Genomic DNA, 124,517 nt, shown 5'->3' with positions numbered 1-124,517 from the left:
GATGAGTCCCGAGTACGCGCTGTGCGTCGTATTAATGGTACATAATCGCGCGTCGGGTGGGCCCGTGCCTGTATTTTACGTTCTGAGCACCTCCCGAATGGCCGATCGCTACTGGGATATGATACACTTCATTGTTCAAGTTACGGGTCCGCAGATTGAACCCGCCGAAATTATCTGCAACTTCGAAGTCGTCTAGCTGGATTCGCTACAAACACGGGCTCCTAATGGAATTGCGTTGGCTTACCTGTTTTATACGCAACAGCCACCCGGTCGCGCAATGAAGCGCAACGCTAAACCAGAAAATGAGTGCCTCGTTGCCTAGAGGCGTGGTGTTGGTGTTAAACATAGTGTCTGTGATTCAGCGCGATCAAGCTGAAGGAAGGTGGAGTGCATAAACAGTTTTGGGAATCACACACATTTCGAATAGTTCAATGTACAGATCCTATCAGCGACATTACATCATCGCCCTCAGCACTGTGATGTCATACCCCCCCCCTCCCCGTCTTTCCTACCACGGTTTTAGTATCATTAGCAAAATTGCTCCCCGGCGAGAACACACCGCCATTCGAGACTCTGTCAAGAAGTCCCCGCGACCAACGCAGAATTCCCCACCGTTCTCGGTGCGCCGCTGCACCGAGTGACTCGCTCAACGCTCGGCGTGCGCCTCCTCCCTCCTCCCAGCGGCACGTCCAGGTGTCGGAGACTCACGGCTCACAGACATTGCTGCAACCTTTGGTGAAGCCCAGCACCCAGTGATGAGCTTCCAACACTCGACGAGCTTCATCGACCAAACGGCCTCGGAGTTCTCGGCGCGGACATCTTCACAGAAAACGACACAGCTCACGGCGCCGAGCAGCTCCCCCGGATCCTATCACCGCTTGTGGTTTGCCGCCCGGTATTCCACGGTAAGCGCCAACCCCTGTGGTCGTCGGTGCGGTAGTTGGGGCGGCCCAGCCACCCATAAACAATGCGACTCCTGCCTTTCATCGGCCACCAGATGTGCGCGAGGCGGATCGCCAGCTATCAGTGGCCGGCATTGTTGAATGCCTCTCTTCTGTTGCTAGGACGACCTCTACCAGGCTGAGCGATGTTCCTGGTGTCGTGCCTCCCATCTATGCAGAGGAGGAAATTATCAGAGAGCGCCGGCTTCATAACTGCTAATTAAGATGACGAAATAGTTTGTGTTTTAAACTCTGTTTGGTAAGCGTGAATTGACTCGCTTCTGGAACGATGGCTATATCGTTTGTGCTATTGGGCTCGATAATGAGTTGTGCGGATATGCTATTTCCGAAATCAGCTCCCTTGTGTCCTCACCTATTTTCCGAGAAGTGTATGGGAAAGAATCGATAAATATCGCACGTAAGTAGACATTGTACAGTTGGGCCCCACAGTTCAAACGAATCATCCAAGATCGCATAGAAAACATGATTGTGACTTGCCGTAGCGAAATGGGAAATCGCGTTAGGTTCTTGGCTTGTACTTCAATTAAACGCGGGCGAACGACTTCCTGGGTTATTTTGGTGCATCTGTGAAATGGTCAAAGCGTCGGACGCTAAGGCTATATGAAGGCGAAATTATTCTGTTTCGTGGGGATCTTGTGCACGGCGGCTCCAAATATAGAATATAGAATGCTCGGCTGCAATACTGTATTGAAGTAAATGGTATTCGCCAGAAGCGTAGCATTCGAGTGGTTGTTGTGTACAGCACGTACATGTGCAACCAACGCAACGACGTTCGATACTCGAGGCACGACCAGGCAGCCCATCCTCGAGAGCGTATCGAAACGCGCCGCGCTAGTGTCCACGCCGTCCGAAACAGTTCTCAATTGCTACTTACTTACACGAGCAGCTCCGCCGCAACCACCGCGAACAGCACGAGCTATCAAATGATTCGTGTGCGGAAGAGGTACAAGGAAATGAGGAGGAGGGCGCAGCCACTAATAGCCACCACGACGGCATGAGCGAGAACGAGAGCGAGGAGGTCAGCAAAGAAGATAGGGGGAAGGAGAGCTCGAGCGGATCTGAGGAGGAGAGTGAAGAAGAGGATGACTACAATGAGTGCCGAGGACGATGAGTGTAGCGAATACATGGAGGTTTTGTAGCTGTAGTAATAGATGTAGGCTCCTTCCAACTATTTCTAACATTGGTTACCTAACAATGTTTATGATATATTACATTTACTTTGCACATGCCATGACAATTATTTTGTACAACACGACTGGAAATTCAGGAGGCATGATGTCGCGAGTATAGCATCACATGCATTAGACGCTCCTATCTAAACTCGCAGAACCTCCTACGTGTCTGGACAAAGAATGAACTGGACATCAAGTGCTCGGCAAGCGAGCGGGAGTCGACCTTTGAGAGTATCTACCAGGGACGGCGCTCTCAGGTTTTCTTAGTTGTTGATTTTCGCCTTTTTGCAAGCAGATGGAGCATTCTTGGTTTTGCAGACCTTGTGAATGAAACCTTTGTCAGACGAAGCGTCTCCTGGACAATCTAACTCATTTTTTCAAGCTGCATTAACGCGGCAGCACGATTTGAATTTCACATAATGCTTGCAGGCGCAAACACATTTTTCTATGTCAAGGATCCAGCCAATGCCGGTCATTCTGTCGCAATGAGGGTATCGTAGAAATCATAACCTGATAGGTTTGTCTAGTTGAGCTGCGCGCACTTCGTGCGCGGACCAGAAGCTGGGGACCCAGTATTTCATTGTCTTGTTCAACCTCGTCAACAGGAACGATCGCTTTGAATGGAGTATCCACAGCGTCACACATATCCTCCAGCTCTTGGGCCTCAGTGGTGTCCATTTTATGAAGTTGTTTAACCCGACACAATGACAGCTTATCGGTCGCAACAGTTTCATCACGACCGTAGAAATCATAGCTCTAGTGGCCTTGGATGTGACACGATTAGGGGCCATAACTTGGTTTTCTGGTGTGGGCCGATAGATAGTGGCGTCACTAACAACGGTCTGCGCCACAGTAGTAAATCTATGTATATGATAATGGCGGTGACCGGGGTGTACTTCATCAAACCAGCGTTGAATAGTTTACCCGGATTGTTCGTAGTTGTGTATTTCCTGACGGCGCAAGAAATACCTGCCACCACCAAAACCGGCCTTCAAGACACTGCTTGGAGAAGTCCTGGAGCTGTATGACCCACACGAGTACATCAAACTTAAATATCTTGAAACTCTTTCAGTGCTTGTTCTGAGTCTACTGTGTTAACGTTTATCTTCCAGTTCGAACGTGCACTAGTACCAAGGCCAAAGCCTATTAGTAGGCTAGACCAGAGATAGGTTTGTATAGGAGTTTGTATTGCTGGGCATTGGGTTTCCACATAAAAATTCTAATCCGGTAACTCTTTCGCGATGAGCTGGAGCATTTTTAGCGCTTTAACGTGCTTTACAAAACAAAACACGAATACCCCCAAAAGGGCGCATTAAACGCCCTTTTACCAAACTTCAACAACAAATCCACCGCATTTTATGATTCACCAGAAAAGGTTTTAGGCGTAATAATCATGTAACCAAGTCCAATACAAGTATCAAGATGTTGTTTCCCACACTATGCAACCGACAAGTCACAGTAGATGACATGCCCCGCGCGACATGCGAACGCAGTACCGTGATTTCGGTAAAGGGCGAATTTTGCGACCTTTTATAATTGAAGGGCTTAGATTGGTATTGTATAATTAATAGAGATAGCTCGCGAAGGGTGAAGAGAAGGTTCAAATTGAACTCTGGTCCAAGGTCACCCTAGCTCGATCAAGTGCTTGCTAAAGTCGTTCCTGATTAACCAAGGCCCTAAATTCCGTAGAACTTGTCCACCTAAGGGTGTGAGCAATTTATACAATAGGATGACGATTTTTCCTGCTACACACCACAGTGGCCCTGTATGCACTTGCCTTCTGAGCACGTATTGGCATATTTGGAAAGGTTACGAAATGGCTCGGTATGATGTTGGCATATCTCAGCACCATCTCCGCTCTCTCCTCGGCCATCACTACGCAGCGATCTAGTACATTGGTAGTCATTGAAGATGAGTTCATGTGCTAGCTAGGATACACATACATGGAAACATAACGCTGTCCGCTGAAAAGACATTGTTGGCGCTGTCATTGCAGTGCACTAGGAATGTTTCTACAGTGGGGTCGTCTGCAACTACGCCGAGCCCCAACCCCTGCTTGTTTCGCCAGCTGCACTGCCACAGAGACGGCCCAGCAGCGGCGTTCACACTGTGAACATCACAACACAGCAGTACTGCCGTACTCCAGACACTACAGACTTGTCCCAGGGTCATCGAAGTTGTATCGGCGCTGCATATCCCGATCCATTGCCTCTGTAAAATCACTGTCAGCAGTAACAAGCGACTGGGTATTAAATAATTTAACATCAATGCCCTCCAAGTCCCACCCAAACAATTCCTGCTTCACGCCTTCCGTCCAGATCGCGTTGGCGTATCTGATCTCATTTTAATAAAGGCCACTAGCACCACCGAGATCCCTTGCTTCCTGCTGAAAAGGCGGTGAATCCAGTGGCGCGTAATCTATTCACGTTTGATAGCTAAACTACCTTGGCGGTAGTGGTCGTGCACATCGATGGTTGAGGCCTATTCAAAACGAAAGGCTTAATCATTTAAAGTCTCTTAACTTGCTTTCTCGTAGCGAACTGTTTTAATTTGTCCATTGCGTTCAATACGTCGATGACGAGGTCGCGCTTAAACTTACTCGGGTAACGTTGTATCCCTATTTGAAATAATCGTTTTGTGTTTGTAGCACATTGCGTACATTCGATGTTCGCATGGGCTTGTACTTGATAGTACTTTGAAATCACCACGAACAGGTGCTACTTCCGGCCACTCCCAAAGGCAGCGCATTGGATATGCTACCGTCGCCATTTTGACCATTCCCATCAAAAATAAACCAAATCTCTGTTCTAATTGGGTCAGAATCTTCACGGACGTATAAGCACTATCCGCCACGATCGTACGCCCTGTACCACAAACGTGTTCAGCTAACCGAAGGACGACTGCAGTGCATTCACCACACTCTCTTGCGTACGGTTTTTCGTTTTGCCAAGCAGCCCCATCGACTAACTTCAAACCCAGAAGTACTCCACTTTGACCGTCTGCAATGGTTTTGATCCCGTACGAACTTCCTTTGATTTTCGTGCAACTTTCGTTGTGTGTGGCTGTCCTTCGGCACAATATTTACCTTCCCTGCCGTTCCATGCACTTATGCGTTCGTCTACACAATGGACGTTACCAGGAGACACTAGTTTCGGGCGCTGTTCGTTGAAGCCATCGATAGGGGGTCTAGCGGATTGCCACCAATACTAGTAACCATGGTGAATAACATGCCGTAGAGAATCTGTTCAAAGTAGTGACGAGATATACACCAAAATAGGGTGGAATCCACCCGGTGGAATCGAAACAAATCTCGACGTCCCAGTACGTTCGTAGCGGGCCTGCACGGGGTTCGACTACCATAGCTAAGCGGACGTCCATCCACTTGAACCAGTCACCTTCCGCTATCGTACCAAATTTTCGTCGCACGATATTGCGGTTCGTACATCCGAAAGTCGATCTCAGTGTTTGCATGAGATATATCAAATAAAACTACTTCAAAAGTAACATCATTAAACACACTTAGATTAAATCGAATTAGCTTCGGCTGCACTTGAGATCCCGGATTTAAAATACTGAGTCGCGGTTATCGATCGGTGGCCACGGCAGATGACAGAACCGTCATTATCGCGGTTTTTCGCTAGAATGTTCTTATTCGCCGCTCAACGAATCCGATGAAGCATCGAGATGTGCTCGAAGAGCAGCATTAGATTGGTGCAAGCATTCTATAAACGTGGTGGGTTATGCATTGGAGTGGGTAGCTTGTCAAGAGACGGGATCGTGGCGCTTGGTTGTGTTGGTTCCATAATTACTGAAGCGAGCGAACGACGTATCACTAGACCCACTGGACTGTCGAACGCCGTAGGAGTGATATCTAGCTTTTTGTCTAGCACTGCGGAGACTATCTCAATCTTGCCGCGGTATTTCTTGGCTTTACCACATACGCGAGATCCGGCCAGCTGTTTGCGGGAGATACTAATGCGTACCTAAAAGGGTCCTAATCATAGCAGTTTGTCCTAAAAAATCTGATGTGCACCACATACATTTTAGAACAGTACTAGATCCAGACGAATAAACCTTTTAGGATTAGGCCAAATCCGCAACAAAAAAAAACAACGCACCGGCTATCCAAAATGCATATCCGTTTGTAATCTTTCACCTAATTATGCAACAAAAGCGCTCGGTGACTCATGAGTGATTACTCATCGTTCTCTTCAAGAGGGTAATCGGCGGGAATCTTTGGATCGGGATCGACAACGTCCAACGGTGGGTCACAAACGCTCTTGCGGATGTGGTCTAGCATCTCACAAACACACGCCGCTTCCTTCTTTGTCACTTACAGCCGCACGTATGGGTTCGGGGATCCATTTTTGGCACAACACTTTTAGTTTCAGTTGTATGACTCAGCCGAGTTGTTCGTGCGACTGCGAATGCCCTCGTTGCTCAGCATCATCTGACTGAAGTTTCGCTAGCATGGTTCGTAACGTTTCATCAACAGCTGGGAGAAATATGTTCAAAACGTGTTCCACGCCTCTTTCGTCGATTTTAGAGCGCTCTTACGGGATTTCATGGCAAAAAATCTCGTGAACAGGAACTCGCCAAACCATCGATGACCCCCTGGGTGCACCACCGTAGTTATGTCCTCCTTTGGGATGCAAACGTCGTCCAATTCGTGCCGAATAGCTAGTTTCCAAAGGAAGCTACACCCTACGAGTACCAACATCGGAAACGCCGGCGACGGAGCGTTTTCGAAGTCATAAGTCGCCGTCCGTGGCTCCACTTGAAAGCTGACGCAGCTTGCTGCCAGCAGAACAGGTACTCGTAGATTTTCTCGCATTGAGCGGTCGCGAGAATGTAACCCACCGGAACGTACACATTCCGTGATGCAGCATACGCCATCACGAGGATGATTATATTGAAAGGATGGTGGCAGTCCTTGAAGGTCCCATCAATGTAGATGGTCAGACCGGGTTGCCGAAGGAAGTGAATCAACGCAGGATAGGTAAAATCGGAAATCTACTGTAGTACGTAGTCGGTCGTTGGACGGACTACAAAGTACTACCAGGTGTAGTGGGCCTACTTTGGCTCACTACTTTAGCTTACACGTCGCGCTACGTGTATAAGGAAGCGTAGGAGTTTATTAATAATTTGAATTAATTATACTTGAGTCCACAAGTATAATATAAATCAAATAAAACACCAAGTAGCTAGTTTAAGGTAAAATGAGAACTGTATTGTTTGTAAATTGATCTTCCTCCTAAATCTGCTAAAACTGTTATCATCTATAAAAGGGGTTGACAGCGGCTGGCTGTCGGAGCCCCGCCACTATGCACGTTTCTAATTGGTTGAAAGATGCTGCTTTCTACCAATATGATTATTGGATATATGCAGGCCACTCATTCTGGTGGCCGAAAGTGTAGCCATTGGTGCAACTTACACCAATGTGAGGAAGTATCTAAAACCTTTAACAGATATTTATCTGTTAAACCATAAGTGACAATTGTCACGCACAGGTGACTGTTGTCACTTGTGACCGTTGTCATGCACAAGTGACAATTGTCACTTGTGACTGTTGTCACTTGGGCGTGTGTAACCCCGTTACAGTACATGACACGGAACATCTTGATCTACCCTTTCGTCCGTCCCGTCGTCTCCTACGTTCGCCAACTTCATTACGTCCATTACATCGTCTCCTTCGTCAGCCAAGTCATTTTTTGCCTCCGTCACCTCTCATTCGTCCGTCACCTCCCTTTCGTCCGTCACGAGCTCCACTAGCCAGATCCTCTGGCCTGTCACGTGTCGTCCATCACTAACTCCACTAGCCAGCTCACTCTTTCTGTTCCTTCACGTCGGCTACGGGTGGTTTGACAACTGGTGGTTTGAGGGAAACATCCCTAGATTAGGCATGCCAGTGTCACCTAATGTAAACCACGCGGTTGGGGTGAAGTTTCTGTGTGATTGTGGCTATGATCTGTGCTTTTACACCATCAGGCAGAGGTAGCTGTGCGAGCGGAGCGATTTTGTTTTGGTCGACCGTTGCGCAGGCCAAAATCGGATCAACACAGGTTTTGGTCAACTATGGATCAACCTTGACCATACCTAATCCATAGCGAACCATGTGAACATTTTAGTAAGCCCATTGGACGTGTGTCTAGATAGATAGGTGTCTATCATGTGGCATGTGTTCAAATGCCAAACCTGTACAGGAGATCGATGCTTGAGGCAAGCGCCATTTGGAAATCCTCCGTCAGTCCTGAGAAATCAACAAGGATCTGTGTCATCCGGCACGCTCTCCTCAGGAGGGGTGAAGGTCCTATAGTTCTGGCTGACTAAAGGAAAGCGGGTAATAACCACGGTGAGAATTTTGGTCGCTATGTCGTTTAGCGGGTGCTAAATGGAATCATTCCTTGACCACAAACATTCTCGGTTGGACAGAGCACATTACGTTATCATTTTTATTTATTTCAAACTACTACTATCCATTGATTAAGTCACTTTTTGCAGCGGTACAAAACCGTTAGACCTACACTGGTTTATGATGCATTTTTTGTGAATTGACGAAATCAGGGAAAAAGTGAGTCAACCCAAATAAGAGAAATGTTTCTTATTCTAACTACTTAGCAAGTTTAGGTCCAGATATCCAAGTGACATGGACCTGGTTGATTAATTACCTGGGTCAGATTCATCAGAGTCAGAGGCATCGACTTCCAAATCAAATTCAAACCCTGATCACGCTGGGAGTCGGCATGGACTGAGGCACGGGCGCTACGGTTCGAATTGGCTCCCAGACGGCGACCCTTCTCGCGACTTTGCTGCTCAAGCACATTGATGAATTTGGTTGAGCTTCCTGAAAAAGGAAGGATGGAAGCGGACAGCTGCGAGCGGCCTTGACGGCGGATACGGTATCCTCATGTGATCCATTTTGAGGTTTATTTCTAACTGTACCCATGGTTCAGGGCTATAGACATTAAGCCCGGATACTCTCGGCGTGGTGGAAAGCGTGGAGCGGAATACTTTGTTGGTGAGGCAGCGCTGCTGGCCTATATCAAGTCTGATGTTGCACTATTGAATCATGTGTTCCCGCCCACCCCTCCTGAATCAAGCCACGCCTCTCCCAATACGTGATATGTCTTCGAGTAGTGCTCTAATGTAATTTCACTCAATACACTGTACAGAACGAAAGCATGCACCCAGCAGTAGCTCAAGCCCTGTCACGACGTCAGCACCTCTCACCAAGCCTCACCTTGCCACGTAATCAGTCATTAGTGCCCTCGCGCGGGCGTCCACGGATTCGCAGTCCTGTCGGTATATCTCCTCGCTAGCATGTTGACACTGTCAACATATCTAGCGTGCAGCAACCACGTCCTTCACGGTTCCGCCACAAGTGTTGATAGCAATGCTGATTGTGATAATAGAATTAGAGACGAAGAAGGAAAGGTCCGCGGAACTGTTGACGCAGCACCTCGTGTACCAACACCATCAACGCGTCAAATCTCTGCCACTTTTGACCACGCTAACCACTTCAACCAAAGCCTCGATGGAGAACGTGAAGAGGCATTTTTGGAATCTGATGATGAGCTTGTGTATGTTTCAAGTGATGACGATTTAGATGGCGACGAAGCTGAAGGCAACAGCTACGACAGAGATTGTGGAACAGAATCACTTTCCGAAGATCTACGAACGCACTTGACTATACGAAATACTGAGCTAGAACATCGGGTTCGAGGCTTGTACTGACAGTATCTATTTATCTAAAGTTATTTATGCTGGCATGGCTGTGAAGATTCGTCTGTCCTATATAATGTACCAAAGCTTAAGCAGACGACTCGGTCGGGATGGGAAATTTGCTGTCCGAATCCGACGAGATGTGTGGGTACTACAGGTGAAATTGGTCAACTCTACACTACTGGCTACTGTAGACCTAGTGATGACATTTTGGCTTGCCGCGAGAACCCATTGGATTTATCCTTCCGATGCTGTTTTGGCAGCATACCGCTGTCGAGCCACACAAGTACTGGAGTCAAACGCTTGATGAGCGTATCGAACGACAGTATCATGCGCAACGAGAAACCGGGAGCGCGGATTCGAGAAAAAATCGCTCGAAACTCGAAACGTTTGCAAAGATTCAGCCTTACGAGCTTCTGAAATGGGTAGGAATTTTAGTTGGCCGCATGATCGCACCCAAGAAACATCTATCGGATCATTGGAAAAGTGTGGGACGCAGTGTGATTCCGCGGAGAACATTCGGCAAAATTTTGGCTCGTGATTGTTTCAAGGATATTATGCGCTTCCTACATTTTTTCGGTCGAAAGTCGCGTTGGACAGAGCATACAAGATCCGCTATGTATTTGTTACGATGGAGAAAACGCTTGCAGCTGGATATATCCTGGTGCACATATACCGCTAGATGAAGTCATGCCCCCCTCTCGAAATCGTCATAACCTAACCCGAACATACCTAATAGAAAAACCCCATAAATGGGGGCACAAAAACTGTGCTAAGCTTCAGTTGAGCACTCGGTAAGCTATGGACTAAACCGACATCGAATTTATAAAGACAATTGGTATGCTGACATGTATGATACGCTTTGTGCAGGCTCGAGAAATACTATACACCACCGCAAAAACATGTGCTGATACAAACAACTGACGCATACACAAATGATGGCGTTAAGCAGTTTCATCATCGCCAATGCTGCGTTTGTGCAATCCTGGTTTATGAAGAAAACAAGAGGCGCGGTGGAACAACAACATGGTACTGTCCGAGTTGCTCTGTAGACGACCGAGGTCTATGCTTTCTGTGCAACAGGAATCGAAACCACACATCTAATCCTGGCCTCATGTGCTCCCATATGTATAATTTAGTCTGAAAAATGGCGAGTCCGTGCCATTGGGCGCTCGCGTAGGGGATAGTGTGTTGAGCAATAGAAAATGATGCAAGGTGAATGAGTAATCGTTAGTTGTTGGGCGTATATGAATTGTAATTCAGCACTTACCTAGAAGCTCTAGTAGCAGTAGATTTTCCACAATCCTTTCTGGTCATGTTACCGTCGTCTCTCGAGCACTCAGTCGAGAGCGTGCGTTTCCTGCTCCGCGCGCTTGTATTTGTGGTGCTCTTCTCCGCGCACGGCTGGTGTCGCTGGTTCTGCGGCGTCGTGGGCGGCAGTGAGGACCGCGACGCCCAGCAGCAGCACGCGAGGACGTCGAAACGATTCTCGAATGAACTTGAGCAGGGAGTGAGTCGGTGCACGAGTGCATTGAATGCTGCTGCTGTGACAATCGTCTCGGCTTTGTTGGAAAATGCGCATCGAGGTTAGCAATACGTATGTGAAGAGCCGTGCAATTCAGTACATAGCCATGCGATACGTGCATAAACCATGCGATTTTGACATTAATGCAATATGTCATACTAGGCATTATACAAAACTTAAACCGTCCCGGAAGGTTTACTACCCCTACCATGTCAACCGCCGTGTCCAATGTATTAAGGGTGCGGGTTTTAGCGTTAGAGTGGATTGTCAATCCGATTTACGCTATCCTCGCTCAAACGGTTAATGTTTCACCATTCGGTCAGCGCTCCAGCCATTGTAACCCCAATTATTCCATGAGCTACAACCTCATTTGGTAGCAAATGAGCGGGGGTGGCTGGTTCAGCACGAAAATAATATGCGTGCGAGCGTAAAGCATTGTGTTTACCGCCACGAACCACTGCCAAAACTCGCGTTGGCTGCGCATAGTTCAACATTGCGTTTTCAGTCGGTGTCGAGTCTCGGTATTCTTCAGGTAGCACTCCAATGAAAAATCCGGTAGCATTTGAAAATTTTGGAGGACGCTCGATCCGTTTCTGCGTGAGCGATGCCCGGCAACCTTGCAAATCTGATAAACAACTCCATCTGCTGTCGTCCGAACGCTATGTCTTGACAAAAAAGGCTTGAAATATTTCAAAAACTCCTTCCAGTTGGCTGTGGGGTAATTGATTCCCCTGTCTCGGTAGTCGCGTCCAATCATCGACCGGACATCATGGATGCCTCAAAAGGTGATATTTATGAGTTGAATGCGTGTCAACCGCTCCATACAACCTTCCCGCGTAGTCATACTGTAACGGGGTTACACGCACAAGTGGCTGCAAGCCACTTGTGAATTTAACAGATAGGTTATCTGTTAAAAGTTTTGGATACTTCCTCACCTTGGTGTAAGACACACCAATGGATACATTGAAGTGGACCACCACCGTGAGTGGTCCACACATACCCAAAAGATCCTATTGGTAGAAAGCAGCATCTTTCTACCAATCAGAGACATGCATATTAGCGGAGCTCTGACAGCCAGCCGCTGCCAACCCTTTCATAGATGATAAACAGTTTTTAGCAGATTTTAGAGGAAGATCAATTTACAAACAATACAGTTCTCATTTTACCTAATAAAAGTCACTTGGAATCCTTTTCTTACTTAACTTATATTTGTGTATTCAAATATAATTAACCTAAGTAATTACTAAGTACTTACGCTTCCTCATACACGTTGCGCAACGTGTAAGCTAAAGTAGTGAGTCAAGTTAGACCCACTACACCTGGTAGCACTTTGTAGTCCGCCCAACGACCGACTGCTTGACGTTCGTACGCGGTGTACGAACGCGGAGCCGAGAACCACATGAGCACGGAGGTGCCCATGGAGAGCTCCAACACGCCTGCAACGCATGTTGCACGCGCTGACTGCCCCCACCTGTCTGACCCAGAGTGGAGGCTCCTCCAAAGACTGTCAACAGTCATTGGAGAAGCGGCGATAGCTACAATGCTGCGTACGCTATCGCCGACGGAGCAACATGGTGTTGCTCTGGGGTTCATCATGAAGGAGCAGCGTGATGCTGCTTCCTCAGTGACGGCGTCGTCAGGGACGACACCGCGTGCTCAACCTTTAAAGTTGAGCGTAAGCAATTACGTGGGAAGAGAGGGCTCCCTCTCCTCCGATGGCTTGTCGAGCTCGCCACAGCCATAGTGGCTCGACGCATCGTCGACCCGCTGTCGAAGGTCGCGTTCGCCATGTCCTGCCTTGGCGGACGAGCAAGGATTTGGGCGTATGGACGCCGACTCTCCGATCCTACGTGCTTCAGCACGTACGAAGTGTTCAAAGAGGAGCTCAAACAAGCGTTTGAGCCCCCGCAAAACGAGTTCCGGTCGAGGGCGGAGTTCCTCGACCTTCAGCAGGGTAAGCATGACGTCCATGCTTACGCGCAGCGCGCACGATATTTGGTATCAAATCTCGTGACTAACCCGATTGACGAGGCGACCAAGGTCGTCACGTTCATGAAGGGGCTTAGAGATGGGCCTGTGAAGACCTATCTCTTCCGAGAGTACCCGAGTACTCTCGAAGCTGCAATCACCCTTGCCATGCAAGAAGAGTTTAGCCTGCGGCAGGCTAAACTCCATGTAAACGTACCGAGGCCGCAACCGCGCCCGGTAGCGAGGACGGGAGGTCCGGAGCCAATGGACCTCTCGAACGCAACAACTGCTGGTTACCAGCAGCAGGGAGGTAACGTGCGATGCTTCCGCTGCGGAAGGATCGGTCACTTTGCACGGGAGTGCACAGCTCCCATGCCCCCTGGAGGTGGCCGTCGTGGCAATGCTAGGCATCGCCGCGGACCAACAAAAAAACGCGAACATCCAGTAGGCGCGGGGCGCCCTACTGGTAATGCAGTCGCGCGTGCCGACATCGGGCACGCGACGCTGAGGACTGCAGCCCCCAGTGAGACCAGCTCTCACTGCAAGAAACAAGATGACAGGCCGAACCTAGTCATCTTGAAGGTTTACTCGAAGAGAGCGAGTGACTCTCTTCGAGCTTTGGTAGATTCAGGCGCGTCGAACAACTTTGTTCGACTACGAAGCCTGCCGAGACTTGACTTCGAGGAGGTAGATACACCTCGAAGTCTTCTGGAGGTACGACTGGCCATAGGGGCCATCGTGAAGACCGAGAAGCGCGTCGTGAACGTGCGCTTCTCGTACAAACAACGAGTGTTTGTCGAACACTTTATCGTCCTGGACCTGGACGATAAGTTCGAAATAGTAATGGGCATGCCGTGGCTTGCACGGCATGATCCGGTGATAGACTGGAAGAAACGCACACTCGTGCGCTTCGGCCGCGACAGCGGAACAGAGAGCGATGGACCTGTTACCGCAGCGCACGCACCAGCAGGTGCGCGCGGCTCACCAGTCGAGACAGCGCTTTATGCTGCTGTCCCGGAGTGCCCAAGAGGTGCGCGAGGGCGCGCACAAGTGAGACCAACGTCGGCAATGCTGCCGACGTCGGAAGAAAAAGATGTGTTGGTTCTGGGAACCAACACCCACGTTCAAGCGTGTAAGGGACAGTCCCTGACCCGAAGCGGTCAGGTCGACAACGACGCGTCGGCTCCGGGAGCCGACGCACCTCGGTCATGAGGGGCTCCGCCAATGATTGGCGTCGAGGTGACGAAGGCGTGTCAACTCCGGGAGTTGACGCTGCAAACAGTGCGGACGGTTGCAAACGTACCGCACTGACGCAATTTGCATGCTGTCGTGCAGCCGGGCTGCACGACGAAGCGCCATGCGATCAAGCCGGGCTTGATATCGCGCGCCCGCAGACAGGGTCTGCCGGCGAAGGGACACATTACCGTGCAGCCGGGCTGCACGAAGGAAAATGCGGTCAAGCCGGGCTTGATACCGCGCGCCCGCGGACAGGGTCCGCCGGTGAACGACTGTCCACGGCCGGGCCTGGACAAGAAGAACAACTGTGCGGAGCCGGGCTCCGCACAACAAGAAGACGGCGCAAGCGGAAGACGCTGCGCAAGTCTCGGTCTGGGACTGAGACGCAACAAGGGCAGTCTGCTGGGCAGACTGAGGCGGGGACGCCGGACGTCGAGACGCTAAGCGTCTTGACGCGCACCGATACTGGATTCCAGTATCGTGACATGGAACTCACTAGTCCTCCGACGACGGCGTCGGAGTTGACTTCGCTTCCAGCCATGAGCTGGAAGCGCTTCACACGCGACTTGCACGATGGACGCATCGAGCAAGTCTGCGTTCTTTCGGACAGCGAAAGAACGGCGAGCGAGAGCGAAGAGCTGAGGCAGCTCTTCATGGGAAGTACCACTGAGAGTGAAGACACTCTCAGTGCGAAGACGAAGCGAGAGCGCTTCGAGGAACAAGGTTGGGACTCGCTGAAGTCGAGTCCCTATTACGAATTGTTGAGGGAGTACAAAGACGTACTCCCGGAAGAGATTCCTGCGGAGCTTCCGCAGGATAAGGGCATTCAGCACGAGATTGATCTCGTGCCGGGCACGAAGTACTGTGTCACGCGGCAGTGGCCACTGCCGCGAGAACAAGTAAAAGCGATCGACGACTTCTTTGAAAGTCGTCGCAAAGCAGGACAAGTGCGGGAATCAAAGTCCCCGCACAGTGCTCCGACGTTCTGTGTCAAAAAGCCACAGGGCGGATGGCGCATCATTCATGCTTACAACAAGCTGAACGATGGGACGGTACCGGCGCAGACGTCGATACCGCGAAAAGATGTTATCATCGATTCGATGGCCGGGAGCACCGTTTACAGTGCTCTCGACTTGCGAGATGGGTTTTATCAAATCCTAATGCGTGAGAGCGTTATCCCTCTCACGGCAGTGAGCACGCCAAGCGGCATGCTCTGGGAATGGCTAGTGATGCCACAGGGACTCAAGAACGCCCCTGCGACCTTCAACAGGTGCGTGACGCACTTGTTGCGCTCGGTGCGCGACTTCGCACCGAGCTACTTCGATGATGTGTTCATCCACAGCCGGGCTGTGGACGGGAAGACCGACGTAGAGATGCACAGGGTGCATCTCCGGAAGCTACTTGAGCTTATGCGAAAGCATAAGCTCTACGCAAACCTGAAGAAGTGTATCTTCGGGGCGAGCGAGATACCCGTCCTCGGGTGTCTCGTAGGGAAGAATGGTGTTCGCCCTGACCCGGAAAAGGTCAGAGTGATCAATGAATGGCCAACGCCTTCAAGTGTCAAGGAACTGAGACAGTTCCTTGGCTTGGCTTGGCCACATACTTGTGCAAGTACGTGGAGGATTACGCGGGCAAGATCCGCCCGCTGTCACAGCTTCTCAAGAAAGAAGCTGTGTGGAATTGGACACCCGATTGCCAAAAGGCATTCGATGCAGTCAAGCGGGGCTTGACTGAGGCGCCGATCTTGGCAGTAGCTGACCAAGATCGCCCATTTCACGTAGTGTGTGACGCATCCGATTTCGCGATCGGATGCGCGTTGATGCAGCACGATCACGAGGGCCGTGATTGTGTCGTCTACTACCAATCGCGTCAGCTGAAGCCAGCTGAGCGCAACTATCCGGTGCATGACAAGGAACTCCTTGTCATGAAGTATGCACTCGCAAAGTTCCGAGTGTATTTGCTTGGGAGTAGACCATTTGTGGTCTACACCGACCATGCATCACTGCGCACCGCAGTGAAGTCGCCACACATATCACAAAGAATGGCGAGATGGCTCTCATTCTTTGCGGAGTATAACTTCCGGGTCGAATACAAACCCGGAAGATTGAATGTAGTGGCCGACGCGTTATCACGTCGGCCGGACTATGCAGAAGCTGTGGACGTCAATGGCATTGACGCCATGCGATCGAGCAAACCCACATCATCTCTGTTGGATGATGTGAAGGCCGCGTACGCGCACGACGCGGACGCGAAGCTCTGCTGGCCTATGGCACAGCGCCTTCTGACAAGTCCCGTCAGAAGCTGCCCAAGCACCTTCGAGCGCGTGCACACCGCTTTCGTGTGCACGACGGACTACTGCTTTACAATGCAGTCGACGACAACGCGGATCGCGTTGTCGTGCCAAATGACCATGACCTGCGACTCAGGATCATGTACGAGTATCATGATGCCCCGACTGCGGGACATCTCGGACGTGAGAAGACTTACGTCCTTCTCACGCGCGACTTCTACTGGCACCACCAGTACAAGTGGGTGCGCAAGTACATCCGTGCTCGCGAGGTATGCCAACGCGTGAAACCTGCGCCATTCGCGCAGGCTCCACTGCAATCACTACCGACTCCGTCGGAGTGTTGGAAGTCCATGTCTTTGGACTTCATCTTTGGTCTTCCCCCGGATAGCGGAGGGAACACCGGTATTGTGGTCTTTGTAGACCGCTTCAGCAAGATGGTACATCTTGCTGCGGTGCCAGCAGAGGTGACCGCGAAGCAGACGGCCCGTCTGCTCGTCGACATGGTGTTCAAACACCATGGCATGCCGTCCGACATCGTGTCGGACAGAGACCCGCGCTTCACAGCGCATCTGCGGCAAGAAGTGTTTACACTTCTTGGGAGCCAGCTTTCCATGTCGACTGCGGATCATCCGCAGACGGACGGTCAAACCGAGCGCGTGAATCGCGTGCTCGTCGATATGTTGAAGAGCTACGCTCACTCGTTCCAATACTGGAGCGAGTGCTTATCGATGGCAGAGTTTGCCATCAATAACTCAGTGCATGCCTCGACCGGGCATACACCGTTCTACGTGAATGCCATGCGGCATCCACGCCTACCGAGTTTACTCGGAGTGATGGCTCCCACTTTAAGTGGGGGAGGATCTACGACTGCAATACAGCAGCCGCAGAAAACCGCTGCCACTTGCACAGTGTCAGCTGCAACAATGGACAAACCACATGAGTCTGCGCAGGGCGCAGACTCCCCCAACAACAAGGCCAACGACCACGGGTCTGCGCAGGGCGCAGACACCGCAAAGAACCACGCAGAGGCCGGGCCTCTAGCGCAGAGCGAGCTGAATGACTTCAGCTCGGATGCAATCAGTTTCATCACTAAAAGACAAGCCGTAATTCGGTTTGTCCAGGACACAATAGCAGCTTCTGTTGATCAACAGAAGCTGAACGCAGACAATGCGGGCAGAGGCAACACAAATGAATTTAAAGTTGGTTCATTAGTTTTGTTAGCTACACAAAACCTGCCTAGACATGCAGTTTCGGATTTCGGAGCAAGCAAGCTTGCTCTGCGCTTCATCGGGCCGTTCACTGTGTTGGCACGGCACGGCAACGCATACACGCTAGACATACCGTCTAGCATGCGCCTCCATCCGACCTTCTACGTCGGACGGCTGAAGCCATACCTGCAGCACGAGCCATCTAGCTCGGCTGACCCGAAGCCTCGGCAGGAGCCGAGGCAGAAGCGGAGGACTTGGCCTCGGCGACGAGCAGCCTCTCATCAAGCGCGCGGACGCGCTGGAGCAACCCCTTCATCTGGGTCCCCAGCTCGACCTGGATGTTCGAGGCGGTCTGCGAGACCGCCGCGACTTGAGCCTTCTGGTTCGCCAGTTCCTGTTTCAGGGCGGCGAACTCAGCGCGCTGCAGACGCTCCACGGCGGTCACCCGGTCGTGGAGAGGCGCATACGGATCAGCCCGGGGCTGATCATACCCGGGGCGTGTTCCCACCCCCGCCACCGCCGATCCGTGACGCCCGCGGCTCAACCCGCTGGATTGTTGAGCGGATTGTTGACCATAGTATCCCGAAAACGAACCCTCAAGGGGCTCGTTTTCGTATTCGTTGGAGAGGATTTCCTCCCCATCCAGATACATGGGAGCCGCGGAACGTCTTGCTGGAGGACGTTCCGGAAATGGTGAGGGCGTACGAGGAGCAGTACGCGCTGGCACAGCGGAAGTAACACGAGCGCTGCGATCATCGCCAGCGCCCGAACCCTCACGTGCTAAGAATTTAGCACGGAGCTCTTTGAGACTCTCGGGCACACGGAACGACGTGTACCCGTTCAGGTCGCTGTCGCTCAAGCGGACCGCGCCTGGGAAGCACTTCGTGCACTGAAAGCCCTCGGGCACAGCGCACGGCACATTTGCCTCCTCAGCAGCAACATGAAGTTGCTCCAGCTTTCCACGCTTCGAGTATGTCTCGAAGCGATCACGCGCTTGTTTAATCCGGTCACGGTAAGCACTCGGCCTCTTGTTGAAGTTTTCAACAAAGGCATTCCAACTTTGACAAAGTGCCTGCCACTCGGGCACTTTGCTGCGAGAAGACGTCTCGCTTTGAAACCATCGGAGCTCATGAAAGAGTCCGATGTAGTAATCGCGCCTTTGATGCGTTTCCGCATCAAAGTGCAGCTCGGCAGCCACAGCGTCATCTTTGATAGCGCTGCATACGTACAGCGGTACCTCATTCGGAGGTACCGAGTTCCCACACCGGTCCGCAATCTCGGATGCGGACGGCATCCACGGATCGCGCGCTGCAGGCGCAGCGCGCGGAGAGCCTTGAGCTTTGACATCACGGCCTGCAGCAGCAGCGCGCGGAGTACTGAGAGCCCCAGCGGAAGCGAGTGGGGTATCGCTCTCAGTACGCGAACGCTTCGAACTCGAAGCGTCCGATTCGTCCCCTTCACGCGGACGAACGTTCTTGGCGTGAGTGTCGAGCGATTCGCTCGACACTGAGTCTTTACGCTTTGAGGGCGAGTCCTCCTCGCCCTCCATATCGTCATCGTCGTCGTCGAAGTCGACGACGTCGCCGTACTTCGCCTTCTGGCGTTCGAAGTAGTCGTCGATGGAGAGATGACTCCCCACCGACTTTGTGGACTTCTTCTGAGGCGCGCTCATCGTTGAATGAGCGCGGATTTCTTCTCCAAACGCGGAGAATTGACGAATGGTCAATTCCAAAAGATTGACGTGCGGGGACCCCGCGCGTCTAACCTTAAGGGGGGGGATGGTGTAACGGGGTTACACGCACAAGTGGCTGCAAGCCACTTGTGAATTTAACAGATAGGTTATCTGTTAAAAGTTTTGGATACTTCCTCACCTTGGTGTAAGACACACCAATGGATACATTGAAGTGGACCACCACCGTGAGTGGTCCACACATACCCAAAAGATCCTATTGGTAGAAAGCAGCATCTTTCTACCAATCAGAGACATGCATATTAGCGGAGCTCTGACAGCCAGCCGCTGCCAACCCTTTCATAGATGATAAACAGTTTTTAGCAGATTTTAGAGGAAGATCAATTTACAAACAATACAGTTCTCATTTTACCTAATAAAAGTCACTTGGAATCCTTTTCTTACTTAACTTATATTTGTGTATTCAAATATAATTAACCTAAGTAATTACTAAGTACTTACGCTTCCTCATACACGTTGCGCAACGTGTAAGCTAAAGTAGTGAGTCAAGTTAAACCCACTACACATACCAACTTCAGGTTCTAATTGTTTCAACTTTAGCATCTTCCGGCGAAGGGCTTGTTTGAAGCGAAACAAACATCGAACGATTCTTGATTCGGGCAATTGGTTCTGAACGGCTTTAATCATGGCGAACTCAAAAGATCCCACACAACATGTACTGGGGTCACACTTTTTCTTGAAGAGATATAAATGTTGTGGAACAGCCGATCGTAGACTTGAGGCACTTTTCCTATCGTGAGGATGCACCAAACAGGTAAATAGAGCTCCAATATAGAGTCGTAAAGCATCACGATAACCAATTGATAGGAGGGAGCCGGCACACACCGATATGTTGCATAGACAAAAAATGAACTCTGGTGCTGCTTCATGCGATCCATGAGCTGCGGGTGAGCCCAGCCTATCAGTCGATGCTATACTTCGTCTTCATAATAAGCCTCATGGAAGTGGAAAAACTTCAACTCACCACTCTTTTGTACGTCACAAAGTGGTTCCCGCCCCAACCGACCAAAACATCTCCCGGCCAAAGAGCATCGCACACGTCCGAAATAGTCGACCCAAAACTTGAGTTTTGGTCGCCCCACGCACGCTTTCATTTTCAGTGCCGTAAAATTGGTCGAACACCATACGTCAAAGCAACGTCGGAGTCAAACTGAGAACTCGGACACAAATTTTATACGTAACCAGCAACATCTCCTCGTTGCGATCGCTGACAGGTAGTGCCGGTCCAGTCGGGGTTCGACGAAAGCCAGGGACACAATCGGGTGACAGCCAACTGGTGATAGACTGTTTTCAGTTCATTTAAAATTGATGCGCAACCTACACAGTGTGCCATCTGTTGAAAAACACCGAGTGGACGGTAGCAGTTCTTCGAAAGCCCCTCTAATGAAAAGCATTAGCTGTGCAGAGCAGGCCTTGGAAAATACTGTAAAAACGGAACTGGGGTAAACGAACAGCAGTTGTACGAACTGTAATAACCGACGAGACCAATAAGCTATGACTAGGATAATACCAGTGTATCACAGTCGCGGCAGCAAATTCACGCACCATCTACTCGTCTTGCCCAATGAGCGACGACGCGATCCACATCTCGCAGTTCACTCGCAAAAAGGCGATCATTTCTAAGTTCGCCAGCAGCATGCAGCTGCGCTGCAGGGTCATGATCAACTTACACGAGTAGAACAGCCGCTCGATCGTGTTCGAGGTCGGAGGCACCAGCTTCGCCAACGCCCTCTAATGGACGCTGGTACACTTTGACATACGACGCTTCTTGTCAACGCGCAAGATGGCGACCGCGTAGTCGCAGTGCGGCTTCTTTTTGTTCTTCTTGGCGGCCGCATGGTCGCCGGTGCCACCTTCTCCTTCGTCGTCGCTGTCGCTGGCCGCCTCGAAGCACTTGACCTCGCATTGCTCGGCGACCGTCAGGGTGTCGCCCTTGCCGACCTTGCCGGCGCTGACTCAACGAGAGGCGGTTGGACGATCTTGGCGGTGTTCAGTCATTACCAGGTAGTCCGCAACCACACTGTCGAAAAGAAGAAGCACATCAGCGGCCGTGATGCGCTCGTGCGGCAGTGTCCTGCGCATCGCGTCCGGTTTCTCGAACTCAGCAAGGAGCGCAACCAGGTTTTTGTGGGACATACCACTCGGAACATTCTCGTCCACCGCCTCGACCTGCCTAGTAGCATCGAGAATACGAACGTAGCATGTGACCGTAGGATAGGTTGACGACCAGTGGTTAGCATTCCGTGATAGGTTGGAGATCCGTGAACATCGCGAGGCTGGCGGCGTTGTTGCAGTGATGCAACTGGATCGTGAGGCTGTTGCGAGAGGTAAGCCCCGGCTCATAGTCGGCGAGGAAGCAGATGACAGCCAGACTAAACCTGCGACAGACGCATCCATCCAGAGGGACGCCTGGGAGCGTGGCGATCTTCTTGTTAGTGCTGAAGTAGTTGCCCACAATGCACGCCCCCATGACGATCGTCGCGTACATCTCCTCGAACTGAGGGTTGCTTGGTGGTGATGTGCGACTTCAAGCGCTGCCGATCAGCTGCTTCCTCGCGGTGCCACATTCCTTGCACGCGTAGCTAGGTCGTCGTAGAAGAACGCGCAGATTTCCTTGCTGTCAACCATTCTTAAAATTCAAAAATGCCTAGGCCCGAGCGCAAGGAGCAGCAGTAGCTCAGTGAAATGGGTGGATGTAAGCAGGGCAAGCTCACCCCCAGTGTAGTGGTCTATTAACATATTGTATTACCTATTATTGGAGCAATGTCCTATTACCAGGTATTTACAAATAGGGCATTCCTCGCTAAATAAGGCAATCGCGCCTTATCCTATTCTTGGCAGAAGCCCGAAATAGTTGGGTCGTCCGCACATCGACAAAACGGATTTCGCGCTTTCTTGGTAAGGGCACCTACGTGCTAAGAAGACCATCGTGCATCATTATATTGAAAGATTTGCCTTTGTTCCGACAGACCGACTAGCCGTTGCTGTAATGGCGCGTGCAGAGCGTGGTAACGCGAGCGATGACACTTGCGCTGCTAGCAAAAACTGATTCTCCAAATGAGAACTACTGCCCCACTACTACAAGGTACACGTTGGGAGTCTATGGGAAGATGCTGCACCTGGTTTAAAACCCATCGGGTCGCACTGACAGCGTTTTTGGCGGATACCAATCCTGTTTGCAAACTTCCAGATCAGTGGTAGCTGATCCTTTCGTTGGTAGATAAACTCACATCGCGAGCAGTGATCACATTTCGGTCACCAGAGGGGCGATCAGCACTTGTTACGGAGCAGGAAGCAGAGTTAATGCGATGACCAGGAGATATTCTCGGCATTTTTGGGGGGTGTATTGAGGAGAGTAAAGATCAGGAATCTGTTCAAGGGCACGTGCGCTCAGATGAAGGCACTATTTCTGTAGATCCAAAACGTATATTCGACACCCTCTGGGATGACGGTAGATTTGCGATTTCTATCATCCACTCACTGGGGTTTTAGATTGTTCTGAGTTGACGAAAGCTTGTCGTGATGACGCGCCTTCAAGAAATTGCAAACTCAGATCCCGGAATCCCAGGTTAAAACCCCAGGAATTCCGGAACCGAGCCCTTTATCTCAGAATCACTCGACGCTCAGACTGCGTCGGGAGGTGTGTGTGTTCCCTCGCTTGTAATCCCTTGGATGGTTCTTGACGGGAGCTACACTGTGGGCCCAGACGTGGGTCGGCCACAACAGCAGCTGCTTGATCCCAGAAATCTCCAAATCCACTTGAGCGAAGCTTGGCCCTGGTCCAGTAGATCCCAGTTTGCACGTGTCCACTCGAACCCGAAATGCCCCCGGGTTTTTCGTTTTAATATACACAAACTTCACTCTCCACACAAACTCTTCGCCACTTCTTCTCAGCCCTTGGACTCGGGTCTTAACAGCCTCCACTTTCCCCACGAATCCGGCTTCGAGTCGGTCCATTCATTCCACTTCCTCCGGGCGGTTCAGACTGGGAACCGCGGACGGGATCTGCACTCGCTCCTTATCCGAAGGAGCCAGAGAAGGTTGACCCGGGATGGGTCTGCCAATCGCAGAGCTCTGCGTCTGCGCTATGGGGGCAACCGCGCACCACGCCGACTTGGGCGAACCAAAAGTGGACCCAGGAACCACTATCCTGGGATTCGAGCCACACGGATTTCCCAGCAACGCTCGCGAACCACTATCGCGAGGCGCTCCTCTGCCGAAACCTCAGGACCGATCACCATCGTCCCGAAGTATGAGGCACCACCAGCAACCCAACCCAAGTTAGTCAACCGATGAGTGGGGGACGCACGTCAACCAAGCCAATAACGAAATAAACTCGAAAATAACTTAATCGACGAACTTGAATTTATTTGGAGTGGGTATTTACACCATCGCGCGCTTGGCCCTTGAGCCGCTTGAGCCCTTTGTGAATCCGCAGCAATCTCTTACGTCCTTAGGGGCAGATCGAACTCTGTTTATAATTGACACGTGCAAATGGAGACCTACCGGCGCCAGGGCGCCGCTCCGCATCAAATAGCTACAAAATGAAGTGACTGACTGCGCAGCTCTTCCCATCAATCCCGGGATTGGTAAAAAGTAATGTTCAACCCATCCCGGGATTGGCCGAAAGCCGGGGCAGCCTAGGCGTCTCATCATGACGGGCGTCTCGTCATCCCAGGATTGGTCAAAAGCCATGACCTGAGTTGAGCGCCAAGAGCCGTCACCCAGATCCGGCGACCTGATAGGCTGGCCGTAGTGAGGTCATCGAATCTTGCCGGGTGCGCCTCACCTGAGTTGTACCCACATTGGCCCTTCGACTCAGGTTGATTGCGCCGACCGTTCCTTCACTAAAGATATCATTCGCACGAAGTCTCCACCAAGTTGGAGTGGCCCACATCACGAGACCTGGAACTCGGAAATCGCTTTCTGGGATCGACCATTGACACCGGGATCCGCGACGCCGACCCAATGCAAGTCACGTAGGTGCATGACGATCTGGGAACGGGCACTCACAGCTGGGATCAACCATCTGATACTGGGATTAACCACGCTGTTCTGGGATCCATCAAGCCATGTTCAGACCCACACCACACTCCGAGATCCAACGGTCCACGCTGAGATGTGTGCGACAATACTGGGATCACCGTGTAACTCTGTGATCGACCAAGCTGGTCTGGAATTCGTCGTAGTGCGTTCATGTTTATCCTGGAATCCGAGATCCGAGAGACCATGCTAAGACAACCCTGGGATCGTCATGCAACCCTGGGATCCGAAAGTACTTGCAGACACTCCAGCACACCAAACACTCTCCCAGGACGCCGTGGCTCCACCGCAACCTCGCTGGTTTTCCCTGTGTACAAGGCCTTCATCACACTATCGTACTCTGGGATCGCCATCAAACGCTGGGATCCAAGGTTGTACGCACAGACTCCACACACCATGTTGGCTACCAGAATGTCACCGCATCACAACAGCGTCCCTGCAGCACTCGCGCGTAAGCTCACCACCTCGCTGCTCAATCCTAGGATCCGGAGAGCTAACTGGGAGGTCGCCCTGCCGGTGCACACTTTGGCGCAAACTATCGAGCCAGTTTCCAAACGTACTTGCAATGTCTCAAATCACTCGATTCGGGGATTGCTAAGGAGGGCCCTCATTGGGAGGGCCCTCGTTACAACCAGGGCATTTGGGCAAACAGATGGCAGATAGTAACGCCCCAAAATGGGCAACACGCAATACCAAACGTGCTGACCCACTTTGGCTGTTGTGGGTCAACCCCCGTCTAAGTGGATTTACCCGATTTCGTTGTTGAGGGTCAACCCCATCCGAGTGGATTAACCCGATTTCTTTGTCTAGGGTCAACCGCACTATTGACCCAACTTCACTGTTGTGGGTCGGTGGTCGTATATGCGTTTTGAGAGTCACGCATTAGCGAATGACCCGAATTAGTCTGTGTGAGTCGACTATACCGAATCGTCCGTTTTGACGTACATTTATAGCAACTGAATTTGCCAACAATTCGACCATAGTGTCGGCGCTTGAGTTCGTCCGTTAGTGAGTTCCCTCAGCTAGCACCTGCTTCGACCCCCCCCCCCTTCTCCTCGCTACTTGAAAAAGCCTACACGATCTATCAAAGAGTTATCGATTGATACGAGATGCGACCACCTGGTTGTCAAACAGCCACGTTCTATCAAGGTGACAACCCTAGCAACCGCCAGGCTTTGTCAGTGTGTACTCGCAATTTACACGATCGGAAGTCGACTCATGTTGCGACACAATTGGATAATGAGCAGCTTTCGGAAATCCACTATGCGGCATCCGCTTTACAGCGCGATACAGGTGGAGATAATGTCGCTCTGAATGTTTCCGGGGAGTCGGAATCGTGGGTCGAACGTAGGGATGCCAGTGACGAACGCATGAACAGTATCAGCAATGAAAACATGAATTTAGGAAGTGACGATGTGAAAAGTATCCGTGATGAGGATTCGTTATGTGATGATTTCTGTTTATCCAATTCTGAAAAGAAATGTTGCTATTCGAGTATGACTTCCTTGATTGTAATTCGGATAATTCTTCTGAAGACTCAGACGAATTGGAGTGGGTAGATGACGAAATTTTTGCCCCTGTTTGCGCGCACTATCTCGACCAAGAGGAAAAATCTGCAGGTCATATTCGAGAGAAAGTTTCATGTGGTTATGGGGGAACCAATGGCGGGAACGGTTTTGTTCCTACCAAATTATCTGGAGACGAGTTGTATGTAATTCAACCTCCACCAGAATAGAGTTACAGAATAATCCGAAAGAAAACAGAAAATATATTGTTAAGAAAATATAACACTAAGGAAAGCAAAGATTTTTTTCTAAAGCCGCACGTACGAATGGTGCACACGACGATGTGATCTCAACGTCTCCTCATGTTCAAATGTTTTCTTGCAAATACGACAGAAAAATTGGGTGCAACCCCGCTCGTGTTCTCGACGGACAGCCTTCATGTCGAAAGTTGCAACCGAACATGTACGGCACTGGTACATGTGGAATCGGCAAAGCTGTGTCATGTTGTAGCGGTAGCTAACTCCAGGTAAATCAACATCTAAATAGCAGTGTAGCCTGATGTTGATGCAGTCGTAGGATACACCACAGTGAGCGAGATCGCCACGACAAATTACCAAATCACCTTTCTCGAGAGATATAATCTTTTCATTGTCTTTCAGGGGCCTGCGATTATTCCACCCGTAAGTTGCCAGTCCAGTTCCGTCCTGTAAAGCAATTAAAACAAACGCAGGTAATTCTTCCTTGTCAGCGTCCACAGTTTCGCTGTTGAGAAAGTCCCTGTGAACTTGCTGTTGTGGGCCACCTGGAAAAGATTTCAGGAACACCCACGAGCCGGTTCGGATGATCCAGAGCTCGTTGTATGCGGCCGTATAATTCTTCACAGCGGCCTCGACTGGCGAAAGTGGGCTGTCGGATTGATCCCATGCAGGGACATACGCCTGCAATCGGAACTCGTCTTGGGTTGTTCCAATGCTGAAAACGGTGGCCCACTTCTCGATATCGTTAGCATTGAGTCGAATAGCAGCCGCTTGTTCATGCGTGACCGCCTTCTTGATAACCTGGAATCCATCTTCGTAGAGTTTCATAATGTGTGTGCGGGAAGACTGAACGATTTTCGAAATCATGTCCTCTATTAAACAGCGAAGGTTGTTTCTTCCTACGTCCGAACATGAACCTCGCAGTCTTATGTACTTTCCTAAGAACGAGAGACGAGTTAGAAGCTAAGAGCTAATGATAGTAACGTATATTGAAACAGAGTAGGAGTCTTAAAGCCGTAGCCACGTCAAGAACGCTCGTGACCCGAATCAGCGAAAGTGGGTCAGTGTACTTGAGTTTGCAAGTTTCCCATTTCGGGGCTTTACTATCTGCCACCTGTTGACCCATGTGCCCTGATTATAACGAGGGCCCTCCTGATGAGGGCCCTCCTTAGCAATCCCCTCGATTCTGGGACCGAGGGGGGTCACTGACATTCGTTGATGGGTTGAGACCAAAAAATTTGGAACAACTTCTTCACATTTTGCGGTGTGGTGGGAAATTTGACTGAATGCTTTCATTCCATCACTCCAGAATGCAACGGGAAAAAAATGAACCGTTCGAAGGTGAACTCCCTCCCGCTTTCCCGTCTGATTTGGTTAAGCTACGAGGTCCAGATTTATCCTCACTAATTGCCACGCATCGCGAGCGAATGAAATCTCGCTGGAGTGAGATGGATATCGATAAAATCGAGCAAGAACATTCTGAAATGTGTGAGCTTTATTGTCTAGACGATTTCCGAAAGAGCATTGACCGTGACGCTGACGACGAAAACAAGACGATAAACAGTGTACCATCATTCGAAACAAAATAGGGGGCAGTTCATAAAGCATTTCCTGCGCTACAAAAGTTTGTTGGGTGCCTAACAACGACATTCCCAGGAACGTCCACTGTCGAGAGTGATTTTTCACTACTGAAATGGGAGAAACCTCCTTCGAAAAGCAGACTTACAAACTTCTCGCTGGAAGGCGCGTTGCAAACGCTGTAGTTTAGCGAACTCGAACATATTATAGCCCCTGTAAACGAACAAGACGGGTTCCCACTAGTGCTTTAGTGCCTACATCGATCACAGGCGCTTATTCAAGACACAAAACTTTCATTACCTTGGGTTTAGTATATGCCCTATCAACGCCCTATCCTATTGCGCCTCAACGCCCTGAATAAGCTACTTGGGGTAGATTCGGCATATGCCCTATTCGTAAAAGCCTGCCTATTATACTGGTTTAAAAGAATGACCGTAATAAAAAATTGACCTGTGACAATAAATTATTACTGTGTGGATATTATTTTATCAGTGCCTGTTGCAGAGTTCCTGGGATGTTTTGCTATTTTTTATGGAATGAAAAAAAAAACTATGAATAAGCTCACAGCTTAGGCGAACTGAAAAAGATAGAACCGAATTTTCGTAGGTTAGTTACAGCTGATAACGAACGGATGGAGACCACATTGCAAAGATCACCCGATGACGGCGAGAAACACAATACATTGAAAAGGGAATGAGTTATTTAGAGACTTTCTGCTTGCTGCATCGATTAGAAGCCAACAGAACAATCACGAGAATGAAGGGCTTAGGAGACGTTGGTCGTAACGCGTCCAGTCGATCGAACGTAGCACCGTCAGTCGAGCTATGTATTACACTACGCTGAGTAGTAATACACACGCAGCAACTTCAAAGGATCTGATACGGGAACGGGGGTCGTGCAGCGGTCATCGCAGACGCAAGGTCTATTTGACAGAGACCGAGCCAGTCCCGTTCGGCGCTCGTTCCGGCTCGTAACCTGCACGTGACGAGGCTGGCGCTGGTCATCATCGCCGCCTAGACGCAGGCCAGCGCGCGGGGTGTGCATACACTCGCCGCTCGTCGACGACGGGCGTGCGTGCTTGGAGTGAGCGGCGCGCTCGCCACACGCGTTTTTCTCACGGGAGCGCTGGTGGCCCCATCGCCGGCGCCGGGGCTCCTGCCCGCTGGATATTATGGTTGGCGGAGCGGCGTCCGGAGGATGGCTTCTGCCGTGGACTCGGCCGCGTGACTTTGTCATAGATGGGTTCGTCCACCGCGGGACGGATTTGTGAATTTTGAGCGGGCGCGGGCAATATACACTTTGCACTGCAGTTTGCAACCGCAGAGCTCCTCGCCTCCGCCGGTATTTGCTCAGCCTGCAAAGCTGAATTAAAGGTTATCGCTGGGCAGCAGCGGAGACCGCGCACCTACAATGCAAGCTTCAACGTCCATCCGCTAAAGTATCAAGGCGTGATTCACATGACCGGCAACTCTCGCTGCTACTTTGGACCAGGCTCTTTTGGGTCCACGCGAACAGGATATTCTAAGGTTACCGCCGGAACTTGGCTGCAGGACGGCAAATGCCCAGCGGGCAGCAGTTTCGAGCTGCTAATGATGGTCCCAGTCGCCGCTAGCCGGCTCTTGTTGAGCCGAAAAATGCAAACTGCACGCGATGCAGCTTCGCACGCTGTCGAGGCTTTGGATAATGGCCACTGCCATTACACAGCGGACACTCCGGACCTACGCGCGCGGGATATTAGTCCGCCCGAGTCTTATCCAGCAGCTCTATGGGCAGCAATGACGCGGCAGCGGCAGCAATTGACGCAGCAGTGGCAGCCTGGTCTCACTTCGCAGTAACAGTGTCCCCGGCTGGTGCTGTCACCCCTGCAGACGGCAGTCTCGACGCTCGACGGGTACATCCCGCTCAGTTGCGTGCAGCGAGGCCCACTGCAGCAAGTTCTGCACCAGCAGCCTCGGCTTCATACAGCCAGTGCGCAGCGCTCGGCAGATCGGCGATCGCGTCTACGATCGGCATGAGATGATGGCCGTCCCTGGTCAACTAGGCCGAGCTCACACGCGCAGAGTGGAGCGGCGCACAGCGTAGAGGCCCAGAGGCCAAGGGTTGCATGTAGATGTATTGCAGTGCATTGCATTGCGCAGACCGCGAGCAAATCGCGTTACTGTCCGTCATCCCCTTATCGCCTTGATGGCAACGCAGTTGGCAGCGCTTCACGCAGATGCCCCAGGCTTTCAACTCGCTGAAAAAAACTCCGCGTACAGTACTTTTGCGGCCAGTTCGCGCTCAGCAAAAAACGGCCACGCGCAGACGGGGCGCCCCATACATTTCCCCAGTCACGCGGGCTTCTCCTGGAGAACAGCGCGCCGCGTTAGTAGCGGCGCTGTGCGCCAGCAGTGCTGCCTGAGTTCATCTAACAACGTGAAAGGCCAGGTCGGAGCAACTTGGGCCGTAGGCGATTGAACGCGCAACGCGGCAACAAGCGGCGGCGCACTCTCTCTCTCTCTCCGCAGGCCAGGGGCGGAAGAACCTCTATCTTATCGGTATGTCGTACAGTACACGCAGTAGCTCCTGTGTGACAGGCAAGCGCCTAACCTAGTTGCATCTTGTCCGTCAGAGTCGAACGAACCTCCCAGCAACTGCCAGACGGACGTTGACACAGGTGCCAGGGCGCCATGTTCAAGTCGCTGTTCCGCTGCATCCGCAGGTTCTTCAGCCGCATCAAGCCCGGCCACAAGCACGACCCGGTGCAGCGCAGGACCGAGTACGGCGCCGACATCGACATCGAGGAGGCGCTGGCCGAGCAGCTGGAGATCCAGCGCCGCAGCGGCCGCGTGCTGTCCTCCACGGCCAGCATCGCCGCGGCGCTGCGTCAGCGGCCTCGCGAGGACATCCCGGTCTTCGCCACGCACCTGGGCAACGACGAGCACCGCGCGCCCTCGGACCCGGCCATTAAGGCCGCGGTGGAGGAGATGCAGAGCCTCACGCCCGGGTACATCGGCCAGACGGGGGAGAAGCCCGAGTCGCTGGTGAACGGCGGCGTGAGCAAGAGGGTCCCGTCCAGCAGGATCTCGTCCAGCAGAGGCTCCTCGTTCAAGATCCCGTCGTCCGTGCCCGAGGACGTCGAGCCCGAGGTGGAGACCGAGGAGGCCAAGGACAAAGAGAAGGACAAGTCGTCCCCCGCGGCGGAGGCGACTCCCGACATGAAGCCGCGCCGCTCGTCGATCTTCGACATGCGGTCCGAGTGGATCTAAGCGCGGACGCCCGGTGTAAGATGTGGGAGATCACGACAAACGCACATCGAGAGCAGGCGACGCGAGGCGAAGGCGTCGACGGGCCGACGGAATCACACAATGCCCGGTCGTGTTTGTGTATATAGAGGGATGGCAGCACCCATTGCGAGCGGAAGCAAGTGCGGGCGAGGCTAGAGCAACACCATAGACGCCCCCAGGCCGGCCAGGAGGCGGGGCGGACGGCGCGCGAGGCGAGGTAGGGAACTTATTATTGCCCCTAACGTTATTATTGGCTCGACGGAAGGCTAATATGAGGTACCATAGCATGGCATGATGTTTTGTTGGTTCTCGCGTGCGTCTTCAGCCTCGTAGGGAGAGGTAGCCGGCTCAGCTATAGTCAGCTAGCTCACCCGCAGCAAGCAAGCAAGCGCCGCCACCGCCGCTCAGGAAATAGCAACAAGTGCATTAAGTAAAGTAGGACACGGGTGCCGCCCGGAAGGATCTGCCTCCAGCCGGCGGCTCGGTCCACGGACACCGGGCCCAGTCGTCATTGCAGGCGCAACCGCAGACGGCACACCGGAGTCTGGCTGCATTAACAACTATAGTCAAATTTAAGCGTAGATTCATACACGTAGGTTCCATTGCAGTGCCAGAAGAGTGTTCAGGCGTCCTGCTCGCCTCATGCCAAGCAAGTCAACAGCAGCACCTGCTTGGTCACCTGCTGCGCTTGACAATTGACGGCACAGCACTCGCCCGCGTCGGACCAGCGCGCTTCAACGGCAGGATTCATCCACATCCCGGAGCTGTGCGGCCGGCGCTTTGTCCGTCGCGCGTCGCACCCGTCGTCAACTGCCAGTCCACCTTCTCAGGCAGCGCCAACGTGATCGCCAAGCTCTTGCAGCTTCAGGCGTCGGCGGCCGTCACGTCGTAACTTCGCGTCGAGCCAAGTTGCCACACGCACACGTGGCGCCTGCAGATGGAGAGCGCGAACCAGCCTGTAAATCGCAAGCGCAGCGCGACGGAGCTCCACACCGAGAGCGCCACATGCGGGCTGATCCCATCTGTCTGTCCATTTCATCTCCTGCACCACGTCACAGATTTACTCGAAAGAGTGACACGGCACTCTTCTCATTGCAAACACGCGTACCAAAACGTTGGTACGCCTCGTAAAAACCGGTATCCGAACCGGTACACTCTCCCGCTTGAACGTCTTTTGGCGCCAAACGGAGCTTCCGGTTTGGCGCCTCCACATTCAAGCGCATTGCATGGCATTCCGACAGTCAACGAGCAGCCATCCACAGCCCCTAGACGCCATGCTGGACCACCTGCTGCCGCTCATCTACCGCGAGTTCGAGTACTTCGACGAGGCCAACAAGGAGAACCTGGGCTACGTCATCCGCCGGCGCGCACGGCCCGTATCTTCCGGCGCAAGGTCGCGCCAGACACCGCCGCGACCTCCACGACGCAGCAGCCTCAGCCCCAGCGCTCGCATCGAAGGCGGCGTGGCCCCCAGACGCAGCGTGAAGCGCCGACGAGACGCTGAAGACGAAGACGGAGCGCAGCAACCACGCGCCAAGAAGCAGCAGACGCAGACGCCCAAGACCCCAAGACGCAGCTTCAAGCGCAGACGAGAAGAGGAAGACGACGAGGCAATGCGACCGAGAGCCAAGAAGCAACACACGACGGAGACCACAGCGCAGAAGCAGGAACAGGAGGCTGCAACCAATCCAGAAGAAGAGGAGGAAGAGCAGAACCAGGAGGAGGTGACGTCTGCAGTTGATGCAGAGCAGGAGACGGAGTTTGTGACGCCCGTGAAGAAGCTGCAGGAGCCGACGATCTCCGCCAAGAAGGTGGGCAAGCAGAAGAAGACGTCGGGGAAGATGAAGAGGACCAAGACGCAGAGCAAGGTGGCGGCGAAGGAGAAGGAGAAGGAGAAGAAGAAGGTGGTGAAGGTGTCCAAGAGCGCGACGCCCAAGCGCATCCCGCTGCAGGACATCACGCATCTCTACGTGAACGAGCACGGACGCTCGTACGAGTACCAGCAGCGCGAACGTTTCGTGGCGGGACTCACGACGTCGGTCGCGATCCGATTTTTCTAGGTACTCGTGGAGGTTGGTACGTTGCTGAGTGGAAGGTGTGACTAATGTTTTTTTTTGTGTTGTGGTTGGTACTTGTGTTGCTGCGCTGCACAAGACCACAGCATGACGACACCAGTTATGTTTGCAGCTCGAACGAGTTCAGACTCTTCATTTCGTATTGCGTGTGCCCCGCAATTCTCCAAAGCGAGGCTTTAGACTAGCATCTTTAGCGCCATCGCCAGCGCTGATCCTCTCTCTTTCTATCCTTTCACACGGATTGATAGAGAGTCTTCGTTTTCAAGACCAAGACTTCAAGACCCAAGGTTCTCCTCAGCACACTTCTGCTTATATGCCTGGCTGATCGACCGTACAAGACAGGACCCTCGCGCTTGCATACGCCTCATTACGTGTATTTGCTCGCGCAGAGGCTTGGAAAATCACCTCTTCGCATTTCGAATCAAGGCGCTCTGTATGGTGAGATTGCATTCCGAAGTCCTCTCAGACACCATCACGCCTGCACGAGCTTCAAGACATAATCCCAGCGATTACATCACTTTCAAGCCACCGCAAGATCCAGCTCCCTACAATGGCACATCGTGCTGATGCTGCACCTCATCACGTGCGCAAAAGCATTCAAACCTTGTTTTGGGCTGCTATGTGGACGACGTTTTCAGCGGACCTGCCAGCGCTGCACCTCATTTCGTGTACGGTCGGTTTTGAGGCATCGGATGGATCTGGTTTGCAGTCGATCCCTGCTGCGTTGGTGGATGTGGCCAAGGCTGCACCTCATTACGTGCATGCATTTGGTTTCACACGTCCGTCGAACGGCAGAATCGACGCTCAAGTTTTCGGCTTCGATCGATTGCATCTCGTGCCTGAGCTGCACCTCATAACGTGCATGCTTGGGTGCAGGATCAGCTCTCGAGAGGACTGAAAGCTTGGCACGCAGACTTGGATTCAGACGAGTGCCTTGCTGATGCTGCACCTCATCACGTGCGCAAAAGCATTCAAACCTTGTGTTTGGCTGATATGTGGATGACGTTTTCAGCGGACCTGCCAGCGCTGCACCTCATTTTGTGTACGGTTGGGTTTGAGGCATCGGATGGATCTGGTTTGCAGTCGATCCCTGCTGCGTTGGCAGATGTGACCAAGGCTGCACCTCATTACGTGCATGCATTTAGTTTCACACGTCCGTCGAACGGCAGAATCGATGCTCAACTTTTCGGATTCACTGCTACGCCCCATTACGCGTATCCAGTGTTTCGGAGCTGCCAATGCTGGACCTGAACTCAAGCCGTCGAAGTACACTGGTGCTTTGGAGTGATCACCACCTCATTACGTGCGTGCTCTTCCGATGCACTGGTATGACGATACACAGTGCGAATATCCCGGCAGCGCCATAATCTCGTGCAAGAGCGCATACCACTCCGCAGCCAAGAAGATCCAAACGTCTTGGGTTTTGAAACCCGTCATCGCTGTCTACAGTAGTCAAGTAACGTGCCTTCCAAGCAAGTCAAGAACCTGGTCATGGAGAATTCCCCATCGCTGCATCAACATCAAGTTTCAGTCGAGTAAGTGTAGATAGCTAGCTGTTTTGAATCAGTGTTTCCTGTAAACTACTACAAATGCATTTCATTGATATCTTCTTACGCAGAGTTTCGATTTCGTTCTCGTGCTAACAACCTATATTGGACAAACGTAACTGACTCCATACCCGGAGAATGTGTATGAGCAGGCAAAGATGCATTGTACCGAACTATTTGCTTTAGTACAAGTTGAACCACAGCATACAGAGCGTGGAGAGTCTACCGTTATTTACCAACTCACGCTGCCGAGTCGTGCGGCTGTGCTTTGGCAGGTTTTGAGATACCTGTCAAGCCAAGCATCTCCATCCACTTGCCGGAGGCCTTCGCTTCCTGTGCCCACGCGAGACGCTGCGCCAGCATTTTCGACGGGTTGGCCCATTCGCCCCAGAAGACTGTCAAACCACCGGAGCCCTTCGTTTCCTGCTCCGTGAGCGCCTTGGTAATACGCTGCGCCAGCAACTGAGACGGATACTCGACCAAGTGATACGAAGCTGTGGCCAACGCGCACAGCAGTCCAAAGCGAGAGAACATTCTGCAGTAGTAGTTCGGCTGGGAGTTCACGGTCTTGTTGTACAGGACGAAGCTGTGCAACAGGTAGACGGAGAAGCTGATCTTTCCCCAGTACCGCAGGAAGCTCCACTCGAAAATCGACGACAGCGCCGAGGGCAGCAGCATCTCGCACACAAACACCGTCGTCAGGGACACACTGACGAACGGGAAGCCGGGCGTCTTGGGCGCCGTGTTCTTGTGGACCCAGATGAAGAAGAGGCCACGGAAGGCGATACTCAGGAACACAGCGAGCGCCGAGAACTCGATCGTGCGCAGAAGCAGCTTCGGAAGCAGGCGGAACTGGAAGCCGCTGGCCTTGATCCACGTGTCGAGCTTGACGAAGATGACAGCGGCCATGGAGCCGGCCAGGAACGTCGGGATGTGCGGACGCAGCAGCGAGTGGCTCGTACGGTAGTCGTTCCAGCCCTCATTGACCACCCAGTAGTAGGCCGGGATGAAGGGCACCCACCAAAACTTGCGCAGCATGAGCGTCCCCGCCACGAACACCGGGATGAAGAAGTAGTACGAGATCTCGAGCGGCAGCGTCCAGAAGACGAAGTAGCGGTACTCGAACTCGAAGGTGAGTGTCTTGTACAGGTCGAAGTGCTCGGGCTGCTTGATGAGGAAGTACTGCTTCTTGGCCTCGTCACTCATGGCCCAGAGCGCCACGCACGTGACCGCGAAGAGCGGGTACACTCGACAGAAGCGTTTGGAGAAGTAGTCGCAGAGTGCGAAGAACCATTTGCGCACGCCCGCGTCCTGGTTCACCATGCGGATGCTCTTCTTAGTGAAGAGCCACGTCAAGAGGAAGGACGACAGCACGAAGAACGAGTCCACCGCGACGGCGCCAAGGTTCAGGTCCTGCATGTACTCGTGCGAGTGCTGCGTGACCACGAGCATGGCCGCGAGACCGCGTACGCCGTCCAGGAACAACACCTTGGTGGGCGGTGCAGCTGCGACCGCTGCCTTCTTGGCCTTCACGGGCTTTTTGTCCTTGTCCTTGTCCTGCTCGTCGGTCAGCAGCGGCTGGTCCTCGGGCGCCGACTGCACGTGCACGGCCACGTCTTCGGTCGGGGTATTGGTGGTGGTGCCATTGCTGTTGGGCGCGGCGTCAGGTCCGTGTGAGCGCAGCATGGCGAGGTAAGTGTGAAGTGGTTATTGACCAAGTGGGTGGTTCACTATCTGTTGTGACGTTGGTGAGTTTCGGCGCCGTGGGACGAATGCCAAGTGTCGAGCAGCGCTTTGCTGTTCGGACAATCGCCTCATGCATCATGGGATCGGGGCCCAATACTAAGCACAAGTGCTTACCTCGACCAGACGATGTCTCCCGTGGTCATCTGCTGGTGTATCTGTGGTTCGGGCTCGGCGGCGTTCTTGCTAGATCCTTCCTGATCAGGTTTTGCTGATGGGCACTGGACGTTCGCCGCAATGGACGCCGCAAAGTACAATTGCTTTCACCCGAGCAGGGATGACAGCGCAACACTCATTGCCGCGGCAGCTTGATTCACTTCGACGTGGAAGCTTCCCGTGCCCCATACGACGATTAGTCGATTTCGACGCAAGTCCCTCGTAATGCGGGTGCTCGTAAAGGTACCACACCGGCTGAGCTGGTCCGGCTCGCAGGTGAGCGTCACCGCTGCAACGAGTTTGGAATGGTATATGTACACATCTACACGTTGACTTACTACAGATACGCACTCGTTCGCCCTCACCTACGCAGTCGACTCGTGGGGCTTGCTTTGCACCAGCGACATGGAGCTGCTTCGGATCTTGAGCACGGTCTTCATGACGCCCGAGGACTTGGCTTCTTGCGCCCAAGCCAGTCGGTTCGCTAGTACGCGCGCCGGGTTGGTCCAGCCACCCAGACAGGCCGCTGCTCCGCCCGATCCCTTCTTTTCCTGCTCGGCTAATGCCTTGGTGATTCGCTGCGAAAGCAACTGCGACGGGTACTCGACCAAGTGGTACGAGATCGTCGACAGCAGCAGGATCAAGCCGAAGCGGGAAAACACCTTGTCGTACCAGTTCGGCTGCGAGCCGATCACGTACGCGTACAGCACGAAGCTGTGGAGCAAGTACACCGAGAAGCTGATCTTGCCCCAGTAACGCAGCACGCTCCACTCGAAGATTCCGGATACGCAAGACGGCAGGATCATCTCGATCACGAAGAGCATCGTCAGCGGCACGCTGATGAACGAGAACCCCTTTTCGTTCGGGGCCGGGTTCTTGTGCACCCAGTGGAAGAACAGGCCGTGGAAAGTGATACTCAGGAACACGGCAATCGTGATGTACTCAACAACTCGGATCGCGAACACATGCCACTTGCGGAATTCAAAGCCCGTCGTTTTGATCCAAGTGTCGAGCTTGACAAAAATAACGGCGGCCATGGAGCCAGCGACGAACGTCGGGAAGTGTGGACGCAGCTCCATGTGACTCGTCCGGAATTGGTACCAGCCTTCGTTGATGATCCAGTAGTACGCCGGGAAGAACGGGACAAACCAGAAGCGACGCAGCGCGAGCACACCGAGCACGAACACTGGGATGAAGAAGTAGTACGTAATCTCGAGCGGCAGCGTCCAGAACACAAAGTACCGGTAGTCGAACTCGAAGGTCAGCACCTTGTACAGGTCAAAGCTCTCGGGTTTCTCGATCAGGTAGTACCGCTTCTTGGCATCGGCGGGCAGCATCCAGATCACGACGCTCGTGAGCGCGAACAGCGGGTACACTCGACAGAAGCGCTTGGAGAAGTAGTCAGCCAGCGTGAACGCCCACTTGCGGAAGCTCGCGCGCTGGGCCAAGAGCCGGATGCTCTTCTTCATGAAGAGCCACGTCAAGAGGAAGGACGAGAGCACGAAGAAGGCGTCCACGGCGATGGCGCCCAGGTCGATGTCGGCCATGTACTCCTTCGAGTGCGACGTGCAGACCATGAGCGCCGCGAGTCCGCGCACGCCGTCCAGGAACAGAACCTTCGTGAGTGCAGGTGCTGTGTGGGCTGTACTGGATTGTTCCATGCTCGACTTCTTGTCCTTCCTGTTGCTGTCGTCGTCGTCGTGCACTACCAGCGGCTGCGCCTCGACAGCATGGTGGATGTTCAGAGCCATGTCCATTGCGGGGACGTCGGAGTCCGAAGGTTTGGTATTACGCAGCATTTTTGCCTGCCGTGTCCGAGGGAATTGCGACAGTGGTGGCCTCTTTGGCTACTGGAGCTGCAGTCCACGGCGTGGACTCCGTCCACTCGACTAACGGATCTCGTCCAGCATGGCGGATCCCGACATATCTTGGCTGACTTGATTGGGGTCACGTACGTCACTATTCATGTCACTAATCAGGGGATTGACCAATCACAAGGTCGAACCTGTGGATCGTCCATTTGAAAGTGAGGGCAAGTGGACACCTTGGGCTAGGCGCCGGCAAGCGTATGGGCTGGGAGCAATGGCGCAGGCGATCTTTTCCTCTCTTCTCGCTGCTCGCAGTGTATGCCGCTACTCTACCGATCAAACTGCCGGTATCCAATTGTTGTGGGCACGAAGAGTGTTGCAAGTGTGGAGAGCGTTGAGCGATCAATACGCTTGCAGCACCAGTAAATAATCCAAATTAAAAAAATAAGTGGTGTCTCCTTCTCTATGCGCTTACGCCGCACACTACTGAAAGGGGGTGGACAAGGAAATTAATCTGCAGACGAAGTTCTTTCGCGCAGCCGCTTACCGGTATCAGGGGATGACTGCCCAGATAATTTGAAGATCAGCCCCCGGCCTAGGCTAGAGCTATTATTTCTCTGAAGACCGCACTCTTCTGACCCGCCAACTCAGATCAGAAGTCGAGGATGCCTTTTTCAACTTCACCCGGATGACCCAGCTTGGTCGATTTATTGTTTTCTGTTGTCACGTTCTCAGCGTCAACGTCTCCAGTTGTCACCGTAGTAACCTTGGTCTCCAGTACCAGCTTCCATGCATGATAGTTTTGTATACAATTCTGCTTTTTGAGAAGTCTAGATGCAAATGTAAGGATAGCTACAGTCTTTACAAGATCCGCCAGGTTTTGATTCGCGATTGTACAGGCCGGCGCCATGCTGGAGCTGGGGTTTTGAATTCGAGTGCGTTTTGAAGAATGTGTATCTTACGTCATACGATGCAGCTCAGTTGGAGGGTGACTAGCACGGAAGCCATGCATGAAGCGATCGCTCCCTACAGCCCTTGTCACGAGCGTGTTGGTCGTGACGGCAGGATAACTTCAACATGAGGACAACTTCAAATTGGAGCATACAGTGGCCAAGATCAAAGTGTTAATGCAAGGATTTGCTCACTCTTTTCGAATGCGCTATAGCTGCACTCTTTGCGAGATCTACCAGATTGTGATTCGCGGTAGTACAGGCCAGCGTCATACTGAAGGTGCTCCACGAATTCAACCAGTGAAGGGTGTAGGGTGTTGAGGTTAGTAGTATTTACGTACAATCGATCGAAAAGGGAACGGAATACAGGGTTCGTATGAGCAGGCTCCAATGGCATTGGAGCCACGAAGAAGAGCATAGTGTATTCATCACCCAAATCTCTTCACTCGCACAACCTGCAGCAGAATCAATACCGCCTCTCTGAATTCGCGATGCTTACGGTTGATTGAACGGATCCGCCGCCAGACACACATGTTGCATCAGCTTTAGTAGTTTTTATATTAGTATATCTTTACGGTCAAAAGGCGACCCGTGCACACCTGGAACGAACCGAGTGCGTCAAAACTAGCACCTCCGACGTGATGGTCGAGTCTAGCGAGTGGCAGCCAACCCTCCAGTTCTAAATGGCACGGCCACGGGAGTTACCAGCACGGCCACCATTGCCGGCGCGCACAGCGGCGGTGGGCGCACTGCTCACGATCGCACCAGGCCGGCTCTGCGCGATAGCGCCTGGGATCTGACCGCCCGCCGCCGACATGTTCTTGACAGGCGATGCGTTCTTCACGGGCGACGCGTTCTTCACCGATGCAGCGTTTTTCACCGGAGCGGCGTTCTTCACGGGCGATGCATTCTTCACCTGTGCTGCTGTCTTTTCAGGAACTGCGCCCTTCACCTGGGTCTTGGTCTTCGGAGCCACCGCGTCCTTCTTGATCTGAACGTTGGCGGCCGTCTTCACGGCCACAGGCGCCGGAGGCGGGACTTGCGCCCACTTCTCGACTTCCATGGGCAGGTGTTTCTTCACGGCCTGGATCTGAGCCTTGCCACCAGCGGCCGCGCCGTTCTTCTTCGCAGGCTGAGCGACCTGCTTCGGCTGCGGCTTCACAGCATTCTCGGTCGAGTTCGAGTTCGAGTTCGAGCGAGGACGGATGTTCTTCGCCTGCAGTGCAGGTCTGTCCTTGCTGGCCTCCCACACCGCCGAGCCGCCGGCCTGCTGCAGCTGCGCGCGGATCGCGTCGTACAGGTGCTGGCCGCCGAGCTGTTGCATGGCCTCCTGGAACCTGTCCGACTGCGCCTGCCTGGCCATCTGCCTCAGCAGGTTCTGGTTCGTCGTGGCCCAGCCGTCCGCGTCGGCGGCCGCCGCACCAAAGGCTGCTTGCAGACCCTTGGTCGTGGGCGTCAGTACGAGGCGCGCGTGGCCGTCGTAGCTCAGGATCTCGCGCAGAAGCTGGCACGCCGCGCGCTTCTCGGGCGCGAGGCCCAGCACCAGCCGCAGCACGAAGCTCATGCCCACCATCTGCGGCACGTGCTGCTTAGAGCGCAGACCGCTCGTGCCGAAGCGCGCACCGATGACGTTGTCCATCTCGCCGAGGCTGTCGCGCCGGGCCAGCTCCTTCTCGCCGTACTTGGTGAGCGCGGCGGACACGATGAGCAGTACGAGCAGCGCCTGCTGGGTCTCCTGGATCTCCTGGATGCACGCGAGTGCCTTGGGGTTCACGGCACCGCGCACCCACTGGTCTACCTGCTCGCGCTTGGCGTTGGCCTTGGCGTTGATGGTGCGCGCCGTGGCCTCGTCATTGGCGACGAAGAAGTTGTGGAACTTCTGGAACCGCTCGAAGTCCGTCTTGCGGATCTGGCGCGCGCGCCGCACGCTGTCCGCAGTTACATCGGTCAGCGCGAACGGCGTGGCGTTCTTGGCGTTCTGGACGCTCGTGTCCGCGTTGGGATTGGAGGGCTTGGCGGCATTGGGTGTCGTGTTCTTGACGCTGATGTTCGCGTTCTTGCCGGCAGCGCCGTCGGTCTTGTTGGCGTTGGGCTTCCCCTTGCCGCCCGACGCCACCTCACGCGTCGGTGCTGCAGCCACGGTGGCTGCGGCCTTGGGCGCCTGTGTTGCCGCAGCCGTGGCCTTGGTGCTGGCCGGCTTTACCTGTGCGTTTGTAGGGGCGGTGGGAGCAGCGGCGGCAGGGGTAGTCACGTTCTTGCCGTTGTTCTTGGCGTTGTTGGCCTTCTGTCGCGATGAAGCGTTCGTCATTCTCGAGGTGCTCGGGGAGCGCGGCGGCTCTCGAAAGCTTGGTTGCGTTGCTTGTTGGCTGGGTGGTCGATTTCAAAGTGAGTGAGCTCGAGAACAACAACAGATCACACGGGTATACGAGCAGAGTTGGAGAGCTCGACCCGATTCTCGGCTCGGACTGGAACCGCACTAGAGTGAGCGTTTCACGCACGAATCATGGCAGGCCGGGCCGGGCCGACAAGAGTGACGTGCTTCTCGACAGACTAAGGTGGCGAAGCGAAGCAGAGTGAGGCCCAGATGGGAGTGAGATCAGCTCAAGCAGGCAGCCCTATTTTCGTCTCTAGGTTGGGATGACGTTTGGAGCCTGTGTTAGAACCAGTGTGAGAGCTGGAGTGCTGGATTCGAGTGCGTTTAGAAGAGTGTATACCTTACGCCATGCGATGTGGCTCATTTGGAGAGTGACTAGCAGGGAAGGGCTTCCCTAAGCCATACATTGAGCGATCGCTCCCTATAGCCCTTTTCACGAGTGTTTTGGTCGTGACCGCAGAACAACTTCAATTTGAGGATAACTTCAACTTGAGAGAACTTCAACTTGAGGCATACAATTACCAAGATCAAAGTGAATGCAAGGATAGCTAGCAGCTATTAGCTACACTCTTTGCAAGATCCGCCAGATTGTTATTTTTAGGCTGTCTTGCATGTTTGCCTTTTGCTCTAGTCATTCTGGGGTCTTGTCCTCTCTTCTCAACGTTACCCTTGGTTTATCTTTTTTGATCCGAGACCTTTCCAACCTGTCTTCGTTACCATCCGCCAACCTCCGTTCTGTGGCATAGCATGTTTTTCACGAAATGTACCGCGTAGTCGGCGACCGCCCATCGAAGTCATCGTCCCACGCGGTCCATCATCTATCTCCCCGACACCCAAAAGTTTTGTGCCAAAGCCACAACGACTCGTGCCGGCGCTCGAAAAGGACTACCTTGGACTGCTTCTGCTACTGAGAATGACATGGTCGAAACAATCGTGGAGTGGGTCCACCGTGAACTACGCGAGCGACACCAAGGTGGACAGCCGCGTGACCAGACGCAGGCGGATCACCTGTCGTGATCTTCGATCGGATCGCACTCGGGTGGGACTACGAAGCCGATCCAGATGCCAAGGACGGCGCCAGACGCGTCTTGGTCCACGATGTCTCGTCCAGGATTCACGCAGAAATCATCTCGCCATTCCTTCGACGGATCGTAGTTGCCGCGGAAGGCAACAACACCAACCCGATGTCCACGTTGCTCGACGCACCATATCGCACGCTGAAGTTCGGGCGCTATCGGTTCGAGCCGAACTGGTCGCTGAGGCCCATTGGTCCCGAGCGAGATGCCTTCCCGACTCTAGTACTGGAGGTTGCCTACTCGGAGGTGTCAGAGCACCTACGTCAGAAGCTCCACCGCTATATGCAATGTCCGGGGATCCAGGTGGCCATCGGTATCAAGATCCCGTACACAGACGAAGCTAGCAACCAGCGCGTCTACGTTGTCCAGCGTGACGCCACTGACCAATTCGTGGAGCAGCAGACCGACTTCGGCCCGGGTGTGCAGCTGCCGCCTGAGCCGCTGTCCTTCCCTCTCTGGAAGCTCTACCATGGCGGGACATGCCCGCCGCTCTCACCGGCCAAGAAAACCGCCTTGTCATCATTGACCTTCCGTGGCTGAGCGACTTCGTCGAGGCCATACGCTAAGCCACGGCGGAGCAAGCTGAGCGCCGCGTCAACGCTTCATCTTGGTTCAAGACCATCGATCTCCTCAACAGAGATCGATGTTGACATCGCTGTCGTGAGTTGACTTTCTCGTGCGCGTAGGTGGTTGCGTATTCCGACCACACTAGGTAGAAGGACAGTATCCTGATAGGGACCCTAGCTAGCCTCAGCTGCACCTGCAACCTTGATTTTCTACGTAGTATTACAATACATCGTGCAATTTTGAAAGTACTTCAGCCTAGCGCCTAGCAATGATAGTACAGGCATACTGGAGGTGCTCCTCGAATTCAGCCAGTTAAGGGTGTAGGGTGTTGAGGTTAGTACAATCGATCGAAAAGGGAACGGAATACAGGGTTCGTAGGAACAGTCTCCAATGGCATTGGAGCCACGAAGAAGAACATAGTGTATTCATCACCCAAAACGTCTTCACTCGCACAACCTGCAGCACAATCAATACCGCCTCTCTGAATCCGTAATGCTTACGGTTGATGGAACGGGTCCACTATCAAACACACATGTTGTATCAGTTTTAGTAGTTTTATATTAGTATATCTTTACGGTCAAAAGGTGACCCGTGCACTCCTGGAACGAACCGAGTGCGTCCAAACTAGCACCTCCGACGTCGATGGTCGAGTCTAGCGAGTGGCAGCCAACCCTCCAGTTCTAAATGGCACGGCCACGGGAGTTGCCAGTACGGCCACCATTGCCGGCGCGCACAGCGGCGGTGGGCGCACTGCTCACGATCGCACCAGGCCGGCTCTGCGCGATAGCGCCTGGGATCTGACCGCCCGCCGCCGACATGTTCTTGACAGGCGATGCGTTCTTCACGGGCGACGCGTTCTTCACCGATGCAGCGTTTTTCACCGGAGTGGCAGTCTTAACGGGCGATGTTTTCTTCACCTGTGCTGCCGTCTTTTCAGGAACTGCGCCCTTCACCTGGGTCTTAGTCTTCGGAGCCACCGCGTCCTTCTTGATCTGAACGTTGGCGGCCGTCTTCACGGCCACAGGCGCCGGAGGCGGGACTTGCGCCCACTTCTCGACTTCCATGGGCAGGTGTTTCTTCACGGCCTGGATCTGAGCCTTGCCACCAGCGGCCGCGCCGTTCTTCTTCGCAGGCTGAGCGACCTGCTTCGCCTGCGGCTTCACAGCATTTTCGGTCGAGTTCGAGTTCGAGCGAGGACGGATGTTCTTCGCCTGCAGTGCAGGTCTGTCCTTGCTGGCCTCCCACACCGCCGCGCCGCCGGCCTGCTGCAGCTGCGCGCGGATCGCGTCGTACAGGTGCTGGCCGCCGAGCTGTTGCATGGCCTCCTGGAACCTGTCCGACTGCGCCTGCCTGGCCATCTGCCTCAGCTGGTTCTGGTTCGTCGTGGCCCAGCCGTCCGCGTCGGCGGCCGCCGCACCAAAGGCTGCTTGCAGACCCTTGGTCGTGGGCGTCAGTACGAGGCGCGCGTGGCCGTCGTAGCTCAGGATCTCGCGCAGAAGCTGGCACGCCGCGCGCTTCTCGGGCGCGAGGCCCAGCACCAGCCGCAGCACGAAGCTCATGCCCACCATCTGCGGCACGTGCTGCTTGGAGCGCAGACCGCTCGTGCCGAAGCGCGCACCGATGACGTTGTCCATCTCGCCGAGGCTGTCGCGCCGGACCAGCTCCTTCTCGCCGTACTTGGTGAGCGCGGCGGACACGATGAGCAGTACGAGCAGCGCCTGCTGGGTCTCCTGGATCTCCTGGATGCACGCGAGTGCCTTGGGGTTCACGGCGCCGCGCACCCACTGGTCCACCTGCTCGCGCTTGGCATTGGCCTTGACGTTGATGGCGCGCGCCGTGGCCTCATCATTGGCGACGAAGAAGTTGTGGAACTTCTGGAACCGCTCGAAGTCTGTCTTGCGGATCTGGCGCGCGCACCGCACGCTGTCCGCAGTTACATCGGTCAGCGCGAACAGCGTGGCGTTCTTGGCGTTCTGGACGCTCGTGTCCGCGTTGGGTTTGGCGGACTTGGCGGCATTGGGTGTCGTGTTCTTGACGCTGATGTTCGCGTTCTTGCCGGCAGCGCCGTCGGTCTTGTTGGCGTTGGGCTTCCCCTTGCCGCCCGACGCCACCTCACGCGTCGGTGCTGCAGCCACGGTGGCGGCGGCCTTGGGCGCCTGTGTTGCCGCAGCCGTGGCCTTGGTGCTGGCCGGCTTTACCTGTGCGTTTGTAGGGGCGGCGGGAGCAGCAGCGGCAGGGGTAGTCACGTTCTTGCCGTTGTTCTTGGCGTTGTTGGCCTTCTGTCGCGATGAAGCGTTCGTCATTCTCGGGGTGCTCGGGGAGCGCGGCGGCTCTCGAAAGCTTGGTTGCGTTGCTTGTTGGCTGGGTGGTCGATTGCAAAGTGAGTGAGCCCCAGAACAACAACGGATCACACGGGTATACGAGCAGAGTTGGAGAGCTCGACCCGATTCTCGGCTCGGACTGGAACCGCACTAGAGTGAGCGTTTCACGTACGAATCATGCCAGGCCGGGCCGGGCCGACAAGAGTGACGTGCTTCTCGACAGACTAAGGTGGCGAAGCGAAGCAGAGGAGTGAGGCCCAGATGGGAGTGAGATCAGCTCAAGCAGGCAGCCCTATTTTCGTCTCTAGGCTGGGATGAAGTTTGGAGCCGGCATTAGAACCAGTGTGAGAGCTGGAGTTCTGAATTTGAGTGCGTTTAGAAGAGTATGTACCTTACGCCATGCGATGCGGCTCATTTGGAGAGTGACTAGCAGGGAAGTCGTGCGTGAAGCAGTCACTCCCTATAGCCCTTTTCACGAGCGTTTTGGTCGTGACTGGATGATAACTTCAACTTGAGGACAACTTCAACTTGGGACACCCGATGCCATGAGAGGCTAGGGTTAGGTGTAGCTGTACTTGAATGCACTATAGAATGGGGACGGCGTCCCTCCCTGCAGACAGCTCTTCGGTGATAGGTCCATATCCAGGGTTGCAAGTTGAGCTCGAAGAGGACGGTAACGCAACGCTAGATCATACGCGCCTAAGGAAGCTGTTTCTAATTTTCTAAAGCCTGCACTGTCGTATAATTTTAAGTTCTCAAGGCAGGACAAAAATCAACAAAAGCAATGACATACCGAGCACATTACGGCGCTACCGTAAAGCCTTCTCTGCCCTCAGTATGCACTCAAAAGCTAAGACCTACGCTACCCGAGGATCTGGATCTCGAATGGCTGAACTAGCTGGAGCAACAGAGTCACAGATTAGAAGGTTGGGGCGCTGGAATGCTGGCGCTAAGAAGATCGAGCTGCTCTTACACCTCCTGATAGTCTGTGATGCAGGTAAAACAGTGCACATATCAACCTACTGTACCTCTGGGTAGTCGTCCTGAAGATGCTGTGCTGCTGCGTGAAATGCATCCATCCCATAAGTTGTGAGCAAATCCTCTGTTTAACATGAACGCGAGCAATCCGTCTGTACTGTCGAAGCACACCGTACACAGAGCAAGCTTACACTCAATGCACTGAGCGACAGTCTCAAATGCAGTTCCTAGTTCACCTTTAAAACCAATTTCAAAACCAGTTAGTAGCTCAATCCATGCTCAGCCCCTCCCTCTTGTTGTACGTACAGATTTGACTGCCGCTCTTTAGCGCTGGCGCTGACTCTGCTGCTCTGTTTCACCGCGCCGCCCTTCAGGGCATCAGTCGTAGCAAGCACGACGTCCGTGTGGTGCCCCGCCCAGTGAGCTGGAGCCGCTGCGTTCTGTCGTAGATATGTGCTGTTATCCGGAAGTCCAAACTTCAGATAGTTGACATATCAGAGTGACGGGCGAGGGACGGGGTGGGGACGAGGTGGGGACCGCGTCTCCCTAAAACTTCCGAGCTGTACTTGAATGCAAGACAGTCCATATCGTAAATTGTGTTTGGGGTGCAATGGAGCCACCAGGGTTGCAAGTTGAGCTCGAAGAGGACGGTAACGCAACGCTAGATCGCTGTCGCGAGGCAAGGCCTGTCGACACGACCCGCGCATACGCGCCTAAGGAAGCTGTTTCTAATTTTCTAAAGCCTGCACTGTCGTATAATTTTAAGTTCTCAAGGCAGGACAAAAATCAACAAAAGCAATGACATACCGAGCACATTACGGCGCTACCGTAAAGCCTTCTCTGCCCTCAGTATGCACTCAAAAGCTAAGACCTACGCTACCCGAGGATCTGGATCTCGAATGGCTGAACTAGCTGGAGCAACAGAGTCACAGATTAGAAGGTTGGGGCGCTGGAATGCTGGCGCTGTGGATGGATATTACCTGGCGGCTTTGCCTCGGGACGCCGTGCGCTCCCTTGCTGGGGTTCCCCGGACCGCCGCTCGTTCTTTTAGATCGAGCTGCTCTTACACCTCCTGATAGTCTGCAACGCGAAGTGTTTCCATTTAACTACATGACAACACAGGTAAAACAGTCAACACCGCACATATCAACTGGAGGATTTTGGAATTGCTACTGTACCTCTGGGTAGTCGTCCTACAAGATGCTGTGCTGCTGCGTGAAATGCATCCATCCCATAAGTTGTGAGCAAATCCTCTGTTTAACATGAACGCGAGCAATCCGTCTGTACTGTCGAAGCACACCGTACACAGAGCAAGCTTACACTCAATGCACTGAGCGACAGTCTCAAATGCAGTTCCTAGTTCACCTTTAAAACCAATTTCAAAACCAGTTAGTAGCTCAATCCATGCTCAGCCCCCTCCCTCTTGTTGTACGTACAGATTTGACTGCCGCTCTTTAGCGCTGGCGCTGACTCTGCTGCTCTGTTTCACCGCGCCGCCCTTCAGGGCATCACTCGGCGCGCTAGTCGTAGCAGCGCTGGCCCCTGCTGCTCTGCTTCGCCGCGCTGCCCTTCAGGCCATCACTCCCTCGGGCGCCGGCGCGGTCGACGTCCGTGTGGTGCCCCGCCCAGTGAGCTGGAGCCGCTGCGTTCTGTCAAATGGATTTTGTTTAAATGTGTGTTGTGCGTGTATTGAGTACGTAGATATGTGCTGTTATCCGGAAGTCCAAACTTCAGATAGTTGACATATCAGAGTGACGGGCGAGGGACGGGGTGGGGACGAGGTGGGGACCGCGTCTCCCTAAAACTTCCGATAATAGCTGCTAGCTATCCTTGCATTCACTTTGATCTTGGTAATTGTATGCCTCAAGTTGAAGTTCTCTCAAGTTGAAGTTATCCTCAAATTGAAGTTGTTCTGCGGTCACGACCAAAACACTCGTGACAAGGGCTATAGGGAGCGATCGCTCAATGTATGGCTTAGGGAAGCCCTTCCCTGCTAGTCACTCTCCAATTGAGCTGCATCGCATGGCGTAAGGTAACCTTATATACATGTACTCTTCAAAACGCACTCGAATCCAGAACCGCAACTCTCACACTGGTTCTAATGCCGGCTCCAAACTTCATCCCAGCCTAGAGACGAAAATAGGGCTGCCTGCTTGAGCTGATCTCACTCCCATCTGGGCCTCACTCCTCTGCTTCGCTTCGCCACCTTAGTCTGTCGAGAAGCACGTCACTCTTGTCGGCCCGGCCCGGCCTGGCATGATTCGTACGTGAAACGCTCACTCTAGTGCGGTTCCAGTCCGAGCCGAGAATCGGGTCGAGCTCTCCAACTCTGCTCGTATACCCGTGTGATCCGTTGTTGTTCTGGGGCTCACTCACTTTGCAATCGACCACCCAGCCAACAAGCAACGCAACCAAGCTTTCGAGAGCCGCCGCGCTCCCCGAGCACCCCGAGAATGACGAACGCTTCATCGCGACAGAAGGCCAACAACGCCAAGAACAACGGCAAGAACGTGACTACCCCTGCCGCTGCTGCTCCCGCCGCCCCTACAAACGCACAGGTAAAGCCGGCCAGCACCAAGGCCACGGCTGCGGCAACACAGGCGCCCAAGGCCGCCGCCACCGTGGCTGCAGCACCGACGCGTGAGGTGGCGTCGGGCGGCAAGGGGAAGCCCAACGCCAACAAGACCGACGGCGCTGCCGGCAAGAACGCGAACATCAGCGTCAAGAACACGACACCCAATGCCGCCAAGCCCTCCAATCCCAACGCGGACACGAGCGTCCAGAACGCCAAGAACGCCACGCCGTTCGCGCTGACCGATGTAACTGCGGACAGCGTGCGGTGCGCGCGCCAGATCCGCAAGACAGACTTCGAGCGGTTCCAGAAGTTCCACAACTTCTTCGTCGCCAATGATGAGGCCACGGCGCGCGCCATCAACGTCAAGGCCAATGCCAAGCGCGAGCAGGTAGACCAGTGGGTGCGCGGCGCCGTGAACCCTGCGGCACTCGCGTGCATCCAGGAGATCCAGGAGACCCAGCAGGCGCTGCTCGTACTGCTCATCGTGTCCGCCGCGCTCACCAAGTACGGCGAGAAGGAGCTGGTCCGGCGCGACAGCCTCGGCGAGATGGACAACGTCATCGGTGCGCGCTTCGGCACGAGCGGTCTGCGCTCCAAGCAGCACGTGCCGCAGATGGTGGGCATGAGCTTCGTGCTGCGGCTGGTGCTGGGCCTCGCGCCCGAGAAGCGCGCGGCGTGCCAGCTTCTGCGCGAGATCCTGAGCTACGACGGCCACGCGCGCCTCGTACTGACGCCCACGACCAAGGGTCTGCAAGCAGCCTTTGGTGCGGCGGCCGCCGACGCGGACGGCTGGGCCACGACGAACCAGAACCTGCTGAGGCAGATGGCCAGGCAGGCGCAGTCGGACAGGTTCCAGGAGGCCATGCAACAGCTCGGCGGCCAGCACCTGTACGACGCGATCCGCGCGCAGCTGCAGCAGGCCGGCGGCTCGGCGGTGTGGGAGGCCAGCAAGGACAGACCTGCACTACAGGCGAAGAACATCCGTCCTCGCTCGAACTCGAACTCGACCGAAAATGCTGTGAAGCCGCAGGCGAAGCAGGTCGCTCAGCCTGCGAAGAAGAACGGCGCGGCCGCTGGTGGCAAGGCTCAGATCCAGGCCGTGAAGAAACACCTGCCCATGGAAGTCGAGAAGTGGGCGCAAGTCCCGCCTCCGGCGCCTGTGGCCGTGAAGACGGCCGCCAACGTTCAGATCAAGAAGGACGCGGTGGCTCCGAAGACTAAGACCCAGGTGAAGGGCGCAGTTCCTGAAAAGACGGCAGCACAGGTGAAGAAAACATCGCCCGTTAAGACTGCCGCTCCGGTGAAAAACGCTGCACCGGTGAAGAACGCGTCGCCCGTGAAGAACGCATCACCTGTCAAGAACATGTCGGCGGCGGGCGGTCAGATCCCAGGCGCTATCGCGCAGAGCCGGCCTGGTGCGATCGTGAGCAGTGCGCCCACCGCCGCTGTGCGCGCCGGCAATGGTGGCCGTGCCATTTAGAACTGAGGGTTGGCTGCCACTCGCTAGACTCGACCATCGACGTCGGAGGTGCTAGTTTGGACGCGCTCGGTTCGTTCCAGGAGTGCACGGGTCACCTTTTGACCGTAAATATATACTAATATAAAAACTTCTAAAGCTGATGAAACACTCGAATCATTGTTGAAGTGGTCTCATTCTTGCTTCGGATTGGTCAGTATTCACCCTTAGTAGAGACCATAAGCAAATATCCTCCCTCATTTCGGTATCCGACATCGTCCGAAGAAGTTCCGATTCCGTAATGGCCTCGTCCGAAGAAGTTCCGATTCCGTAATGGCCTCGTCCGACGCAGCAGAGCACACGCGCGTGAGTGAGCTATTCGCCTCCGTGGTGGGCAGCTCCAAGACGCTCGCGGGCGGCTTCCTCTCTGTGGACGCGGCCTCCGACAGCGCGTCGGTGCAGCTGGTGTGGGCCACGACGGACCTGGTGAACAACGTGACGCACAAGTTCCAGGTGCAGCACCACGTGCGCCACTTGACGCAGACGCAGCCAACGGTGCTCGACACGGGCTTCCCCACCCCTTGGGTGGCTGACCACACGAGCGTCTCGCCCTCCGGCAAGCGCGTGGTGACGCTCAAACTCGACAAAGGGAAGGGCGAAGGACCCCCCGAGGGGGTCTTCAGTGGTACGTTGTTTCATTCTGGTTTCAACCTGGTTTTAAAGGATTTTTAGTGAGTTTTTATAATTTTATTTTGTTATTATTAGTTTTTGAAGGTCGCAAGTTGGTGTCGACGTTCAAGGCGCCCAAGACGCTGCACGGGGCCATCTACCTGGGAGAACGGGAGGGCGGCATCGCCTGGTCTCACGACGAGAAGACCATTGCTTACGTCGCGGAGAAGAAAGTGGCCGAGTCCCCGGCGTTCTGGGAGAACGTGAACAGCAAGAAGGAGAAGGAGAAGAAGGAGAACGACGAAGCGGCGAACCCTCTTCCAGGGGCCAAATTCGAGTTCGAGGATGACTGGGGCGAGCAATACGAGGGGAAGAAAACGGCGTCCATCTTCTTGGCCACGTTAGCCACGGGGAAGATTGAAGAGGTGAAGGGGGTGCCGGCCAACTTGACGTGCGCTGATGTGGCCTTTGTTCCTGGGGATCACGAGCTGGTGTTTGCAGCGACTGAGACGGACATGCCGAAGCGACTGGGCATCATTTACTGCTACAACCGCCCCATCGCACTGTATCATGTTGTGCTAAACAAGGAGGACCAGTCTAAGAATGTGGTCAAGAAGCTGGATTTCGTCCCTCAGGATGAAGAAAGCAAGGAGATTGGAACGATGAGAAACCCGAGGTTCTCTCCCGATGGCAAGCAACTTGCATTCCTCGCTACGCGAGATATTGCCACTCACGGAACGTGCAGCTTTCTGTGCGTGGCGGACTGGGCCTCGAAACAGACGTCGACGGTGATTCCCATCAAGGACGAGCCTGACGCGACTGTGCTTGACGTCACTAAAGCATTTAATGGGTTGTTCACGGGATCACTGAGTGAAAATGCCTGGTCGCCTGACGGGAAGTACATCTACGTGGTGAGTCAAGTAGGCTCTCGACAAGTGTGGAAGTATGTTGAAGTCGCGACAAAGCGTCTGGTCTCACCGGAGTATGTGGAAGGACTTGGCGTCGCCGTTGAAACGGTGGTTGACCGCAAGGGAGATTACTTTTTGGTGATGGTGTCCTCACCTACGCGTCCTGCGAGCGTGTTCCTCGTGCACATTGATGCAGCGACTGGCAAACACGTTAAATTGCCAATCTCAATTGAGGATCAACAGGGAGCCACGAACTACATCAAACGCTGGGAGGTGTACTCCATCCCCGCTTCGGTGTCAGACATACCTGCAGCCGAGAAGAAACTTCCTGAGACGCCTGCCGTTTTGAAGGATTTGCTGATCCCATCGGTGTCTAGCTCCAGCGACTTTGAGGCGACGGTGATGCTTCCCAGCAGTGCTCCGCCTGCCGATGGATATCCCGTCATTTTGGAGCTGCACGGTGGACCGCACGGAAACTCACCAGTGATGTACCGAAATATGTGTGATTTCTGGGCTGCCTTGGGTTTCGCCATCGTCACCGTGAACTATCGAGGTAGTACTGGGTTTGGTATCAAGGCGTTGGAGTCACTTATTGGAAAGGTGGGTACTCAAGACGTGTACGACTGTCACTACGCGTTGTGCTACCTTCTAGAGAAGAGCTCAAGGCTTGGTCTGTCGCTAGATAAATCTCGAGTCCACTGCTCAGGTGGCAGTCATGGCGGATTCCTCGTCACGCACCTCATTGCGCAGTTCCCTGGTTTCTACAAGTCCATGGTGACGCGCAATCCAGTGACCAACATGTCGAGTGTGTTCTACACCTCAGATATCCAAGACTGGGGTCTGGCCTGCGCTGGTATTCAGCGTTTCGAATCGATTCACACGTCGCAGAAGCTGCAGAATTCCAAGGCCGAACTGCCACCTCTCACTCCAGAAGCGCGTTTGGCGATCCTCAGCAAGCTGTGGCAGCACTCACCCGTCAGCAACGATTTGAGTAAGGTCACCACGCCGGCGCTATTCGGACTGGGCGGAAAGGATAAGCGTGTGCCACCTAGCCAAGGCTTGGAGTATCGTGCGACCATCGCCGGCTACGGAGTCCCGACGCAACTGCTATGGTACCCCGAGGATTCTCATCCACTGGGCTCCGTGGAGGCTTTTGGTGATTTCTCCGTGAACTGGGGACTTTGGCTGCTCAAGCATAACCCCAAGTAATCCGCTAAAATGCCGTGGACCGGGGTCTTGTCATCTTCAACCAGAGGTCGTCCTCCTCGAAGAAAGTTGTGTTTTACCCCCCAGATACTCTCGTTTTCGCAAGACGTAATACCACAGTGAATGGCACTCCAAGTCTTTCAAATGCCGAGTAGGAACATATGCTTGTCGTGAGTGTTGTAAGCAATCGATGCTACATGCGAAAGATCCTGGGCCGCTCCAGTATGTTTTGAAGTGATGGGAGTTAAGATTCAAGTGTTATTCATTCGCTTGCCTGCTGCACCTCATCAGGTTGCAACTTGATCATTGCTCGCTCTCGGCTAGCTTGGAGGGAGGTGTCACGAGATCCGCTGATCCCGAGAATTTCTGTGCAGGGACACAACACCATATTCGTTTAGTTCACATACCATCGTCTTGACGACATCCCTCCTGGCCAACATACCTCAGCAAAGTCAGCGAAGCCTCCAGCGAGCACACGAACGTGAGTCTTGACGCCAGCGGCCTCAGCACGTTCAATAAATCGCAACGCGCACGTGGGGCCCCGAGTGTTGCTGCGACCGCAGTGGAAGACGATGTTTTGCTTGCTGCCAAATTTGGCGACCAGGACATCCACGTCGGCGTCCTCCTTGAAAATGGTCGAGGGCAAGTGCTCGGCGTCAACGATGTGCCCAAGCAGCTCGTAGTCCTCGTGGCGAACGTCAACAACAACTGGGTGTTCCGCGCCCGATCGTAGCGCAGCAGCCAAGTCCTCGGCCGAAATCCGTTCGACGGCCAGCAGCTCTTCGGGGGTCGGCATGATGGTGAAGATTGGCGTGGGTGATCCGCTGCAGATTTGGATGTGACGGACACGATTCGAGTCTCCCTCTAAGTAGTTGAAGTGCGGCGTCAAACGCTGCGGCTAGGATGCATTCTCTGAACAGGAAGACGGTCTGGCCCCATATGAGCGCTGTACTGACCTCACGTTTCGTAGACTGCATGTTGCAAATGCTGTAAAAAGCCTGTCGGAGCAGCAGTTGCCTTGCTCGTGTCAAAAAGCAAGCGTCTTCTTTAGTGGGAATTGCTTGTAAACGAACGCCTGTGGTGCGTGGCCATAGCATCTACGTGTCATGTTGAAGACTTAGTTAAATCCCAATCCTCCCTCACCCCGTAGTAACGTACAACTTTCTCGATTCCCTCGTACTTCGGGGATGGTCGCGCAGTTTCTCGATTCCTTATCGATTTCCTATGCCCTCACTGCTGTCTATTATTCATGCCCCGATCGTGATGGGAAAGCACGAGAGGTCCTTGAGGTCTACAAGCACGATGGTTGATGTCTCGGAGAAGGAGGGTACGGTAATTAGTCGCACTTGCTGGTCCTTAGCACCTATTGCAAAACACAACGTCAGAAATGCTAATACTCATGATACCACGAGAAAAAGAGCGCATCTTACCCTTAGCGAGACGCGTGCTGAAGCGTGGCTGGTTGCCGGAGAAATACACGTGTGGGCAGGTTTCGAGGATGAAAGGGTCCTCGTTGGCCATGGGGAAGCATGCCAGAATGTCCGGAGCGGTAGGAGCCGCGTGACGCCACTCAACACACCGCTCTAGATAGTCCAGCGAGCGCTCCTGCTCGGCCTGTTCCTTGTCTTCGTCTGTTGTCATTTCGGCGTCTTCATCCTCGCTGTCCCCAGATTTCGGAAGAGTACACTGCAGCATACTGTGCAGGGGCTGTCCAGCGTCTCCAAAGAGTTGAACACCTCCCACCTGAGCCTCGTACGGGTTCGTAACGCATCGGAAGGACTTAAAGTGCGAGCTGCGCGGGAACAAGCACGGGTGGAAGCTCTGCTGCGGCAGCGTATAGTTGCTGGGATCCGACGGGCCGGGCATCACATCCACGCACATGGCCGCCGCGAGGGTCGACACCAGTTCGTCAGCGTTCTTCAACGGCTCCCCTTCCAGGGCCAACTCCTCCGCCGTCTTGCGCTTAATCGTGGGTGCCTGGACCTCTCCATCTCCTGCAGCCTCCACGACATTGCCCACAACGATGGCCCGCACGATCTTCGAGACAAACTCCTTCTCCTTGTCATCTCCTAGCCGGCCAGCCAGATAGTCCACGAGCACGTGGTTCTTCAGGGGCTGGCTGTCTTTATTGCGGCCGATGTTCAAACCCGACACCAGGGCCACGTACTCACTCTCCTGTCTCTCCGGCAGCGGGTGCTGCGGAGGGAAGGACGGCAGAAAGACCTCCTCCACATGGAATTGGCCGCCGGCGCCGTCGCGCGGCACGCGGCCACGCACGCCGAGCACCACGCCCGTGACGAGCCGGGCCACGTCGATGTCGCCCACGAGCTGCACGCGGCCGCTCTCGTCCTCGAGCAGCAGCTCGTCCTGCTTGGTGGCCAGCGACCGGCCGGTCTTCTCGATGGGCGTGACGCCCGTCTCGCTGGTCAGAGCGTCGAACAGGTCCGGCTTGGCCTCCAGAGCTTTGAGCAGCGTGCCGATGAGCACGCACTCCTGGCCGTCGGCCTTGAGGTCGATGACCTTGGCCAGCACGGCCACGCGCCCGCCCGTGCGCTGCTGCACCTGCACGCTCACCACGTCGCGCAGCTGCTGCAGGCGGCTCACGTAGATGTGCGAGAACTGCTGCGCGTACGACTTCTGCTTGAGCACAAAGCGCTGGTACGTGGGCGTGTATTCGACGGAGCGGCGCGGGGTCTGCAGAGATGGGTGGAAAGGGCCACAGGTATGGAAATGGAGAGCAAGACGTCAGCTATCTGGCCGGCGTATGGCCGCAACGTGGCCGGCAGTAGGAGGCGCGGGACACTCGTGCGCAGCGCAGGATCGACACGTACCATTTCCGTTGGCGCCATTTTTGCAGATGGCGCGGCCACTGATACTTAGTGGTTCTTGGATCTACTAGCCAATCAAAATGCAAAAAATAAACTGAAAAAAATAATGACTGCCGCAAAAAACTTACAGCAATGGTCTATGGAAGTACGTCTCGGGAATATATATTTTTTTCTGGTGAAGATGCACGAATAATTAGGGAACTAGGCACTGCACGACTCCGAGTGCGCTTCCACGTCCTTCAGCAGCATTTGCTGGCGGCATTTCGAGCACCGCACCATCACAACTGTGGGTCGAGAGCTCTGGGGACTGGGTCTGGGCGATACTTTAGGGGACTCTGTTTCAGGGCGGGCGGTTTGATGCACCACCGCTTGTAGGATGTGCCAGTCGACGCGAACGACGTCGACCACGCGTGAATTCCACGGGATCATGGGCTGGTTCTTCTTCGCCGCGTCGTAAAACCCCACTACTTCCGCTACAGTCGGTTGTTCCTCTACGTCTTGATCTTTCACTTCATGTATGGGGACAGCATTGCAACGCTGAGCGATCTCCAGTCGCAGCCACTCGAAAGTCGAGTGCTCCGTGAAGTATACTCGTAGTTGCAGGAGTTTCGGCGTGACAGTTGCTTCTTCTGTCACTGCGTGTAGCTCAACGAAGCAGTACCGAGAGCGATCTATGTCGCTTTTGATTACGGGACGCAGCAGTGGGTACTGCTCAACTCGGTTTGATATCGGGGTCAATACTAACGAAAGCACCTTCCACAAATCGACGACGTTTCTGTCTTGGGTAGAATTTCTGGACTTCCGTGGCGACAGAGCAAGCCCGAGCTGGTGAATGTTATTGTGCAGCTGCATCTTTCCAGCAACGTCGAGTGCGTTGGTCGGCATCAAGCGCGCTGCTTCTACCAGCAACGTCCTTGCAGTCGATATCTGTGTCGTACCCAGACGATGCAGGTCTCCACAGCACGTTAGTGACAATGCCAGCTGAAGACGCAACGAATGCTCACGCGCAATTTTGATAGCATGTTCCAGCTGTGACTGCGCCAGCTTCGTCGAGCCAACCGGGGTGGCCATCAGCGCGCGTTGTAAATTTATATATCCGCTCACTAACCATGTGAGAGAGTACAAATCTGGCTCATCCAAAACACGAGACAACTCCATAGCTGTACCCAGCAAAAAGTGGCAGTACGGGTTGTCTAGCTCGACCTCACTGGAGAGTTGCAATGCCAATTGAACTCGAGTCTCTATGGCTTTGCGAAGCGCTTCCCGTCGAAAAGCGAAGCTTAAAATTGGTTGATCAGACTTGGTATACGAACTCGATAAACCCCGGGTAGATGCGGCCTCATGCTCAGTCTCGCCGTACAAAGCAACGTCGAGATCCTCTGCATCAATCTCGAGAGCAAGGATCACGGCCAAGCGAGAGGCCGCTCGCTGGAATTCAAATACCATGCGTGGCGATACCTGTTCCCAAGAAGGTTCTGCAGGATGTTTTGGAGACACCTCGCTAGGTTTCTCGATCTGGTTGTTTGGCTTTGCCAAATCAGTATAGTCCAAGTCGAGCGTAACATGCGGCGCCGATGCTGCCATCAGTGCGTCCAAGAACGCACCTCGACCCAAATTGTGCTCGAACTCGACCCATAGTTTGCTACCGTCCTTCACGACAACCACCAAATCCTTTGTCCGAGTTGCAAGACCATTGTTTTGTCCCGATTCTCCGGCCGTAGTCACCGTTCTGAATGTGAGCTGCACCTGCATGATAGCCGAATATTCAATCGCTGCCCACTGCTCGTAGTCATCATACAAATGCACGTGCGGACACTGAAATTCACTTGCGAGTCGCTGCTGATTGCTGCATTCTAGTGTGAGCTCTGATGGAGACATGCAAACGCACGCTCGAGTCCGTTGCTGTCTCCTGCGGAGAGCGAAGAGGTGAGACTCACCCAACGCAAGTAGTAAGTCCTTGTCGGCTCTGTATGGCGCCTTCTTGTTCTTTTTGAAGCAGCCTTTGCTGAACTCCTCGTCCTCGGTCCATTCGTCGTCTTCGACATACACACGCGCCAAAGCGCCGTAGTGGCAACCGCTAGGATCTGCCATGGATTAATCCAGAGCTTGGAGGAATGAACGGGGTGCGTCAAAGCCACAAGCGAGCAAAACGGGCCGGATGGGAGCACTGAAGCCCAGCAAAAGCATTCTTCCCGAAATAGGAGGCCATGCGATGTGGAAATATTTTCCAGAACGCTGATAGATCAGTTGATCATAATAGCCTGCAACTTCAACTGTGTAAATTTTACGAAGCGCGTTCACACCCCAAAGTTCAATTCCAAGGGGAAGAAAGTCTACATCAAGGAGGCAGAAGTCTAAAAGCGAGTCTCTTAGCCTCAACGGTAGTGACTCACTCCACAACCGAGCTTGGTCGAAGTTGAGTGGTCTAAAATTGATCCGGTCTACATTCAGAAGTTAGTTCGGAGCGTTCCAAAGCGACTAGAAGCCACCCGACTGCTAAAGGTCTCCAAGACAGGCTACTAGAGCAGCGCAAATGTAGGACCTCTGGGTGCGGCTATAATTTTGACCCGACCTAGAACCAGTTTTCTGTCAATTGCTCTAAGGCAAACGAAGATTTTTTGTTACCGCTTTTTGCTATCGTTTTCTATTGCTCTACGACGGTATCATGGCGTTCTTGTCGTAGGAAAAACTGAAGTGCTCACTCAAGCAGTTAAATTTTCAAGTGCGGCTATAATTTCGGCGCGCACTGTATCTCTACCACTGTGCGGCCTTCAAGAAGAAATCAAGATGCATAAGGTGTATAATTTTTTTTCATTTGATGACAAATCGAGGCAATTGCCTACAGGATAACGTTTGTTGGAGCATTGCAGCACTATCAAAATCCACAGAACTCTCCACCAGCGCAGTGGTCGCGAGACCATATCTGTCCGCATCGATATGTCGTGGTACCCAACAATGACAGCAAGATGCAACAGTGGCCATGCCACCTTCTCAAGAAGACTGTACTTAGGCGAATTCTCGCAACGACACAACAGCGTTGCAGGTATCGGTTGGTATACACGAAGTATGTGTCCGTGATTCCTCAGTAGGTGTGCAGGCTCGAAGTGTTAGGATACTGTAATGAAAAGCCAAGATCGGTAATCCTGACCAATGAACATACAGTGGTCCCCCGAGAGGATACCTGAGAGGTGACTCACGAGAGTCGTGACAGGAGGGCGGCGGGTCTTCAACATCCGTGAATCAAGCAAGACCCGCTCTCAGCGATTTGCGACTGCAATCGTCTTGGCGTGAGTATCCCTTACTGCTGGGTCTATGCGGCGCGAAAATCTTAATTGAGGGTTTCAACTAGCGTAGCGATGATCAGCGGCGGCCTAGCCGAAGAAGGTCGTAGTTCCAGTACACAGGGCTACGTATCGTAGGTGTGTCCTTTGCGTGTTGATACTCGAAATAATACTTCTGAACTTCTGAAGTGTTATTTCGAGAATCTGAAGTATCTTTACGTGATCCATACCAGGAAGGATGTCAGGCAGCGACCAGTTACCATCATTGAAGTCGCTGCCCCAGGCCAGTGGGCCACGCTCGTCGCCCTTGACGGCGCGGTCATGACAATCACGACAAGCCGATTGCGCCATTCAAGGTGGCGCTCATCAGGTCCAGACGCCGCGCCTTGAAGCAATTAACTTTGTCACAGGACCTTCCCGGTACAAATCGCAGCGTGCGTGGTTGCAGTTGAAGCTCTTGCCGATCAAAGACTAAAACAAAAACAAGGACGCGCGCTGCTTGGTGCAAGGCCACTCGGGCCCCACAGCCAAAGGGCTCACTTTTCCATTCACCTTCATCCCGGAACGTCGAAGCAGAACAAGCAACCAACAAACACCAAGATGCTCAAGTCGTGGATGTCGGCCGTGTGCTACACGGCCTTGAGCTTCGCCGTCCTCAACGGCGGCGTCGCCACCGCCGACGAATGGGACGCCAGGGTGGACGAGATCATGGCCAACTTCACCAACACCGACCTCGCCGGCCAGATGACGCAGATCCCCGCTTACGGCCTGGTCAACTCCACGTACCAACTGGACGAGGACAAGCTCCGCAGCTACGCCAAGTACCATGTCGGGTCGTACCTGAGCCCGCCCATGTCTGCTTACGGCGAGATCGACGGTCGATGGGGCTGGACGACCGCCGAGATGCGCGACTTCGTCGGTCGCATCCAGGAGATCGCGATGGAGCTGAACGGCGGCCACCCGATGATCTACGGCACGGACGCCGCGCACGGCAACGCTCTAATGATCGACACCGTCTACTTCGGCCAGCAGATCAACGCCGCCGCCACGTTCAACCCGGACCTGGTCTACGAGCAGGGCCGCATCACCGCTCGTGACACGCTGGCGTCCGGCATCTCGTGGATCTTCGACCCCGTGCTCGACAACATGCACAACCCGCTGTGGCCGCGCGTGTACGAGACCTTCGGTGAAGATCCGTACCTGACCTCGGTCATGGGCGCGGCTATCGTTCGCGGCATGCAGAGTTACAACGAGTCCGCGGCATGCATGAAGCACTGGATCGGTTACGGCTGGACCCCCACAGGTTTGTTGTCGCGATGAGATGCATTGTTGTCACTTGACCTTCTTTGGCTAACGAACGACACGTACGATGCTGCTTTCAGGCCACGACAAGGATGGCGTGACGATGAGCGATTTCGACATGATGAACTCGTACTTCCCGCCGTACAAGGCTGCCGTCGACGCTGGACTGCTGACGGGCATGGAGAACTACATCTCTGTCAACGGCGTCCCGATGGTGGAGAACCACAAGTACCTGAAGAAACTGCTCCGCGACGACCTCAAGTTCGAGGGCCTAATGGTGACGGACTACGCTGAGATCAACCACGTGCCGGACTTCCACAAGACGGCCCGTAACATCAACGAAGCCGTGAAGTTTTCTCTGGAGCGCACGTCCATTGACATGAGCATGGTGCCGGCGGACATGTCGTCCTCGGCTTCGTCGCTGTTGACGTCAAGCTCGTCGAGCATGTCGTTCTTCAACGAGACCCTCGCGCTGCTCGAGGAGGACCCGGAGATCGTCGACCGCATCAAGGAGTCTGTGCGCCGTATCATCAAGACCAAGCTCAAACTGGGCCTGTACGACAACCCGCTGCCTGGTGAGGAGTACCTGAGCATGGTTGGTAACGACGACGACGTGGCTGCCGCGCTGGCCTCGGCGCGCGAGTCCATCGTGCTTCTTCAAAACAACGACAGCACGCTTCCGCTGTCGAAGGACGCCTCAGTGTTCCTGACGGGCCACAGTGCCCACAACGTCGGCTACCAGTGCGGTGGCTGGACGCAGGCCGGCACTGGTCTGTCGGGCAATGACATGTTCGCGCACGGTGTCAGCGTGAAGGATGGTCTCGAAAACGTCGCTGGCAACAGCTCCTTCACCTACTTCAACGGCTTGAACGTGACCGGTGACTACACCGAAGCGGACCTCGCGACCGCCAAGGAGTATGCTAGCAAGGCCGACTACACTATCGCTGTCATCGGTGAGCACAGCTACGAAGAGAAGACGGGTGACATCGACGACCTGACTCTGCCTCTGGGCCAGATTGAGTACGTCAACGCGCTCGCTTCCACCGGAACCAAGGTGATCTTGGTGCTGTTCGAGGGCCGCCCGCGCATCCTGAACGACCTGCCGGAGAACGTGTACGCTGTGATCAACGGCATGCTGGCATGCGAGCAGGGCGGCCAGGCTGTGGCGGAGATCATCTACGGGGAGACGAACCCGAGCGGCCGCATGCCGATCACGTACCCCAAGTACACTGGCAACGTAATGATCCCGTACCGCCACCGTGTCAGCACGCAGTGCGCGTCGGGCGACTACTGCGTTCCGCAGTGGGATTTCGGACACGGCCTCAGCTACACGAACTTCACGTACTCGGACATGAGCATCAGCACGACCAACGTGACGTCCAGCTCGGACTCGGTGAACGTTTCGGTGACCGTGACCAACTCGGGCAGCGTGGCCGGCAAGGAGACGGTGATGCTCTTCTTGACGCAGCCGTACCGCTCGATCTCAGTGCCGGAGGTGAAGCAGCTGAAGAAGTTCTCCAAGATCAGCCTGGATGCGGGTGCGTCGCAGACGGTCGAGTTCGAGCTGACGGCGGCGGATTGGAGCGTGTACTACCCCCAGATCGGCGAGGGCCTGAAGCTGGTGGCGGAGGACGCGGACTATGTGATCGCTATCAAGCCGGAGACGGACTGCGATGTGTACAACGAGACTGCTGCTGCGAACCCGCTGTGCGCGACATTCGCGCTGTCGACGGGCGAGTACCCGTTCGGCTCGCTGGTGGCGGAGTAAGCAGTTGCGCGTTGAAACTACTCCATCGGAGTAAGCAGTTGCGCGTTGAAACTACTCCATCCTGGCGGATCTCGTGAGAGTATTATTGCCTCTGTAGTGTTTGGTTTGAGTGCTGCATCATGCGAGTACTTGTGCTTGTGAAGCAAAATATAAATAAAGTCGTTTTTGTTATTATTTTGAGAGATCCATCATCGTTTTTTTTTGTATGAATGAAATGAAGAGGACCATCTAGGCAAGTAGTATGATACGACTACTACGCACTTAGTACTACTAGTAGTAGTTTCGATAATCTTTAATGGTCTGGTTTCAAGTGGGCAAGCTCTACTTCGCTTGCCAAGCAGTGCAGGGACTATTAGGCCTTGCCAATAGGCATGTTGCTAACCTATTCCAGCATCCAGGAATTGCTAACATCGAATCGGACGAGGAACTCCATTCTCTCTTTGTGCTTCGATGGTGGCCACTCCTTCTCGGCGACTTAGCGCAGTGACGGAACGTGGGGAGCCTAGTCACTCCCGACTTGTGTTCAAGGCACGGGGACTCCCCGGGATTGACCCATAATTTTGGTTTGGATTGTGCTACTAACGTTACCACGTATGGGGTGGTTTGAGCGAGAGAAAAAAAAACCGTGGGTGAAAACCACCGATGTTTCTCATCCTCTCCTATAGTGATCAGCATCAGCACTTACCCACAGACACTCGCGTTTCAAGATAACAACTTTATTTATATTTTGCTTCACAAGCACAAGTACTCGCATGATGCAGCACTCAAACCAAACACTACAGAGGCAATAATACTCTCACGAGATCCGCCAGGATGGAGTAGTTTCAACGCGCAACTGCTTACTCCGCCACCAGCGAGCCGAACGGGTACTCGCCCGTCGACAGCGCGAATGTCGCGCACAGCGGGTTCGCAGCAGCAGTCTCGTTGTACACATCGCAGTCCGTCTCCGGCTTGATAGCGATCACATAGTCCGCGTCCTCCGCCACCAGCTTCAGGCCCTCGCCGATCTGGGGGTAGTACACGCTCCAATCCGCCGCCGTCAGCTCGAACTCAACCGTCTGCGACGCACCCGCATCCAGGCTGATCTTGGAGAACTTCTTCAGCTGCTTCACCTCCGGCACTGAGATCGAGCGGTACGGCTGCGTCAAGAAGAGCATCACCGTCTCCTTGCCGGCCACGCTGCCCGAGTTGGTCACGGTCACCGAAACGTTCACCGAGTCCGAGCTGGACGTCACGTTGGTCGTGCTGATGCTCATGTCCGAGTACGTGAAGTTCGTGTAGCTGAGGCCGTGTCCGAAATCCCACTGCGGAACGCAGTAGTCGCCCGACGCGCACTGCGTGCTGACACGGTGGCGGTACGGGATCATTACATTGCCAGTGTACTTGGGGTACGTGATCGGCATGCGGCCGCTCGGGTTCGTCTCGCCGTAGATAATCTCCGCCACAGCCTGGCCGCCCTGCTCGCATGCCAGCATGCCGTTGATCACAGCGTACACGTTCTCCGGCAGGTCGTTCAGGATGCGCGGGCGGCCCTCGAACAGCACCAAGATCACCTTGGTTCCGGTGGAAGCGAGCGCGTTGACGTACTCAATCTGGCCCAGAGGCAGAGTCAGGTCGTCGATGTCACCCGTCTTCTCTTCGTAGCTGTGCTCACCGATGACAGCGATGGTGTAGTCGGCCTTGCTAGCATACTCCTTGGCGGTCGCGAGGTCCGCTTCGGTGTAGTCACCGGTCACGTTCAAGCCGTTGAAGTAGGTGAAGGAGCTGTTGCCAGCGACGTTTTCGAGGCCATCCTTCACGCTGACACCGTGCGCGAACATGTCATTGCCCGACAGACCAGTGCCGGCCTGCGTCCAGCCACCGCACTGGTAGCCGACGTTGTGGGCACTGTGGCCCGTCAGGAACACTGAGGCGTCCTTCGACAGCGGAAGCGTGCTGTCGTTGTTTTGAAGAAGCACGATGGACTCGCGCGCCGAGGCCAGCGCGGCAGCCACGTCGTCGTCGTTACCGACCATGCTCAGGTACTCCTCACCGGGCAGCGGGTTGTCGTACAGGCCCAGTTTGAGCTTGGTCTTGATGATACGGCGCACAGACTCCTTGATGCGGTCGACGATCTCCGGGTCCTCCTCGAGCAGCGCGAGGGTCTCGTTGAAGAACGACATGCTCGACGAGCTTGACGTCAACAGCGACGAAGCCGAGGACGACATGTCCGCCGGCACCATGCTCATGTCAATGGACGTGCGCTCCAGAGAAAACTTCACGGCTTCGTTGATGTTACGGGCCGTCTTGTGGAAGTCCGGCACGTGGTTGATCTCAGCGTAGTCCGTCACCATTAGGCCCTCGAACTTGAGGTCGTCGCGGAGCAGTTTCTTCAGGTACTTGTGGTTCTCCACCATCGGGACGCCGTTGACAGAGATGTAGTTCTCCATGCCCGTCAGCAGTCCAGCGTCGACGGCAGCCTTGTACGGCGGGAAGTACGAGTTCATCATGTCGAAATCGCTCATCGTCACGCCATCCTTGTCGTGGCCTGAAAGCAGCATCGTACGTGTCGTTCGTTAGCCAAAGAAGGTCAAGTGACAACAATGCATCTCATCGCGACAACAAACCTGTGGGGGTCCAGCCGTAACCGATCCAGTGCTTCATGCATGCCGCGGACTCGTTGTAACTCTGCATGCCGCGAACGATAGCCGCGCCCATGACCGAGGTCAGGTACGGATCTTCACCGAAGGTCTCGTACACGCGCGGCCACAGCGGGTTGTGCATATTGTCGAGCACGGGGTCGAAGATCCACGAGATGCCGGACGCCAGCGTGTCACGAGCGGTGATGCGGCCCTGCTCGTAGACCAGGTCCGGGTTGAACGTGGCGGCGGCGTTGATCTGCTGGCCGAAGTAGACGGTGTCGATCATTAGAGCGTTGCCGTGCGCGGCGTCCGTGCCGTAGATCATCGGGTGGCCGCCGTTCAGCTCCATCGCGATCTCCTGGATGCGACCGACGAAGTCGCGCATCTCGGCGGTCGTCCAGCCCCATCGACCGTCGATCTCGCCGTAAGCAGACATGGGCGGGCTCAGGTACGACCCGACATGGTACTTGGCGTAGCTGCGGAGCTTGTCCTCGTCCAGTTGGTACGTGGAGTTGACCAGGCCGTAAGCGGGGATCTGCGTCATCTGGCCGGCGAGGTCGGTGTTGGTGAAGTTGGCCATGATCTCGTCCACCCTGGCGTCCCATTCGTCGGCGGTGGCGACGCCGCCGTTGAGGACAGCGAAGCTCAAGGCCGTGTAGCACACGGCCGACATCCACGACTTGAGCATCTTGGTGTTTGTTTGGTTGCTTGTTCTGCTTCGACGTTCCGGGATGAAGGTGAATGGAAAAGTGAGCCCTTTGGCTGTGGGGCCCGAGTGGCCTTGCACCAAGCAGCGCGCGTCCTTGTTTTTGTTTTAGTCTTTGATCGGCAAGAGCTTCAACTGCAACCACGCACGCTGCGATTTGTACCGGGAAGGTCCTGTGACAAAGTTAATTGCTTCAAGGCGCGGCGTCTGGACCTGATGAGCGCCACCTTGAATGGCGCAATCGGCTTGTCGTGATTGTCATGACCGCGCTGTCAAGGGCGACGAGCGTGGCCCACTGGCCTGGGGCGGCGGCTTCAATGATGATCACTGGTCGCTGCCTGACATCCTTCCTGGTATGGATCACGTAAAGATACTTCAGATTCTGACACTCTTCAGAAGTTCAGAAGTGTTATTTCGAGTGGTGTGTTTGTGCCTATCAACACGCAGAGGGCACACCTACGATACGTAGCCCTGTGTGCTGGAACTACGACCTTCTTCGGCTAGGCCGCCGTTGATCACCGCTACGCTAGTTGAACCCTCAATTAAGATTTTCGTGCCGCATAGACCCAGCAGTAAGGGATACTCACGCCAAGACGATTGCAGTCGCAAATCGCTGAGAGCGGATCTTGCTTGATTCACGGATGTTGAAGACCCGCCGCCCTCCGGTCACGAGCATGGTGAGTCACGTGACGGTCACTCGGAGTCACAGGATACCGGTACTTCCCGGTATGGGAGAGACAGGGTCCTTCTCGAAGCACGATATTGAGGTTGGGGAGTCCGTGTTGCGCAGCATTTAGTGTAGAAGCCAAAGCCACCCGACGCATGCCGAAGTTGACCCAAATTGGCGGCGAGACGCTCGCGAAAGCGTTTACACTAGTGCGATCAGACTAATTTATTTTTTCTGCCTCTGCCTTCAATTGAAACGTCTTCCAACACAGCACGGAAAACAGTAGGAATACAAACGTACAGATCTAACATGTACACATCAGCAAAACAACAAACGACTAAGCTAACGGCGTTTGCAAACACCGTCGTGTTAGCTATAAAACTTCCTGCTGTACAAATTGATCAACATCATTTGTAAAGAAATCGGGGAATCGGTATTGGTACGCTCCAAACTGGCCCGGTTGCGTGCTTCGACGGTAAGAAAAGGAGGTCATGGTTGTTCACATATTATTTACGCTGCTGAGGTGCCTAAATATTGTGTTTTCCAAGTGAATACTGCCCAAAACAACTTAAAAAGCGGGAATGTTATTTTTTATTTTTGCTCCTTGTCGATATGCAATTTTTAGTATTGCTCGAGGCCTACGAAATTGAGTTTTCGGAACTCGGAGTGCCATCCACTTCGAATTACGAGATGCCACAACGGTCCCAAAACAACTCATCATTCCGTTTCCTTGCAGGAAAAATTAAAACCTTGTGTGCAAGAGATGGCTCTCCAATGTGAGGTGACACGGATCAACCACACACGGGCCTCCAACGAAGCCATAGATGCTTGACCAGCTTAGACTTCGTCACTTCAAGCACCGGAGTCGTTGCTACCTCGTGGGTATGTGTTATGAATGGTAGACAAGACAACTTCATGAAAAACCACACATATTTTTTTAGATAAGTTCGATCGTCTCTCATTTCACGCCCATTGAATTGCGGTTCATGCGAGCCACGCTTCACTTGCCGTGACACGGCCTTGCTGATGCTGGTACACACAGTTGAATCATAATTCGTGCCGACATTTTGATGAAATGAGCAGTTTAATAAAACAACATTTCCTTATAACGAACGAGCTCTTGCATGAACACCAACGACGGTAGTCCATCAGCTTTCATGGTAATGAAAGTACAGGCTCGTGGTCGTTTCGTGGCGGAGTTCCCCGGAGCGGCATAAGCGGATCGAGCTCGCAACTGAGCCATAGAACCTAGCATTACTTGCAGCACTCCACTTTAGGCTGCTACTCAATGACATTCCACCTTACGTACTCGCGTGATCTTCTGTGACTGGCTTACTCGAAGTCGGTGAACATGTATTCCTACTCCATGACGACGACAGTAAAGCTGCAGCCAAGCTGACGTCTACTGCCAGATTCATCGCCGAGACATCGACGCTCAGAGCGTCAGCCGAGCTGAGCATTTATTCTACGCAACCAAGACTTCCTGCAGCGCAGGCTTTAGCTCGGTCGGATATTCGATGACGTGCGCCGAGTACGGGATCTCGTCCCTGAGCTTTCGGAAGTGTACCAACCATTGTAGCGCCTTGGTCGACCCGCTCTGCCGAATAGTCCTCGATCTGTGTCACCATGCCGTATCAGCAGTGGTGAGCTGCTGATGACGACTTGTATCCAACTTGGAAGACTCGACGAGTGTTTCACCGGTCAAAGTCCACAATGGGCCCAGAGAGCCATGCTGGTGACATCCAAGAGCTCGCCCAGGTCTAGCTCAACATCGGAGACTGGGCGAACCACTTCAAGGCTTCGAGCAAGGCAGCAATTGAGGCTCTGTATGTTCGCTCGCAATACCGTCGACATCCAATCCCTCTCCTCGCCGTAGTGCGATGCTTCATCTCTAAAGCCGAGCACTTCAGTTTCAGAACTAGTTCTGCGCTAATGTTGTATTTTTGATCACGCGCCACTCGTAGAACATACAGTGTCTCTCTGTTGAATAATAACGTTAGTTTCGTCGTACAGATTGGGGGAAATACGTAAAGTGTGAACGCTGCCGCGTTCGCTTTCTTTTAACTCTTCAACAGCGACCATACAAGATCATAAGACTGGCGTTCTCTTGTTTACACGTCGTGAAGGCGATTGTCGAAGTCAGTATTGGATAGCCTCGCCCTTCATGAACCTACGAATTGCAGAGGTCAATGTCGAGAACGGGCATGGGCGACCATTCCGCTGCGCGTGAACATCACCAAGAGCTGGAGTTCGTCAACGACTGCTGGGTTCGACAGGATGGCTGTGGGGATCGGCCGACAAGATTCTGAACCATGACAGCCGTGAAGGCTCTATCCAGCCAACACCCACGCACGGGTGGGCACAAAAGAAACTCAAATCTATGTCCGTGGCGATCTGTTGCATTTCGATGCACAACTTGACACCCATCGAGTCAGATGAAATGCATCTGACTCTGGATGAACTCCCGTATGAAAATGGAGATGGATGGCCCGAATCTCGACGCAGGAGGGGCACCAAAGCCGGCTTTAACAGTCACTTTCGACGCAAGGCTTCACATGGCTCCAAGCTGTTGTCTAGCATGTCGACGGGCATTATTTGCGGCTTCACGAAATGCACGCCTAACGACACCCTCGTGGCCTCACGTCGCCACGAAAGTGTATGTGCGCGAGCGTTCGGCCGCCGGTTGTGGCGCCGGAGTTGGTGCTGCACGTTCGGGGACCGCGCCTGACCGGCGGGTTGCTCGGCGATTGTGGAGTCCTCGAAAGCGTGTGGCGGGGTAACGCTGTGCGATACCGGCCAGCTGGAAGCGCATGGTCAGCAGCAACTTGGCATGAGCGGATAGGCGTCGGGAGGGCTGCGATAAGACGCTAAACAGGTGGCCCAGTCCGCCGTAGCGTGCTCGCCGTTCAGAACGAGACGTTCCTGCGTGCGCCTCATTCGCAGTTATGTCGGAGTCGATGAAGGTGATCGCCGACGACGACGAGGCTTTCACGGGTATTCGGCCATCACTACATCGTCGACACACCTTGGGAGGGAATTCGTCGGTTGCTTCGGACTCGGCGCACGCACCGGTAGTATGGAGACCGGTGATGCCCATGGGGCGTCGATCGGCGCTGGTGTCGCAGTCGGAGGACTCCGGGGATATTCGAGCGACTATCGACGGGTCCATGAGGACGACGAGGTCCATTAGCGACGCTACCAGTCACAGTCGCCGACCCGGGGACAAGACCGACTTCGCACTGCACGACGTCGACGCCTTCAGTGTCGAGCGTGCTAAGGTGATTCGTCGTATCAGCGAAGAGCGCTACACCCGATTTCTCAACTTCTTCAAGAGCGACGAATCCGACTTGGCGAAAGAGATTCAGGCGAGAAACGAATTCTCCCGAGAGCATTTGGACGCGTGGGTGAACTACATCGTGAGTCCGAAAGTGCTGCGCTGCATCGTCCATAGTAAAGACTCCCAGCAGGAACTGCTGAATCTGTTGATGGTCTCTGCAGCGATTTCAAAGTATGGAGAGAGTGAGTTGATGGCCAAGGACAGGAGGGGCGACCTGAGTGCCCTGCAGAATATAAAGCTTCACACTTACGATGAGTGCTCCAGTAGTAGCGAGGAATCTGTGCGGACTAACAGCAAGGGTGCTGTTGCGATGGGATTCGTGATACGCGTCAATGCGCGGTTGCCGGAAGACAGGCGTGTTGGAGGCGTGGTGCTTCGTGAGATTTTGGCTCATGCTAGCAGCATGCAGATCAGCAACGAGACGACTGGTCAAGGTGACAACACGAGTCTCGACAAAGAGGAGGAGCGAACAGGACAGATCGTCATGCGCGTTCAATCCGAGTGGTTTCAGGATGCCATGATCAAGGCAAACGGACGATATCTCTATGATGCCATCCGACAGATCCTCTGCAACGTGAACGAAGCGTTGTGGGATTCTTCGAAGGACAAACTGGAGCTTCGGCGCGTCCAGAAATGTGATCGACTCGGGGCTGAAGTTCTGCAGATTAAACGGAAATCTGCATCTGAACGTCAAGTTCGCCCTAGAACACCTCCACCGCCACCTCCGAGAGGGGTTCGACCTCGAATGCCTCCGCCTCCACGTCCAGATGAGGCAACAAGGGATGTGTCAACGACAAAGGAAATTCCTCCTATTCCAGCACCGATCCACATCCCAGCCAAGGTGGGGTTCACAATCCGCAATCGATCCTCGTCGATGCCTGCCCAAGAGATTCAAGAGCGAGAAAGCGTGCCCACTGTCGGAACAGCCAAAACGCGGCGAAAACTGCTACCGCTAGGATCTGCTCCGCGCATGCCTCGTCCTCGCGCGCTTCCTCCCAAGCTCCCTCAGGGCAAAGCACACGACCCGATCGTCCACACGCCAAACGCGTTTGTCATCAAGACCCAAGAGCTTGAATAAGCAGTATCTGTGTCGTATGCGTCACCATGTTGTCGCGTTTGCCATAAGGTATGGCAAAACCAACGAGTATAGTAGCAATCCAAGCCTCAGGCATACACTGTATTTGCTTAGACCTGGAGAAGAATAGCAGAGAGAAGCAACACCAATTAATATATTGCACTCTTCGCTTTCAATCCCTGAAACACACTCAGCTCAATCCGGTCTGCTGGAAGCCAAAAGGCTCTACCAACGTTAGAGAACCATTCATAAAACACACACACGAGATACCCGAAGGAATTCTTTCATTGTTCAGTCAAAGTCAGTTCGAACCCTCGCTCGTACCTGGCTACTGCATTCCCCTCCTTTTCAAGCGAAAGAGAAACGAGGAAAACTTCGCCTACGGTTCCAGACTCTTAGGCTACAACTGATCTGGTGTGATCGGATGCGGCAATGGTATGATGGACTTCTTGTGGACGTCTCGAGGTAGCGCCTTCCTCATATCTGCATCAATTGACCACGAAAGCATTTAGCAACATCCTCAGCACAACAGCGTCAGCGTCACAACCCACCAAATGCGTCTTCCCCGTCGTCTGCACTCGAGTAATACCCGAGCACGCGCCTATAGACCGAGTAGCCGAACTTCTCGTACATCCCGATGGCCAGCGAGTTGGAGACGCGCACGAAGAGATCCACGAAGTAGCCGTCGTAGAGCTCCACCGACACGTTCTCCAGGTAGTCCATGAGCTTCTTGGCCAGCCCGAGCCGGCGGAACTCGGGGGCGACCGTCACCGCTGTGACGTGGCCGTGCCAGTTCGTGCCTTGGCCTTCAGCCTTGCCCATGACTGTAGCACGAACACAACCACGAAAAATCTCTCAATACTGGGCCGATTCGAGCCGCGAGGGGCTCAAAACCAGCAGCAAATAGGGGTTCAACGCACTGTAGCCCATGATGGTGTTGTTGGGGTCCTCCTGCACCAGGAAGTAGTCCGGCCACTTGGACAGATACTGCAGGTAGAACGACATGTTGTACTGGAGGCCGACAAACGAGCACAGCGCGGTCAATACTGGCGCTACGGACGCGCACGCGGCGTGACAGCGCAGCGGAGACACCCACCGTCTCCGTCAGCACGTCCAGGTTGACGTTGTTGAAGCGGAACAGGTCGTCGCAGCAGAACTTGCGCGTGGACGTCATGCTTGGTCCTTCGTCTCGGTTGGATGCCCTCGCAACTGAGACCGTACCCCCTGATCGTAACCGCCTGTACCCACATGGTTACGGCGCAGGGTACGTCATTACCACTGCAGTACCGGTATCAACATCGACATGAAGGATGAAGGTGTGGAAGTGCGCGAGTCTAACATCCCGGGGGCGGGGGGCGGGTTATTCGCCACACGGCTTCACGTTGAAGGTTCTACCGTCTGTGTGTACACGGGGGTAGTACTGCCTAACCACCAGGCCTGGAAGCTTCCGGACAAGTCCTACCTCATGAAGTTGGGCGATGGCAAGTACGTGGACGCGCTGCAGTGTCCCCAGGTGCTGGCCCGGTACATCAACGACTGCAGGGGCCACCGAGGAGGCTTCAACGTGCGCTTCGACAAGCGGCCGCAGGACGACAGGGCCGACGTCGTGGCCCTGAGAGACATCCAGCCGGGGGAGGAGCTGTACGTGGACTACGGCCGACTCTACTGGCTGGCCTACAACATGATGCACAAGGACAACCCCGTTCGGTAGAGCTGCAGTTGAACGTGAATACAATGGCGTTCACGTGGTGAATTGAAGTTAGTACTCGCGCAGAGACGCCGAGATGGCGGCGGCGACGTCTTCTTCGCTCGTGCTGCGGGGCTTGGTCGGCGTGCCGTCCTGGTGCCCCGTGCTGCTCATGCTGCTCGACAGCGACAGCTTCGCGCTCTACGCAGCCACAAACAAGCATGTTAGTACGCGGGCAGCCACAGCAGATATGTGAGTGCATGCATACCTGTCTAGAGAGCTCGTCGTCCGAGTCGTCCTTCTCGCTCGCAGCCGCTGCTTGCTCCTCCTCCTTCGCCTTGCGCATGGCGGCGATCTCGGCCTCAGCGATCTCCAAGAAGATGCGCTCGCGGTTGAAGTCGTAGTCGAACACGTCCTGCAATAAACGACACAATGACAACACCAATGAGCGTCCGTAAGCTGTGCTCTCCGTCTTCATCATCTGCGCACCCGTTGCAGCAGGTTCTCGTTGAGCGAGGGCATCACGGGTGCCGTCGTGAACGTTCTGTTCAGTGTGATCTTGGTGTGCTACAGTGACAAACACCATTGTGACTATTGCACATGAATTGCATGGGCTCCCAAATAGCCACAACCTTCAGGATGGCTGCCTGTCCGCTGGAGTGCACGGGGGATGACGCCATGCTGCTGATACTCTCGGTTTTCTCTGCTTCTCTGCTTCTTACCAGCATAATAATCCGCGGTTTTACAGCAATGCAATGGACATACAAGGGCAGTGTTAGTTCAAGGGCGTAGGAGGCATGGGACCCGCAGGACGCGACGTACAGGAACACACCCTCGGAGTCTCCTTCCGCTGTGACGCCCTTCGCCTGATCTCGGTCTGTGAATACTGCCTGCTTACGCTGATGTTCCTGTCCTAACCGCTCTACCGATATTCCCAGGTACTCTAGCATTTAATATTTAAAACCTGAGGTGGCGGTGGACGCAGCAGCTTGTTGGCATCTCCATGCAGCCTCACCGCAGGAACAGCTTCGCGTCTTCTCTATCTAAACACGAAGCTCGTTTCTGTCTGCTGCAGCATTCTCGCTGAAGAATACTATGCAGCTGCGTGATGCAGTGCGTGATGCCCTGTGTGTCATTCGGTCAGCGACGCTTGATGCCTTCCAGGTCGAGTTTGTCTGTGCCCTTGCCGCTCTTCCAGGGCCAGCCCGTGCCCACCCTTCCCTTCACGTCGTCCTGACCGTCCTTATCGACCGACGGCGCGTCCATCCACGTGTCCTTGGCGTCCACCGCTGCGGCCCAGTCGCCCTTCTTCCAGTCGCGCTTGCTCTCGGCGTTGCGCTGCTGCGCCACCGCCGTGTCCACCAGGTCGCTCACCATCTTGAGCTGGTCACGTGCCTGCCGCAGCAACAGACCCACGCGGCGTTCGTCCTCCTCGTTGCGGTAGGCGTCGAAGCCAGCGCGCACCTGGCGTCGCACGTCCAGCCGCACATCGTCGGCCAGCGGCTTCGTGGTCCGCAGGAACTCGCGGTACTGGTTCAGCACCGCCGAGCGGTTCAGGAAGTACTGCAGCGACTTGACCTCGGGCCCCAGCGCCCGCCTCGTGACGCCCATGCCGCCAGCTCTAGGTAGACAACTCACTGCACCTCCGGGATACCGGTACTAGTGTAACGGCTAATGGAGCTCGTCGAAATTGCAGACTAAAAAGTACAAGAACAAATTGAAAAGGATCAAAACAGGCTGTGTTTTACCATAATCAGCAAGTTGAAGACGAAAAACGGACAACGGTTGTCGTCACTACAGTAGCCACTGGTAGATGCTGCCTATGCTGTGATAACGCGGACGCCAGCACTGGAAACGCGCTCGGCGGACAGAATGTCAGGCTGAGTGATGAACATCATGTTACGCGGCACCTTCATCGACCGCGATAGCCACTCGATCATTGCAGGACCGAACTCGCCGTGCACCGACACGAAGTCCACACGGATCTTAGGGTACATGCTGTCGAACAACGCCGCCATCTCTCGGAACGAAGCGAGTACAGGAGCGTCCGCTTCCTCGTCCGCGAACACGTGCACGATGCGCAGCGTGTGGGTCTGCTCGTTACGACGCACGTAGATGATGGCCTTGTTGATGATCGTGAGGTCGGGGATCTTGCAGAAGAAGACGATGGGGGCGTCGCGAATGCTGACGATGGTGCGGGCAATGGTGCGTCCGCCGCGGGCGCCCGTGTGCTCAATCTCCGACGAGCTGTTGTTGGCGAGACCAACCGCAGCAGCCTTACCGTACCGCGAAGGAGCCATCTTCTTCAGCACCAGGAGCATGTAGCCGAGAATTGTGACTCGCTCAAACATGATGAACATTCCGAACATCACAATGATGAAGTAGACCGCAAAGTACATCAGTGCTGTGGGATCTCCGAGCAAGTTGGCGAAAATTCCCACCACGATCAGCACGAAACCCACGACCACCACGGTCCACGATGCGTGAATATCGCGAGGGATTTCCGAACGCTTGCCCTTCAGTAGCATGCACGCGCACGAGAACATCGCCATCAGTCCCAGGAAGGCGTACGTGTAGACGCCGTTCACAGTCGTGGAGTCAGCGTTCAAGATCAGAACGAGGCTTGCCGAGAGGAGGAAGTAGAGTCCAATAATGTTGTGGCTTGTTCCGCGCAACTTGTTCTTCTTGGCCAAGAAAGCGGGCAGCACACGGTCATTTGATAGGCGTTCAACCAATCCACAAATACCGACGTACGAGGTAAGCACGGCACCGCTGAGTACAATGAACGCGTCCACGCTAGCCCATGTCTCGAACCAGCTTCCCACAGCTACACGAGCGACCTTCGCCAATAGTGCATCACCGTTAGCGTAAATGCCGTCGTCACCGTCGAGCGGCAGGACAGCTAGGATGCCAACTCCCAGTCCCAGGTTGAAAAACGTAACCAGAGCCCACATGTTGCGCAGCGTCTTGCGGAAGACACCGGGCTGTTGCTCCTCGACATAGTTGGACGACGACTCGAAGCCCGTGATGCCGAGCATCGAAGCGCCAAAGCCGAAGAAAATGGACGTGAAGACGTTGCCGTCCAGCATAGAGCCCGCGAAGTCAACCTCTGGCAATTCAGTGCTCATGTTGTCGCTGAAAATGTGCGAGTGCTGGACACCGTAGACGACGCACGAGACAAACAGGATCGAGAGCACAAGAATGTGGTGCAGGAAGATGACGACTGCAACACGTGAGCTCTCGGAAATACCGATGAAAGCCAGCACCGCGAACGCCCCGAGCAAGATAATAATCGAGGTGACGATGGGGATGTCAATCTGAGTGTTAAGGTAGCGGACACCCGACGTCGCAGACACCACCCCCGTGGCCACATAGGACAAAATGCTCAAGCAAGCAGCTACTGCCGCCGTGCGCTTGGATGTCGTGTTGAGGAGCGCGTTGTAAGTGCCACCGTTCATTGGGATAGCGGTGACCACTTCTTCGTAGATAAACCGAAAGAAGAAAAGCACAGTGGATACCATCAACAGCGGAATGGGCATCAACTTCCCGGATTTGGCAGTCACCGACGACGCCGAGTAAAGTACACTGGACAGGATGTCATTTCCGCAGATGGCGGTGGCTGGTAGTTCGCCCAGGAGCTTTCGTGGTTGCTCTAGTTCGTCTTGGATCGTAGTCAACTCTTCATGAGGAACCTTCACATGCTCGGACGACCCCGAGCCTGGGAATTGCCACGTTGGGCCTTTGGGAGCACCTTCCACGATTTCAATCTCGATCTTGCGGCGTCGCAAATTCACAGCTCGAGAGCTGATGGCAGAGCTTGGGGCGCGAGGTGAGGCAACCTCCATGTAGGCCGTTGTCGGAACCTGGAGAACACCGGTGGTGCTGCCACCTTCCCCTGCGCTTGAAACCATGGTTTGGGCTTTCGACTGGATGAGACGGCGACTTGACTCGGACGCGACAAAAAGCAGAATGAACTGTTGATCGATTAAATCGGGATTAAAGCGTGATGGCATGGCATATGGTGTTTTGTACTTCAGCGCACAGCGCCATTGATGTCGCCTATCCTAATATTCGTGAACAACTCTGCATCGAGCACCGTGTCATTCCTCCCGAGATTCCAGTGCATCTTCAGGCTTTGAAGTGTAGCAATTTATTAAAACGGATCCATCGCAGCATGGCCTGTGTTTGCCATATGATTCCTGTGGCAACCCATGGATTGGGTATCAGCGCTTTTCCCCTTTTGTGAAATGGCACACCTGAAACCACGCCAGCAATATGTGCATGCTTGTCCAACAAGCCCATTACAGTACCTGTACATTACCAGGCTTTCACTGTCCGAAATTCCTCCGCCAATGATCCGCGCGAAAATACTGCAGTCACTGGTTGATGAGGGACTAAGCAAGCTATCCACACAAGAATTGTGCTACCACTAAACTTCATGCATTGTTGACTGTGCAGAACAATTGTGGCTGGTGTACTCCATGCTCGTTGTTTAACGTAGAGATCTTGTAGGTTGAGAACTTGAGATTTTGTCCAAAATCAGCTTTCCTGCACAACGATAAACCGCGAGCACCGCCGTGTGCCGCCCGGTTTCCGTTCGGACTTGAGCAGCAGCAGGCTGGCAACTTGCCAGTGGCAAGCGAGGCGCTGCGGGCATGCTCGGTTCCTGGATGGGCGTTTGACAACAGATGCCTCACGTCGCCCCGCCCGGCACTGGCGCTCTACCGGTTGCTCTGTATGGCGGGGAGGGCCTACCCGCCCGAGGACACACCAGCAGACGACATGGGTTCCCATTTTACACCATTGCCTGAAAAGAGACTTCTGGTTACCAAAAAGGGGCACGCTCCGCCTCGTCACATGCGAAAAAAATCCAGGTCCGCGGGTCTGCGGTTTACCCACGGCACGTCCAGCAATCGCCCGCTGCGTTCGGACCGAGCAATTGCCAGCGCCCGGTCCTGAGCAGGACAGGCTCGCTCACGGTGCAACTCGACTTCACGCTGAATCCAGCGGACCAGCTCTGCGCTGTCGAGAGCCCATCGGATCGGGCAGCAACCGTCTCCACGGAACGAGTCGGGTGCGCTGACAACTTGTCGCTCGGTTGGCTGCCAACTTGACAAGCAAGGCACAGCCCGGGCGGGCTCGATGAAAATTTGCCGGCGGATTTGCCTCGAGCGCGGCACTTCCGGCCTGCCAGCCAGCAGACTAAGAGAGATAGGCACCGCCGCATCTGCAGCATGCGAGTGCAGAGTCTCGCCACGCGCAATGCGGGACATGCAGACTGCATTGCAGTGGTGCGCACAAACCTGCGTTTCGAGGGCATGACATGACCGACTGCATGCATCACCGGCCATCCTCTTCTTTAGAGTGGACGGAGCGTCAACGGGAGACAACTGTTTCCCGGGGACCCAAGACTCTTTGGGCCAAGAGGAAAGTTTTCCTGAGAACGGTTGCCCGCCTGATGGTGAGACCCAGCCGCCAGCCGAGGTGCTGACGAGAACTTTTGATCCCCCCCCACCTACCTACAACACTGACAGCCCTTTCGCTGATGGGAGGGTCGACACGCTCCTTTTCATCGGATCAGAGCGGCCAAAACGTTTGGCCTTTGACCCAAAAGTGAGCGCTCCAGAAGGACGTCACCTAGCCGCCAGAGAGTCTCTGAGAGGGGGAGGGAGGGGTGACCCGCCGTGATCTTTCGCCTCTGCTTTCTCGGAGGCTGCATCAGGATTGGCGACGACAGAACTGGGCCCGCTTGTATGGGAAGCTGCACTGTAGTGAGTGAACTCTTCCAATAGTCCAGCACAGCACCGAACGCCCACGTAACGTTAGCAGTGGATTCCATTCCAGCCACCGCCAACGCGCTTTTCAGTTCCGCTCTATTCCCCATTTTGCGGAGTCGGTCTCAAGTCGCGTCACACCCCACCACCGCCTCGAGTCCTCAAGTCAAGTCAAGTCAAGTCGAGTTCCTTCGGCCCCCAACCGAACTCACCACCATAACAATGGAATCGAGCAGCTACCTCGAAGTCGCGTCGCCGGTGCCGGTCATGCGTAGCGCGGTCAACGTCCGCCGCCGCAAGGTGGAGATTGAAGTGGAGGACGGCCCGGCACGAGGCCCCACTTGGCAGTTCCCACGCTCCGGCACCACTCAACACGTGCACGTGCCCGAGGCGGAACTGGCCGACATCCAACACGAACTAGACCAGCCACGCAAGCTGCTGTCGGAGTGGCCGGCCACCGCCATCAGCGGCAACGACATCCTGGGAAGCGTGCTGTATGCGGCGTCGTCGGTGGTGGCCAAGGCCGGCAAGCTCATGCCCGTCTCGCTGCTCATGGTGGCAGCCGTGCTCTACTTCTTCCGGTTCATCTACGAGGAGGTGGTCACCGCCATCCCCATGAACGGCGGCACCTACAACGCGCTGCTCAACACGACGTCCAAGCGCGCTGCTGCAGTGGCTGCCTGCCTCAGCATCTTGTCGTACGTGGCCACGGGTGTCGTGTCCGCCACGTCGGCTGTTCGCTACCTGGACACTCAAGTGGACATCCCGATCGTGGTCTGCACTATCGCGCTTCTGTTCGCCTTTGCTCTGCTGGCATTCGTGGGCATTGCCGAGAACTCCCGTGTGGCCCTCGTCATCTTCCTGCACCACATTGTCGTGCTGACTGTCCTGGTGGTGTCGTGCGCGGTGTACGGCATCAAGAACCCGCACATTTTCCGAGACAACATGAAAACAGACTACCCGGAGGTGGACTTCGCGGGGTCCATGCTGGACGGCAACGCGTTCACCGCCGTGTTCTTCGGTTTCGGCGCTGCCATGCTGGGTATCACGGGTTTCGAGTCCTCCTCGAACTATGTGGAGGAGCAGGCCCCAGGCGTGTTCCGAAAGACGCTGCGCAACATGTGGGCCTTGGTGTCGGTCTTCAATGTCTCTCTCGGTATTGGCATCCTCGCCGTGCTCCCGCTCGGCGGTGACAACGGAATCTACGCCAGCGAAGACGCACTGCTGTCCAAGGCGGCAGAAGCGTCTCTGGGAAGCTGGTTCGGAACCTGGGTCAGTGTCGACGCCTTCATCGTGCTGTCCGGCTCCGTGCTGACGTCGTACGTTGGCATTTGCGGCCTGGTGCGCCGTCTATCGACCGACCGGGTGCTGCCAAGCTTCTTGGCCAAGACGAACAAGTTGCGCGGCACAAATCACTACATCATCGGGTGCTACTTCCTGCTGTCGTCCAGCCTCGTGCTGATACTCAATGCCGACAGCACCATCATGAACGGCGTGTACACGTACGCGTTCCTGGGCTTGATGGCGCTCTTCGCGAGTGCCGGCATGCTACTGAAGGCCAAGAGGCCCGAGATCCCACGCGATGTCTCTGCACCGTGGACTGTGCTGGTGCTGGGCTTCGTGATGGTGGTGGTGGCAATCTTCGCGAACCTGCTGGGCGATCCGTCCGTGCTGATGTATTTTGCATTGTACTTCATCGCGGTAGCCTTCGTGATGTTCACGATGTTCGAGCGCGTCACGATCCTGCGCTGCATCCTGGCGCTCATGAAGAAGACGGCACCGTCCAAGTACGCGAAAGACACGGCTGTCAATTACTTGCGCACTCGTGACACCCCCGAGGTAGAGCACACGGGCGCGCGAGGCGGACGCACGATTGCCCGCGCCATCGTGAGTATCCGCAGCGCGCCGATCATCTTCTTCTGCAAGTGGCCGGACCTGACGATCATTAACAAGGTGATCATGTACGTGCGTCGCAATGAGCAAACGCACACGCTGCGCATCGTGCACGTGTTCTCGGACGAAGAGACCGACGCGCCTGTGCTGAAGGCGTTCCGGAACTTGGCGGTACTGTTTGACAGCATGTATCCGAAGATCCGCATCGACTTCGTGTCGGTGCAGGGCGAGTTCAAACCCGCGACGATCGAGTGGCTGTCGAAGAAGATGGGTGTGCCGCGCAACTTGATGTTCATCACGCAGCCCGACATGGTGTCGGCGCCGTGTGTGTCGTCTGTTGGCGTTCGCGTCATTACGGCATGATACCTAGGCCTGTATCCACTTCAGATACGCATAAATGTTGAATCGAACCTGAGCTGGGAAACTGCCAATACGGATCTCTCTCGTTGTTTTCCACCACTTCTATCTCGACCATACGTCGCCTCAAACCTGCATCATTCTCCGCCCGCATCGAGCAACGCGTACCAAATCCTTCGAACAGGTTAGTAGTGCTCATACGAGTGATCAATGGTCGGCAAAATCTGAAATGAGGTGAAAAAGCGCTTGGAATTCACGGCTGAAAATCCAGCGAAATTCGACAAACCGATCATCGGTTTTGAAAGCATAGAACAATCGATAGCAAAGCGAAGGCTATTATTACCCACTTCGCACCGAAAACGGTTAATGCGAGTTCGCCGGGCTGCTTACGAAGGCCGGTTAACTTTCATCGCCAAGTACTCTGAAGTGCTATTAACTTTCTTTAAAGTGTATGTGGGTAAATACAAGACTTTCAGCAAGCCGACCAAGGTCCTCTTTCACTCATGTCGGTATGAATGTGTAGACCAATACGAATAATAAGTAGGAATGCCGTGAATTGGCTGGCTTCTTGAGGTTTCATTAGCACTACAAAAAACAATTCGTGCGATGCGATGCGGATGGAAATTCAGCCGAGACAATACCATGGGTTTGTCACCCATGAGGTTCCCAACCCAACTCCCATAGTTATCAGAGAGTTGATAAAAAGTATGAAGGTCAAGCCTCAGGCAGGCCGAACACGCGTTAGGAACTACGTAGTCAAAAACTCAAGTTAAGTATTCATTACACAATCACACTTCTGGAACCGAAATCATGCTCACGAATGCCCACCCTCCCACGCAGAGTGACAGACGGATACAGGCCTAGGTATCATGCCGTAATGACGCGAACGCCAACAGACGACACACACGGCGCCGACACCATGTCGGGCTGCGTGATGAACATCAAGTTGCGCGGCACACCCATCTTCTTCGACAGCCACTCGATCGTCGCGGGTTTGAACTCGCCCTGCACCGACACGAAGTCGATGCGGATCTTCGGATACATGCTGTCAAACAGTACCGCCAAGTTCCGGAACGCCTTCAGCACAGGCGCGTCGGTCTCTTCGTCCGAGAACACGTGCACGATGCGCAGCGTGTGCGTTTGCTCATTGCGACGCACGTACATGATCACCTTGTTAATGATCGTCAGGTCCGGCCACTTGCAGAAGAAGATGATCGGCGCGCTGCGGATACTCACGATGGCGCGGGCAATCGTGCGTCCGCCTCGCGCGCCCGTGTGCTCTACCTCGGGGGTGTCACGAGTGCGCAAGTAATTGACAGCCGTGTCTTTCGCGTACTTGGACGGTGCCGTCTTCTTCATGAGCGCCAGGATGCAGCGCAGGATCGTGACGCGCTCGAACATCGTGAACATCACGAAGGCTACCGCGATGAAGTACAATGCAAAATACATCAGCACGGACGGATCGCCCAGCAGGTTCGCGAAGATCGCCACCGCCACCATCACGAAGCCCAGCACCAGCACAGTCCACGGTGCAGAGACATCGCGTGGGATCTCGGGCCTCTTGGCCTTCAGTAGCATGCCGGCACTCGCGAAGAGCGCCATCAAGCCCAGGAACGCGTACGTGTACACGCCGTTCATGATGGTGCTGTCGGCATTGAGTATCAGCACGAGGCTGGACGACAGCAGGAAGTAGCACCCGATGATGTAGTGATTTGTGCCGCGCAACTTGTTCGTCTTGGCCAAGAAGCTTGGCAGCACCCGGTCGGTCGATAGACGGCGCACCAGGCCGCAAATGCCAACGTACGACGTCAGCACGGAGCCGGACAGCACGATGAAGGCGTCGACACTGACCCAGGTTCCGAACCAGCTTCCCAGAGACGCTTCTGCCGCCTTGGACAGCAGTGCGTCTTCGCTGGCGTAGATTCCGTTGTCACCGCCGAGCGGGAGCACGGCGAGGATGCCAACCGCTAAAGTAGCGTTAAAAATCGTTGTCGGTAATGCCGCGTTCCGTAGTGTCTTTCTGAACACGCCTGGGGCCTGTTCCTCCACATAGTTCGAGGAGGACTCGAAACCCGTGATACCCAGCATGGCAGCGCCGAAACCGAAGAACACGGCGGTGAACGCGTTACCGTCCAGTATGGACCCCGCGAAGTCCACTTCCGGGTAGTGTGCTTTCATGTTGTCTCGGAAAATGTGCGGGTTCTTGATGCCGTACACCGCGCACGACACCACCAGGACACTCAACACGACAATGTGATGCAGGAAGATGACGAGAGCCACACGAGAGCTAGTTTTGATACCAGTGAAGGCGACTATCGCGAATACCAAGAGTAGAGCCACCGTGCAGCACTCGAATGGAATATTTACTTGGGTGCCAAGGTATTTGATTCCTGACGTAGCAGCAATAACGCCCGTGGTCAGATATGACAGGATACTTAAACAGGCAGCAACAGTAGCGATTGGCTTGGAAGTGGCGTTGAGTAAGGCATTGTACGTGCCTCCATTCATAGGAATGGCGGTGATCACCTCGGCGTACATGAACTTGTATAACTGCACGACAATGGATACCATGAGAAGAGGTACAGGAGTTAGTTTTCCCGCCTTGGCTGCGACGTTGGACGTAGAGTAAAGCACACTGCCCAGGAAATCGTTGCCAATGATTGCACTGGCAGGCCACTCGGATAATAGCGCACGGGGTTCACTCAGCTTTACACCTCCAAGCTCCACTTCAGATACGCATAAATGTTGAATCGAACCTGAGCTGGGAAACTGCCAATACGGATCTCTCTCGTTGTTTTCCACCACTTCTATCTCGACCATACGTCGCCTCAAACCTGCATCATTCTCCGCCCGCATCGAGCAACGCGTACCAAATCCTTCGAACAGGTTAGTAGTGCTCATACGAGTGATCAATGGTCGGCAAAATCTGAAATGAGGTGAAAAAGCGCTTGGAATTCACGGCTGAAAATCCAGCGAAATTCGACAAACCGATCATCGGTTTTGAAAGCATAGAACAATCGATAGCAAAGCGAAGGCTATTATTACCCACTTCGCACCGAAAACGGTTAATGCGAGTTCGCCGGGCTGCTTACGAAGGCCGGTTAACTTTCATCGCCAAGTACTCTGAAGTGCTATTAACTTTCTTTAAAGTGTATGTGGGTAAATACAAGACTTTCAGCAAGCCGACCAAGGTCCTCTTTCACTCATGTCGGTATGAATGTGTAGACCAATACGAATAATAAGTAGGAATGCCGTGAATTGGCTGGCTTCTTGAGGTTTCATTAGCACTACAAAAAACAATTCGTGCGATGCGATGCGGATGGAAATTCAGCCGAGACAATGCCATGAGTTTGCCACCCATGAGGTTCCCAACCCAACTCCCATGGCTATCAGAGAGTTGATAAAAAGTATGAAGATCAAGCCTCAGGCAGGCCAGGCACGCGTTAGGAACTACGTAGTAAAAAACTCAAGCTAAGTATTCATTACACAATCACACTTCTGGAACCGAAACCATGCTCACGAATGCCCACCCTCCCACGCAGAGTGACAGACGGATACAGGCCTAGGTATCATGCCGTAATGACGCGAACGCCAACAGACGACACACACGGCGCCGACACCATGTCGGGCTGCGTGATGAACATCAAGTTGCGCGGCACACCCATCTTCTTCGACAGCCACTCGATCGTCGCGGGTTTGAACTCGCCCTGCACCGACACGAAGTCGATGCGGATCTTCGGATACATGCTGTCAAACAGTACCGCCAAGTTCCGGAACGCCTTCAGCACAGGCGCGTCGGTCTCTTCGTCCGAGAACACGTGCACGATGCGCAGCGTGTGCGTTTGCTCATTGCGACGCACGTACATGATCACCTTGTTAATGATCGTCAGGTCCGGCCACTTGCAGAAGAAGATGATCGGCGCGCTGCGGATACTCACGATGGCGCGGGCAATCGTGCGTCCGCCTCGCGCGCCCGTGTGCTCTACCTCGGGGGTGTCACGAGTGCGCAAGTAATTGACAGCCGTGTCTTTCGCGTACTTGGACGGTGCCGTCTTCTTCATGAGCGCCAGGATGCAGCGCAGGATCGTGACGCGCTCGAACATCGTGAACATCACGAAGGCTACCGCGATGAAGTACAATGCAAAATACATCAGCACGGACGGATCGCCCAGCAGGTTCGCGAAGATTGCCACCACCACCATCACGAAGCCCAGCACCAGCACAGTCCACGGTGCAGAGACATCGCGTGGGATCTCGGGCCTCTTGGCCTTCAGTAGCATGCCGGCACTCGCGAAGAGCGCCATCAAGCCCAGGAACGCGTACGTGTACACGCCGTTCATGATGGTGCTGTCGGCATTGAGTATCAGCACGAGGCTGGACGACAGCAGGAAGTAGCACCCGATGATGTAGTGATTTGTGCCGCGCAACTTGTTCGTCTTGGCCAAGAAGCTTGGCAGCACCCGGTCGGTCGATAGACGGCGCACCAGGCCGCAAATGCCAACGTACGACGTCAGCACGGAGCCGGACAGCACGATGAAGGCGTCGACACTGACCCAGGTTCCGAACCAGCTTCCCAGAGACGCTTCTGCCGCCTTGGACAGCAGTGCGTCTTCGCTGGCGTAGATTCCGTTGTCACCGCCGAGCGGGAGCACGGCGAGGATGCCAATACCGAGAGAGACATTGAAGACCGACACCAAGGCCCACATGTTGCGCAGCGTCTTTCGGAACACGCCTGGGGCCTGCTCCTCCACATAGTTCGAGGAGGACTCGAAACCCGTGATACCCAGCATGGCAGCGCCGAAACCGAAGAACACGGCGGTGAACGCGTTGCCGTCCAGCATGGACCCCGCGAAGTCCACCTCCGGGTAGTCTGTTTTCATGTTGTCTCGGAAAATGTGCGGGTTCTTGATGCCGTACACCGCGCACGACACCACCAGGACAGTCAGCACGACAATGTGGTGCAGGAAGATGACGAGGGCCACACGGGAGTTCTCGGCAATGCCCACGAATGCCAGCAGAGCAAAGGCGAACAGAAGCGCGACGGTGCAGACCACGATCGGGATGTCCACTTGAGTGTCCAGGTAGCGAACAGCCGACGTGGCGGACACGACACCCGTGGCCACGTACGACAAGATGCTGAGGCAGGCAGCCACTGCAGCAGCGCGCTTGGACGTCGTGTTGAGCAGCGCGTTGTAGGTGCCGCCGTTCATGGGGATGGCGGTGACCACCTCCTCGTAGATGAACCGGAAGAAGTAGAGCACGGCTGCCACCATGAGCAGCGAGACGGGCATGAGCTTGCCGGCCTTGGCCACCACCGACGACGCCGCATACAGCACGCTTCCCAGGATGTCGTTGCCGCTGATGGCGGTGGCCGGCCACTCCGACAGCAGCTTGCGTGGCTGGTCTAGTTCGTGTTGGATGTCGGCCAGTTCCGCCTCGGGCACGTGCACGTGTTGAGTGGTGCCGGAGCGTGGGAACTGCCAGGTGGGGCCTCGTGCCGGGCCGTCCTCCACTTCAATCTCCACCTTGCGGCGGCGGACGTTGACCGCGCTACGCATGACCGGCACCGGCGACGCGACTTCGAGGTAGCTGCTCGATTCCATTGTTATGGTGGTGAGTTCGGTTGGGGGCCGAAGGAACTCGACTTGACTTGACTTGACTTGAGGACTCGAGGTGGTGGTGGGGTGTGACGCGACTTGAGACCGACTCCGCAAAATGGGGAATAGAGCGGAACTGAAAAGCGCGTTGGCGGTGGCTGGAATGGAATCCACTGCTAACGTTACGTGGGCGTTCGGTGCTGTGCTGGACTATTGGAAGAGTTCACTCACTACAGTGCAGCTTCCCATACAAGCGGGCCCAGTTCTGTCGTCGCCAATCCTGATGCAGCCTCCGAGAAAGCAGAGGCGAAAGATCACGGCGGGTCACCCCTCCCTCCCCCTCTCAGAGACTCTCTGGCGGCTAGGTGACGTCCTTCTGGAGCGCTCACTTTTGGGTCAAAGGCCAAACGTTTTGGCCGCTCTGATCCGATGAAAAGGAACGTGTCGACCCTCCCATCAGCGAAAGGGCTGTCAGTGTTGTGGGGGGGGGGGATCAAAAGTTCTCGTCAGCACCTCGGCTGGCGGCTGGGTCTCACCATCAGGCGGGCAACCGTTCTCAGGAAAACTTTCCTCTTGGCCCAAAGTCTTGGGTCCCCGGGAAACAGTTGTCTCCCGTTGACGCTCCGTCCACTCTAAAGAAGAGGATGGCCGGTGATGCATGCAGTCGGTCATGTCATGCCCTCGAAACGCAGGTTTGTGCGCACCACTGCAATGCAGTCTGCATGTCCCGCATTGTGCGCGGCGAGGCTCTGCACTCGCATGCTGCAGATGCGGCGGTGCCTATCTCTCTTAGTCGAGCGCGGCAGGAAGTGCCGCGCTCGCTGCCAGCCAGCAGAGGCAAATCTGCCGGCAAATTTTCATCGAGCCCGCCCGGGCTGTGCCTTGCTTGTCAAGTTGGCAGCCAACCGAGCGACAAGTTGTCAGCGCACCCGACTCGTTCCGTGGAGACGGTTGCTGCCCGATCCGATGGGCTCTCGACAGCGCAGAGCTGGTCCGCTGGATTCAGCGTGAAGTCGAGTTGCACCGTGAGCGAGCCTGTCCTGCTCAGGACCGGGCGCTGGCAATTGCTCGGTCCGAACGCAGCGGGCGATTGCTGGACGCGGCGTGGGTAAACTGCAGACCCAGCTGGGCAATCATCTTGGTGGCGAAAGTGGCAGCCAAGGAGCTGGATTTTTTTCGCATGTGACGAGGCGGCGCAAGCCCCTTTTCGGCAACCAGACGCCGCTTTTTTGCGCAACGGTGTCAAATGAGATTGGCCGAACCCATGTCGTCTACTCGGGCGGGTAGGCCCTCCCCGCCATACAGAGCAGCCGGTAGAGCGCCAGTGCCGGGTTGGGCGACGTGGGGCATCTGTTGTCTAGCGCCCATCCAGGAGCCGAGCATGCCCGCAAGCCTGCTTGCCAGCCTGCTGCTCGCGTCCGAACGGAAGCAAGTTGCTTAGCAACCGCCGCCCGGTTTCCGCGCCGTCCTGTTCTTCAGCTTTGACGACCAGGTGGTGAGTGTGCGGTGCTCCGCGGCGTAACGTCGTCAGTCCATGCTCACGAGAGCTGCTGCTGCGGGCAAAGACGGCTGCCGGCGTCCAGTCTGTGGCGGACGGGGACGGATGTCACGATCGCCACACAGCCGCGCCCGAGCCTGGAACCAAGTGAGCCCGTGTTAAACGCCCGCCTCAAAAGAGATAAGTGCACTGTATTGCGCCGCCTGTCCTTGGCGCTCTATGGGCTCACATTGAAGTCGCCATACTAAACGTCATATATCACGATTTAAGCGCGCTCATGCACCCGCCGGAAGTGAAGCGCCAAGCCAACGGCTGCGCTCATTCCGCTTTTCGCCGCGTCCGAGGCGAGTCTCGTCCAGTTCTCAGTCAGTTCAGTCCCCGTCCCAAGTGTAACAATGGTCTCGAGCGCTGGAGAGGGCGGAAGCACCACCGCCAGCCTGCAGGTGTCGGCCGCGGCCTACATGGAGGTGGCCTCTCCTCGGGCCCCAAGCTCCGCCACCAGCTCGCGCGCCGTGAACCTGCGGCGCCGCAAGATCGAGATCGAGATCGTGGAGGGCGTCGCGCCCAAGGGCCCGACGTGGCAGTTCCCGGCCTCGGGCTCGTCCGAGCACGTACAGGTGCCGCAGGGCGAGCTGCAGGAGATCCAGAAGGAGCTGGAGCAGCCCAGGAAGCTGCTGGGCGAACTACCTGCGACGTCTATCAGCGGCAACGACATCCTGTCCAGTGTACTGTACTCGGCGTCGTCTGTGGCCGCCAAGTCGGGCAAACTCATGCCAATTCCGCTGCTCATGGTGTCCACCGTGCTCTTCTTCTTCCGGTTCATCTACGAGGAGGTGGTCACTGCCATCCCCATGAACGGTGGCACCTACAACGCCCTGTTGAACACGACGTCCAAGCGCACGGCCGCTGTGGCTGCCTGTCTCAGTATCTTGTCGTACGTGGCCACTGGTGTTGTGTCCGCCACGTCTGGCGTTCGCTATCTGAACAACCAAGTGAGCATTCCTATTGTGGGCTCGACGATCATCTTGCTCGGCGCCTTCGCCGTCCTGGCCGTGATCGGCATCACCGAGAGCTCCCGCGTGGCCGTGGGCATCTTCCTGCACCATATTGTAGTGCTGAGCATCCTCTTCGTGTCCTGCGTGGTGTACGGCATTCAGCACCCGCACGTCTTCAAGGACAACATGCACGTGAGCTACCCCGAGGTGGACTTCGCAGGCTCCATGCTCGACGGCAACGTGTTCACGGCCATCTTCTTCGGCTTCGGCGCGTCGATGCTCGGTATCACGGGCTTCGAGTCGTCGTCCAACTACGTTGAAGAGCAGAAGCCTGGCGTGTTCCGCAAGACGCTGCGCAATATGTGGGCACTCGTCACCTTCTTCAACGTCGGCCTGGGCGCTGGCATCCTCGCCGTACTGCCGCTCGAGGGCGACGGTGGCATCTACGCGAGCTCCGACGATCTCCTCGCAATGGTTGGACGGGAAGCGGTTGGAAGCTGGTTCGAGACTTGGATCTGTATCGACGCGTTCGTCGTTCTGAGCGGTGCTGTGCTCACGTCGTACGTTGGTATTTGCGGTCTTGTGCGCCGTCTGTCCACGGACCGTGTGCTGCCTGCTTTCCTCGCCAAGACGAACAAGCTCCGCGGAACGAACCACTACATCATTGGCCTCTACTTCGCGCTGTCTTCCAGCCTGGTTCTGATCCTGAACGCTGATGCTACTACGGTGAACGGTGTCTACACGTACGCGTTCCTGGGACTGATGGCGATGTTTTCGTGCGCGTGCATGCTGCTCAAGGGCAAGCGTTCCGAGATTCCTCGCGACATCCACGCGCCCTGGACTACTGTGATTATCGGCTTCATCTTGGTTGTGGTGGCCATCTTCTCCAACCTGCTGGGTGACCCGTCGGTGCTGATGTACTTCGCGCTCTACTTCATCGTCGTGATGTGTGTCATGTTCATCATGTTCGAGCGAGTGACGATTCTTCGCTGCATCTTGGTGATTATGCAAAAGATGGCCCCCTCTCGTTACGGCAAGGCTGCTGCGATTGGCCTCGCCAACAACAGCTCGTCGGAGATTGAGCACACTGGCGCCCGCGGCGGACGCACAATCGCTCGCACCATCGTCAGCATTCGCGACGCCCCTATCGTCTTCTTCTGCAAGATCCCCGATCTCACGATCATCAACAAGGCCATCATCTACGTGCGCCGTAACGAGCAGACCCACACGTTGCGCATTGTGCACGTGTTCGCGGACGAGGAAGCGGACGCTCCTGTACTCGCTTCGTTCCGAGAGATGGCGGCGCTGTTCGACAGCATGTACCCTAAGATCCGTGTGGACTTCGTGTCGGTGCGCGGCGAGTTCGGACCCGCGATGATCGAGTGGCTGTCGCGGTCGATGAAGGTGCCGCGCAACATGATGTTCATCACGCAGCCCGACTTGCTCTCCGCCGAGCGTGTGTCGACGGTCGGCGTGCGCGTTATCACGGCATGATACAAAAAGTATCCACAGTAAAATGAGCTACAGTAGCGTGTGTGAATACGAATATGATTTCGCTATTGAAGTTTGTGGACGGTAAGTGTACATGGACCACCAAATACACGTCTCGTTGCCAAGGAGCATGTTGCATGCAGTCTGCATTGCAGGATCTGTAGACATGGTTCGTACCCACGATTGCTGGACGGCAACGGCTGGTGGCGAGCTGCTCGTGATGATGCTACGGTGAGCATGACCGGATCCACGCCAGTAAACAGAGTTCCGAGACCTCCAGCTTGCTCGGGATGACCCACCATGCGATATGGGTGCCCGCCTCATGTGACGTCGCCGTGCCACTGGCGGTGGCGCACTGCACAAAAACCCTGTCCCAAGGCGAAAAAGTATCCCGCGTTCGAGAACAGCTTGAAGTGACTATGGGATCAGTAGTCGAACGGCTTCACGAGTCTTCGACAAAGACGCCGCCTTTCCAAGCAAACCTCAGTCCTCAGTTCTGAATTCGCCGTGTCCAAGCGAAGGTGTTCCAGGCGTCTTCAGTCTCAAGTCTCAAGTCTCCAGTTCCCCAAGTCTCCCAACCATGGCAGCCGACGCCGAATCGCTGCAGATCCCCGCCACCAGCTACCGGGAGGTCTTGTCTCCACGTCTGTCGAGCGACGCCACCAGCTCGCGCCCCGTGAACCTGCGGCGCCGCAAGATCGAGATCGAGATCGTGGAGGGCGCGCCCAGAGGCCCAACGTGGCAATTCCCGGGCTCGGGCTCGTCCCAGCACGTGCAGGTGCCGCAGGACGAGCTGCAGGAGATCCAGAGGGAGCTCGACCAGCCCAGGAAGCTGCTGGGTGAACTACCAGCCACCGCCATCAGCGGCAATGACATCCTGTCGAGTGTGCTGTACACGGCGTCGTCCGTGGCCGCCAAGTCGGGCAAACTCATGCCCATCCCACTGCTGCTGGTGTCCATCGTGCTCTACTTCTTCCGGTTCATCTACGAGGAGGTGGTCACCGCCATCCCCATGAACGGCGGCACCTACAATGCCCTGTTGAACACGACGTCCAAGCGGACAGCTGCCTTCGCGGCGTGTTTGGGCATCTTGTCCTACTTGGCCACGGGCGTCGTGTCCGCCACCAACAGCGTCCGCTATCTGAACAACCAAGTGAGCATTCCTATTGTGGGCTCGACGATCATCCTGCTCGGCGCGTTCGCGTTGCTGGCGGTGATGGGGATCTCGGACAGCTCCCGCGTGGCTACGGTCATCTTCTTGCACCACATCGTGGTGCTGAGCATCTTGTTCGTGTCGAGCGTGGTGTACGGCATTCAACACCCGCATGTGTTTAGGGACAACATGCACACCGAGTACCCGGAGGTGGATTTCGCAGGCTCCATGCTCGATGGCAACGTGCTGACGGCGATTTTCTTCGGCTTCGGCGCGTCGATGCTCGGTATCACGGGTTTTGAGTCGTCGTCGAATTATGTTGAGGAACAAGCTCCTGGGGTCTTCCGCAAGACGCTGCGCAACATGTGGGCACTCGTCACAGTTTTCAACGTCGGCTTGGGCGCCAGTATTCTCGCTGTGTTGCCTCTTGGCGGACCGACAGGCATCTACGCGAACGCGGACGCTCTGCTGGCGAAAGTTGGCCGTGAGGCGCTGGGAAGCTGGTTCGAGTCGTGGATTTGCGTCGACGCGTTCGTTGTGCTGTGTGGCGCCGTGTTAACGTCGTACGTCGGTATCTGCGGTCTTGTGCGTCGACTATCAACCGATCGTGTGTTGCCATCGTTCCTGGCTAAGACGAACAAGGCGCGGGGCACCAACCACTACATCATCGGCATCTACTTCTTACTGTCTTCAAGTCTTGTGCTGATTTTGAACGCGAACGCCACCACAGTGAACGGTGTCTACACCTACGCATTCCTGGGTCTGATGGCACTTTTCTCGTGTGCGTGTATGCTGCTCAAGGGCAAACGATCGGAGATCCCGACGGACATTCATGCACCGTGGGTTGTAGTGGTGCTTGGCTTCTTGATGGTTGTGATTGCGATTTTCGCGAATTTGCTTGGCGATCCGTCTGTGCTGATGTACTTCGCGCTGTACTTCATCGTGGTGGCCCTCGTGATTTTCATCATGTTCGAGCGCGTGACGATTCTGCGTTGCGTTCTCGCCATTCTGAAAAATTTGGCGCCGTCACGCTACGGCAAGGCCGCAGCAATCGGTCTTGCGACGCATCAATCGTCCCAGGTGGAGCACACTGGTGCACGCGGTGGGCACACAATCGCTCGCACCATTGTGAGCATTCGTAGTGCGCCCATTGTGTTCTTCTGCAAGACTCCAGACCTCACGATCCTGAACAAGGCCATCATCTACGTGCGACGCAATGAACAGACGCTGAATCTGCGTATCGTGCACGTTTTCGCCGACGAAGAGGAGGATGGTCCGGTGTACAATGAATTCCGTGAGATGGCAGCACTGTTCGACAGCATGTACCCGAAAATTCGCGTGGACTTCGTCTCAGTGCATGGCGAGTTTGGTCCAGCTATGATTGAGTGGCTCTCCAGAAAGATGAACGTGCCGCGCAACATGATGTTCATCACGCAGCCAGACTTCCTGTCAGCCGAGCGGGTGTCTACTGCGGGCGTTCGAGTCATCACCGCATAGCTGGCTCCTGGTTCCTGGACGTGGAATAATACAAACAATAGCGTGTACTGTACCGTTAACGAAGCAAATGAACCAGGGAACAAATTGATGTTCACATCGTCTCATGCACAGTGCATTCCCATTCTGTCGGTGATCTTATCATAGAGCGTTACGTTCGTTCATGGATGAGAGTGATAAAACCAAACTCCATGGCCATTGTGAGGTGGTTTTTTTTATGGTACATGTACACGTATGTACATGTAGACTGGAGCAGTGTGAGCATCACTGTGGTGCTAGACACCTGTTGTTGGCAATTGCTCGTTGCAAACCGCAAAATAACTCGAAAGCTCGTACATGTAACCCCCGCCTCCGACCAGATTCGCAGCAGCGAATGGTTGGCCTCCCAAAGCGATCAACCATCCCGAATGGATGCCTAGGACAGGCGATTCCAACCTTTCCTTCCCAAATGGTCATGGACGTCCAACGGCGTCTCTCTCTACCGGGACGTGGCTTACTTTAAACTCGGCGCAGACCATGTAATCCTCGCGGTTGCCCTGACGTAGCGAGTGCTTCGAGGTCATTCTCTCATTTCCAGCCTCCATCTCAAGTCTTCTCGTGTGCACTGAACTCGACCGCTATGGATCAAGAGCCCAATCCTGCCGGTGCGTTGTTGGCGCCCTCGACCACGGAATTTTACCGTGAGGCATCTACACCAAAACTTGAGGGCCCCGTGAACAGCTCCCGGGCCCTGAATCTTCGACGCCGCAAGATCGAGATCGAGGTGGTGGACAACGGCCCCAGAGGACCAACCTGGCAGTTCCCCGGCTTCGGCACATCGGAGCACGTGCAAGTTCCTCCAAATGAGCTTGCCGATATCCAACTCGAGCTGAATCAGCCACGCAAACTCCTCGGCGAACTACCTGCGACGTCTATCAGCGGCAACGACATCCTGTCCAGTGTACTGTACTCAGCGTCGTCTGTGGCCGCCAAGTCGGGCAAACTCATGCCAATTCCGCTGCTCATGGTGTCCACCGTGCTCTTCTTCTTCCGGTTCATCTACGAGGAGGTGGTCACTGCCATCCCCATGAACGGCGGCACCTACAATGCTCTGCTCAACACGACGTCCAAGCGCGCTGCGGCAGTGGCTGCCTGCCTGAGCATCTTGTCGTACGTGGCCACTGGTGTTGTGTCCGCCACGTCGGGCGTCAGCTACCTCAGCGCCCAAGTGAACATTCCCATCGTCAGCTCGACGATCGTCTTGCTCGGCGCCTTCGCCGTGCTGGCCGTGATCGGTATCACCGAGAGCTCCCGCGTGGCTGCGGCCATCTTCTTGCACCACATTCTGGTGCTCAGCATCCTGTTCGTGTCCTGCGTGGTGTACGGAATTCAACACCCGCACGTCTTCAAGGACAACATGCACGTGGGCTACCCCCAGGTGGACTTCGCAGGCTCCATGCTCGACGGCAACGTGTTCACGGCCATCTTCTTCGGCTTCGGCGCGTCGATGCTCGGTATCACGGGCTTCGAGTCGTCGTCCAACTACGTTGAAGAGCAGAAGCCTGGCGTGTTCCGCAAGACGCTGCGCAATATGTGGGCACTCGTCACCTTCTTCAACGTCGGTTTGGGCGCTGGCATCCTCGCCGTACTGCCGCTTGAGGGTGACGGCGGCATCTACGCGAGCTCCAACGATCTCCTCGCAATGGTTGGACGGGAAGCGGTTGGAAGCTGGTTCGAGACTTGGATCTGTATCGACGCGTTCGTCGTTCTGAGCGGTGCTGTGCTCACGTCGTACGTTGGTATTTGCGGTCTTGTGCGCCGCCTGTCCACGGACCGTGTGCTGCCTGCTTTCCTCGCCAAGACGAACAAGCTCCGCGGAACGAACCACTACATCATTGGCCTCTACTTCGCGCTGTCTTCCAGCCTGGTTCTGATCCTGAACGCTGATGCTACTACGGTGAACGGTGTCTACACGTACGCGTTCCTGGGACTGATGGCGATGTTCTCGTGCGCGTGCATGCTGCTCAAGGGTAAGCGTTCCGAGATTCCTCGAGATATTCAAGCATCATGGACAGTGGTGATCATGGGTTTCTTGCTGATTGTGGTGGCCATCTTCTCCAACCTGCTGGGTGACCCGTCGGTGCTGATGTACTTCGCGCTCTACTTTATCGTCGTGGCTTTCGTGATGTTCCTCATGTTTGAGCGGGTAACCATTCTTCGCGTGGTCTTAGTCGTTCTCCAGCGCGTGATTCCGTCACCCACGGGCACGCAAGCCTTCACTGGGATGGCAGAGGATGGCACTCCCGAGGTGGAGCACACCGGTGCCCGCGGCGGACGCACAATCGCCCGCACCATCGTCAGCATTCGCGACGCCCCCATCGTCTTCTTCTGCAAGATCCCCGATCTCACGATCATCAACAAGGCCATCATCTACGTGCGCCGTAACGAGCAGACCAACACGCTGCGCATTGTGCACGTGTTCGCGGACGAGGAAGCGGACGCTCCTGTACTCGCTTCGTTCCGAGAGATGGCGGCGCTGTTCGACAGCATGTACCCTAAGATCCGTGTGGACTTCGTGTCGGTGCGCGGTGAGTTCGGTCCTGCAATGATCGAGTGGCTGTCGCGGTCGATGAAGGTGCCGCGCAACATGATGTTCATCACGCAGCCTGATATCCTGTCGGCTGAGCGCGTTTCCACCGCTGGTGTCCGTGTGATCACGGCGTAGATACCCCATTTAATACATATCACAAAGTCTCTTCTCAAAAATCGAAACCGGAAGACATCGGAGGACAATAGTGTTCGCGAAAAAAATATTTACATTTCTAGTCTTTTAGGAAAAAAAAAGTTGCACAGATACAGATCCTGCACCATCGAATGAAGCTCGAGGCGCAAACCCTCGCCACCGAGCGCACTGACCTCGCAAGCTCCAGCCCCCGTTCATCTCCTGTCCACTTCCTTCTCCATCTGCAGAAGGTGGCACTCGTATATAAGCGCGGCAATACGAAAACAATTGCCACAAAACTAAACTAACGCCATCATTTTTATCTGATATTTTTTTCCCAGCAATTCCAGCGCCGTCGCCGCTATGAGCTCTCCTCGTGCATTGTGGGGCTATTGGGCATTGCTTTAATGCTCGCTGAGTGCGAGATCATTGAACGCAGGGAGGATCTCTCCGCGTCTTCTGAACTGGCCCTGCTAGTGCTCAAGAGTTGCGTCTTGGTGTCGACTGTACTGCTGGACGTGTTGCTGGTGCTGAGATATCGCTGCGACGGCCAAGTAAATCAGTTGCAGAGCTCAATCCCCTCGAGACGACCTAAATTTTCTCTCTGGAGACCGTTGCTGCTGACCTTGGAGTTGGTTGTCTGCAGTTTTCATGTTCCGCCGGGAGTTGGTGGAGAGTTTGAGATCGTGCAGCTGCAAGGAGCTCCGAGTATCGAGGACGATTCTGTCTGTGAGGCTTTACAAAGAGGTGTTGACACTGTTAGACGCGCAGATGGGTGTTACTTAGTGTATATGTACCCTGTCGAGGTGCTAGGTGTGTTCATGGCCGCGAGGCTGTATTTGTTGGCGAGGTTTGTGCGCAGCTCGTCGGCTCTGCATTCACCGTGGATCTCTCTTGTGGGATCGCTGAATGGAGTGGAAGCAATGAAGCCCTTCTTCCACTTCAAGTCCATTTTCAAGCTGCACCCGTTGAACGTTCTTCTGCCGCTCACGTTGCTGAACACGCTACTGACTGCTGCCATTGTGCGCGTTTTGGAGCGGCCGGTCCAAGCTGTCTTTGACAACTACTGGAAGTCGATCTGGTTTACCATCGTGACGCTGGTAAGTGCGCAGCTGAAGTTGCCTTTATCGACTCGTTTCGCCTGCTAACCTCCCGCCTGTGTGCAGTCCGGGACTGGATTAGGCGACTATTTTCCCGTGACATATCTCGGCCGGGCGTTCTCAGTCGCGGGAGGGATGTTCTGCGGCGTGCTGATCGTGGCTCTTGTTCAATCGCTCTTCTTTAATTTTCTTGATCTCTCGCCGAGCGAGAAGAAGGTGCGGTACCTCATTGAACTGGAGTGGTGGGAGAAGTCGACTCGTCAAAACGCAGCAAGGTTATTGCAAGCAGCGTGGCGAGCAGGCAACTTGCGGCGAGGAAGCGACGTAGGCGACCAGCGCCACCTTTACTCGATGATGAGGACCGCACGCAGACTGCGGGTGGAGAAACCGACCATTGAGCTTTCAATTGAGGACCAGATCGCGGAGATGGAGGCTGTCGTGCTGGCTGAAGTGGACCGCATGGAGGCCGAGAAGATGGTGGTGATCGAGCGCATCCAGGCCAAGACGATGCAGCTTGCCGTTCTCAAAGGGAAGCTGGAACAGGTGAGCCGGCAGCGAAACTAAACTTGATACAAACAATAAAAACGAAGTTTTAATGTATGTAGATTCCTGCAGAATAGGAGACCAAATGTGCGTTCAACGGTCTCCACCGTCAAAATCACGTCGTGCGCAGCAGCTCCAAAGAAGCACCAGTCGCGAGAGAGTTTCCTGCCTGCACAACTCAATACCTCACGTCACTCTTTCTTTCCTCCAAAAGTTGCGACCATCACAATTTCGTTCGAGGCGCGCTTCAAGTCACACTTCAAATTCAAATTTACCAGAGGGGCAAGCCAGTGCGCCGGAATAAATCCGCGCATTCCATTGGCCACCGTCTCCCCTACCCCTCCATTTTTACCACCACCAGTCCTTATTCGCCCATTTTCAGCCAGGAGAAGCCCAAGAACAAGAAGCTCCGACCGCCAAGAAGAAGACCTCCCGCTCTCTCTCTCTCTCTTTCTCTCTCTCGGCCCGCTCCCGGCCCCCCCGCAGGCCCCATGTCGACCGACTGGCTCTTCTCCACGTCCGAGCTGCAGCACACGCCGTCCCGCCTGGACGGCGTGTCGCTCGCGTCGGAATTAGAGCGTCGGGCCGCCGCCTGCCGCTTGCTGGCGCGGCTGGCGGCGGCGCTGCGCGTGTCGCTGGCCACGCAGCGCAGCGCCTGCGTGTTGCTGCACCGCTTCCTGATGCGGCGCTCGCTGGCGCAGTGCGACGAGCGCGTGGCGGCCGCGGCCTGCCTGCTGCTGGCGGCCAAGGCCGACAACGACGAGAGCCGCGGCCTGGACGTGGCCCGCCTGGCCCAGAGCGCCGCGTTGCCAGAGCCCCAGGACGTCCTGCAGCTGGAGGGGGACGTGCTGCTCGCGCTCGGCTTCGAGCTGGACGTGGACCACTCGTTCTGCTACATTGCGGCCGAGGTGGACGCGCTCGTGGCGCTGCCGGCGCTCGCGGCGCGCAGCGGCGAGCTGCGCCTGAAGCTCAAGCAGGCGGCCTGGAGCTTCCTGAACGACAGCGCCATCACGTGGACGTGTCTCGTGGTGGACGCGCCGCTGGCCGCCAAGGCCGCGGTGTACGCCGCCGGACTGTTCCAAGGCTGCGTGTCGGAGGACACTCTGACCGCCGAGGGACGACCTTGGTGGACGGTGCTGCAGACGCCGGTGGACGTCTTGAAAGGTGCCTTTTCTTCTACTAGAGTTCGAGAGAGAGAAGAGAGAAACTCATGAGTCAGGTGGTTGGTTGCTGCTGTGCTTGCTTAGATGCTGCAAGACACGTGCTGTCGGCCTACACGGCCCCCTTTGTGGAGACCAGCGTGCTGCCCAGCGCGCTGGTCGACTTGGTGAACGTCTTCCACTCGAAGACGGAGGAAGGGAACGAATCCAGTGACATCTGCGTGCGCGAGCCGGAAGTGCCTCTGGAGACGGAGACCACGCCGTGCACGCCGCTGGACGATGACTTCAAGCCGGTCGAGATCGACGCGGAGATCCTGTTCCAGAATGTGGAGGGATCTCCTGCTGGCGACCCGGCTTTTGTGGAACAGACCACTGCGTGGATTGACGATTGCGTCGTGGTCATGAAAGGACAAGGCAAGTGTTCACAGAGCCCTTCGAGCCCGTCCGACCCGTGCGCAGTGGAGAAGAGTATCCCGCTCTACTCCCCGCAAAACCGCGCCATGGATTCGTACGCCGAAGGATCACTTCTGTTGAAGCGCTCGATTACGTTAGCAGACAGCGGCCGGATCATCAAGAAGGCCAAGTTTGCTCTATGAGGATCGCCTGAGTGTGAGGGTCACCCGTGGGAGCCGTTCGGGTGAACGAGCCTGGCGATGGAATGCAATTCCGCACCCAAGCATTTTAGAAACGAAAAACAGCAGTGAAGAACGAAGCGCGAAGCAGCATTCCGACCTGCATACGAAGCGAGTGCTTCTGTATATTGTTCAACTACATGGAACCAACCAGTAAAGTAAAAAGCAAAAAAACAGTCTACCGTGGAAGCGTCTTTCAATCGTGAATTTGTTTTTCTGCTACGTCGGCAGCCTCAGTGAGTAGCATCGAATCGAAAGTTTTAACGCTATGAGCCTATTACTTTGCATGAACACGCCATCGGGACGCATACGCTGTTGCCCAGGAGGTATATCGAATCAATGTATCCGCTCTTATGTGTAGTAAGGGATACTCGGGTATATCCGATCAAGCATTTGCAGTATCGGATTCTAGGCAACATGGATGGTAGAGTTTCAGAGCTGCGCCAGGGATCTCGGAGTCGGAATTTTGCAGCACGTATCGAGAAAAGTTAGAATCACGCCGATGCGGCGTTCCGGCATGGCGACTCGCTCGCCGATGAGGCGAAGATGCCTGCAAATTGGTTTTAAATGTTTGTTGTGGCACAGTATAGTATCAGTTGGGAATTCACTCGAAGAATCCTCGCATTTGGACGAGCTACAATCCCATGCAGCGGCAACAACCAATGTCAACTTTTCTTGAATAGATCGTAGACGAAAAGCCAAATTGTCACCAGCGAACCTAGAAATATTTTATCGTATCGAGCCATGCGAACTCTATAGACGTGCATGATCCGTCAAATCGCCTCAATACTTTAACTTGTCGACGGTTTCCGATTTCCGTTTGCGAATCCCCAGCCCATGGATGAAGATGCAGGGCCGTGGCGTCGACTTGCACGAGCACGAATCGTTCAGAGAAAAATCAAACTCGGCCTTTAATTAACATCCTCGCCAAGTGAGAGGAAATCGCATTTCCAGTGAGCAACAACCTTCCAATCGATGACAGTGCAGACGGCGACGATACTGCTTTACCCGTTTCAGCATTTACTGTGGACATAACGATATCCACGCGATTCGCCAAGTATTCCACAGTGATGTCCGTGCCACTACCATACAGTGTGAAACCCGATGAGCGCAACGTGCAGCCCAAAGTTGATGTCGCTCACAGAAACCTTGAACGCATCGCCGTTTGAGCACTCAATCCCACCGCCGCTGCTCGTAAATATTTTCGACACCGCTGTACTGTAGAATCGCTCAAAGCAGAGACTGTCGAGTTTATCGATGGTACGGCCCATGAGTTCGCACATGTCACCAAGGCTTATCCATACACTGTAACCAGCCCATCGTTCATGGGTAGCAGTTGTTGGGATCGGCTGGCTAGTTGTTGTGAGCGAAACATTCATTAGCAAATACGATTAATTCGAAGTGGGTCACGCGAACGTCACACTTTACGTACACGGTACAGACTGTACTCCAGTGTAGAATGGTTTGCAGGCTGCAACTTGCAGCATCGAGTCAAAGCTGCATTTGCCTGCGACCGTTTACTGCGTTGCGATTCCAATCTTTACTGCTAGTATGTAGAGTCTGTATGGATACAGCAGATGCAGCCCTTGTAATCTGCACAGCTTACGCATCCCCGGCGTCAATCGGAGATGTATCGTCGATCTTAGGATACGCCTTGGTTCAGTGCCTAAGCAGCTTTGCGGGGCTATCTCGGAAACCGGCCTCCTCGGTGTAGTTATTGCAGTTGATGTAAAGCGAGGCAAACTCCATACCGGTACACAGGCCTTCGTTGTAGTGTCGGAACTTCCGGCACTTTATATTCGCTTTATCAGCAACTCTAGTCTATTACTGCGTGCTCTCTATAGCAGGCACTCGAACCATTTGACTGGCATCTTGGCCTTATCCAGCAGAGCATCGCCACTTTTGAAGGCTACGTCGTAGTGGTTCAGCTTCGACACGTAGAAACGACTGTGGTACGTTTTACCGAATCTTGACTTCGGGATTCCTCCAGCGCAACTGTGGAACTCCACCATCCCATCATTTTTGCGCGATTTGTGCGAGACAACGCTTCCGAGCACCCAAAAGCCAACCTGGTACGACGATATGATTCCTGAAAAGCTGTTGCTGCACATTACAGCGTATACATTTGCCCGATACGCCTTCTTTGCTGCCTCGTAAGCTTCATCGAGCTCTGGAGTGCTGTAACTTTCGTGCTCGTACGCCAAAGACTTGATTCCGTCGTCTGCAGGGCAAAATCCGGTCGAATCAACGAACTTCTCCATCAGCAGGTTGGTCTCGTCCTTGCAGGATTCCTGGAAGTAGTCAGACGCCATGCTTCCGGACATCGGTGATCCGGTGCTGACCCATGTTGTGCTTGAGTCGAGACTGCATACTCCATTGGCGATTGCACCCGCCACCATGAGCCCTCCCATAGAGTGTGAAATGATAATGGTGTCAGAAACTGTGGATCCCTCACTGGTAGCGCTCACTGCGAGGATGTGGTCGCAAACTTTCTGCTGCTGAGTTTCATCGGTCCACGAATTGTTCACCGTGTTGAGCATCGCGAACTTTGTCGACGAGCAGCACGGTGTGTGGCCCGTCATATTTCCCCAGTAAGTGGACGAGTCGAGATTCTCCTCCTCTTCAGTAAGGACACCCAGACCGTGAACGAAGATGCAGGGGCGTGGCGTCGATTTGCAAGAGCAAGACTTCTCCAGCGAGAATTCAAATGCCGCTTCAAGTTTCCTCGATTCTTCAGTGGAAATCGGCTTCCCCGTCAGCAAAGACTTTGAGATGGGGGTGACCGAACTCGGCATTGCAATCTTCTCGCACTCGCTGCTCATACCGTCGCTCAACACCAGCGCCTGAATGTCCGCGTGATGTTCCAAATACTCCATCGTGATATCCATATCGGCTCCGTACATCTTAAAGCCCAACGGGCCCGAGAAACAGACTCCAAAGTCGATACCATTCACCGAAGCTTTGAACGAATTGCCAGCAAGGCATGGGACGACAGTGCCGTTGCTGGTTGAAATACGCGACACAGCCTTGGCTTCACTCAACGCCGATACAATTTTGTTCACCGGCGGCAGAATGTCTGCATCCATACACTTGACCACCGCGTCGCTGCCATTCAGGTAGCTGCCAGTCACATAAGCCTCGCCATTCACGAGGGTGTAGTTGTAAACGATTTCACCTTCCATGAACGCAGCATACGTGTCATACAGCACGCTGGTACTGCTGCCATCGGACGACACAATGGGGGTCGCCAACACGGAAAAGTCTGCCTGGCCGTGGACTTCCATGGAATCCCGCTTGATAACGAACCGGAAGTGCAGCGACGGCCAATTCGTTGTCGTGTCATCCTGCTGGAAAGCTTGAATCGCGAACGGGAGCACAGCTAATAGTATAACGGCGACTACCAAACTCAGAAGAGTGCGTGACATCGCTGGCGTTGAGGTGACTGAGAGTAGATCGAGTTGTTGGTTCGGGGGGCAGAAACAAACAGTGAGGGCTTCGACCAACCCATCATTGTGGTGGTTCGCTCCAAGAGATGTCAAGTTCTACGTTCGCTGGCTGGCAGGCAGATTTCGTGTTGAAAAACTGGCGCAGATAGGCAAGTATTCGGTTTGCGTCGATCAGGTGTTATCTTGGGATTTGACGTCTTCAACTGACAGTTTGGCAAACCGAGTTTGCATACTTTTCACCCACTGCCTGTTGTTGCACAGTGCAACAGGCAACGTGCACTGAGGGCCAGACCTGGCCCAGGTCCTGGTCAAAGGCAACACCACCGATACTTTGCAGCGGTCTTGTGACAAAGACCTCAGAAGCTGCGACTCGGAGGATGAAATGGATAATAGGTCAGTTCATCTGGTCTTGAATGACCTCACACACCAGTACATTTATTATGTAGTAAGGACCATATCTGCTCCCTGCAGTTCTTACAGCAAACACTCGAACCATTTTACGGGCATTTTTGCTTCATCGAACAGGGCATCACCACTCTGGAAAGCCACGTCGAAATGGTTGAGTTTTGTCACGTAGAATCGATCACGATAGTTGTTGCCGAACTTGGATTCAGGAATCCCTCCAGCGCAGCTGCGGAACTCCACCATGCCGTCGATGTGCGGCGATTTGTGTGGAATCACTCTGCCTAGCAGCCAGAACTGCCACTGGTAGCTCGAGATCAAGCCAGAGTGCTTTTGACTGCACATCGCGGCTTCCACGTGCGTCCGGTAAACTTTTTGTGCCGCCTTGTACGCCATGTTTAGCTTTACCGAAGCGTACCCAGCGTTTTCGTAGGCAAGAGATCGAATGGCCTTGCTAACAGGACATCTTCCTGTTACGTTCGCTAATTTCTCAACAATTACATTGGTTTCGCCGTTGCAGGAGTCTTGAAGATAATCCGAGCCCATGCTTCCTCTCATCGGAGCACCCGTACTGATCCACGTTGAACTCGATGCAAGGCTACACTTTCCTGCTGCGATTGCGCCAGAAAGCATCAGAGCACCCATCGAGTGAGTGACAATGATGGTGTCCGAGATCGTTGAGTCCGTGCTGGTATCACTGACGGCAAGTGCGCGATCGCACACTTTCTGTTGCTGCGAACCCTGAGTCCAGGAATGATTGACTGTGTTGAGTACGGCGTATTTTATTGACGTGCAGCACGGAGCGTGGTCCGTCATGTTGCCCCAGTACCTGGTCGGAAAGGTGTCTTGATTTTCTGGCATCTCCACCCTGACTCCTTGTCCGTGAATGAAAATGCACGGGCGCGGTGTCGACTTGCACGAGCATGAAGAAGCTCCATCGAACGGAAGCCCCAACGCTGCTTTTAAGGATCTCGCGTCGATTTGAGAAGCTTGTCCGGTCAGTAGAAATTTCCCGACTGGCGTCACTAGACTCGATGATATCATCTTCGCACATTTACTAGAAGGATGGCCATCGAGTGATGGTACCACGACATCCACGCGGTTGCTCAGATACTCCACTTTGATGTCAACGTCACTACCGCGCAGTGTGAACCCCGACGCTCCTGTAAAGCACAACCTAAAGCCGGCACCGTTGACAATAACCTTGAATAAGCTCCCGTTCGGACATTCAAAATTGCGGCCGTTGCTGGACGACAGAGTTGACACCGCTGTGGCTTCGTTGAGAGCGGACGCAATAGCGTTTACCGGCGGTGCAACATCAACGTCCAGGCATCCTACCGAAGGGACTGCTGTCTTGTTGCCCACAAACTCGCGCGAAACGTTGGAGATGCCGTACACAAGGCTGTAGTTGGTGACTGTCGCAATATCTGTAAATGTTGCGAGAGTGTCGTAGAGTACTCGGGTACCATCGCCAGTGACGACTGGGTCGGCCAGCATGGTGAACATGGAACGCCCGTTAAACTGCTTGGAATTGCGCTTGATCGTGTAATGAAATCGTAGCGACGGCCAGTCCAGAAGATTTCGCTGTTCGTAGTGCAATTCCTTGAAACTGACCGATGCGCCTGAAGTATCCGAGCTTGACAATGAAAGCAAGACCGTGAAGCCGACGATCAACCCCAGAAATGGTGTCGCCATCTTGCAGCTACCAGCGATTCCTCTCTATGCTGGGGTCACGCGAGCAAAATGAGCAATGCATGCTATGTGAACGATGCCGGCTTATCAGTGGAGTTGGAACGGCGAATGTTGTCATTGACGTCCCATCCGGGAGGAAATCGGGAATGAAAGTGCAATTGAGCGCGATTGGCCTCAAGTATCCGGAGCCCTGTGTGCCGACTCGGATGTTGTTGGCAATCTTCGGCTTTGTCACAGCGTTACGGCTCAAATTATGGCATTAATAGTTACTCATGCCTACTGTACAGTATGCTTTCTTTTATCCTCTCCACTATGGACTTCATTTTGTTTACCTGAACTGCTCCAATGTTTAGAAGAGAAAAACTGTGCCGAGTGTTGAGGGGCAATAATAATCTACCTATTAGGTGTCTACTCATCTGCTGGCTACAGCAGACACTCAAACCACTTCAGCGGCATTTTTGCCTTGTTCAAGAGTGAGTCGCCGTTTCGAAAGGCAGTGTCGGCATGATTTAGCTTTGTGACGTAGAATGCGTCCTTGTAGCTGTCTGCAAAATGTGCTGTAGGAAAGCCACCTGCGCAGCTCTGGAATTCCACCATACCATCGTTTTTGAAAGATTTGTGAGGCACCACAGTGCCTAAGACCCAATACCACCACTGCCGCTCTGATCGTAGTCCGGAAAATCCGTTGCTGCACATTAAGGCCGTCACGTCTCGCCGATAAACCTTTTGTGCTGCTGCATAGGCTGCATCAAGTTCCGATGAACTGTAACTTTCGCCCTCGTACGCAAGAGATATAATTCCGTCGTCTGCAGGGCAATACCCAGTTTTTGCTACCAAATTTTCGGCTATGAAGTTCGTTTCGTTCTTGCAGGAATCTTGGAAGTAGTTGGAGGCCATACTTCCTCGCATAGGCGCAGACAAGCCCACCCATGATACACTCGAATCAATACTGCATTTACCTGTAGCAATCGCCCCAGCTACTAGCAATCCACCCATGGAATGCGTGATGATGATAGTGTCCGAGACGGTGGTTCCTTGACTGGCTTTGCTCACAGCGAGAATCCTATCGCACACTTTTTGTTGTTGGTCATCGTCGGTCCAGGAGTTGTTCACTGTGTTTAGCAGTGTGTACTTTATCGACGAACAGCACGGTGCATGCCCCGTCAAATTGCCCCAGTACTTTGTGGGGAATACATCCAAATTTTCTGGGTCTTCCTTGGAAATCCCAAGTCCATGGACGAAGATACACGGCCGTGGAGTTGACTTGCACGCACACGAATCATCATCACCGTCACCAAACACAAAATCAAACGTGAGTGAAGCTGCTCTAAGCCTCCGTGCATCGTGAGAAGAAATTGACTCCCCAGTAAGCAGTGACCTCCCGATCGATGTCACTGAACTTGAGGATGCCACCTTTTTGCAGTTTGCTGCGACTCCTCCTTCCACACTCGGCGTTAAAATGTTCTCGTGAGTCTTCACATACTCCACCGCGATGTCTATGTCATTGCCATACATCATGAAGCCAGAAGAACCTGAGAAACACAATCCGAAGTCGATACCATCCACCGAAGTTTTAAACGCATTCCCGGATGGACACGCAACAGTACCACCGCTTTTGGATGAAATACTCGAAACAGGGACGGACTCGACGAGTGCAGCCACGATCGAGTTAATTGGCAGCAGCATCGTCGTGTCCTCGCACTCCACCAAAGGGACCGACTTGCTGTCATCCAAAGACGTTTGAGAGACGTAAGCCGTCCCATTTACTAGCGTGTAGTTGTAAAGAGTCGAGTCCTCAGTGAATGTAGCGAAGGTGTCGTACAAAACATGGTAGCCGCTGTCGTGCACGGAAACAATGGGGTTCGCGAGAACGGAGAAGTCAGAGTGGCCGTGGACCTGCTGGGCGCTGCGTTTGATCGTAAAGCGGAAGCGAAGCGAAGGCCAAGTCGTCTCGATACTCTGTTCAGGCGCACCAGCTCGTGTTGTGGCGACAAAGAGTACGGCGAAGACAGTCGCTAGGACGAAGAGAGGCGTCATCATGTCGCTGCAACCTGGACGACGTGATGTGTTCTTGGATCGAGGTGGAGAAATGAATAATGCGATGTGTCTGCGACCGCCTGCAGTGTGAAAGGTAATCACAGCCCGTGTCAGATCCCATGATTGACTGGGGACTGCCTATCACACGTTAGTCCTATGTGGAGTTTGCAAGCAGGACTGGTTTTCGTCAACCGACACGTTGACACATGTACATTGGCACAGCACTTGGTACGTCGGTCTCGCTTTCCGCGGCAGCACGTGATAACCGCTGCATCGTTGCTATTTGATTCAGGATATCTCGAAACTCTTGTTAATTTAGCGAGCCAATTCACTGTTCGAATCACACTCGTGCTCTCGAATTTATGAAGGCACCTAATCCGTGATGACACGCACACCGAGCGCCGACACGCGGTGGATGTTTTCGTTTGCGGGCTGCCGCATGAACATCATGTTGGTGGGGACCTCCATCGATTTTGACAGCCACTGCACCATGGCAGGGTCAAAGGCACCAGTCACGGCAATAAAGTCGATCTTGATCGACGGGTAGATATGGTCGAACAAGTTCACCACGTCCTCGAACTCACGCGGAACGGGGGCATTCGGTTCGCACACATGCACAAGACGCAAGCAGTACGTGTGTTCGTTCTGCATCACATAGCGCACAGCCTCGTTGATCTTGGGCAGATTCGCCACCTTGCAGAAAAACACCACCGGCGTGTTCTTGATCGTCTCGATTGTCTTGGCAATCTTCACGCTGCCAACGAAAACCTGGCCGTGCGCCGATAACTGCTGAATGGGTCTTGAGTTACTTTGATCACGACGAAAATGCAACAACAGCTTGCGCGAAACGTAGAGCAACCCCTTAAGCAGACTCACGCGAGTCAGCATCAGGAATACCACCAGGAAGAACACCGCGAAGTAGATGAAGAAATACGACAGCGCCTTAACATCCGAGAACGCGTTCGCAAGAATGCCCATGGAGATCATACCCAGACAGAAGCATGTGTTGGCCCACGACGTGGTTCTCTTGCGCGGGATCTCCTCGCGACATATCTTCAGCAGGAGACACGCGATAGTGAACGACAGCAGCACGCACAGGAAAGCGAGCGCGAATACGCCTGACAGCACAGTCACTTCAGCGTTCAAAATGAACACGAGGCTGGAAGCCACAATGCAGAATGTCAGGATAATGAAGTGGTTCGTGCCACGCCATGAGTTCACCTTCAGCAAGAAGCTGGGAAGCACGCGGTCGATGGCCAGACGCTGGAACAAACCATTAATTCCCACATACGCTGTCAGCACCGCACCAGCAAGCACGCCAAATGCGTCGATAGCCACGAGAATTTCCAGCCAGCGGCCACCACTCAGTCGCCCCATGTACGATAGCAACGTGGACTGGTTCGCGATGATCGTGTCCACTGGAACAACTGCAAGGGCCAGCAGCGAATACATCACATTGAAGGCGCTCGAAAGAGCCCACATGTTACGCAGAGTCTTCGGGAACATGCCCGCCGCTTGCTCTTCCACGTACTGCGAGGAGCTTTCAAAGCCGGTCACGCCCAGCATCGCCGTGCCGTAGCCCAAGAACAAGGCCGAAGCAACATTGCTGGCATCTGCGGCGCCGCCAAACATCGTCACATCGGGCAGCGAGGTGCTCATGTTGTCCACGAAGACGGACGGGTGCTGCACCACGTAGATGAAGCTGAAGATCGCCAGCAGGATGAGCGTGAACGTGTGGAAGACGAAGAAGACGAGCGCAACAAACGCGCTCTCCGCGATTCCCATCAGACACAGCAGCGCAAAGACAGCCAGCAATCCAATAGTGCAGCCCATGACTGGGATCACGAACAGCGACTCGTTCACGTAGTTCATCGCCGACACGCCGTTCACCACAGCCGTCGACAGGTATGACAGCATGCTGAACACGGCACAGATGGCTGCCACCTTCTTGGGCGCCGAGTTGAGCACGGCCGTGTAGAAGCCCCCGTTCAACGGGACGGCGCTCATGACCTCCTCGAACACCCAGCGCAGGCAGTAAACCACCGTCACGACGAACAGTTGGGTCACCGGCGCCAATTTGCCGGCCTTGGCGATGGTCTGGCCAGCTGAGAAGAGCACGCTGGAGAGGATGGCGTTGCCGCTGATGGACGTGGCCGTCCACTCGCCGAGCTTGTTCTTGGTCTCATTGGCCTTGAGCTCCTCGCTGATGGCGGCGATTTCGTCCGCTCGACCCTGCACGTACTGGGCCTCGCCGCCGATGTTAGGATGCATCCAGGACGGCTCCTTGAATCTCTGGTCCGTGACTTGGATCTGGATGAACCTTTGACGCAGTTGGCTGGGCGTGTCGGCGCGGATGAAGTTCATCTCGCTCACCCAGCCCAGGTCCGTCGGCTGGTGCACCGACAACGAGGTGATACCGCTGAGGTGTGCATAGTCTCCGCTGGGGGAATCGGGGCCCAACAGGTCGAGACGAAGGTCTCCGTTGCCGTTCGTTTTGGTCATGGCTCGATCACTCAAGTAACGTCGAGGAGGGGATTCGCAAAGTGCCTTTGCCACGGCAGGACAAGTGCACTGCAGGACGGTGCACTTGTGGCCGACTTGTCAACTGACGGTGCAGTCGGCACCTGCTACTGTACTGAGTTGGGAGAGACGTGGCTCGACTGGAAACGGGTGGCCTTATTCACGACCGCTTTCGGCAGAGAGCGGCCAGAACTACAGTGGATCCCCCCGTTTTCGCGCCCACTGACCTCTAATAAACTCTTAGACCTTATGCTAGGCAAACCGGAAGATGGTTCGTTTGATTTGATTTTGTAAATATTATGCACTGGAAGATTTGATATGGTCCGCCCTAGCGAAAACGGGGGAACGCAGTGTACTCAAGGTGGCGCGTAGCTATCGATGCAGCGCACCCCGTGCGTCAACTTTGGCACCGGGAATCCGGAGCGGCAAGTCGACGGGAAGGTTCTTGTCCGGAAACGGATGCGCTTGGTGATTGCAAGCCGCGCTTTGGCGATGGCTGTGTTTGCCTGCTGTGGTGGAGCGGTGACGCGCGCTCTCTCCGACTTGGCGGTGTCTTTGCAAGGGGGAGGTGGCAATTTTGAAGGCAGTTGCATTGCGGCGCGAAAGAGATCGATCAGAATCGGATTCCGATGCGGAGGATGAGACAGTCGCCCCCGCTCAGTCTGTTAACTGGAGTGGCAGCGCGCCGTACGGAGAGACCATGCATGCGCCGGCGTCGCGCATTTGTGCGTAATCCACTGCAACATACCGCCAGGTGGAGCGAGCGTCGAGTGGGCAACGACAACGGAGTTGGGCAGTTCAGTCGTCTACTTGCAACTCATCCTGAGTTGAAGCTGAAAAAAAACGCTGGCTCTTCCTCTGATGGATCCAGTCTGCCGGAAGACATGTATCGGCAAGACTCCTGACTATGCCTCACGCTGCCGAGGGAGGAGCAATTTCCATAATACAGTAGAAAACTACTGTTTTGTTTCCCAGGTGATTATGACTGCCCAAAAAACAGTAGAAGTTCACAAAGTGCGATCCATGTCTTGATGCGTACTTAACTACGAACCAAAATAGAAATACGTCTGCGAGCGCTTGCTTTAGATTATTTACACGCAGATACAAAATACGCATAGACCGATAGAAAACGTAATACTTCCTTACGGAAACTCGCAACCGCTTTACTTCATCGCCAAAATGGCAGACTCTAGTACAAAAACACAGTCAACGTTTGGCAACGCTCGCTTCGTCCTGGACGCATTCGATATCGACGCTGCTGTAGTGTGATGGCTTCTACGGAGGGTCGTTGCAAATGAAACTCCGGACCCTGCCAGCTTCAAGTATGCTGTAGCGTACAATCAGCGCCGCAACAGTGCAGACACAGAATTTCCGTCACAAAAAGCAGCTAGGTCCGTATGCAAGGAGTTTGCACTACAGTGCGGCTTTCAGATTTTTTTCAAGCAGACCAGCGTCAAATCCAACAATTCAGGTAATCCAAAATACACATCCAAAAAGCTGAACGGAATGCAATTTTTTGATGGCGAGACCCCTGCCACCGAGCTGGAATGCCCATTCTTCATCAACGTGTATGGAGAAAAACGGTTGCGCCGGCAAAGTAATAACGGACCGCTATAGCAATGTAACGGGCCATTCACCAACTGAGCATGCTGTACCATTCGTCATTTTGCCCAATAAACCCCAGACAATGTCACGCTAGGAACTTCAACCGCAGTCTAGACGGCTCAATTTGGCAGCTCCGTCTAAACCGAGAGTTGTCCGTGCGCGAAAATACTGACCAAGGCCGACAACTTGGTGGAGGCCTCCTCGAACAACGCCATTAAGGCGATGGAATCTTCGCTAGCGACAGCCGTGCTCGCCGTGGTGGTGGCGCGGAGCTATTCGACGTCGACAGAATCTGTGCAAAGCGATGGGTTAACACAAGCGTCTGCTATCTGATTCAGTGGGCGGGCTACTACGAGCTCACATGGGAGCCTTCGCAAAACATCCCATGGCAACTACGAGTGAGTTTCGAGCGAGAAGCTATCGACTTCATCTGGGCGTACCAGTCAACGAGAGGAAGGCGCGGGCGGCGCCGACCGCATACGCTTCCAAGTAGGCGAAGCACTAGGGTGACGGCTAAATGCATTTGCTTTGATGAGCGAACTTACACGGCTAAGTACATTTGCTTTGATGAACGAACTTAGTAACTACTGGGTCAGTACTGCATTTGTCCGCACTGGCTGGGAAACAAAACAGTAGTTTTCTACTGTATTATGGAAATTCCTCCGGAGGGGGGTATCGGTTACCCTCGTACTCGTTCGGCAGCCGCTCGTGAGGAGCAATTTGCGATTTGTGTGTGTGTGTGTGTGTGTGTGTGTGGGGGGGGGGGGGGGGGGGGGGGCAGTCTGATAAAAACGATTACCTCTGCCGTAGGTAGACCAACCTGATCTTCTTTTACTGAACTGTATAAAACCAGAAATTGGTAAATTAAGACTCTTTCGTTCGTCAACCTATCGAGCTTTCAGGCCCCTACGGATTTATTCTGTGACGATACGCACTCCCAATGCCGAGACCCGATGGATCTTCTTGCTTGACGGTTGCCCCATGAGCATCATGTTGGTGGGAATCGCCATCGACTTGGACAGCCACTGCACCATCGCCGGCTCAAAAGTCCCCGTCACAGCGATAAAGTCGATTTTGGTTGACGGGTAGATATGGTCGAACAAGTTCACCACGTCCTCGAACTCGCGCGGAACGGGGGCATTCGGTTCGCACACGTGCACAAGACGTAAGCAGTACGTGTGCTCGTTCTGCATCACATAGCGCACAGCCTCGTTGATCTTGGGCAGATTCGCCACCTTGCAGAAAAATACTACGGGCGTGTTCTTGATCGTTTCGATCGTCTTGGCAATCATAACGCTGCCAACAAACGTCTGACCGCGTGTGGAATGCTGTTGCGCAAGACTACTGTCCTCTTTGTGGCTGCCTCGGAAGTACAACATAAACTTGCGCGAGACAAAGAGCAACGCCTTCAGCATGGTCACACGCGCCAGCATCAGAAATACCACCAAGAAAAAGACTGCGAAGTAAATGAAGAAGTACGACAACGCCTTCAGATCTGAAAATGCGTTCGCGAGGATCCCCAGTGCCACCGTGCAGAAGCAAAAAGCAGTGTTGGCCCATGATGTTGTTTTCTCCCGTGGCATTTGCTCACGGCACAGCTTCAGCAACAAGCACGCCATTACGAAACACATCAACACGCACAGGAAAGCGAGCGCGAATACACCCGACAGCACAGTCACTTCAGCATCTAGAATGAACACGAGACTCACTGCCACAACGAAGAACGCCAGAATAATGAAGTGGTTCGTGCCACGGCATGAGTTTGCCTTCAGCAAAAAGCTGGGAAGCACGCGGTCGATGGCCAGTCGCTGAAACAAACCATTAATCCCTACGTACGCCGTCAACACCGCACCAGCAAGCACGCCAAAAGCGTCGATAGCCACGAGAATTTCCAACCAGCGACCACCACTCAGCCGCCCCATGTACGATAGCAACGTGGACTGGTTCGCGATAATTGTATCCAGAGGCGCAACTGCTAGCGCCAAGAAGGAGTACGCCACGTTGAAGGTGCTCGAAAGAGCCCACATGTTACGCAGAGTCTTCGGGAACATGCCGGCGGCTTGCTCCTCTACGTACTGCGCCGAAGTTTCAAAACCCGTCACGCTCAGCATTGCCGTCCCATAGCCCAAAAACAAAGCCGAGAAGACATTGCTACCTTGCAAAGCCTCACCAAACATCGTTACATCAGGAAGAGGTGTGTGCATATTGCTCACGAAGATTGACGGATGCTGCACTATGTAGACGACACTGAACACGCCTAGCAAAATGAGCGTGAACATGTGAAAAGAGAAAAGAAGCAGTGCAACGAAAGCACTTTCGGCGATTCCCATCAGACAAAGCAAAGCAAAGACAGCCAGCAGACCAATCGAACAGATCATCACAGGCAACTCCACCAGCGACTCGTTCACGTAATTCATCGCCGACACGCCGTTCACCACTCCGGTCGCCAAGTACGACAGGATACTAAACACGGCACAGATTGCAGCCACTTTCTTTGGGGATGAATTGAGCATAGCAGTGTAAAAGCCTCCGTTCAATGGCACTGCGCTCATTACTTCCTCGAATACCCAGCGCAGGCAGTAGATAACTATTGCCACGAGCAGCTGGGCCACTGGAGCGAGCTTGCCAGACTTGGCGATAGTTTGACCTGTTGAGAATAGGACACTAGACATGATATCGTTGCCTCCGATGGAAGTGGCCGTCCACTCTCCAAGTTTGTCTTTTGTCTCGTGAACTTCAAGTTCTTCGTGAATAGCGGCGATTTCATCTGCTGGGCCATGAACGTACTGGGCTTCACCACCAATATTCGGGTGCATCCATGTCGGCTCCTTGAATCTCTGGTCCACCACTTGGATCTGGATGAACCTTTGACGCAGTTGGCTGGGGGTCTCAGCCTGCACGAAATTCATCTCGCTCACCCACTCTGCACCTCCCGGACGCATCGATAGTGGTGTGATCCCGCTGACGTGCCCATAATTTCCGGCGGGTGACGTCTGCGAGAGCGGTGTTCCAGAAGGCAGCAGCTCCAGACGCAGAGCTTGGCTTTCGCGGCGGGCCATAGGTGTCTTTTACAAGGACCGTCCCAGTCGGTGGAGAAATTCCAACTGACAAAGGCAGGTCAGAGCTCAAGCAACCGTTGAGTTATTTGGGTGACGGGTGTTCAGCCTTTGAGCAACGGCGATGTGATATATACATATATATCAATCAAATGTAATGACCTCCTAATTCCCTTCTCATTTAGAAAATTAGCGGGGGTGCGTCTTCGTCCGAGTTGCTTTCAGGACCGACAACACGACTTGCAGCGGTTTTCGTCACAAGGGGGGTCATCTGCAACCTTCCACTTGAAGTATTGTTGTCGTCTTGATTCGCATTCTTCACCAGACCGCGAATGTTCACTGCTCGTGGTTTGTTGCTTGACGCCTTGTTGGCAGCTTCCAGTAGCTAAGCAAATTGAAATGAAAGCAATGTTACTGCCTTCAGCATAAGAGACAACATTTGCAACCAAATTTCCAACTCCTTACCTCGTCGGAGATCTTGGATCGCCGAGTTACGTTTCTGGTTGTGTTGCTTGTTTTCTTGTTGCTGAGACTTTTATCATTCTTCAGCTTCTTCTCCTGCTCTTCGCGATATAGTTGCGCGCGAAGCTGCTGAGTTGGAGTAACATGCGCCTTCGGGAGCGTCAAGCGCAGTGTACCCGTTATCTTCGATCTTTCAGCTTTTCCCGCGTCAGAATGCACAAGTTCGGGGAACTTCAACCGAAGAACCTTGTTCTTTGCCACGATAGAGACGTAAGAAGGGTGAACGTCTACATCCACAAGCGAGGTGTCCAGGAACCGAGGCAAATCCACTTCTAGAATGATGTCGAGGATCTCGTCTGTCAACCGGAAATCCCACTTGCCTTCGTTGCACTGCCTCATCGATTCATCCCCTCGCCCCTCTTGCAGTCGAGCCTTCCTCAGCGCTTCTTCATGCTCTGTCTCGGTATTTCGCTCTTTAGGCTGGTTCTCACGTCTTCTAGCCTCCTCCTCCTCTTTCTGCTCAGCCATTTCGAGATACATTTCGCGCCGCGTATGCGGAGTGTATGGCACCTTCTCCGTCGACGCCATCAAGGACTTCTTTTGTTTCTCCGCCCTCACGAGTTGCTCCTCTGAAATATCGGTTGCTTCGCCTCCTACCACCTCAATCACCTCATCATCTTCTGCAGAGTTGTGTGCAGCCTCGTGCTCTCGCTCCGTCTCCTTCCTGGCAAGCACCTTAATGGCTTCTCTCCTCACATATTTTTGTCTATCTCGAAACACTTGCAGCGCCTTGATGCGGTCACTGCGGTTGATCTCTTTGCCGTCCAAAATCTCGAGTTGGGGCAGCGAGGCGATGACGAACTCCCTAAAACCCGTCTCCCAGTTCGACTGGCACGGATTGCCGAGCATATAGAGCTCTCGGAGATGCTGCAGAGGTTTCAGGTGCTCGATACTCTCTTCCAGAGTGTCAAAGTCCACGAAGTTGACGGTCAAGTCCAATTTGTTGAGGAACTCGCAGTACTGCAGACCCTCAATCTTGCTGACGTTGTTGAGAGCCACGTTCAGGTAGCGCAGCTCCTTCATGTGCGTCAGGTCCTCGATCTTCTCGATGATGTTGTTCTGCAGGTACAAGATACGTAGCTTACGGCACAAAGTGCCGATGACCTCGATCTTCTCCAGCTCTTCTTGGTGGAGCGAGATCTCCTCGAGCGTGGAGATGATGCCTTCATTATGTTCCGCCCGCTTACGCAGCAGCTCCACCGTGATGCGAGGCATGTCTTCTGCTCGGGAGTGCTGATTGAAAATGGAAAGTATCTTTGTGATTGCGTCCTTTCGAGCATTTGGTGGTTTAGCTTAGATCATCTTTCTTAGTAAGGGAATCTGCCACTTTAGTGCACTAGAAGCATATTAGTGCACTAATAGAAACGACCAATTACGCCAAAAACCAACGAGCGCTGATATATTACTGGATGAAATATTCAAAACCGTAAAACCTGCCATTATGTACTCAGCTCCTGTTGGCTAACTCTCGACCACCCGATTTGTCTCGTCTGCTTTTGCAGTTATTACAAGTGGCATGATCTTAACTATTTGACTATCACTACCAAATTGACCTCGCCCCGAGAATCATGACCAAGAAGCGCGGAGACTACACCAAGAGCAAACTAAACTCTGCCGTGGAGCGAGTTGTTGCTGGCGAGAAGGCAAAAGCTGTCAGCATGAGCACCAAGATTCCGTACCGACGCAAATTAAGTGGGTAGGCAAGCGCAAGAAAGGCGAATCGATGGAGTCTCAGCGACGTGGCCCTCGACCACGCCTGACAGCTGAGGCAGAGCAAAACCTTTGTGAGTGGATAATGGGACGACAGCTTATCGGAAAGCCCGCCAAGCGTGGGGAAATCATTGCCAAGGCCAGCACGATCGCTGAGATGACTACGGGCACTGGCGTTGGTAGCGGCTGGTACAGGCGCTTTATGAAGCGGCACCCAGCTCTGTCTGTACGGACATCGAAGTCGATATCGAAGACGCGAAATGCGGTTGACACTGCTGACATATGGCAGTTGTTTGGAACATTGGCTATACTGCATATCGAAGGCCATTACAGCCCGGAGAGAGTCTTTAATGTTGATGAAACGGCGTTCCAGACCAGTACAAAGACCAAAGAGGTCGTCGCTGCTCGTGGTTCGAGCAACGTCTGGCACACTGACGCCGGAACAAGCTTCTATCTCTCGGTGGTGGCATGCGGCAGCGCGGCAAGAGCAGTGGTTCCTCCACTCTTTGTGACTCCGGGGAAGACAGTCTCTCTCGAAATAATGGACGACTGGGGTATCCCAGGTGCTGCGGTGACTACAACCGAATCAGGATTCATGAACAGCACTTTGTTTCGGTCCTGGCTTGGGTTCTTTGCTGCCGCGGTACCAAGTAGCGTTGCTAGACCTCTGCTGCTTATCATGGACGGATACAGCTCGCACTACTCGGTGGAGTTGGTAGACGTGGCCAGTGCGTTTCAGATTCAACTGGTGTGCCTACCTGCGAATGCCACGCATCAGTTCCAGCCCCTTGACTTAGCTGTCTTTGCGTCATTTAAAGGAAAGCTGCGAGGGTTAGTTGAGGCGTTTACACACGACGGTGGTGACTACAAGATCGACAAGAAACCAGCAATCAAGCTTGCGGCTCTGGCGTGGGAAAGCGGAAATCTATCGCCAAACATCAAAGCCGGCTTCAAAGCATGCGGGCTTTTTCCGCTATCCTTGGCTAGAATGCATCATGTGGGCGAGAATTTCGCTCGAAACGGAGCGCCGGCGTCGATTAAGCAAGCCGCTTGGCTTCGCGTGAAGGAAACCGTGCAACAACAGCTGCTCGTCCTCCCACCACCACGCACGAAAGGCATGAAGCGGAAAACAGAGACAGTTGGTGGGCTATTGCTAACCCGTGAACTACTAGAGAACCTACAAGCAAAGCCTCGAAAGGCACGGCAAAAACGTTCCCGACTGACACTGGTGCATACGGAGGTTGAAAATGCTCCAGGCGCACCCGAGCAATCGCTGTTTGAAGCGATAGTTTAGTCAAGAGATAAGACAGACAGGCAAAACAATGTTAGTTACTGTAAGTCAATTGAACTCAAAATTGAGCAGATAATCGTACCTTTATGACAGTGCGGAGAATTAACGTGTCCGAGGGGACTCGAACCCGCGACAACCCTGCTCCCCGTAGGGACCTCAATAAGCCAGCGGCGTTAACCGACTGAGCTGTCAGCACTGTCGAAATGACAAATTATTTCCAAGATACATATCCTTTCAATACTGATGTATTTGCGTTTTTATCGTGTATTATAGGTTACCTAACCACTGAACGAAAGAAACACTGTCCCAGTTTGAGAGTTGCTGGTTCATACAAATACGAAGATAAAAAAGGAGCACTAAACTGGCAATCAGCAGGAAATAGGCCATTCACTACAATTCATCCAAACTACCCAATAAGACCCTCTCCACACCGTAATTAATCTATGAAAGAGAGTAAACAAACACCTGTCTGGGCATGCATATTCCACACTGAAACTCACAGTCGACTTTCGGCTATCGCGCCTTGACTGATGCCCATTGAAAAGTGCACTAAATTGGCAAATTCCCTTAGCTGGTTTGAGGTAAACTTGCGCTTCTTCGGAGTACAGTATGCATGTAGTAAAGGTATAACAGTACCGTGAACGAAAAAGAGAAAGTGATGTTTGCGAACATCTTTGGCTTGTTTTATTCCCTCTTCTTGCCCATTGACTCCATGCAAACCACGGTAGGAGTCAGGTGAATACATGTACATCAAGAAAACTTGAGTTAACCCCTCCAGACCGGATGCTGCATAATGCAGCATAGCCTTTCTGCTTAAACTGAATATATTCAGTTTAAGCCAATTTTGCCTTGAAATTTGTATGCCTGTTCTTTCCCCGGACACAGGGGTATACAAATTTTTAGATAAACGTGTGTTTGGTCTCTGTACGCGCCTTTTTATTTTCACCAGTGTTTTTGACATTTTTTTAATATTAACTATGACAGGCTTCTAGGAAACTGCAACTGATCTGTAATACATTTCAGCGGTTCTACCGGATGAGTGGTTCACAGATCGACGCCATCCCCGCCTTTCCAAAGTCTCCCTCATTCGAGAATGTTCACAGCCGGAGCTCAAGTCGTCGGCGCTGGAAATGGTAAATGCAATCGGGAAGGTTGTCCGCGACTACGAGGTCAGAGGCCGCGATCTTGTTCAAGTCGGTGTGGCGTGAGCTCAAGAGCAAGGGATGGACACGCAAGCCGCCGCCGCGGCGCAGTCTCGACGACCGCTGCTTCTACATCCGGCCTGGCGGAAGCTCAAGCGGGACGTAGGGCATTCATTTCTTCCGGGGCGAGGAGGCCGTTCTGGAATTCTACGCAAACAGCATGTTTCAAAGGGTATATTGTTATTGATGTTATTCTAACCTATCATGTGTGCCTTGGGTAGTGATTCGGAATGGTTCTCGAGCTCTTGACTCAAGTCCTGTGAAAGGTGCTACACGTCGTAATGCTCCTGGCGATGTGCAGCGTGCTGCCGCGGCTGAATCGTGCGTCTGAACTACGCCGCCGATATCGCAAGAGCCGAAGCTCGAGAACGACCTGCCGCGGATGCTGAAGCTCGAGTTCCGGCTGCAAGTCAAGTTCCTACTGCAAGTCAAGTTCCTGCTACAAGTCAAGTTCCTGCTGCAACTCAAGCTGCTGCAATCCGACCTGCCGCACGGCAGGTGACTGCGACACAAACCTCTGCTACCGCAGTTGGCGTGACACAAGCTGCTCCAGATCGCACTGCGATCGCTCCGACAACTCCACCAAGTGAACGCACAGGTCGGGCGAGGGGCAAGCAACCTGCGCGGCCCTCGCTTGCTCAGAGTGCTAGTCCGTTGGCCACTACGCCGCCACGACCACTGCGCGCAGCGTCGCTTCTACCTACGTCGCCTCACGTCCAAGATTCGGAAGTGTATGTTTCTGACGACGTGTCATCCGACGACACAGCGATCCCCGACAACGAGTCGGTCGAGTCTGCGTACGAACCCAGTGATCACGAACATGATAAGCTGTCTTGTAAGCTGCATTTGATGCTGTCGCTTGAACCGCAGTATATGATGAATGTTATGGTGGATATTGCGATGAATATTATGCTGCACGCTAACTTTATTATTATTCTATTGTAGATTATGGCGATGATGACGAAGCAGAAGCCGGCACACTCGGTACCGAGCTTCTGGCTGACAAAAGTGACGCGTTGAATGTTGTGGCGGATGAGGAGACCGCCCCCCACTTTGGTTCGATGGAATCTGGTGATGAAGTAGAAAAGGATGATGTGGAGACTGAAGAGTATGGATCGGACAAAGATGCCGATGTTGTTTGCGTTCATGACGATGTCGATGACGACCCAGAGCAGACCGATCAAGACATTGCAGCGGAGATTCACTTTGCGGAAGATTTTCTGTCTCGTTTTGGTGGGGAGGGCGAAGTGCTACGGGCAATCTGAAAAACGACGTCTTGCGAGACATGGCTGCAATGGGGTGTGCAGATGTCGTCGAGCCTGACACATACAACTATCTCATGACGCCGTATGAGCCTGTCAACGACACCAGAAGCTACCCAGGCCTTCATCAATCTTACACGGAGCCTACAGCTGACGTACTTCGAAGGGGCGACTCGCCAGTGGCATTATTCTTCTACTTCATGCCGGTAGTGCTTTTGCAGCACATTGCTGCCTGCTCCAACGAGTATCATCGGGAGATGCTCCCTCTTCGAGTGGACGAAGCTTACCGCCGCTATCGAGCCAAGCCACGGCTCAACGACAAATTGCCAAATTGCCAAGGAAGTCACGGCGCGAGATTCAAAATAAAGTGGAAGGCATGAAACCCATCATGCCGCACGAGCTGGGTCAGTTCATTGGGTTGCTGATTGCACGAGCGATTGCACCAAACCGCGAGAAGCTGTCGAATCATTGGAAGACCACCGATGAAGGCGCTATTTCCCGCGGGTCTTTCGGTTCGGTGCTGGTGCGTGATAGGTTCATGGAGATCTCTCGAAATATCCATTTCAACCCAAATAACGACCCAAGGCCCACACAGACCGCGCTTGGATGATCCGCAAGGTCGTAGAAGTACTTCAACGCATCTTTGCCCGAGGCTACGTCGCTCCATCGAACTTGGCGTTTGACGAAGCAGTGTTGCCGAGCCGATCTTCGTTCAACAAGATGCGGATGTACTTGAAGGACAAGCCCCACATGTGGGGCACGAAGCTCTTCATGCTGTGTAGTGCGGTCACTGCGTACTGCATACGGTAAGACTTTTTTTGGTTTTGTCACTTTTTAATATTGCATTATGCAGCTTAAACTTACAACTATGTTTTGTTTCAACTGAATATCGACAGCTTTGAAGTCTACTGCGGCAAGAAGCAAGACGCAAGCGATGCACACAAGACCGATATAAAGTCTGGTCCAGCTGCTGTAGTGAGGAATTTGGTAGAAATTTTTGAGCCCGAGTCGAGGAAGCAGGGCATGAGGCTGACTGTGGTGAACCGCTTCTATACATCAGTGGCCTTAGCCATTCAGCTACTACTGACGGGGTTCTACTGTGTGGGAACGATAATGACAAACCGCCTTGGTGCAGGCAGTCATCGAGAAGAAAAAAAAACGCCCAAAAGATATTCCGCGGGGCTCATTCAAGATTGCAAAGTCCAAACTTATCGCAAACATGGCTGCAATCAGTTGGTGGGACTCGCGACCTGTTCACTTCCTCTGCACTGGTGATAGTCATGCTCTCGATCACGTAGCACGTCAGGACGGCGCGACGCAAGTGGAGGTGCCAATGAGTCATCAAAGACTACCACGCCTTCATGGGGTGCGTGGACGTCCACGACCGGTTGCGCTTACAGCGCTACTCGCTACGGCGCGCTCTCCGCTTCAAGAAGTACTACAAGTCGCTTGATATTGGCCTTATTGATGTGGCGATTGTGAACGGCTGCATAGTCCACAAGGCGTTCCACAAGAACAGGTCGTCCCACCCGCTCACGCATGTGAAATATATGAAGAAACTGCACCTGCAGCTGTGCAAGGTCGACGCTACAGACATATACGAGGACAACACATTCGGCACCCAGCGTCGCCCTGAGACTCCCGAGTACGGACCTAATTCGGCTGGAGAAAGCCGGACGACGCCCCACACAGCTCGCCAAGTTGATGAATGGCGCAACGCTAACACGCAAGCAAAAGACGACAGCATGCTTGTAAGGTGTGTTCTATTCTTCGCGCGGGTACACAGCGAGCTTCAACGACTACGTACGATTGTGACGATTGCAGCGATGCAGGTCCAATTGTCCTCTGCATGCGAGCCCGCCGTAAAGTGCGTGAAGTGGCGATGACTTGTTGGAATATTCGGCACAAGGAATGGTCGAATGGAAAGCTAATCCCTGTTGAGAATGCGAGAAGCAGTCGGGTGAGACGCAAGCCAAGATCCCCAACACCAGGCACCCCGTCGTCTCCTGGCACGCCAAGCACACCGGCTTCAAACAAGAGGCGCCGAACAAGTCCGTAGGCACTACGTTGCATATCAAGCTGTCTCTAAGTTGCATATATGCAGTATGAGTGGATTACGCACGTTGAACTATTGAAACCCGTAATCGCAGCACATTTTGAACTGCATCATCCTTGCCTATCTTCAATAGGCAGTGCAGTTCTAGACGTGTTTTCAACCGTATATATTTCTTTGCTGATCAGTTCTCTGAATCCTTGTATAGAGCAAAAAACGCCAAATTCGTTTCCAATGATTGCGATAGCAGTAGAGGTGACACACCAACTTCGAATAGGCGGATGTATATGGGAAGTTTGGGATTCTGAAATTTTGAAAACGAGAATGCTGGAGGTGTCGTTTCTGTTCGGAGGGTTTGGTTAGTTGTCCTGTCCATTTTAGCGATAAAATGGATAATGCAACCTGACCGAGCTATTCAGACCCTTCAGATGCCGTTTATATGCGGACTAAACATGTTTTTATAACTGACCTGCTGTTAACCGTGGTTTGCCCTATCCCATCATATACAAACACCAAGTCTAATTAAGCTGAATACTGCATATGAAAAAAACCTTTTGAGGCTCCGGTTTGGAGGGGTTAACCTGAAGGTGAATGACGCATAGTAAGCATGCTTCATCGTTAAACGCTGTTATACCTGTAATATTGCTACCATAAAACTAATTGGAGATACATGCGTACTACTACCTTGGGCTGGATCTTCGCTGTGAGATAGTGAATTATAGGCCCGACACGTACCCAATAGATCACAGGGTAAAACACTGGGGTATCCGTAAGTTATGGGAGTGTACTCTGCATACCGACGATTTTTAGGGAGCAAACAGCTCCTGGGTATGGATAAACCGCCATAAATATTATAAAATGCGGTATTAACACATCTAACGCTTTCATTTTGTATGCAGATGACCTGTATAGGCAAAGTTCAGAAAGTATAATATGATGGTGGTTTATCAATATTTTCCTGTAGATATCGGTTACGAGACTGCCTTAATTAAAAAGTACATAACTTTCGCAAAATACCAACCAGTTATGGAAGAGCCACTCGCGGCACAAGATCAGCCTGGCTGAGCCGCATTTCTGAACATTTCAGCAGCAAGATGTTAGTCACCACCGCCCAAATATTCGGCCGTCTTACTCTCCAGTGGGAAGACGACATCGCCAACCTTGTGACCTTGTAATCCAGCCACGGGAACTTCGGCGAGGTTGCCCACCACGTGGAAGACGAAACTTCGGACGCTGAGTCGCCTATCCGCACCGATTACACCGCCGCTGGGGGTGATGACACGTTCAAGACGATGACCAACTTTTCCGCTCCGGAGCTGGATGCACTCTGGGCTCTCGTGAAGCCTGCCATAACGATTACGTAGACGCAAGAGCGCGGGCGTAAAGCGTCGATCTCCGGAAAGGACGCGTTTTTCGTCAGGCTGACCGTGCCGAAGCACTTCGACAGATGGCAGAAAATCGCTATCAACATCAATATCGGCATGCCGACGCTGATGAAGATGGTCCACCGCGTCATCCAGTCGGTCGAGCCCGTGCTGTATTCCCAGCTAGTCAATGGGGTCGTGATGCCAAGACAGATGGAGGCTGGTAACACCTTCGCCAACTACCCCCACACGCTTTACGCGACCGATGTCAAGCTCCAGCCAGCCTATCGACCAAGCGTCGTTTTACGGGACAGAAGGTCTACTTTTTCGGCGAAGCACAAGCTCTATGGCTTCAAGGTCGAGTGCTGGGCAGTGTCCCCAAGTCTCGCAGTTGATGTTTCCGACCATTCTACTGGATTGTGCTACGATGTGGAAATGATGTTTGACAGGCTTTCCATCCATCGACAGATGTTGCGCAAGGGCGACACATCGATCCCCGAAGTCGGGGGCGAGCCAACGCAGTTCTCGGATATGTGGGTGGTGCTCGTGGTCAACGGGTACTAAGGTTCTGGGCCCGCGCTTCGTACTATCACTATCCAGCCAAAGAAGAAGCGGCGGGGAGGAACGCTGAACTGGGACCACCTCGCACGGAACAAGGCTGTCTCGAATAGACCGACCAGATCGATTGGTAGAAGCTTGGACTGGGGTTCTTCGGAGGAACTGATTTACCACCCAGCTTCAACACATCGGGCAAAGCAGTGAGTTGATTGCCTACACACAGGAGGATAGACAGTACCCAATCGA

The 124,517-nt window shown here is 54.1% G+C and overlaps 28 protein-coding genes across 29 annotated transcripts; 12 read left to right on the top strand and 16 right to left on the bottom strand.

Moving 5' to 3' along the window:
• Positions 1 to 21,381: 21,381 nt before the first annotated feature.
• IUM83_19271 (ATP-binding Cassette (ABC) superfamily) lies at positions 21,382 to 27,466 on the bottom strand (the record flags this gene model as incomplete). Its single annotated transcript, XM_067944316.1, has 3 exons — positions 21,382 to 21,475; positions 21,584 to 21,784; positions 27,210 to 27,466. 3 exons carry the CDS (start codon positions 27,464 to 27,466, stop codon positions 21,382 to 21,384), a joined length of 552 nt encoding a protein of 183 aa, XP_067785116.1.
• Positions 27,467 to 30,885: 3,419 nt separating this feature from the next.
• IUM83_19270 (uncharacterized protein) lies at positions 30,886 to 31,777 on the top strand (the record flags this gene model as incomplete). The annotated part of the gene is made up of 3 exons (XM_067944315.1): positions 30,886 to 31,448; positions 31,601 to 31,699; positions 31,768 to 31,777. 3 exons carry the CDS (start codon positions 30,886 to 30,888, stop codon positions 31,775 to 31,777), a joined length of 672 nt encoding a protein of 223 aa, XP_067785117.1.
• A 979-nt stretch (positions 31,778 to 32,756) lies between these two features.
• Positions 32,757 to 33,542, top strand: IUM83_19269 (uncharacterized protein; the record flags this gene model as incomplete). The annotated part of the gene is made up of 1 exon (XM_067944314.1): positions 32,757 to 33,542. The coding sequence occupies one exon, from the start codon at positions 32,757 to 32,759 to the stop codon at positions 33,540 to 33,542; it is 786 nt and encodes a 261-aa protein (XP_067785145.1).
• A 1,802-nt stretch (positions 33,543 to 35,344) lies between these two features.
• On the bottom strand, positions 35,345 to 36,790 carry IUM83_19268 (Acyltransferase family; the record flags this gene model as incomplete). Its single annotated transcript, XM_067944313.1, has 1 exon — positions 35,345 to 36,790. One exon carries the CDS (start codon positions 36,788 to 36,790, stop codon positions 35,345 to 35,347), a length of 1,446 nt encoding a protein of 481 aa, XP_067785137.1.
• A 578-nt stretch (positions 36,791 to 37,368) lies between these two features.
• On the bottom strand, positions 37,369 to 38,760 carry IUM83_19267 (Acyltransferase family; the record flags this gene model as incomplete). Its single annotated transcript, XM_067944312.1, has 1 exon — positions 37,369 to 38,760. One exon carries the CDS (start codon positions 38,758 to 38,760, stop codon positions 37,369 to 37,371), a length of 1,392 nt encoding a protein of 463 aa, XP_067785121.1.
• A 1,680-nt stretch (positions 38,761 to 40,440) lies between these two features.
• On the bottom strand, positions 40,441 to 42,069 carry IUM83_19266 (Ribosomal RNA-processing protein 8; the record flags this gene model as incomplete). Its single annotated transcript, XM_067944311.1, has 1 exon — positions 40,441 to 42,069. One exon carries the CDS (start codon positions 42,067 to 42,069, stop codon positions 40,441 to 40,443), a length of 1,629 nt encoding a protein of 542 aa, XP_067785141.1.
• Positions 42,070 to 51,441: 9,372 nt separating this feature from the next.
• On the top strand, positions 51,442 to 53,894 carry IUM83_19265 (Acylamino-acid-releasing enzyme; the record flags this gene model as incomplete). Its single annotated transcript, XM_067944310.1, has 2 exons — positions 51,442 to 51,793; positions 51,874 to 53,894. 2 exons carry the CDS (start codon positions 51,442 to 51,444, stop codon positions 53,892 to 53,894), a joined length of 2,373 nt encoding a protein of 790 aa, XP_067785136.1.
• A 300-nt stretch (positions 53,895 to 54,194) lies between these two features.
• Positions 54,195 to 54,687, bottom strand: IUM83_19264 (Dual specificity phosphatase Cdc25; the record flags this gene model as incomplete). The annotated part of the gene is made up of 2 exons (XM_067944309.1): positions 54,195 to 54,257; positions 54,334 to 54,687. 2 exons carry the CDS (start codon positions 54,685 to 54,687, stop codon positions 54,195 to 54,197), a joined length of 417 nt encoding a protein of 138 aa, XP_067785134.1.
• Positions 54,688 to 55,138: 451 nt separating this feature from the next.
• Positions 55,139 to 56,740, bottom strand: IUM83_19263 (putative DNA polymerase alpha/epsilon subunit B; the record flags this gene model as incomplete). Of its 2 annotated transcripts, none has more annotated exons than XM_067944308.1 (3): positions 55,139 to 55,254; positions 55,322 to 56,585; positions 56,723 to 56,740. In XM_067944308.1, 3 exons carry the CDS (start codon positions 56,738 to 56,740, stop codon positions 55,139 to 55,141), a joined length of 1,398 nt encoding a protein of 465 aa, XP_067785122.1. The 2 variants fall into 2 exon arrangements, with proteins under 2 accessions (XP_067785122.1, XP_067785123.1); XM_067944307.1 differs by having other exon boundaries at positions 55,228 to 55,240; positions 55,315 to 56,585.
• Positions 56,741 to 60,600: 3,860 nt separating this feature from the next.
• On the top strand, positions 60,601 to 63,070 carry IUM83_19262 (Lysosomal beta glucosidase; the record flags this gene model as incomplete). Its single annotated transcript, XM_067944306.1, has 2 exons — positions 60,601 to 61,303; positions 61,383 to 63,070. 2 exons carry the CDS (start codon positions 60,601 to 60,603, stop codon positions 63,068 to 63,070), a joined length of 2,391 nt encoding a protein of 796 aa, XP_067785144.1.
• An 839-nt stretch (positions 63,071 to 63,909) lies between these two features.
• On the bottom strand, positions 63,910 to 66,379 carry IUM83_19261 (Lysosomal beta glucosidase; the record flags this gene model as incomplete). Its single annotated transcript, XM_067944305.1, has 2 exons — positions 63,910 to 65,597; positions 65,677 to 66,379. 2 exons carry the CDS (start codon positions 66,377 to 66,379, stop codon positions 63,910 to 63,912), a joined length of 2,391 nt encoding a protein of 796 aa, XP_067785143.1.
• Positions 66,380 to 70,009: 3,630 nt separating this feature from the next.
• Positions 70,010 to 71,479, top strand: IUM83_19260 (Ribosomal RNA-processing protein 8; the record flags this gene model as incomplete). Its single annotated transcript, XM_067944304.1, has 1 exon — positions 70,010 to 71,479. One exon carries the CDS (start codon positions 70,010 to 70,012, stop codon positions 71,477 to 71,479), a length of 1,470 nt encoding a protein of 489 aa, XP_067785142.1.
• Positions 71,480 to 71,876: 397 nt separating this feature from the next.
• IUM83_19259 (N-acetyltransferase 5) lies at positions 71,877 to 72,650 on the bottom strand (the record flags this gene model as incomplete). Its single annotated transcript, XM_067944303.1, has 4 exons — positions 71,877 to 71,959; positions 72,028 to 72,300; positions 72,397 to 72,487; positions 72,573 to 72,650. 4 exons carry the CDS (start codon positions 72,648 to 72,650, stop codon positions 71,877 to 71,879), a joined length of 525 nt encoding a protein of 174 aa, XP_067785138.1.
• Positions 72,651 to 72,779: 129 nt separating this feature from the next.
• On the top strand, positions 72,780 to 73,187 carry IUM83_19258 (uncharacterized protein; the record flags this gene model as incomplete). Its single annotated transcript, XM_067944302.1, has 1 exon — positions 72,780 to 73,187. One exon carries the CDS (start codon positions 72,780 to 72,782, stop codon positions 73,185 to 73,187), a length of 408 nt encoding a protein of 135 aa, XP_067785151.1.
• Positions 73,188 to 73,235: 48 nt separating this feature from the next.
• On the bottom strand, positions 73,236 to 73,843 carry IUM83_19257 (n-acetyltransferase 5; the record flags this gene model as incomplete). The annotated part of the gene is made up of 4 exons (XM_067944301.1): positions 73,236 to 73,364; positions 73,432 to 73,578; positions 73,653 to 73,730; positions 73,796 to 73,843. 4 exons carry the CDS (start codon positions 73,841 to 73,843, stop codon positions 73,236 to 73,238), a joined length of 402 nt encoding a protein of 133 aa, XP_067785140.1.
• A 460-nt stretch (positions 73,844 to 74,303) lies between these two features.
• Positions 74,304 to 74,774, bottom strand: IUM83_19256 (Complex 1 LYR protein; the record flags this gene model as incomplete). Its single annotated transcript, XM_067944300.1, has 1 exon — positions 74,304 to 74,774. The coding sequence occupies one exon, from the start codon at positions 74,772 to 74,774 to the stop codon at positions 74,304 to 74,306; it is 471 nt and encodes a 156-aa protein (XP_067785135.1).
• A 209-nt stretch (positions 74,775 to 74,983) lies between these two features.
• Positions 74,984 to 77,074, bottom strand: IUM83_19255 (Transmembrane protein; the record flags this gene model as incomplete). The annotated part of the gene is made up of 1 exon (XM_067944299.1): positions 74,984 to 77,074. The coding sequence occupies one exon, from the start codon at positions 77,072 to 77,074 to the stop codon at positions 74,984 to 74,986; it is 2,091 nt and encodes a 696-aa protein (XP_067785126.1).
• A 2,085-nt stretch (positions 77,075 to 79,159) lies between these two features.
• Positions 79,160 to 81,193, top strand: IUM83_19254 (Transmembrane protein; the record flags this gene model as incomplete). The annotated part of the gene is made up of 1 exon (XM_067944298.1): positions 79,160 to 81,193. The coding sequence occupies one exon, from the start codon at positions 79,160 to 79,162 to the stop codon at positions 81,191 to 81,193; it is 2,034 nt and encodes a 677-aa protein (XP_067785127.1).
• An 861-nt stretch (positions 81,194 to 82,054) lies between these two features.
• Positions 82,055 to 83,758, bottom strand: IUM83_19253 (Transmembrane protein; the record flags this gene model as incomplete). The annotated part of the gene is made up of 1 exon (XM_067944297.1): positions 82,055 to 83,758. The coding sequence occupies one exon, from the start codon at positions 83,756 to 83,758 to the stop codon at positions 82,055 to 82,057; it is 1,704 nt and encodes a 567-aa protein (XP_067785152.1).
• Positions 83,759 to 84,756: 998 nt separating this feature from the next.
• IUM83_19252 (Transmembrane protein) lies at positions 84,757 to 86,790 on the bottom strand (the record flags this gene model as incomplete). Its single annotated transcript, XM_067944296.1, has 1 exon — positions 84,757 to 86,790. One exon carries the CDS (start codon positions 86,788 to 86,790, stop codon positions 84,757 to 84,759), a length of 2,034 nt encoding a protein of 677 aa, XP_067785125.1.
• A 1,887-nt stretch (positions 86,791 to 88,677) lies between these two features.
• On the top strand, positions 88,678 to 90,771 carry IUM83_19251 (putative transmembrane protein; the record flags this gene model as incomplete). Its single annotated transcript, XM_067944295.1, has 1 exon — positions 88,678 to 90,771. One exon carries the CDS (start codon positions 88,678 to 88,680, stop codon positions 90,769 to 90,771), a length of 2,094 nt encoding a protein of 697 aa, XP_067785139.1.
• A 577-nt stretch (positions 90,772 to 91,348) lies between these two features.
• On the top strand, positions 91,349 to 93,418 carry IUM83_19250 (Transmembrane protein; the record flags this gene model as incomplete). The annotated part of the gene is made up of 1 exon (XM_067944294.1): positions 91,349 to 93,418. The coding sequence occupies one exon, from the start codon at positions 91,349 to 91,351 to the stop codon at positions 93,416 to 93,418; it is 2,070 nt and encodes a 689-aa protein (XP_067785124.1).
• Positions 93,419 to 94,034: 616 nt separating this feature from the next.
• On the top strand, positions 94,035 to 96,119 carry IUM83_19249 (Transmembrane protein; the record flags this gene model as incomplete). Its single annotated transcript, XM_067944293.1, has 1 exon — positions 94,035 to 96,119. The coding sequence occupies one exon, from the start codon at positions 94,035 to 94,037 to the stop codon at positions 96,117 to 96,119; it is 2,085 nt and encodes a 694-aa protein (XP_067785128.1).
• Positions 96,120 to 96,268: 149 nt separating this feature from the next.
• IUM83_19248 (Transmembrane protein) lies at positions 96,269 to 97,780 on the top strand (the record flags this gene model as incomplete). Its single annotated transcript, XM_067944292.1, has 5 exons — positions 96,269 to 96,367; positions 96,458 to 96,670; positions 96,749 to 96,845; positions 96,930 to 97,216; positions 97,283 to 97,780. 5 exons carry the CDS (start codon positions 96,269 to 96,271, stop codon positions 97,778 to 97,780), a joined length of 1,194 nt encoding a protein of 397 aa, XP_067785147.1.
• Positions 97,781 to 98,250: 470 nt separating this feature from the next.
• IUM83_19247 (Cyclin-like protein) lies at positions 98,251 to 99,515 on the top strand (the record flags this gene model as incomplete). The annotated part of the gene is made up of 2 exons (XM_067944291.1): positions 98,251 to 98,923; positions 99,007 to 99,515. 2 exons carry the CDS (start codon positions 98,251 to 98,253, stop codon positions 99,513 to 99,515), a joined length of 1,182 nt encoding a protein of 393 aa, XP_067785129.1.
• Positions 99,516 to 99,600: 85 nt separating this feature from the next.
• Positions 99,601 to 109,630, bottom strand: IUM83_19246 (Amino Acid-Polyamine-Organocation (APC) Family; the record flags this gene model as incomplete). Its single annotated transcript, XM_067944290.1, has 3 exons — positions 99,601 to 99,687; positions 108,005 to 108,181; positions 109,073 to 109,630. 3 exons carry the CDS (start codon positions 109,628 to 109,630, stop codon positions 99,601 to 99,603), a joined length of 822 nt encoding a protein of 273 aa, XP_067785148.1.
• Positions 109,631 to 112,167: 2,537 nt separating this feature from the next.
• Positions 112,168 to 114,162, bottom strand: IUM83_19245 (Amino Acid-Polyamine-Organocation (APC) Family; the record flags this gene model as incomplete). Its single annotated transcript, XM_067944289.1, has 1 exon — positions 112,168 to 114,162. The coding sequence occupies one exon, from the start codon at positions 114,160 to 114,162 to the stop codon at positions 112,168 to 112,170; it is 1,995 nt and encodes a 664-aa protein (XP_067785149.1).
• A 328-nt stretch (positions 114,163 to 114,490) lies between these two features.
• Positions 114,491 to 116,046, bottom strand: IUM83_19244 (Protein phosphatase 1, regulatory subunit; the record flags this gene model as incomplete). The annotated part of the gene is made up of 2 exons (XM_067944288.1): positions 114,491 to 114,694; positions 114,775 to 116,046. 2 exons carry the CDS (start codon positions 116,044 to 116,046, stop codon positions 114,491 to 114,493), a joined length of 1,476 nt encoding a protein of 491 aa, XP_067785130.1.
• Between the last annotated feature and the right edge of the window lie 8,471 nt (positions 116,047 to 124,517).

The sequence above is a fragment of the Phytophthora cinnamomi genome, assembly GCF_018691715.1.
Source record: "Phytophthora cinnamomi strain GKB4 chromosome Unknown Contig82, whole genome shotgun sequence".
Classification (NCBI taxonomy): Eukaryota; Oomycota; class Peronosporomycetes; order Peronosporales; family Peronosporaceae; genus Phytophthora; species Phytophthora cinnamomi.
This window is presented reverse-complemented; position numbering and strand designations above follow the sequence as displayed.